Source organism: Salvia splendens, chromosome 6 (genome assembly GCF_004379255.2).
Source record: "Salvia splendens isolate huo1 chromosome 6, SspV2, whole genome shotgun sequence".
Taxonomy (NCBI): domain Eukaryota; kingdom Viridiplantae; phylum Streptophyta; class Magnoliopsida; order Lamiales; family Lamiaceae; genus Salvia; species Salvia splendens.
In genome coordinates, this window is record NC_056037.1 from 13,676,018 (window position 1) to 13,779,502 (window position 103,485).

The following is a 103,485-nucleotide window of genomic DNA, read 5'->3' on the forward strand; positions in this document are numbered from 1 at the left end:
AAGTCTCAGATTTCTACTGGAGCAGAAAGTTTCAACACCCAAGCAGCAGCGATGGATGGCAAAACTCATGGGATATGATTATGAGATAGTTTATCGGCCAGGAGCCGAGAATAGTGTCGCTGATGGTTTGTCAAGGAGAGATACTACGGGTGAATTGCTTTCTATTTCAGTGCCTAAGTCACAATTGTGGGACTCCATTCGGGCTGCTACACAACTAGATGTTGCGCTCAAACAACGTGTGGCTGAAATTCAAGAAAAGGGTGTGAGTTCGGATCTTCGATATACAGTGAGTCGGGGATGGTTATTGCGAGATGGTAAGGTGGTTGTACCAGAGGATAAGGAGTTGCGACTAGCTATACTTCGTGAATTCCATGACTCCACTGTCGGTCACTCCGGAGTCTTACGCACCTATAGCCGGCTCGCTCGAGTTTTTTATTGACCGGGAATGCGAGCATGTGTCCTTGACTATGTACGTTGTTGTGATATTTGTCAACGGAACAAATCAGATACGAGGATGCCAAGTGGACTTCTTCAACCATTGGACGTGTCTGAAGCTTTGTGGGTCGATGTATCGATGGACTTCATCGAAGGACTGCCAAAATCAGCAGGGAAGAATGTGATAATGGTTGTTGTTGACCGACTCTCTAAATATGCTCACTTTGTAGCCCTTTCGCATCCGTACTCGGCGCGCACCGTCGCGGATGCTTTTGTGCATAACATAATCAAGCTACATGGAGTGCCTCAATCCATAGTTTCTAACCGTGACCGAGTTTTCCTAAGTATGTTTTGGCAGGAGCCCTTTCGTCAAATGGGAACTAAATTAAGGATGAGTAGTGCGTACCATCCGGAAACTGATGGCCAAACAGAAGTCACTAATCGAAGTCTTGAGCAATACATTCGTTGCTATGCTTCGAGCAAACCGCTGTAATGGGAGAAGTATCTTGCTTGGGCTGAATATTGGTACAATACTACATACCATCGCTCCATTAAAATGTCAATCGATGGACTTCATCGAAGGACTGCCAAAATCAGCAGGGAAGAATGTGATAATGGTTGTTGTTGACCGACTCTCTAAATATGCTCACTTTGTAGCCCTTTCGCATCCGTACTCGGCACGCACCGTCGCGGATGCTTTTGTGCATAACATAATCAAGCTACATGGAGTGCCTCAATCCATAGTTTCTAACCGTGACCGAGTTTTCCTAAGTATGTTTTGGCAGGAGCCCTTTCGTCAAATGGGAACTAAATTAAGGATGAGTAGTGCGTACCATCCGGAAACTGATGGCCAAACAGAAGTCACTAATCGAAGTCTTGAGCAATACATTCGTTGCTATGCTTCGAGCAAACCGCTGTAATGGGAGAAGTATCTTGCTTGGGCTGAATATTGGTACAATACTACATACCATCGCTCCATTAAAATGTCCCCATTTGAGGTGGTATATGGGCGGACTCCACCTGTTGTTGTTCCTTATGAGTTGGGCTCGTTAATGATCCAAGAAGTAGATGTTGCCCTGCGAGCTCGTGATGAAATACTCCGACAGCTGAAGGTTAATCTGAAGTTAGCACGGCAACAACAAAAGTCTCAAGCAGATAAGCACCGTCGAGATGAGGAGTATGAGGAGGGTGATATGGTATATCTTCGATTGCAACCTTATCGACAGCAATCGGTTTACCGACGTGTCTATCAGAAACTCGCAAGTTGTTACTTTGGGCCCTATAAAGTTTTGCGTCGGATTGGGAAGATAGCATATGAGTTACAGCTGCAAGAAAATTGTCGTGTTTATCCTATTTTCCATGTGTCGTTGCTGCGACGACGATTGGGTAGTGGGGATGTGGTGCCAGTGTCCTTACCTCCACTCTCAGAGCAAGGGGAGCCTAGTGTGGAGCCGAAGTGGGTGCTTGCTCACCGATCAATCTTTGGTTCGGGGGGCACCACAACGTCAGGTATTAATCAAGTGGAAGTATCTCCAAGAGGATGACTCGACGTGGGAGATAGCTGATGAGATTAAGAAACGATTTCCAAACTTCACGCTTGAGGACAAGCTGAGTCTTCCAGAGGGAGAGAGTGATAGGTCTGGTTTAGCTGAGCCAGCGGGGGTTCTTCGCAGCTCACGCACTACTAGACCTACTTGGAAGTTAAGACAATAAGGTGGAAGAAGTGGGAGACGTGGGAATGGTGGATGCAGTAGTTAATTTATGCTTTGTTTATTATGTTATTTTATGTTACTAGCATAGCAGTTAGTCGAGTAGTTATAGAATAGTGGAGTAGTGGCTTTATTGTGATTTGCATTTGTACTTAAGTGGGTTATTGTCATATTAGGAGTTATCTATCAAATTATCAATACAAAAAGAGTCTCGGCAAGAGTTTTGCCGGAATTCATCCTGTTCCTTGTTCTTGATGTTCCAAACGATTACGTTCGACTAGTTCGATCACAACATTAGTCTTTGAAGAAGAAGAAGAAGAAGAAGAACATCAAGTCTCCACATTATTAAACACCAAAAAACTCAATATTGGCCGCCACATATTATTTCCTTTTATCTTTGGTGGGAAATTAAAAAGATCATATTTTTGTATCTGGGCGCTAACAATCTTGAAAAAATGGACAACTACTACTTTATTAGCTCAGGAATCCCACCCACCTTAACCACTCCACTTCGAAACCCCAAAGCCAAATCCATGGAGCTCCGATCAATCCTTCTTCAACCCCAATTCCTCCCTAATCCACCAATTCCCTTATTTTGACTCAATCTTGGACTTCAATTCCCTCCTCCTCCGCCGCCGCCGACCTCGCTCCGCCGTACCTCGCCGCCGATCCGGGCTTCGAGGAGCGCACCGTGAAATTCTCCCGTTTCGGCACCCTGGCCTCGCCGCAGCCCTTAAAAATTCCGGCAAAATTCCCGGATCCGGCTTAGAATCCTCCGTCTACGACCCGTTTCCGGCGAAGATGAATTCCCAGAAAAGAAAGGGGATTTCCAGAGGCAAGAGAAAAGACAACAGATCGAATTCGGCAAAGGTTCGAATTCAACTCTCATTTTAGTCAACATGTCTGCTGCATTCTCTTCGGTGGAGACCTTCTCTATCTTCACCTTTCCCTTGTTACTTCATCTCTGATAAAATGTAGCTTCACATCCACATGCTTAGATCTCTCATGGAATGTTTGATGCTTCGACAAACATATTGCACTATTACTATCACACATGATCTTCACTGCATCTTGCTCAATTCCAAAATCTGATAATATCCCTCTCAACCAGAAGCTTTCCTTTACTGCCTCAGCCATGGCTATATACTCAGCCTCAGTCGTGGAGAGTGCTACAACTGACTGCAAATTTGATTTCCAACTCACAGCCAATCCATAAAGGCAGAACACATATCCAGATTGAGATTTCCTAGTGTCTTGACTTACTGCAAAGTCTGAATCACAATATCCCACCACAACTTCATTATCAGAGTTTCCTCCACCATCAAATAGAATTGCATAATCAGATGTTCCTTGAGATACTTCAAGATCCATTTCAGACCGTGCCAATGCTCCATACCAGGATCTGCCATGAACCTGCTTGTAACACTGATAGCATGGCTCACATCCGGCCTTGAGCATACCATTGTATAAATGATGCTTCCAACTATGCTGGCATAGGGTATCTTGAGCATCTCCTTTCTCTGTTCATCCGTTTTTGGACACTGCAAAGATGATAGCTTGAACTGCTGTGAAAGTGGAATTGTCACTGATCTGGATTCCTTCATCTGAAATCTTTCAAGAAGTTTACTGATGTAATCCCTCTGAGTGAGCCATAATCTCTTTTCTTTCCTATTTCTTATGATGTCCATGCCTAGGATTCTCTTAGCATCTCCCAAATCCTTCATGTCAAATTCTGACTCTAGTCAATTCTTTATCTCTTGAATCTCTTCCATTGTTGCTGCTGCAATCAACATATCATCTACGTACAACAACAAATAAGCTAATGGAGTCCCTTTGCTCTTCTTAATGAAGACACAATTGTCATACAAGGATTTCTCAAAGCCTGCTGTCTGAATGAAATCATCAAATCGGATGTACCACTGCCTTGAGCTTTGTCTGAGGCCATACAAGCTTCTTTTCAGTTGACAAACCCTATCTTCCTCTCCTTTCTTTATCAAGCCCTCTGGCTGCTCCATATATATCTTTTCCTCCAATTCTCCATTCAAAAAAGCTGTTTTCACATCCATTTGTTGAAGCTCCCAATCTCTGTGAGCAACAATGGATAACATAATCCTTATGGAGGTATGCTTAACCACCGGAGAGAAGATTTCATTGTAGTCTATCCCTTCTCTTTGAGTGAAGCCCTCGGCCACCAATCTTGCTTTAAATCTCACCTCATTGTTCTTAAAAGCCTTTATCTTCTTCTTATACACCCACTTGCAATCAATGCACCTCTGATGTTTTGGCCTTAGAACTAATATCCACGTGTGATTCTTATAGAGGGAGTCAATCTCTTCTTGCATTGCCTTAAGCCATCTATCCTTCTCTGGGCTTCTCACTGCTTCTTTATAAGTGGAGGGCTCATGGTACTCTATCTCTTCTGCCACTGTCAGTGCATAGTAGAGCATATCATAATCACTGAACCTAGAGGGAAGCTTGATCTGCATTCTCTGTCTATCTCTTGCTATAATGTGACTTCTCTAATCTTCACTAGACTCTCCAGCCTGAGCCACCTCTGGAGTCTCCTTATCAGATTCCTCACTATGAGCATTTCTTGATTCATTTCCAGTCAGCTCCACCTCAAACTGAGCACTCTCTGACTTCTTCTGCAGATATGGCATTGCATCCTCTCTAAACACAACATCCCTGCTAATCACCACTTGTCCCATCCCCTTTTCTGTACACCATAACCTATAGCCCTTCACTCCTTTCTGATATCCCAACATAACACATTTAAGGGCTCTAGGATCTAACTTTGTCTTCTTAGCATGTGCATATGCTCTACACCCAAATTTTCTCAGTTTTGTGTAGTCTCCTGGTGATCCATACCACCTCATATCTGGTGTATCATTATCAATTGAAGTTGATGGGCATTTGTTGATAAGCACTACAGTTGTTGAGGCAGCCTCGGCCCAGAAATACTTAGGCATTCCTGATGAAAAGAGCATACATCTTAACCTTTCCATAATTGTTCTGTTGGCTCTCTCAGCAACTCCATTTTGTTAGGGGTTATGGGGAGCCGTTCTATGCCTCTTGATTCTCTTACTCTTGCAGAACCCATCAAACTTGGATGAAAGAAATTCCAACCCATTATCTGTCCTTAAGCATTTCAGAACACCACTCTTTTCAGTTTCTACTTCCACGCACCATTCTTGAAATTTACTGAAAGCATCAGACTTCTCCTTCATCACATAGAGCCATATTTTTCTTGAGTAATCATCTATTATAGACAGGAAGTACTTGCCTCCACCCATACTCTGAATTGGTGATGGACCCCAGATATCAGCATGTGCATACTCTAGTGGCATTGATGAAGTATGCTTGCCTGCAGCATATGGCAGTTTCTTGCTCTTTGCACTGCTCACAAGATTTGAGATCCCTATCATCTGACTCTCCTTCAACAGTTATCAGACCCTTCTTGGCAAGCTCCTTCAATCCATTGAATCCCAGATGTCCAAGTCTATGATGCCAACTGACCATCTTCAACTTCTCTACTACATTCACCTGATCTGCATCAAAAGCCTTTGCTCTGAGATAGTAAAGGTTGTTCACTCTCTCTGCAACCATGAGAGTATCATTTCCTCTCAAAACTCTCATAACACCAGCAGCTAGAATAGAAGTAAAGCCTTTCTTCTCAATCATTCCAAGATATATGAGATTCCTCTTAATGGATGGAATGTACCTGACTTCAGAAAGTATTCTCTGTGATCCATCCTCCACGAGCATCCTCACATTCCCTATGCCTTTCACTAGACACACCTGATTGCTGCCTAGGAGCACAGATCCAGTGGCTTCTTGAAGATCCATGATCCATCTTCTCTTTGAAGTCATGTGAAAGCTGCAACCCGAGTCCATTACCCACACATCTGGAGCTTCATCCTCTGTCACATTCATTACTTGAGCCATCTCCACTTCTTGAGTGATATCTGCAGTATCTTGCACATTGTCTTCTTCAGCTTGCTTCTTCTTCCAAGAGTAGCAATCCTTCTTTATGTGCCCAGGTTTCTTGCAATAGAAACATGATCTTGACTCCTTTTTGGTGACTGATTTGTCTTTGAATGGCTTTGATTTCTTCTTAAATTTCTTCTTTCCGGCCTTCTTTGGATCATATCTGATGTTGAGGCTCTGGCTTGATGGATCAATAACCTTCTCAGCTACACTTTGAAATTCCTTCATCTTGAGTGCAGAATGCACTTTTTCATAGGTGATTTTTGAGTCTCTTCCAAGCAATATCTCATCCTTGAATTGCTCGAAGCTCTTGGGCAGAGAATTAAGCAACATTAGTGTCTTATCTTCATCCTTGATGACCTCCTCAATATTTTCAAGGTCATCTACGCACTTTGAGAACTCCTCAAGCTGCTCACCAATATTCTTCGAATCTGAGAATCTGAACGTGAACAATTTTTGCTTCAGCAACAGCCTATTAGAGAGGGATTTAGTCATGTACAATGACTCCAGCTTAGCCCAGACACCAGCTGCGGTTTCTTCCTTCGAAACCTCCCTCAAAACCCAGTCACTAAGGCTGAAGATCAGAGTGCTATAAGCCCGATCATAAAGATCTTGGGTCTTCTCATCCTTCTTCTCTTTATCCTCAGTGCCCTTGTTCTTCAAGACTTCCCAAAGACCTTGCTGCATGAGGAATGCCTTCATCTTCAAGCGCCATAGCCCAAAATCATTCTTCCCGGTGAACTTCTCCATGTCAAACTTCGAAGTCGTCATCTTCACGGTGTAGCGCTTCCCACAGACGGCGCCAATTTGTAAAGTAACACTCTCAAACTCGACGTTGAAGCGGATCAAGACCTGCGAAACCCCAAGCTACACAGAAGCTTTTTTGCATGAAATGTAAAGCACACAATGCGTTTACGTGGTTCGGCTCAATCGAACCTACGTCCACGGGAGAATCACGAAATTCTTTTATTCAATCTCACTGATTTACAAGTACAACGAAGGAATCAAAACAACACACAACGAGAAATGACAATGGAAATATGCTCTCGGTTTAACAACAAAACCCCTCTTTCTCACTAACTCCTCACAAAGATAGTGTATCTCTTTATTGAGTTGATGCAGTTATGCTTCTTGATCAACCGTTTCAGCTGCTTTTATAGCTGATCAAAACCGAGCTGCAAACTGAGCTCAACCGCTTCTTCAAACTGCATAGCCGTTGTGTAACCACTTTTCAAATACTCTCTTCATATTGCAAATCAGTCCCCATTCTTCTTTTAGTTATTCATTTGAGCATCCATACTCAACACTCTCTCTCTCTGCAGTTGTAATTATAATCCGTGTACTGTAATCACATAATGAAAATTGCAATTTTCTTAGAATGAAATGGTTATTTTATGTATTCCCTCCCATTAATTAATTAATAAATATAGTGGATAGCTAATTGAAATGAAAGGTTAATCTTATTTTATATATTACTTTATACAAATAAAATTTAACATTTAAGTAGGAGTACACATATTTAGAAATTAGAGCATCAACAATTTAAGCACAACATTGAATTAAATAAAAATGTTGGGGTACTAACTGATTTTCCCTTTTAAAATTGTTTTAGAGCCTAATTTTTTTACTCCAACAAAACTTGTGCGTTGAAATGACGTGGATTTTCACACATAGTATTCCTCTTCCCTCTCTCACACACTAAATTAGTTTTTCTGTCAAAATTAATTAATTACATCATAACTAAAAAAAGTAGTTTCTCTCTCGCAAGGCAATGAAGAGTTAAAGAGTGGTTGCCGGAAATCAAAACTAGTGATGCCGCGAAACTCCGTATCAGCCGCAGCTAAACCTGGTTGCCGGCCGGCGGAGATAATTTAACGCTCTCTTGCCTTCCCTGTCAAAAGAAAAGGCTGAATCTCGTATGCAGATTTTGGCTTTCCGAAATTGGGATGCACTCTCCAAAAAGGCTGAATCTGGCTTACACAACCAAAGAGACAACTTAATCCCAGCCGTTAAATACAACTTACGCAACACGCCTCATCAAGAAATACACCAATTAATTAATTGTGTGTTTGTATAATCTCAAAAACAAATGAGGAAACATAGAAATTACAGAATTTGCTTAGCACACCATTAAAATATCAACTAGAATCACAAAAATAGCACAATTAGGTCATTAGGGCTGGATGGCTCTTGTAATTAATATGTGATCAGCATCGTTTTAGGAAGATTCAATGCATATGAAATATTTCCTCTAAACGGAGTATAATAGATTCCAATAAAACTTTAATACTACTATATAATTGTAATGTGGTACTATATTTTAATCCTAAAAGAATGAGTTTTGTAGTACCTAATGCACTTAATATAATATTTAATACATATGGATAAACATAATATGTTGAGTGAATTAATGTGATTATGTTATCTGAGGTGTGTAGTTATGCATATTTATTTATTTCCTAGTTAGTAGAATTTGTAGATGGAAAAATATACTGATTGTTTTTATTTTTATCAAATTATAGTTTCCTTTGTAGTTTATTTCCTTATAAGTTTAGGATTCTATATATAAAGGCATCATTGTTAGACTATAAAGACACACCTTTTGAATTAGTTTTAGTACTTATTTATCTTACAAAGAAGAGTTAAATTTTGGTGGAAAGAAAGAGCGGTGGTGTAAAGTTTAATCACGGTAAACTTTGATATACTTTCTTTAATATGTAGTGTTATTAATTTGAATTTTAGTTTAAACATATCTCTAATTAGTCATATGAATCAAATAGATTATTGAATTTATATTAATAAACTAAATTAAATTGGACTAAGCTCAACAGATTAAATCGCATTATACGTCCTAACCCTACTTATTATAGGAAACCCTAGCATAGCCCATAAATCTTACAAATATGCCATATTATGTTCCAGAGAAGAGTCGAAATTTGGTGGACAGAAAGGGAGCAGTGGTGTGCAAATCTAATCAAGGTAATCTTTCATGTAAATTTTATATGTAGTGTTATAAATTTTAATTTTAATTTGAACATATATACTACGTCCTTGATTAAGATTAAATCCTCATAGTTCATACGACACATGTGGTTTGTGTTTTAGGTGTGTAAAGTGTAATCTATGGCATACGCATGGATTTGGTTGAAATTAATTTTTTTGAAGATTTTGTTAGTGTTCATGATTTCTGCTTATGTATATATTTTGTTTATTCTTTACAGAAAAATTGAAAGTCGTCTACCAAATTTATCCGTCCAAAAAATAAAGCCGTACCTACCTTTAGAAATCATCACAAATATCCTCTTGAGACTCTCTACTCAAAGCATTGCAACTTGCAAATGCATTTGCAAACCATGGCTTAATCTCATTGAGAGTGATGCTTTTGTCAAGTCCCATCTTTCTAAATCGGTCCCTGCCCTAGCTGTTTCCATTACCAAGTGGGATTCAAATTGGTTTAGTGTTTTCAAATTGGAAGACGAGCTTGAGCCGTTTTCAAATTGGTTCGATGTTTATGCCAAGCATGGTCCAATCACCAAGTTTAATTTTCGTCGAGAATCAACAATACAATGTTCTGCCAATGGTCTGCTTCTTTTAAAAAATGCTTTCATGGATGATCATCTCTATGTATGTAATCCCATCACCCGTGAATTTGTTGAGCTTCGTGGGCTTGTTACTCGGAAGGGAGATCGTTTTGGATTTGGTGTGAGCAAAATCAGTGGACAACATAAAGTTGTCTGTCATAGCCCTGAATCTGGAATTCATGTGTACACTCTTAAAGCGAGATCTATGTGGAGAGTCGTCGAAGCCGCCCCCCCTTTTTCTGATTACTGCAACTCCTCCATTTGTGGTGCATTTTTTAGTGGCAATCTCCATTGGTTAGTTAAAAGTAAGACGGGGGATATTCATATTTGTTGTTTTGATCTTGAAACTGAACGTTTTAACACCTTTCTTGTGCCTCCTACTAATGTCACATTTACAAGGGGGAAGTTGTATGGTTTGGGGGATTGCCTATGTATTCATAATGATACACTAGGTAATAATCTGATATGGTTGCTGAATGAATATGAACAACTTGAAAACTTTTGGACGACTATACAACTCATCGGGGAAGAGCATTGTAATCATTATGATTACATAAAGTGTAGTCAACCTATCAAAATTTACAGAAATGGCGGCATATTGATGTTACACGATAGATGCTTTTTTTACTATTCCAAGGAGAAGAGAAATGTTATAGGCATTGATTTGATTGGGGAAATAGATGGTGATTGTTCTCTATTCTTTTCACTCCAAGTTTTCTTTCACCTAAAAGAAATTTGGGTATGGAGAATGCAAAATCACTTAGTAAAAAGAAACTGGGTATTAGAATGTAATCTCATTTTAGTTTAGTTTCTACTATATTTCTTTTTTCGTACTTTCTTATCATACATGGGTTGTAATTTACTTATGTTCATTATTATTTATACCATTTACGTATTGTTCATTATTATTTACTACCATTTACGTATTGTTGATTCATAAATATACCCTTTTATATGCATGGATATAACTCTAATTAGATACTTGAGCACTCGCCATCATCTTGCTGCAATACATCATTGTTTTCCTTTGTTTACATGCTTATACCTAATATCTCTACTAATAACAAGTAGCAAAACAATCAATATATAATCTGAACAAACATTTACATCTGAACTAAGTACTATTGTCTAACAGTTCAAGTAATACAATCATTCTCCAAACTGTTATTCTCTGAGTTATGAGCTAAGCGCCTTAGCTGGGGTGATTGTTTGATACGAGAAACTCTGGGTTCTACAACTCAAGAACTGTAGAACTGCCTTGCATCATTTGTTCGGCTTTGACTTGATTGTTTATGTGATCTAGGCCAAGCAATCAGTTATGGATAGTGATATTAACGTAGAATCATGATGGAACAGATATCTTGCACTTTGTTGTTGGTTAGAGCTGAGTTTAAAGAAAGTTACACATGACACTGATATTTGATGCCTAAAAAACATATCAAGCCCTCCCATTTGTGATTATGCCATCACCAACACCTCCCCCGCCGTTTCCCAACTCAGTTGCAGTTGAATCCACAAGCCACTGCAAGGAAAACGTTTTGAGTAACTGTTGTTTGGAGCAGAAGGGATTATCATAAGAGGTACTGATTTGATTTTTCATTACACTGATCTCCAAAAACAATCACATTGGAGCCAATTTCAGCAATGATACTATGTTCATTGAAATAAAAAAATGTCTCCAGAAACTTCCTGACAAACTAGTTGCCTATATTACGTGCATATCATGATTATGAGATAGCTAGTTTTGCTTTTAAAAGGAAACAGAAAGAAGAGATGATTAAAGGGTGAACAGCAATGAGTGGGTATATTATGTGAACTAATCAATGTTTATTTCCCAGCAACAGGTATATATAGCTTATGAACGAAGTTTGAGCACAAGTGATCTACTGAGGCTAAATTTTTTAGCAAACAAGCGGAGAAGCTCAATAAAAAATGCTGAAAGAAAGAACTAGATCAGAAAATATGAATAACTAAAATTTGGATTCATATAAACCATGAAGGATAAGCAGGCAAACCTGGAGTTCTTGTTCCGCTTGTTTGAATCTCTCATCATAGTCTCTCATGTGCAGATAACATTTATGCAGCTGCAAAAATTATAACATTTAGATACAGCATCAAAACATAAGAATTTCTACCTTGAAAAATATAATGTCTAATTGCACATCGCACTACCTTGGTTAATTGTATGTGACGACGTGAAGTTAGCTTCTTCGCAGCAATTACAGAATCCTCCAATTTCTGAGGTCAAACAAATAACTATCATGGAAAGCTACAAAACTAATGCCAATGAATGATGCACTACAAAAATATAGTACTTAAATAAAATCTATACCAAAACGAACTACTTACCTGGTAATTGTCTTGCAACTGAGAAAGACCTTCCTGTTTTTCTGCAACTAATTCTTCTATCTCAGATCTCTGATCAATAAAACAATGTATTTCTATTACCACCTGAATGGTGACTGATGTTTCACTATAATAGTTGGCACCTAACCAAGTTCCAAATTATTACGAAGTTCTCTCACTAAACAATTAGACATATAAATCAGTTCATACAACTATGAAATAAGTGACAGGTCTACTCCATACATCAAAAGAAATGTAGAATATTGAATGGATATACATTTCTAATATTCACTCATGAGCTGATTTTGAAAGCTTTTAAGAATATGATGCCAATCAAGATACATGATGGAAAAAACTCGTTTCATGCAACCAGAATTCAATGTATTTATCATAAGGACATGCAGACAGACATGTAACAGTACTGGCAACAAGTTTCTACGAGGCCACCACCAGAGATTAGATCTAACATGAAATGTGATGCCTCTGCCAAACTAACAGAACATAACTCATGTGGTGGCTCTGCCCAAATTAACAGAACAAAACTGAATTGGGTTCACCATTTCACCCTAACTGGATTGAGGTTAAACCAGGGCTTTCTTTTACATCTTTCCCCATTTTCAAACTTATTGAATTACAGAGGCCAAGCTACAAAAATAGCCATGCCATATAATATTGGATGGTTTAATTCTACATTTACAATGAATACCTCTTTATGAAGTTCTTGAAGCTTCAGACTTAAAACTGCTAATTGGTTTTCTCCCTGTTGAACACAAGAAATAATCAGCATAGCAGTTACCAGATGTATTCATGACTAGATCTAGACTTATATATGGTAAAGAGTTCAACCTGATCCATTTCATCATTGAAAGAATCCAATGAAATCTCCCTACTCCCATGATCATCAAATCTGGATCTGGCGGGAATACACAGTGAACAATTCCAATTAGCAGTTTTCCATCAGAAAACTAATGATCAATTAACTACATGCAACAACTATGAGTTGAATATGTAGGACAGAATCATGCATTTTCTGGCAACATTAAATACAAAGATAATGAGAATGAGTAATGCAAATTAAATAAGCAGGCAGCCCAGGACTAAACCCCAGAAAGATTTACCTCTTCCGATAATGATGTTGTTGCTCATTATCCTTGTCCCCACTTCTATGATGAATGGCGTTCCTCTGTTGCTCAGTATTCTTTTCACCATCTCTATCCCATTCGCGCTCACGCTTTCTCCCATGATCGTGCTCAACACCATCTACATGTCTGCTATAGTCTCGAAATCTCTCTTCATCCACATAATGATCCCTCATGCGATCATGACCATGTGCCCGATCATGGCCTCTCTCTCCCTGTTTTCTTCATGGTCTAGAGACCCATCCCTATGTCCATCATGATGACGGTGCCGATCATAACTATCCTCTCTTCCGTGATCTCTACCTCTATCACCATCCATATTTTGTATTAGAAATGTTGAAAGAAGAATATTACTTATACTTAATTTTGATTATTGGAACTTTTATTTACACAACAATATCAAATACTCCTATGTCATATAATATTATAAAATCAAGGTATTTCATTTACCACTACTCTATATGGCTTAGCTATTTGTAATATAGATGTGGTGTTAGGATTGCCTTGGTTAGAAAGCTTGGGTCCATTTTTTATTGATTATGCTGATATGTCGATGCAATTTGAAAGAAAAGGGCAGAAGTGTATATTGAAGGGGGTTTGTCCCAAGAATCAAATTGTAGCTATTAATGGGGTGGAGATGGATGCGGAGATACAAGGAGGAGCTGCTGCATTTGTTCTATTAAAAAGCTCTTCTACCTGTCATGTTGAGGAAAGTGTGCAGCCGGACATGGAATTGATTTTGAATAATTTCAAAGATGTGTTTGTTGAGCCGACGAGCTTACCACCGACGAGAAATTGTGATCATCGTATTCAACTAAAAGATGAGAAGATGGTTGTAAATGGGGCACCTTATCGCTATGCTCACTTTCAAAAAAATGAGATCGAACGTCAAGTCGATGAGATGCTACGTTCTGGATTGAGTTCTAGTCCATTCTCTTCACAAGTACTCTTGGTTAAAAAAAAGGATGGAACCTGGAGGTTTTGTGTGGACTACTGAAAGCTTAATGAAGTTACGGTAAAGTATTGATTTCCTATACCAACTGTAGAAGACATGATAGATGAATTATTTGGGGCAAAATACTTCACCAAATTGGACCTTCGAGCCGGGTATCATCAAATCCGAATGGCGCCGACGGACGTTCAGAAGACAGCATTTAGAGTACATAATGGCCATTATGAATTCCTTGTTATGCCATTTGGACTGTGTAATGCGCCATTTACATTCCAATCTACAATGAATGGCCTCTTTCGCTCCTATCTTCGAAGATTTGTTTTGGTGTTCTTTGACGATATATTGATTTATAGCTCGACGTGGGACGAGCATTTGAAACATGTGCAGATGGTCTTGGGTGTTTTGAGAAATAATCAGTTTTTATTAAAGCCATCAATGTGTGTGTTCAGGCAAGAGGAGCTTGAGTATTTGGGTCATTTTATCTCGGCCCAAGGAGTAAGGGTGGATGAGAGAAAGATAGGAGCAATGCAAACATGGCCGACTCCAAGAAATGTGACTGAGCTACGCGGATTTTTGGGTTTAACTGGATATTATATGAGGTTTGTGTGTGATTACGGGGCAATCGCACGACCCCTCACTCAACTTCTCAAAAAAGGTAAATTTGGTTGGAGTAAGGAGGCAGGAGAGGCATTTGATAAGCTTAAAATTGTTATGACGTCTACTCCAGTTTTATCATTACCTAATTTTGATGAAGAATTTATGATCGAGACCGACGCTAGTGGTTACGGGATAGGAGCAATACTTATGCAGCAACATCGACCTCTTGCATATCTGAGTCTTGGTTTGAGTGATAAGCAATGTGGCCGTTCCACATATGGGAATGAGATGCTCGCCATCCTGGAAGCGGTACGACTATGGCGCCCTTATTTGCTTGGTCGCCGTTTCAAGATAGTTACACACCAGCGGAGTCTCCGATTTCTACTGGAGTAGAAAGTTTCAACACTCGAGCAGCAGCGATGGATGGCAAAACTCATGGGATATGATTATGAGATAGTTTATCGGCCAGGAGCCGAGAACAATGCCGCTGATGGTTTGTCAAGGAGAGATAATACGGGTGAATTGCTTTCTATTTCATTGCCTAAGTCAGAGAGTTGTGGGACTCCATTCGGGCTGCTACACAACTGGATGTTGCGCTCAAACAACGTGTGGCTGAAATTCAAGAAAGGGTGTGAGTTCGGATCTTCGATATACAGTGAGTCGGGGATGTTTATTGCGAGATGGTAAGGTGGTTGTACCAGAGGATAAGGAGTTGCGACTAGCTATACTTCGTGAATTTCATGACTCAACTGTTGCCGGCCACTCCGGAGTCTTACGCACGTATTGCCGGCTCGCTCGAGTTTTTTATTGACAGGGAATGCGATCAGCTGTCCTTGACTATGTACGTTGTTGTGATATTTGTCAACGGAACAAATCAGATATGAGGATGCCAAGTCGACTTCTTCAACCATTGGACGTGTCTGAAGCTTTGTGGGTCGATGTATCGATGGACTTCATCGAAGGACTGCCAAAATCAGTAGGGAAGAATGTGATAATGGTTGTTGTTGACCGACTCTCTAAATATGCTCACTTTGTAGCCATTTCGCATCCATACTATGCGCGCACGGTCGCAGATGCTTTTGTGTATAACATAATCAAGCTACATGGAGTGCCTCAATCCATAGTTTCTGACCGTGATCGAGCTTTCCTAAGTATGTTTTGGCAGGAGCTCTTTCGTCAAATGGGAACTAAATTAAGGATGAGTAGTGCGTATCACCCGGAAACTGATGGCCAAACGGAAGTCACTAATCGAAGTCTTGAGCAATACATTCGTTGCTATGCTTCGAGCAAACCGCTGCAGTGGGAGAAGTATCTTGCTTGGGCTGAATATTGGTACAATACTACATACCATCGCTCCATTAAAATGTCCCCATTTGATGCGGTGTATGGGCGGACTCCACCTGTTGTTGTTCCTTATGAGCTGGGCTCGTCAATGGTCCAAGAAGTAGATGTTGCCCTGCGAGCTCGTGATGAAATACTCCGATAGCTGAAGGTTAATCTGGAGTTAGCACGGCAGCAACAAAAGTCTCAAGCAGATAAGCACCGTCGAGATGAGGAGTATGAGGAGGGTGATATGGTATATCTTCGATTGCAACCTTATCGACAGCAATCGGTTTACCGACGTGTCTATCAGAAACTCGCAAGTCGTTACTTTGGGCCCTATAAAGTTTTGCGTCGGATTGGGAAGGTAGCATATGAGTTGCAGCTGCTAGAAAATTGTCGTGTTCATCCTATTTTCCATGTGTCGTTGCTGCGACGACGATTGGGTAATGGGGATGTGGTGCTGGTGTCCTTACCTCCACTCTCAGAGCAAGGGGAGCCTAGTGTGGAGTCGGAGTGGGTGCTTGCTCACCGATCAATCTTGGTTCGGGGGGCACCACAACGTCAGGTATTAATCAAGTGGAAGTATCTTTTAGAGGATGACTCGACGTGGGAGATAGCTGATGAGATTAATAAACGCTTTCCAAACTTCATGCTTGAGGACAAGTTGAGTCTTCTGGAGGGGGAGAGTGATGGGTCTGGTTCAGCTGAGCCAGCGGGGGTTCTTCGTAGCTCACGCACTACTAGACCTACTTGGAAGTTAAGACAATAAGGTGGAAGAAGTGGGAGACGTGGGAATGGTGGATACAGTAGTTATTTTATGCTTTGTTTATTATGTTATTTTATGTTATTAGCATAGCAGTTAGTCGAGTAGTTATAGAATAGTGGAGTAGTGGCTTTATTGTGATTTGCATTTTACTTAAGTGGGTTATTGTCATATTAGGAGTTATCTATCAAATTATCAATACAAAAAGAGTCTCGGCAAGAGTTTTGCTGAAATTCATCTCGTTCCTTGTTCTTGATGTTCCAAACGATTACGTTCGACTAGTTCGATCACAACAATAGTCTTTGAAGAAGAAGAAGAAGAACAAGTCTCCACATTATTAAACACCAAAAAACTCAATATTGGCTGCCACATATTATTTCCTTTTATCTTTGGTGGGAAATCAAAAAGATCATATTTTTATATCTGGGCTCTAAGAGCATCCACAACCGTGCTCTTGCCAGCGGCACGGTTGTGGGCCAGGCCCCACTTTTTCTGCCTGCTCTCTGGCAAGAGCACAACACCCACAGCTGTGCTCTTCCGCAAGGACGAGCACAATTAATTTAAAATTCAATTAAACAATAACATTTCAATAATACTAAAATTCATTAAAAAAACCTAAATAATATTACAAATGACAAATAAAATAAAAACGACATAATTTAAATCCTAAAAAATTAAAATTACATAATTAAAATACTAAAAATTAAAAAAACCACTACGCGTTGCCGAATTTCGCCCACATGTGTTTGATTAGGTCTTCTTGTAGTTGATTGTGGATTCGGGTATCGCGCATTTTGTGCCTTGTCTCGATTCTTTGGCCGACCGTCGTATGTTCGCCTCGGCGTGGGGGAGACCTCGCTGTTGAGCTTCCGGCTTCGTCCTCGTCGTAGAAGCTAGCCGCCCTCGGCCCTTCGTCGGCTATAATCATGTTGTGTAAGATAATACACGTGAACATGATGTCGGCGATATTATTCACGTACCATAGCCGAGCCGGGGACTTCACAATGTTGAATCGGGCTTGAAGGACCCCGAAAGCTCTTTCGACATCTTTCCGTGCGGACTCTTGACGCTGCGCAAAAAGAACCTGTCTCGGGTCGTGTGGGTTGTTGAACGTCTTCACGAAAGTCGACCACCTTGGGTAGATACCATCGGCGAGATAGTAACCCACGTGATAGCTATTTCCGTTGATGGTGAAGTCAATCGCCGGTGCTACACCATTCATCACATCAGTGAAGAGTGGTGAAGAATATAGTACATTCAAGTCGTTGTTGGATCCAGCAACGCCGAAATATGCATGTCAAATCCATAGGCGGTAGTCGGCGACCGCCTCAAGGATAAGCGTTGGGCCGCCGCCTTTGTTACCGCTCAAGTGTTGCCCCCTCCAAGCAGTCGGACAATTCTTCCACCTCCAATGCATGCAGTCAATGCTGTCAAGCATTCCGGGAAAGCCATAGACTGATTCGTGAAGACGAAGCAACCGTTGTCAATCATCGGTGGTAGATGCACGAAGGAATTCATCCCCGAAAGCTGAACGAACGCCCTCGCAAAAATTCTTTAGACAAAGGATTCCAGTGGACTCACCGATATGCAAATACTCGTCGAAGATGTCGGCCGTTTGCCCAGTAGCGAGTTGTCGGATGGCACACGTACACTTCTGCAACGGCGTGATACTTTGCCGGCCGGCTGCATCTGGACCTGTTTGGAAGAATTCAACACGTGCGGACAATGTGTTGACAATTCGCATGAACAAGCGCTTTGACATGCGAAAACGGCGCCTGAAGTAATCTGCCGGAAACCGCGGCTGGTCGGCAAAGTAGTCGGCAACGAGCCTTTCGTGGGCTCCCTCCGGTCACGATGAATGTAGCGCCGATTTGATCTGGTTCGTTGAGGAGGAGGAGCGGGGGTATTCGCCGTGACATATGCTTCGTAAGCGGCACAATGTTGTTCGTAGTATTCTTGTTCTTCGCGTTCCGCTTTCGCCATAATAAGGGTGAAATCCATTTGAGGTTTTGAATGAGGGATGAATGTGTTGATAGTTTGTATGAGAACTAAGAATGAGAGATGAATGAGAGATGAATGAGAGATGAATTGATGTGATAAATGGATGATAAATGTGTGTATTTATAGATGATTTTGGGGGGAAAAATTAAAAAATCAGAAAAAACGGGAAAAAAACGGCCATATTTTTGGGATTTGGAAAAAAAATTTTTAATCATTTTATATAATTTAAAAACGATTTTTAAAATAAAAAAAAAAAATCAAAGGCAACGGCTATGCCGTTGCCCAATCATAAGCCGCCACGTCGCCTGCTCGCTGGCACGGCGCTGCTCGATGCATCGAGCAGTGCCGTGCCAGCGGCGCGAGCGCAGCGGCGGCGGTCCTCGTCCTCGCCGCTAGCACGGACGACGGCCTTCACTCCCACCACCGTTGTGGATGCTCTAAGAATCTTGAAAAAAATGGACAACTACTACTTTATTAGCTCAGGAATCCCACCCACCTTAACCAGTCCACTTCGAAACCCCAAAGCCAAATCCATGGAGCTCCGATCAATCCTTCTTCAACCACAATTCCTCCCTAATCCACCAATTCCCTCATTTTGTCTCAATCTTGGACTTCAATTCCCTCCTCCTCCTCCTCCGCCGCCGCCCTCGCTCCGCCGCACCTTGCCGCCGATCCGGGCTTCGCGGAGCGCGCCGCGAAATTCTCCCGTTTCGGCACCCTGGCCTCGCCGCAGCCCTTAAAAATTCCGGCGAAATTCCCGGATCCGGCGTAGAATCCTCCGTCTCCGACCCGTTTCCGGCGAAGATGAATTCCCGGAAAAGAAAGGGGATTTCCAGAGGCAAGAGAAAAGACAACAGATCGAATTCGGCAAAGGTTCGAATTCAACTCTCATTTTATCAATTAATCAATCAAATTCAAAGATTCAATTTTTTCGGGAAGCCGCCGATGACGGGAGCTCAAAGCGATCGAAGCAATCGGAAAACAGCGAAAACGAGGAAGAATGTAATAAATCCGACCAAAAGCCGTCGGAGCCGCCGAAGGATTACATTCATGTCCGAGCCAGAAGAGGCCAAGCCACTGGCAGCCATAGCTTAGCAGAAAGAGTGAAAAAAAAACACCCTTTTTTCTTCTATTTTTATCTCATATTTCATGATTTTGAATTTTAATTGTGTCTAATTTATTAGGTTAGGAGAGAGAAAATTGTTGAGAGAATGAAGCTTCTTCAAGATCTGGTACCAGGTTGCAATAAGGTTTGTATAGATTAATTTAGATTTTGAGAAATTGTTATTTGTTGGAATGGGATTATTATGTCTAATCACTGCAGAGACAAATCGAGGTAAAAATAAATTGACTAAATTGAATTAATTCTTGACTAATTTTGTGTTTCTATAACAGTTCTTGTCTAATAAGTTGGCATCAGTGAATCCAGACTTCTATTTCAACATGGAAAACCTTCTATCCAAAGATGTAATTTCTCATTATCTCTCTCTTGATTGAACACACAATTCTGGGAAAAATGATTTGATGTGTCCAATTTCGATTCCACAGATGTATCAGCATTAACTGTACTCAATCTCCCATAACCAGAATGTACCACACCAGCGCTGCAAGGTACAAGCATCTCAAGCGTGGAACCTTTCCCTCTAGATGCTAGCTTAGGAATCGATGGATTCTCTAAACATTTACCCCAGGTAATAATGATACTTCATATCAAATTTTGGAACTAAAAAAAATATGTAAAAAAAGTTATCTATAACAAGCTCATAATCTCACGACACAAATAAACACAAGCAAGGACTAACATCCCTATGTCACGTAACAAGACTACTTCTACAAATTTTCAATCAATAAAGTACCTTGGGGCTTGGAGTGAGGCACCAAATCATGAACAAAATATGCAAATTTAGCTATTTATTTTTCTTGTGCCAATTTTGGTTCTAGTCCTTCAATATTATTCAATTCCAGATGTACCAAAACAAAGAGATCTACAACTTTCTATCAAACTTAGCAAAATGGAGTGTCCAACCAAGTTAAAAGATAAATGTGCACAATTATATCCAAGCTTCGATTTTTACTATTAACCTCATATTCATTTAAATATTTAATCATATCATACACAGTCAAGATAATTGATTTTCCAAGAAGACATCATCCTGTTTATTGTTTGACAAATGGATCTATGGGCCTTTATTTAGACTTAAACAAAGCCAACTCATTATATCTATAGAATTACCCCAGAGCATACACAAACAATTATACATAGATTACTGATAACCAAGTAGGGACAAAGGAGAAAATAATACTAAGGAAATGATAGTAGCAGAAGAATTTCATAACTAAAGCATCACTATGTTCGGATAGGGACAAATGAGAAAGTGATAGTAACAAAGTAGCATATGAATTTAATGACTAAAACACCAACAAATAGTGTTGTTCAAAATTATAACTCTGCCTCTTGTCCATGTACCTGCCGATATAAGAACAAAAAAAAGAAGATTGATTTCAATCTCGACGATTTACTGATAAATCCCATGATTACAGTAATATTTGCTAGACCAGGTTTCCTATCCACAATAGTTGAAAGGAATGCTAGTGAAAAATCACTAATTTTCAGTTTCAAATCAATAATGTAAAACATGAACATATATACTTTCATGAAGGCCTTGGGGTGAATACAACAATTTCGAAAGTTGGAACAAATATTCTTTTTCAAGCATCAAAATAAATGTTTTAAAAGTTTTACAAAATTCTTTTTCAATTATGTAATCAATTTGTGGCAGTGAACAGAAGTCATTTGCAATTCATTTGCAAGTTCAGAACAAGAAGTGAAATGCTATTGAGACGACAAGAAAAGGTACTAAAATAAGTTATCATCAACATAAATCATTTAGGCATAAACTAATTAGGAAGACATGATTAATTAGAATTGTTGTTCAGTTCAGTAGTATGCCAACTAAATGAAAAAGGCTAGGTTATAGTACCTTTTTGCAAGGGGCTTGGCTGCTGTGTAACACTCTCTGTTATTCACCCTTCAGCTTTCTCTCTCTCATGTTCCTAGGGAATATCTTCGCAAGGATGTCACGAGCCTTGGTTTGGGCAAATGGAGTGCCTTCCTTAACAAGGCTAGCCAACAGACGATGAGTCTTCTCTTGGCATCTGATTTGGTCAGTCATGGACTCGGTACGAGTGACAATCTCATGCATGATAGTCACGCAATTCTCTCTGTTGTGCGGACTAGAGTCACCCTTTATGATTTTGAACAAGAAGCTGATTGCTTCTCACCTAACTATCTCCTCAATCACAATCTTGTCAGTCGAAAACATTGCAAGAACTTGCAACATATAACCCGGAAACACCTTGTACTTAATATTATCCATGATCACGCCAATCGTACCACAATTAAGAGCATGCTTCATGTTACCTGGGACGGAACACAGAATAATTATAGCGCCGACCGCCTCTTCCACTGCCAAAACATCACATACCTCCAACATGCCCTTGAGGTACACCATTACACCTCCTAGTAGGGACCCAGAAAGACCCATATGTGCTTCAAGAACCTTTTCCTTGAATAAGTCGAGAGTGGACAGCGTCTTAATGGCACTAGCAGCTACTGTCCTAAACCTTATATCACCCCTAACATCCATTGCTTCAGCAATAATTCCAATACGATGAGGCTTGTTTGCCACCAGCCTCTTGATATTGTCACTGCGGATAGCTATGTTTGTAAGAGTGGCAATAAGGGACTCTCGAAGATCATCCAGAAAGATGCCCTTTCTAGAGGCAGCAATAGCTAAGCAGAGGCCATTGAATAGTGTTGGGACATGAACAGCAGCTGATTCAACAAAATGCTTCCGAAATGCATGATTCTCCTTTGTTAAGCGACGCAATCTCTCAAAAAGTTCCCTCTGGCCTTCCAATGTCTCGGCTGTTAAGTTTATTTCCATTGTGGCCTGGAAATCAGCCTGTTGGAACTCATTGTTGAGTGAAGGATTTTCAAACCAGCTAGATATCATATCTTTGCGTACATTGTCTTGGATTAGCATAGCCAACGACTGTATCCTCTTCCCAGTTTGAGGACATGTAGCATTCCCATCCTCAATCCACTTCTGAATGGAATCACGGTCATATGTCTGCCAAGACGAACACAAGATTGGATTAACACAAGATTGGACACACAAATAGTATTCATTAAAAAAAATGAGTCATCTATCCAAATTCAACAACAAAATATACACAAATCAATAGATAAATCCTTAACAATACACCCTAAATAGAATCACATAAAGAAATTAAAAATATATTATGAACCGAAGCACATATATATAATTAATTATTAAATAATCCACAGTTATATACTATAGACTAAAAGTCATAAGAAAAATCATAAAATCCTAAAAGTCAGTGTGTTTGCGTATAAATAGCCTTTTTAAAAGAACTAAAGAGTAAAATTCAATGATTACGATAATTAACTGGAAGATTGGCCCGATTTCTTATGTACAATAATTAAATGGAAGTATTATGTTTTCAATTTCAAATAAGTAATACATTGCATGCCATTCATCCCAATTCGTTAACAAAATCTAAACAGCAATTCAAAATAACGAAACAGAGATTACAAAACACGAAAACAGAGCAACTACGCAAATAGTATTACCAAATTAGAGCAATTCCTCTTGGCCGAAAAACAACAAAACCGAGCAATGAGCATACATAATTTCACACACACTTGGAGATTCCAACTTCACAATCATAGTTAGTTTTAGCTAAATACTTTTGTTAGAGAGAGAGAGGATTGAGAAAGTACCACTCCGGTTGATGGAACAATGACGGGATCTTTCATGATCTTCTTCGAAATAGGACATGTGAACTCCTCCGGCACCACCACGCCGCCGGGGATCGTATCGTGGAGCTTCAAATCCGCTGCATCGGCTTCCTTCACGCCGCTCAACGCCATATCAACCAAAAATCAAAACGCTACAATTCTACTCTCTCTCTGTAAAGTAACACTCTCAAACTCCGTATCAGCCGCAGCTAAACCTGGTTGCCGGCCGGCGGAGATAATTTAACGCTCTCTTGCCTTCCCTGTCAAAGAAAAGGTTGAATTTTGTATGCAGATTTTGGCTTTCCGAAATTGGGATGCACTCTCCAAAAAGGCTGAATCTGGTAACACAACCAAAGAGGCAACTTAATCCCAGCCGTTAAATACAACTTACGCAACACGCCTCATCAAGAAATACACCAATTAATTAATTGTGTGTTTGTATAATCTCAAAAACAAACGAGGAAACATAGAAATTACAGAATTTACTTAGCACACCATTAAAATATCAACTAGAATCACAAAAATAGCACAATTAGGTCATTAGGGCTGGATGGCTCTTGTAATTAATATGTGATCAGCATCATTTTAGGAAGATTCAATGCATATGAAATATTTCCTCTAAACGGAGTATAATATGGAGTATTCCAAAAAAACTTTATTACTACTATATACTTGTAATGTGGTAGACATAATATATATGTTGCGTGAATTAATGTGATTATGTTATCTGAGGTGTGTAGTTACGCATATTTATTTATTTCCTAATCACGGTACTTATTTATCTTACAAAGAAGAGTTAAATTTTGGTGGAAAGAAAGAGCAGTGGTGTAAAGTTTAATCACGGTAAACTTTGATATACTTTCTTTAATATGTAGTGTTATAAATTTGAATTTTAGTTTGAACATATCTCTAATTAGTCATATGAATCAAGTAGATAATTGAATTTATATTAATAAACTAAATTAAATTGGATTAAGCTCAACAGATTAAATCGCATTATACGTCCTAACCCTACTTAGTATAGGAAACCCTAGCTTAGCCCATAAATCTTACAAATATGCCATATTATGTTCCAGAGAAGAGTCGAAATTTGGTGGACAGAAAGGGAGCAGTGGTGTGCAAATCTAATCAAGGTAATCCTTCATGTAAATTTTATATGTAGTGTTGTTATAAATTTGAATTTTAATTTGAACATGCATACTACGTCCTTGATTAAGATTAAATCCTCATAGTTCATACGACACATGTGGTTTGTTTTTTAGGTGTGTAAAGTGTAATCTATGGCATACGCATAGATTTGGTTGAAATTAATTTTTTTGAAGATTTTGTTAGTGTTCATGATTTCTGCTTATGTAGTATATATTTTGTTTATTCTTTACAGAAAAATTGAAAGTCGTCTACCAAATTTATCCATCCAAAAAATGAAGCCATACCTACCTTTAGAAATCATCACAAATATCCTCTTGAGACTCTCTACTCAAAGCATTGCAACTTGCAAATGCGTTTGCAAACCATGGCTTAATCTCATTGAGAGTGATGCTTTTGTCAAGTCCCATCTTTCTAAATCGGCCCCTGCCCTAGCTGTTTCCATTACCAAGTGGGATTCAAATTGGTTTAGTGTTTTCAAATTGGAAGACGAGCTTGAGCCGTTCTCAAATTGGTTCGATATTTATGCCAAGCATGGTCCAATCACCAAGTTTGATTTTCGTCTAGAATCAACAATACAATGTTCTGCCAATGGTCTGCTTCTTTTAAAAAATGCTTGCATGGATGATCATCTCTATGTATGTAATCCCATCACCCGTGAATTTGTTGAGCTTCGTGGGCTTGTTACTCGGAAGGGAGATCGTTTTGGATTTGGTGTGAGCAAAATCAGTGGACAACATAAAGTTGTCTGTCATAGCCATGAATCTGGAATTCATGTGTACACTCTTAAAGCGAGATCTATGTGGAGAGTCGTCGAAGCCGCCCCCCCTTTTTCTGATTACTGCGACTCCTCCATTTGTGGTGCATTTTTTAGTGGCAATCTCCATTGGTTAGTTAAAAGTAAGACGGGGGATATTCATATTTGTTGTTTTGATCTTGAAACTGAACGTTTTAACACCTTTCTTGCGCCTCCTACTAATGTCACATTTACAAGGGGGAAGTTGTATGGTTTGGGGGATTGCCTATGTATTCATAATGATACACTAGGTAATAATCTGATATGGTTGTTGAATGAATATGAACAACTTGAAAACTTTTGGACGACTATACAACTCATTGGGGAAGAGCATTGTAATCATTATGATTACAGAAAGTGTAGTCAACCTATCAAAATTTACAGAAATGGCGGCATATTGATGTTACACGATAGATGCTTTTTTTACTATTCCAAGGAGAAGAGAAATGTTATAGGAATTGATTTGATTGGGGAAATAGATGGTGATTGTTTATATTTCAGCTCTATTCTTTTCACTCCAAGTTTTCTTTCACCTAAAAGAAATTTGGGTATGGAGAATGCAAAATCACTTAGTAAAAAGAAACTGGGTATTAGAATGTAATCTCATTTTAGTTTAGTTTCTACTATATTTCTTTTTTCGTACTTTCTTATCATACATGGGTTGTAATTTACTTATGTTCATTATTATTTATACCATTTACGTATTGTTCATTATTATTTACTACCATTTACGTATTGTTGATTCATAAATATACCCTTTTATATGCATGGATATAACTCTAATTAGATACTTGAGCACTCGCCATCATCTTGCTGCAATACATCATTGTTTTCCTTTGTTTACATGCCTATACCTAATATCTCTACTAATAACAAGTAGCAAAACAATCAATATATAATCTGAACAAACATTTACATCTGAACTAAGTACTATTGTCTAACAGTTCAAGTAATACAATCATTCTCCAAACTGTTATTCTCTGAGTTATGAGCTAAGCGCCTTAGCTGGGGTGATTGTTTGATACGAGAAACTCTGGGTTCTACAACTCAAGAACTGTAGAACTGCCTTGCATCATTTGTTCGGCTTTGACTTGATTGTTTATGTGATCTAGGCCAAGCAATCAGTTATGGATAGTGATATTAACGTAGAACCATGATGGAACAGATATCTTGCACTTTGTTGTTGGTTAGAGCTGAGTTTAAAGAAAGTTACACATGACACTGATATTTGATGCCTAAAAAACATATCAAGCCCTCCCATTTGTGATTATGTCATCACCAACACCTCCCCCGCCGTTTCCCAACTCAGTTGCAGTTGAATCCACAAGCCACTGCAAGGAAAACGTTTTGAGTAACTGTTGTTTGGAGCAGAAGGGATTATCATAAGAGGTACTGATTTGATTTTTCATTACACTGATCTCCAAAAACAAACACATTGGAGCCAATTTCAGCAATGATACTATGTTCATTGAAATAAAAAAATGTCTCCAGAAACTGCCTGACAAACTAGTTGCCTATATTACGTGCATATCATGATTATGAGATAGCTAGTTTTGCTTTTAAAAGGAAACAGAAAGAAGAGATGATTAAAGGGTGAACAGCAATGAGTGGGTATATTATGTGAACTAATCAATGTTTATTTCCCAGCAACAGGTATATATAGCTTATGAACGAAGTTTGAGCACAAGTGATCTACTGAGGCTAAATTTTTTAGCAGACAAGCGGAGAAGCTCAATAAAAAATGCTGAAAGAAAGATCTAGATCAGAAAATATGAATAACTAAAATTTGGATGAATATAAACCATGAAGGATAAGCAGGCAAACCTGGAGTTCTTGTTCCGCTTGTTTGAATCTCTCATCACAGTCTCTCATGTGCAGATAACATTTATGCAGCTGCAAAAAATATAACATTTAGATACAGCATCAAAACATAAGAATTTCTACCTTGAAAAATATAATGTCTAATTGCACATCGCACTACCTTGGTTAATTGTATGTGACGACGTGAAGTTAGCTTCTTCGCAGCAATTACAGAATCCTCCAATTTCTGAGGTCAAACAAATAACTATCATGGAAAGCTACAAAACTAATGCCAATGAATGATGCACTACAAAAATATAGTACTTAAATAAAATCTATACCAAAACGAACTACTTACCTGGTAATTCTCTTGCAACTGAGAAAGACCTTCCTGTTTTTCTGCAACTAATTCTTCTATCTCAGATCTCTGATCAATAAAACAATGTATTTCTATTACCACCTGAATGGTGACTGATGTTTCACTATAATAGTTGGCACCTAACCAAGTTCCAAATTTATTACGAAGTTCTCTCACTAAACAATTAGACATATAAATCAGTTCATACAACTATGAAATAAGTGACAGGTCTACTCCATACATCAAAAGAAATGTAGAATATTGAATGGATATACATTTCTAATACACTCATGAGCTGATTTTGAAAGCTTTTAAGAATATGATGCCAATCAAGATACATGATGGAAAAAACTCGTTTCATGCAACCAGAATTCAATTTATTTATCATAAGGACATGCAGACAGACATGTAATAGTACTGGCAACAAGTTTCTACGAGGCCACCACCAGAGATGAGATCTAACATGAAATGTGATGCCTCTGCCAAACTAACAGAACATAACTCATGTGGTGGCTCTGCCCAAATTAACAGAACAAAACTGAATTGGGTTCACCATTTCACCCTAACTGGATTGAGGTTAAACCAGGGCTTTCTTTTACATCTTTCCCCATTTTCAAACTTATTGAATTACAGAGGCCAAGCTACAAAAATAGCCATGCCATATAATATTGGATGGTTTAATTCTACATTTACAATGAATACCTCTTTATGAAGTTCTTGAAGCTTCAGACTTAAAACTGCTAATTGGTTTTCTCCCTGTTGAACACAAGAAATAATCAGCATAGCAGTTACCAGATGTATTCATGACTAGATCTAGACATATATATGGTAAAGAGTTCAACCTGATCCATTTCATCATTGAAAGAATCCAATGAAATCTCCCTACTCCCATGATCATCAAATCTGGATCTGGCGGGAATACACAATGAACAATTCCAATTAGCAGTTTTCCATCAGAAAACTAATGATCAATTAACTACATGCAACAGCTATGAGTTGAATATGTAGGACAGAATCATGCATTGTCTGGCAACATTAAATACAAAGATAATGAGAATGAGTAATGCAAATTAAATAAGCAGGCAGCCCAGGACTAAACCCCAGAAAGATTTACCTCTTCCGATAATGATGTTGTTGCTCATTATCCTTGTCCCCACTTCTATGATGAATGGCGTTCCTCTGTTGCTCAGTATTCTTTTCACCATCTCTATCCCATTCGCGCTCACGCTTTCTCCCATGATCGTGCTCAACACCATCTACATGCCTGCTATAGTCTCGAAATCTCTCTTCATCCACATAATGATCCCTCATGCGATCATGACCATGTGCCCGATCATGGCCTCTCTCTCCCTGTTTTCTTCATGGTCTAGAGACCCATCCCTATGTCCATCATGATGACAGTGCCGATCATAACTATCCTCTCTTCCGTGATCTCTACCTCTATCACCATCCATATTTTGTATTAGAAATGTTGAAAGAAGAATATTACTTATACTTAATTTTGATTATTGGAACTTTTATTTACACAACAATATCAAATACTCCTATGTCATATAATATTATAAAATCAAGGTATTTCATTTACCACTACTCTATATGGCTTAGCTATTTGTAATATAGATGTGGTGTTAGGATTGCCTTGGTTAGAAAGCTTGGGTCCATTTTTTATTGATTATGCTGATATGTCGATGCAATTTGAAAGAAAAGGGCAGAAGTGTATATTGAAGGGGGTTTGTCCCAAGAATCAAATTGTAGCTATTAATGGGGTGGAGATGGATGCGGAGATACAAGGAGGAGCTGCTGCATTTGTTCTATTAAAAAGCTCTTCTACCTGTCATGTTGAGGAAAGTGTGCAGCCGGACATGGAATTGATTTTGAATAATTTCAAAGATGTGTTTGTTGAGCCGACGAGCTTACCACCGACGAGAAATTGTGATCATCGTATTCAACTAAAAGATGAGAAGATGGTTGTGAATGGGGCACCTTATCTCTATGCTCACTTTCACAAAAATGAGATCGAACGTCAAGTCGATGAGATGCTACGTTCTGGATTGAGTTCTAGTCCATTCTCATCACAAGTACTCTTGGTTAAAAAAAAGGATGGAACTTGGAGGTTTTGTGTGGACTACCGAAAGCTTAATGAAGTTACGGTAAAGGATTGATTTCCTATACCAACTGTAGAAGACATGTTAGATGAATTATTTGGGGCAAAATACTTCACCAAATTGGACCTTCGAGCCGGGTATCATCAAATCCGAATGGCGCCGACGGACGTTCAGAAGACAGCATTTAGAGTACATAATGGCCATTATGAATTCCTTGTTATGCCATTTGGACTGTGTAATGCGTCATTTACATTCCAATCTACAATGAATGGCCTCTTTCGCTCCTATCTTCGAAGATTTGTTTTGGTGTTCTTTGACGATATATTGATTTATAGCTCGACGTGGGACGAGCATTTGAAACATGTGCAGATGGTCTTGGGTGTTTTGAGAAATAATCAGTTTTTCTTAAAGCCATCAATGTGTGTGTTCGGGCAAGAGGAGCTTGAGTATTTGGGTCATTTTATCTCGGCCCAAGGAGTAAGGGTGGATGAGAGAAAGATAGGAGCAATGCAAACATGGCGGACTCCAAGAAATGTGACTGAGCTACGCGGATTTTTGGGTTTAACTGGATATTATATGAGGTTTGTGCGTGATTACGGGGCAATCGCACGACCCCTCACTCAACTTCTCAAAAAAGGTAAATTTGGTTGGAGTAAGGAGGCAGGAGAGGCATTTGATAAGCTTAAAATTGTTATGACGTCTACTCCAGTTTTATCATTACCTAATTTTGATGAAGAATTTGTGATCGAGACCGACGCTAGCGGTTACGGGATAGCAGCAGTACTTATGCAGCAACATCGACCTCTTGCATATCTGAGTCGTGGTTTGAGTGATAAGCAATGTGGCCGTTCCACATATGAGAATGAGATGCTCGCCATCTTGGAAGCGGTACGACTATGGCGCCCTTATTTGCTTGGTCGCCGTTTCAAGATAGTTACACACCAGCGGAGTCTCAGATTTCTACTGGAGTAGAAAGTTTCAACACCCGAGCAGCAGCGATGGATGGCAAAACTCATGGGATATGATTATGAGATAGTTTATCGGCCAGGAGCCGAGAACAATGCCGCTGATGGTTTGTCAAGGAGAGATAATACGGGTGAATTGCTTTCTATTTCATTGCCTAAGTCAGAGAGATGTGGGACTCCATCCGGGCTGCTACACAACTGGATGTTGCGCTCAAACAACGTGTGGCTGAAATTCAAGAAAGGGTGTGAGTTCGGATCTTCGATATACAGTGAGTCGGGGATGTTTATTGCGAGATGGTAAGGTGGTTGTACCAGAGGATAAGGAGTTGCGACTAGCTATACTTCGTGAATTTCATGACTCCACTGTTGCCGGCCACTCAAGAGTCTTACGCACGTATTGCCGGCTCGCTCGAGTTTTTTATTGACAGGGAATGCGATCAGCTGTCCTTGACTATGTACGTTGTTGTGATATTTGTCAACGGAACAAATCAGATATGAGGATGCCAAGTCGACTTCTTCAACCATTGGACGTGTCTGAAGCTTTGTGGGTCGATGTATCGATGGACTTCATCGAAGGACTGCCAAAATCAGTAGGGAAGAATGTGATAATGGTTGTTGTTGACCGACTCTCTAAATATGCTCACTTTGTAGCCATTTCGCATCCATACTATGCGCGCACGGTCGCAGATGCTTTTGTGTATAACATAATCAAGCTACATGGAGTGCCTCAATCCATAGTTTCTGACCGTGATCGAGCTTTCCTAAGTATGTTTTGGCAGGAGCTCTTTCGTCAAATGGGAACTAAATTAAGGATGAGTAGTGCGTATCACCCGGAAACTGATGGCCAAACGGAAGTCACTAATCGAAGTCTTGAGCAATACATTCGTTGCTATGCTTCGAGCAAACCGCTGCAGTGGGAGAAGTATCTTGCTTGGGCTGAATATTGGTACAATACTACATACCATCGCTCCATTAAAATGTCCCCATTTGAGGCGGTGTATGGGCGGACTCCACCTACTGTTGCCCTTATGAGCTGGGCTCGTCAATGGTCCAAGAAGTAGATGTTGCCCTGCGAGCTCGTGATGAATTACTCCGACAGCTGAAGGTTAATCTGGAGTTAGCACGGCAGCAACAAAAGTCTCAAGCAGATAAGCACCGTCGAGATGAGGAGTATGAGGAGGGTGATATGGTATATCTTCGATTGCAACCTTATCGACAGCAATCGGTTTACCGACGTGTCTATCAGAAACTCGCAAGTCGTTACTTTGGGCCCTATAAAGTTTTGCGTCGGATTGGGAAGGTAGCATATGAGTTGCAGCTGCCAGAAAATTGTCGTGTTCATCCTATTTTCCATGTGTCGTTGCTGCGACGACGATTGGGTAATGGGGATGTGGTGCTGGTGTCCTTACCTCCACTCTCAGAGCAAGGGGAGCCTAGTGTGGAGTCGGAGTGGGTGCTTGCTCACCGATCAATCTTGGTTAGGGGGGCACCACAACGTCAGGTATTAATCAAGTGAAAGTATCTTTTAGAGGATGACTCGACGTGGGAGATAGCTGATGAGATTAAGAAACGCTTTCCAAACTTCATGCTTGAGGACAAGCTGAGTCTTCTGGAGGGGGAGAGTGATGGGTCTGGTTCAGCTGAGCCAGCGGGGGTTCTTCGCAGCTCACGCACTACTAGACCTACTTGGAAGCTAAGACAATAAGGTGGAAGAAGTGGGAGACGTGGGAATGGTGGATGCAGTAGTTATTTTATGCTTTGTTTATTATGTTATTTTATGTTATTAGCATAGCAGTTAGTCGAGTAGTTATAGAATAATGGAGTAGTGGCTTTATTGTGATTTGCATTTTACTTAAGTGGGTTATTGTCATATTAGGAGTTATCTATCAAATTATCAATAGAAAAAGAGTCTCGGCAAGAGTTTTGCTGAAATTCATCTCGTTCCTTGTTCTTGATGTTCCAAACGATTACGTTCGACTAGTTCGATCACAACAATAGTCTTTGAAGAAGAACAACAACAAGTCTCCACATTATTAAACACCAAAAAACTCAATATTGGCCGCCACATATTATTTCCTTTTATCTTTGGTGGGAAATCAAAAAGATCATATTTTTATATCTGGGCTCTAACAGCATCCACAACCGTGCTCTTGCCAGCGGCACGGTTGTGGGCCCGGCCCCACTTTTTCTGCCTGCTCTCTGGCAAGAGCACAACACCCACAGCTGTGCTCTTCCGCAAGGACGAGCACAATTAATTTAAAATTCAATTAAACAATAACATTTCAATAATACTAAAATACATTAAAAAAACCTAAATAATATTACAAATGACAAATAAAATAAAAACGACATAATTTAAATCCTAAAAAATTAAAAATTACATAATTAAAATACTAAAAATTAAAAAAAAACCACTACGCGTTGCCGAATTTCGCCCACATGTGTTTGATTAGGTCTTCTTGTAGTTGATTGTGGATTCGGGTATCGCGCATTGTGTGCCTTGTCTCGATTCTTTGGCCGACCGTCGTATGCTCGCCTCGGCGTGGGGGAGACCTCGCTGTTGAGCTTCCGGCTTCGTCCTCGTCGTAGAAGCTAGCCGCCCTCGGCCCTTCGTCGGCTATAATCATGTTGTGTAAGATAATACACGTGAATGATAAGGCTAATTTCATGCATGGGTCTAGGGATTTAATTCGTGATTTTACTGGGGCTAACGCACGTTTTAAGCCAGGTGTGTAAAGGAATTCGCCAGGTCCAAGAAAGAAGACAAAAAAATCACAAGGTCGAGGAACTGGCGATTTAGTGAACGATTATGAAGAGAATTGCTCGACGGAGGAAGCTCTAGAGTTGAAGGGTAGAATAGGGATTTCTACGAAGACTCAAGGGCTATGTCCGCATCTATAAAAGGCAGAAGCATGCAAGCTGGAGGGATCTTCTCGGTGGAGACCTCACCACAGCTTGTTGCCTAGTTCACTTTCCCACACACACACTTGATACTAGTTTGAGGAGATCTCAGTTCACACGTTCGGGTTTCATCTTAGTTTCCGATATGGTGTAACACCGCTCTTGTTAGGAGCGAAGAAACAATTTATTTTCCGCTTTCCGTATTTTACTTACTCTGCCGAGCTTCGTTGTTCGAAGCTCGGTTCTCTGTTTTCACCAAATAGTTTCTGGTTTAAATGCAAGTTTGATTTTCCGTTATGGTGATTGTGTTGATTTCTAGTTTGATTGCTTCGTTTATTGAGATTTTGGTGTTTTAAATTGTCTGAGTTGGATGCGTTTCGCAGCTGTTTTCTGAGTTATTATAGGTTAATGGTCAGATCTGGGAAGTTGGAGTTGGATTGTGGAAGAACTTTGGTTGGATTTGCTGGATTTGTTGGTTGTTGGGTTCGGATGTCTTGGATCCGGAGTGGATCAAGTATTCTGACGTGAATCTGAGTAGTTTCGATCTGATTTTCATGCTTAGTTTACGAGTTTTTCTTTCATTCCGTCTAGTGTACGCAGATCTGATGTGTTTCCGTTTTGTGGCAAGTTTCCGACGACCAAATTTCTATATTCTGTTCGAATCTCGCTTTGTGCTCTGTTTTGTTCATCTGCAAGTTTAATTCGGTTGAGAGGATACATTTCGCTGCGAGCTAGCGTCAGAGTTTGTTATCTGCAGTTTTTTCCGTACTTGCCACTTTTGGAATTATGGTCCCCACTTTCAGTTATCTTCTGTTTAGCTAGATTAGGTAGTTGTTTACACTGTCTAGGAAGTGGTTATGTTTCTTGCTGTTGAAGTCTGAATTTACAAGTTTAATATGTCCTAGGTCTAGCATTTACATTTCCTGCCTAGGTCTAGAGTTAGTTTAAAATTCTCAACCCTTTTGCGTGGCAGCAGCCATTTGTTTGTCCAAAGCCTCTGAGCACTAATTTGCGAGTCCATCTCTGTGGGATCGACCCCACTTCCCTATACTAATTCATAGTATTCGGGTTGAGGGATTTATATTATTTTTTGAAAGGGGAGTTGAGAGTGCCCAACGACTGAAGCACTGTATGTTCTCTTGAGTTCCTGGACCCTGTGCTCCAGTGGACTTAAGAAGCATGGTGTCTTGACCGAGCGCTTGCATTGATCAATTTCTGTGCATACGTACGAAAGAGCCTCTCTGTTACTTTCATACGCTTTCAGTGAACATGATGTCGGCGATATTATTCACGTACCATAGCCGAGCCGGGGACTTCACAATGTTGAATCGGGCTTGAAGGACCCCGAAAGCTCTTTCGACATCTTTCCGTGCGGACTCTTGACGCTGCGCAAAAAGAACCTGTCTCGGGTCGTGTGGGTTGTTGAACGTCTTCACGAAAGTCGACCACCTTGGGTAGATACCATCGGCGAGATAGTAACCCATGTGGTAGCTATTTCCGTTGATGGTGAAGTCAATCGCCGGTGCTACATCATTCATCACATCAGTGAAGAGTGGTGAAGAATATAGTACATTCAAGTCGTTGTTGGATCCAGCAACGCCGAAATATGCATGTCAAATCCATAGGCAATAGTCGGCGACCGCCTCAAGGATAAGCGTTGGGCCGCCGCCTTTGTTACCGCTCAAGTGTTGCCCCCTCCAAGCAGTCGGACAATTCTTCCACCTCCAATGCATGCAGTCAATGCTGTCAAGCATTCCGGGAAAGCCATAGACTGATTCGTGAAGACGAAGCAACCGTTGGCAATCATCGGTGGTGGGTGCACGAAGGAATTCATCCCCGAAAGCTGAACGAACGCCCTCGCAAAAATTCTTTAGACAAAGGATTCCAGTGGACTCACCGATATGCAAATACTCGTCGAAGATGTCGGCCGTTTGCCCAGTAGCGAGTTGTCGGATGGCACACGTACACTTCTGCAACGGCGTGATACTTTGCCGGCCGGCTGCATCTGGACCTGTTTGGAAGAATTCAACACGTGCGGACAATGTGTTGACAATTCACATGAACAAGCGCATTGACATGCGAAAACGGCGCCTGAAGTAATCTGCCGGAAACCGCGGCTGGTCGGCAAAGTAGTCGGCAACGAGCCTTTCGTGGGCTCCCTCCCGGTCACGATGAATGTAGCGCCGATTTGATCTGGTTCGTTGAGGAGGAGGAGCGGGGGTATTCGCCGTGACATATGCTTCGTAAGCGGCACGATGTTGTTCGTAGTATTCTTGTTCTTCGCGTTCCGCTTCCGCCATAATATGGGTGAAATCCATTTGAGGTTTTGAATGAGGGATGAATGTGTTGATAGATTGTATGAGAACTAAGAATGAGAGATGAATGGGAGATGAATTGATGTGATAAATGGATGATAAATGTGTGTATTTATAGATGATTTTGGGGGGAAAAATAAAAAAATAATAAAAAAAATCAGAAAAAACGGGAAAAAAAACGGCCATATTTTTGGGATTTGGAAAAAAAAAATTAATCATTTTATATAATTTAAAAATGATTTTTAAAATAAAAAAAATAATTCAAAGGCAACGGCTATGCCGTTGCCCAATCATAAGCCGCCACGTCGCCAGCGGCGCGAGCGCAGCGGCGGCGGTCCTCGTCCTCGCCGCTGGCACGGACGGCGGCCTTCACTCCCACCACCGTTGTGGATGCTCTAAAAATCTTGAAAAAATGGACAACTACTACTTTATTAGCTCAGGAATCCCACCCACCTTAACCACTCCACTTCGAAACCCCAAAGCCAAATCCATGGAGCTCCGATCAATCCTTCTTCAACCCCAATTCCTCCCTAATCCACCAATTCCCTCATTTTGTCTCAATCTTGGACTTCAATTCCCTCCTCCTCCTCCTCCGCCGCCGCCCTCGCTCCGCCGCACCTTGCCGCCGATCCGGGCTTCGCGGAGCGCGCCGCGAAATTCTCCCGTTTCGGCACCCTGGCCTCGCCGCAGCCCTTAAAAATTCCGGCGAAATTCCCGGATCCGGCGTAGAATCCTCCGTCTCCGACCCGTTTCCGGCGAAGATGAATTCCCGGAAAAGAAAGGGGATTTCCAGAGGCAAGAGAAAAGACAACAGATCGAATTCGGCAAAGGTTCGAATTCAACTCTCATTTTATCAATTAATCAATCAAATTCAAAGATTCAATTTTTTCGGGAAGCCGCCGATGACGGGAGCTCAAAGCGATCGAAGCAATCGGAAAACAGCGAAAACGAGGAAGAATGTAATAAATCCGACCAAAAGCCGTCGGAGCCGCCGAAGGATTACATTCATGTCCGAGCCAGAAGAGGCCAAGCCACTGGCAGCCATAGCTTAGCAGAAAGAGTGAAAAAAAAACACCCTTTTTTCTTCTATTTTTATCTCATATTTCATGATTTTGAATTTTAATTGTGTCTAATTTATTAGGTTAGGAGAGAGAAAATTGTTGAGAGAATGAAGCTTCTTCAAGATCTGGTACCAGGTTGCAATAAGGTTTGTATAGATTAATTTAGATTTTGAGAAATTGTTATTTGTTGGAATGGGATTATTATGTCTAATCACTGCAGAGACAAATCGAGGTAAAAATAAATTGACTAAATTGAATTAATTCTTGACTAATTTTGTGTTTCTATAACAGTTCTTGTCTAATAAGTTGGCATCAGTGAATCCAGACTTCTATTTCAACATGGAAAACCTTCTATCCAAAGATGTAATTTCTCATTATCTCTCTCTTGATTGAACACACAATTCTGGGAAAAATGATTTGATGTGTCCAATTTCGATTCCACAGATGTATCAGCATTAACTGTACTCAATCTCCCATAACCAGAATGTACCACACCAGCGCTGCAAGGTACAAGCATCTCAAGCGTGGAACCTTTCCCTCTAGATGCTAGCTTAGGAATCGATGGATTCTCTAAACATTTACCCCTGGTAATAATGATACTTCATTTCAAATTTTGGAACTAAAAAAAATATGTAAAAAAAGTTATCTATAACAAGCTCATAATCTCACGACACAAATAAACACAAGCAAGGACTAACATCCCTATGTCACGTAACAAGACTACTTCTACAAATTTTCAATCAATAAAGTACCTTGGGGCTTGGAGTGAGGCACCAAATCATGAACAAAATATGCAAATTTAGCTATTTATTTTTCTTGTGCCAATTTTGGTTCTAGTCCTTCAATATTATTCAATTCCAGATGTACCAAAACAAAGAGGGGAAAATCGGGTATATAGGCTAGTTTACACTAAAGATTACGTAAATGTACCCATTTTGTTATCTATTCCAAAAATGGGAAAAACGCCAACCACATTGGCGTTTCTATTAGTAAATACGCCAACATCATTGGCGTTTTATTATCGCGTCGTATTGTAGGTGTATTTTCGCCAAATACAGCTATATGAAAAACGCCAACTTAATTGGCGTGTTTTAGGCTAAAACGCCAATATAGTCGGCGTGTTTAATTATTAAAACGCCATTGCAGTAGGCGTATTTAATAATAGAAACGCCACTGAGGTTGGCGTGTTACTTTAAAAACGCCATTTCGGTCGGCGTGTTTCTGTTGAACCATATCCTTATCAGATCTCGCCCAACATCGCGACCCTAAACACTTTCCCTCCCCAAAACGCGAAAACTCTTCCCAAGGCGGAAAAACCTTTCGCTCGGGTCGACCCGGTGGTGGATTTAAGCGTGGATATTTTGAATTTGGCTAATTCTTCCAAACATTAGTCCTTCTAATCGGTTAGTATATCAAATTTTAGACTCATTCTTCTAAACATTAGTCTTCCAATATTTGATTGATTGTTGTGATAATATATATTGTAGTGCAATTAATATAATAGTTTGACCAATTGTTATGGGCACACTAATATTTTGATGGATTATTATGATAGTATATATTTTAATAGAAATATTTTGACCAATTGTTATGCTATTATATGTTGTTGTATATCTAATTTTGTTACCAATATTTAATGGATTGTTATGATAATATATATTGTAGTGTATTTAACAGAATTATTTTGTCAATTTTTTGGCTGACTCTACATAATGATGAATGTAAAAATAATACATATTTATTTGTGTTTTACATTATTGCAGATAGTATGACGTGGTGTGTCAATTTATATTGGGGTGGAAAGATAATTCCCGGAGCAGTTATTTCTTATGATCCTCCTTTTGCTAAAGGATTCATTATGTTGGATGAAACAATTTCGTACGATGAGCTTGTGGAAAAAATTTGTGAAATGATGGGGATAAGCATATATGAAAACAATATTCAAATAATATGGAAACGTACTATATGCTTTGGATCCGGAGTCACGTTTATAGGTGTTCAACTAGAAGAAGTATGCATGCAACTAATGTTTAGTGAGAGTATGATTATTGGAGGTGTAATTGAATTATATGTTGAGTATTCGGCAATTACTCAACATCATAGTCATCATGTCATAAGTTATGATGCTGGTACGTCAACGAGAGCCCAAGAACCATATTTTGCTGCAACACAAGATTTTGATGTTGGTACGTCTACGAGAGCCCAAGAACAATATTTTGCTGCAACACAAGATTTTGATGTTGGTACGTCTACGAGAGCCCAAGAACCATATTTAGCTGCAACATAAGATTTTGAAGCTGGAGGCGTGCATTTAGGGGAACGTGACAATTGTGATGTGGTTGAGGACATAATAGGTCCTGATAAAGCCGACTTTCTTGATCCACAATCACCTTATTATTCTGAAGATTCCGACACGGTTAGTACAGACTCAGATGGTGATCCGTCGGATGATGAACAATTTGTTGCTTCAAGACCATCCATTCCACTTGGAGAAACAGCAGTTGGAGAAACATCAGTTGGTGGAAGGGCAGTTGGAGGAAGAGTAGTTCCACAGTTCCCACAGCCTGGAATCAACTACTTTCGCACCTTACCAGGTCCATATGATAGTTTTGATCCCAAAAACTTTGAGCGTGATGATCCCAGTGTGCATTATTGGAGTGAAAAAGATCCTACCAATGTCGGTTTGCATACTAAATTTAGAACGAAGTTGGAATTGAAGGCAGCTGTGACTCATTGGCATTTGGAAAAAATCCGACAATATACAGTTGTTGAAAGTAAAGGAAAGAGATGGCATGCAGTTTGTAAGTGGCCACAAGGAAATCCGAAAGATACGTCCTTACCTAAATGTTTGTGGGAGTGCCGAGCAACACTGAGGAAGCATGATGAACACTGGCAAATTAGAGTGTTTAGCACTGCTCATACTTGCATGGGGGATCATAACTATAATGGCCACGCTAATCTTTTGTCGGGTATGATAGCGTTGAGTGTTCGCCATCAGATAGAAAACGATCCTTGCTACAAGGTAAAAGCAATTGTGGCGGATATTGAAAATAGATTTCATGTCAAAGTTAGTTACAAGAAAGCATGGTATGCTCGGAGGACAGCGATTGAGCTTGTATACGGTGGATGGGAGTGGTCGTTCAAAGTTTTACCAGCTTATTTGAATGAAATGCAAAGACAAAATCCTGGCACAATTGTGGAATGGATGCACGATGACATATTAAGCAATGGTATGAACAAGGTATTCAAGTACGTATTCTGGGCTTTTGGACCAGCTGTGGAGGCTTTTCAACTATGCAAGCCAGTTTTAACGGTTGATGGAACTCATCTACGTGGACGATGTCGAGGTAAATTTCTTATTGCCGTTGGATTTGATACTAATAAGAAATGTTTGCCTGTTGCATATGCCATTGTTGATGAGGAAACCAAAGAAAGTTGGAATTGGTTTATGGAACGCATTAGACTTCATGTAGCAAAGCATGAAATATGTGTCAAATCTGATAGGCATGTGGGAATCATAGATGCAATGAATTCTCCCATATGGAAAGAAGAACCCAATGTAGGTCATCACAGATTTTGCTTGGTACATGTTAGAAAGAATGTTTTGCAGAATCACAAAGGTATCATGGTCAAAAGACTTGTTTGGAAAATTGGTATTGCTACCAAGAAGTGCAAGTTTAAGATCAGACGTCGTTTACTTCGAAACGTCAACAACGAGGCTTTGCAGTACCTTGATGCCGTGAAGTTAGAAAAATGGAATCTGGCGTATGACAAACACAAAAGATGGGGTGAGGTGACCACTAATATGGTGGAATCTTACAACAATGTGTTGAGAGGCGCAAGACAACTCCCAATTAAAGCTTACATTGATATGATATTCTGGAGGACAATAGAATGGTTCAATGACCGGTCAATTGCATCAACACAGTGTGCCACACCACTTACCCCGTGGGCGCATGAAAAGGTGTGCAAAAATGATGCAAAAGGTCAATTACATAATGTGAGAGCACCCAACACAATTGCAGAGCATTATGTGGTTCGAACAAAGCGTCGAATTGGTGGAAAGGGCGCTAATAAGTGGAAGGTAAAGTACTTGGACTCGCACTGCAAATGTCAAAAGTGGCAGATGTGGAGACTTCCATGTTCACATGCAGCGGCAGTTGCGCGTTTTAGAAACGACAACATGCTGTCGCTTGTTGATCCCGTATACCGCACAAGTGTTTGGGTACACCAATATTCTACGGTGTTCAATCCACCCAGACACCAAGATTATTGGGCCGTGCCTGAATGGACTTTGCAATGTTCACGAGCTCAGTTAATGCCTAAAAGTCGCGGTCGATACCGTACTACTAGGATTCCTAATCAGATGGATGTCTGTGAAGCTGATCAGCCACGAGCCCGACGCCGATGTAAACATTGCCGTCAACCAGGTCACGACAGGCGCAACTGCCCGAATGCTCAGCCAAGGATGGATACTCAGTTGGTAGATGATGCCGCTGATGATTTTATGCCTCCACCTCCACCAAGATATGCAGTTCGAGGTCGTCGTTCTGTCAGTCACACTGATGATGCCTATCACGATTTTATGCCTCCACCTCCACCAAGGATGGATACTCAGTTGGTAGATGATGCCGCTGACGATTATTTGCCTCCACCTCCACCAAGATATGCAGTTCGAGGTCGTCATTCTGTCAGTCACACTGATGATGTCGGTCACGATTTTATGCCTCCACCTCCACCAAGATCTGCAGTTCGAGGTCGTCATTCTGTCAGCCACACTGGTGGTACAGGCGAAGACATCGGTCTCAATGATGTCCCACATTCTCCACCTCGGTCTTCTGTGCGAGACGAATATTTCGGGGTTGATTTAGAGAATGTCGTTGTGCGAGAGACTCCTCCGTCTAGACTCTCAACCGCCAGAATCGGGAAGGGGATCCGTAGCTTTTTTACGCGGAAAAGGCGAGAAACTTGAACGTATGCATTGTGTAATATTGGATTTCTGTATTTAGCAATATTTGGACTAATGTATTGGGTAATATTTGTATGTACTTATTTATTGAGTAATGATGAAATGATCAGCTAAAAAGGCTAACTGGGGTAGCGTTTTTTATTAAAAAACGCCGATGGGAATGGCGTGTTTAAAGAGTCGCCAACTTAAATGGCGTGTTTTTACTTAAACACGCCAACGCGACTGGCGTCTTTTAGCTAAAAAACACCAACGGGACTGGCGTCTTTATTCAGAATGTCCGCTTTCGTCGTGAAAATACGAGCAAAATAAAGACTAACTTAGAAACGCCAATGACATTGGCGTTTTTTAAATAGTGTTAACAAAAACGCCAACGGGACTGGCGTCTTTATTCAGAATGTCCGCATTCGTCGTGGAAAACGAGTGATATAAAAACTAACTTAGAAACGCCAATGACATTGGCGTTTTTAAATAACACGCCAACTGCATTGGCGTCTTAACAAAAACGCCAACGGGACTGGCGTCTTTATTCAGAATGTCCGCACTCGTCGTGGAAAAAACGAGCAAAAAAAAGACTAACTTAGACACGCCAATGACATTGGCGTTTTTTAATAACACGCCATTCCCGTTGGCGTGTTAGCTCAAAAACGCCAACGGGAATGGCGTTTTTGTTCAGAACCGTCGTGGAAAAAACGAGCAAAATTTCTTCTAACTTATAAACGCCAATACCATTGGCGTTTTTCACAAAGACTTGCATCCAAAATTTCACAAAATTTCTTCTAACTTACGTTACCAAAATTTCTTCCTATATCTCTTTATTTGCTTGTTTTCATTTCAACTAGGAACTAATAATTCAGACATCCAAAGACTTAATCATAAAGACTTAAAATCAATGAGTTCAAATCAAATGAAAAAACATCAATATCAAATTACACTAATATCAAGAGTTCAAATTAGTTCAATCGTCACGGCATTTCCGCATAAACAGACGACGTATCCCCTTCCCAATAGTGGATGTAGATTTAGGGATCCTTGAGGGAGGAGTATCTTGAACAACAGCGTTCTCAAGATCCTCCTGCACAGACGACCGCGGTGGAGAAGCGGGGACATCACTGAGGCCAATATCTTCTCCGGTACCACCGGTATGGCTGATAGAATGACGGCCTCGAAGTACAGAGCTCGGTGGAGATGGTTCCACAAAATCGTCATCGGAGTTGTGTACGAACTGAGATGACGACTCTCCGCGGGCGGTTTTCTGCTTGGTTCGTCGTTTTGCCTTTTGCCTTATGGGTACGTCCACGTCCATTGCAGAGCGCTGCGAAGGAGGGTAGTCCATCAGCTGAGGCTCCCCGGATATCTGCAGTCCTTCTTCAACCATCCTCAAAATGGTTTCCATATCCGGACAGAAATGTCCTGTCGTAGCTCGGCCACTTAGAAAGTGGCGTATATTGTGAAGCGTCTCCACCTACAATTTTTCAAAGTTAATATGAATTTAAATAAGTAATCAGGGTTTAGTTAAGTATAAATAATGTACCGTAAAGTTATGAGAAGATGCCGTTTCGTGGAAACCCTCTTCAGCATGCACGCCGGGTTTGGTTAAATACACAACAGTGATCCGGCGAAACCAATTCATGTATTCTTCCGTTGCAACAGGCTCAGTACTGTCCTCCATATCAGTCCATATCGTAAACTGCCTGTTGTCCCACTCCTGTATGTAATTCGCGTGCCATTGAACCCAATTCCGACCAGATTTTCCACGGCGATCCTGTTTCAAAAAATCAGAACCGTGGAACCGAGGGAGATCCGGGATATACGGTTGGACAATCCCGAATTGGCGCAACACTCGGTGTGGAAGGTGTGGCTCAGCCAGATTCCAACAAATAAGCGTTGTTATCGACATCCATATAGGACGACCGGCATCACAACTTTCCTGCAACTCCCGGTGGAGATAAGGCCTCCAAATAAACTACATGTGATACAAATTTTTCAAAATAATTTCCATAAAAACAAAAAACAAAAAACCAAAAACATTTTATAAATATATGAAGTACCTGATTAGGATGCATCACGGAGAACTGATCTCGGAAATTTTCAATACAATGGCCAGGTGCTTTTACATATGACGCCGGACCATTCCATCTAAAAAATTTAAATTATGAGCGAGGAACACGAAAATTGATGAACATTAAGTTTAAAAAATGAATTAATGAACAACTTACGCGCTTGCACGTGGTAGATAGTCTGTATGCACGGGATCTAGCATCCTCGGTCTAATATTTGGGATTCTCTCCCAAGCCCAAAGTTGTAATAGAGTTAAGGCTCCCCCTACATCTGTCCTCTTAGCAACGGCCGCTTCACACAAATTGTGGTACAAGCAAGCAAGCGTCGCCCCACCCCAGCTATATGTAGAACACCGTTCTATATCCATGAAAAAGTGTAGGTAGAAGAACGGAATTTTATTTCCGGAGGCGTTGGGGATCATCAGACCACCAAGTAATAGCAGACAATAGATACGAGCCCGCTGAGCATATATGTAGTGTTCGTGGTCACCAGACAGCTCAATCCTCAATTGGCGCGATAAGCTCGTCTGCTTAAAAGCCATTTCCTTCAACTCGGATGCGTCCGGTATGAATCCTAGAAAATCCAAACACCTGTCCTTCCAATATCCCGCTTTCGTCGGGGGGATGTAAGCTGTCAGAGCCTCTCCATCAACTTTCAGGCCCCATAAGACCTCCACGTCTTCCAGTGCCACAGTTGCTTCACCGACTGGAAAGTGAAACGTGTGAGTCTCTGGCCTCCAACGTTCAATCATAGCTGTGATAAGATGGTGGTCAATGTCTTTTGGTTTACCACACCTTAATATACCCCCAAACCCCATCTGGTCCACTATTGCCAAGACATATTGATGGATGGGAACATCCCAAATTATTCATTCATATCGTCGGCAGCGTACATCCTCGGATGGAACTCCTGCCCATATGTTGTTAGAGACGTGTTGTCTCTAAAAATATAATACAGATGGATCCGCAGGACCACATGCAAGCCGACGACGAGAGGTTGAAGATGATGCCATAATTTACCTACATAATCCAAATTCAACAATAACCAACCATAACATTTAATCCAAATTCATAATCCAAATTCAACAATAACCAACCATAAACCATTTCTATAATTAGATATAATTTAATCCAATATCACAAAATTGAACACCAACATCAAATAATTCACTTACACAACATTGCACATTCAAAATCATAAACCAATTCACCTACACAAAATTAACAATTTCAATTAACAATTCGCCCAACCTACCGATTTCAATTTTGCCTAACCTAACATTTTCAATTTGTCCAATTTCAATTTGACAAACCTAACAATATAAACAAATTTAACAATCTAAACTAATCAACATACATCAACCAAAACCCACATAAACCAAAACAATTTGCCCAATTTTTTAGCTATAACAACCCTAGGGTTTAGGTTTATAATCAAATTTATACACAATTTAACTTAAACCCAAACAATCCAACATAATAATCAACAATAATATCATTCAACCAATCCAAAATGCATAATATTTCTACTCAATTCACAACCCATTACAAACCCTAGCTATCCACCAATTACTCTAATAATGTAAAAGGTAAGCATACTAACCGAATAAAATAGATGAATTTCGGGGAGAATAGCACCGATTGATGAATGTAGGCCGAAATCACGGAGAGGAGGCGCGCAGCTGGAGAAATCGCGAAAGGTGTGTATTGTGAGATTTTCGCGATTTGGGGGAGGAACGCCTGCTATATCAGCCTGAGTAAACACGCCACTCAGGTTCGAATTCAACTCTCATTTTATCAATTAATCAATCAAATTCAAAGATTCAATTTTTTCGGGAAGCCGCCGATGACGGGAGCTCAAAGCGATCGAAGCAATCGGAAAACAGCGAAAACGAGGAAGAATGTAATAAATCCGACCAAAAGCCGCCGGAGCCGCCGAAGGATTACATTCATGTCCGAGCCAGAAGAGGCCAAGCCACTGGCAGCCATAGCTTAGCAGAAAGAGTGAAAAAAAAACACCCTTTTTTCTTCTATTTTTATCTCATATTTCATGATTTTGAATTTTAATTGTGTCTAATTTATTAGGTTAGGAGAGAGAAAATTGTTGAGAGAATGAAGCTTCTTCAAGATCTGGTACCAGGTTGCAATAAGGTTTGTATAGATTAATTTAGATTTTGAGAAATTGTTATTTGTTGGAATGGGATTATTATGTCTAATCACTGCAGAGACAAATCGAGGTAAAAATAAATTGACTAAATTGAATTAATTCTTGACTAATTTTGTGTTTCTATAACAGTTCTTGTCTAATAAGTTGGCATCAGTGAATCCAGACTTCTATTTCAACATGGAAAACCTTCTATCCAAAGATGTAATTTCTCATTATCTCTCTCTTGATTGAACACACAATTCTGGGAAAAATGATTTGATGTGTCCAATTTCGATTCCACAGATGTATCAGCATTAACTGTACTCAATCTCCCATAACCAGAATGTACCACACCAGCGCTGCAAGGTACAAGCATCTCAAGCGTGGAACCTTTCCCTCTAGATGCTAGCTTAGGAATCGATGGATTCTCTAAACATTTACCCCAGGTAATAATGATACTTCATATCAAATTTTGGAACTAAAAAAAATATGTAAAAAAAGTTATCTATAACAAGCTCATAATCTCACGACACAAATAAACACAAGCAAGGACTAACATCCCTATGTCACGTAACAAGACTACTTCTACAAATTTTCAATCAATAAAGTACCTTGGGGCTTGGAGTGAGGCACCAAATCATGAACAAAATATGCAAATTTAGCTATTTATTTTTCTTGTGCCAATTTTGGTTCTAGTCCTTCAATATTATTCAATTCCAGATGTACCAAAACAAAGAGATCTACAACTTTCTATCAAACTTAGCAAAATGGAGTGTCCAACCAAGTTAAAAGATAAATGTGCACAATTATATCCAAGCTTCGATTTTTACTATTAACCTCATATTCATTTAAATATTTAATCATATCATACACAGTCAAGATAATTGATTTTCCAAGAAGACATCATCCTGTTTATTGTTTGACAAATGGATCTATGGGCCTTTATTTAGACTTAAACAAAGCCAACTCATTATATCTATAGAATTACCCCAGAGCATACACAAACAATTATACATAGATTACTGATAACCAAGTAGGGACAAAGGAGAAAATAATACTAAGGAAATGATAGTAGCAGAAGAATTTCATAACTAAAGCATCACTATGTTCGGATAGGGACAAATGAGAAAGTGATAGTAACAAAGTAGCATATGAATTTAATGACTAAAACACCAACAAATAGTGTTGTTCAAAATTATAACTCTGCCTCTTGTCCATGTACCTGCCGATATAAGAACAAAAAAAAGAAGATTGATTTCAATCTCGACGATTTACTGATAAATCCCATGATTACAGTAATATTTGCTAGACCAGGTTTCCTATCCACAATAGTTGAAAGGAATGCTAGTGAAAAATCACTAATTTTCAGTTTCAAATCAATAATGTAAAACATGAACATATATACTTTCATGAAGGCCTTGGGGTGAATACAACAATTTCGAAAGTTGGAACAAATATTCTTTTTCAAGCATCAAAATAAATGTTTTAAAAGTTTTACAAAATTCTTTTTCAATTATGTAATCAATTTGTGGCAGTGAACAGAAGTCATTTGCAATTCATTTGCAAGTTCAGAACAAGAAGTGAAATGCTATTGAGACGACAAGAAAAGGTACTAAAATAAGTTATCATCAACATAAATCATTTAGGCATAAACTAATTAGGAAGACATGATTAATTAGAATTGTTGTTCAGTTCAGTAGTATGCCAACTAAATGAAAAAGGCTAGGTTATAGTACCTTTTTGCAAGGGGCTTGGCTGCTGTGTAACACTCTCTGTTATTCACCCTTCAGCTTTCTCTCTCTCATGTTCCTAGGGAATATCTTCGCAAGGATGTCACGAGCCTTGGTTTGGGCAAATGGAGTGCCTTCCTTAACAAGGCTAGCCAACAGACGATGAGTCTTCTCTTGGCATCTGATTTGGTCAGTCATGGACTCGGTACGAGTGACAATCTCATGCATGATAGTCACGCAATTCTCTCTGTTGTGCGGACTAGAGTCACCCTTTATGATTTTGAACAAGAAGCTGATTGCTTCTCACCTAACTATCTCCTCAATCACAATCTTGTCAGTCGAAAACATTGCAAGAACTTGCAACATATAACCCGGAAACACCTTGTACTTAATATTATCCATGATCACGCCAATCGTACCACAATTAAGAGCATGCTTCATGTTACCTGGGACGGAACACAGAATAATTATAGCGCCGACCGCCTCTTCCACTGCCAAAACATCACATACCTCCAACATGCCCTTGAGGTACACCATTACACCTCCTAGTAGGGACCCAGAAAGACCCATATGTGCTTCAAGAACCTTTTCCTTGAATAAGTCGAGAGTGGACAGCGTCTTAATGGCACTAGCAGCTACTGTCCTAAACCTTATATCACCCCTAACATCCATTGCTTCAGCAATAATTCCAATACGATGAGGCTTGTTTGCCACCAGCCTCTTGATATTGTCACTGCGGATAGCTATGTTTGTAAGAGTGGCAATAAGGGACTCTCGAAGATCATCCAGAAAGATGCCCTTTCTAGAGGCAGCAATAGCTAAGCAGAGGCCATTGAATAGTGTTGGGACATGAACAGCAGCTGATTCAACAAAATGCTTCCGAAATGCATGATTCTCCTTTGTTAAGCGACGCAATCTCTCAAAAAGTTCCCTCTGGCCTTCCAATGTCTCGGCTGTTAAGTTTATTTCCATTGTGGCCTGGAAATCAGCCTGTTGGAACTCATTGTTGAGTGAAGGATTTTCAAACCAGCTAGATATCATATCTTTGCGTACATTGTCTTGGATTAGCATAGCCAACGACTGTATCCTCTTCCCAGTTTGAGGACATGTAGCATTCCCATCCTCAATCCACTTCTGAATGGAATCACGGTCATATGTCTGCCAAGACGAACACAAGATTGGATTAACACAAGATTGGACACACAAATAGTATTCATTAAAAAAAATGAGTCATCTATCCAAATTCAACAACAAAATATACACAAATCAATAGATAAATCCTTAACAATACACCCTAAATAGAATCACATAAAGAAATTAAAAATATATTATGAACCGAAGCACATATATATAATTAATTATTAAATAATCCACAGTTATATACTATAGACTAAAAGTCATAAGAAAAATCATAAAATCCTAAAAGTCAGTGTGTTTGCGTATAAATAGCCTTTTTAAAAGAACTAAAGAGTAAAATTCAATGATTACGATAATTAACTGGAAGATTGGCCCGATTTCTTATGTACAATAATTAAATGGAAGTATTATGTTTTCAATTTCAAATAAGTAATACATTGCATGCCATTCATCCCAATTCGTTAACAAAATCTAAACAGCAATTCAAAATAACGAAACAGAGATTACAAAACACGAAAACAGAGCAACTACGCAAATAGTATTACCAAATTAGAGCAATTCCTCTTGGCCGAAAAACAACAAAACCGAGCAATGAGCATACATAATTTCACACACACTTGGAGATTCCAACTTCACAATCATAGTTAGTTTTAGCTAAATACTTTTGTTAGAGAGAGAGAGGATTGAGAAAGTACCACTCCGGTTGATGGAACAATGACGGGATCTTTCATGATCTTCTTCGAAATAGGACATGTGAACTCCTCCGGCACCACCACGCCGCCGGGGATCGTATCGTGGAGCTTCAAATCCGCTGCATCGGCTTCCTTCACGCCGCTCAACGCCATATCAACCAAAAATCAAAACGCTACAATTCTACTCTCTCTCTGTAAAGTAACACTCTCAAACTCCGTATCAGCCGCAGCTAAACCTGGTTGCCGGCCGGCGGAGATAATTTAACGCTCTCTTGCCTTCCCTGTCAAAGAAAAGGTTGAATTTTGTATGCAGATTTTGGCTTTCCGAAATTGGGATGCACTCTCCAAAAAGGCTGAATCTGGTAACACAACCAAAGAGGCAACTTAATCCCAGCCGTTAAATACAACTTACGCAACACGCCTCATCAAGAAATACACCAATTAATTAATTGTGTGTTTGTATAATCTCAAAAACAAACGAGGAAACATAGAAATTACAGAATTTACTTAGCACACCATTAAAATATCAACTAGAATCACAAAAATAGCACAATTAGGTCATTAGGGCTGGATGGCTCTTGTAATTAATATGTGATCAGCATCATTTTAGGAAGATTCAATGCATATGAAATATTTCCTCTAAACGGAGTATAATATGGAGTATTCCAAAAAAACTTTATTACTACTATATACTTGTAATGTGGTAGACATAATATATATGTTGCGTGAATTAATGTGATTATGTTATCTGAGGTGTGTAGTTACGCATATTTATTTATTTCCTAATCACGGTACTTATTTATCTTACAAAGAAGAGTTAAATTTTGGTGGAAAGAAAGAGCAGTGGTGTAAAGTTTAATCACGGTAAACTTTGATATACTTTCTTTAATATGTAGTGTTATAAATTTGAATTTTAGTTTGAACATATCTCTAATTAGTCATATGAATCAAGTAGATAATTGAATTTATATTAATAAACTAAATTAAATTGGATTAAGCTCAACAGATTAAATCGCATTATACGTCCTAACCCTACTTAGTATAGGAAACCCTAGCTTAGCCCATAAATCTTACAAATATGCCATATTATGTTCCAGAGAAGAGTCGAAATTTGGTGGACAGAAAGGGAGCAGTGGTGTGCAAATCTAATCAAGGTAATCCTTCATGTAAATTTTATATGTAGTGTTGTTATAAATTTGAATTTTAATTTGAACATGCATACTACGTCCTTGATTAAGATTAAATCCTCATAGTTCATACGACACATGTGGTTTGTTTTTTAGGTGTGTAAAGTGTAATCTATGGCATACGCATAGATTTGGTTGAAATTAATTTTTTTGAAGATTTTGTTAGTGTTCATGATTTCTGCTTATGTATATTAGTATATATTTTGTTTATTCTTTACAGAAAAATTGAAAGTCGTCTACCAAATTTATCCATCCAAAAAATGAAGCCATACCTACCTTTAGAAATCATCACAAATATCCTCTTGAGACTCTCTACTCAAAGCATTGCAACTTGCAAATGCGTTTGCAAACCATGGCTTAATCTCATTGAGAGTGATGCTTTTGTCAAGTCCCATCTTTCTAAATCGGCCCCTGCCCTAGCTGTTTCCATTACCAAGTGGGATTCAAATTGGTTTAGTGTTTTCAAATTGGAAGACGAGCTTGAGCCGTTCTCAAATTGGTTCGATATTTATGCCAAGCATGGTCCAATCACCAAGTTTGATTTTCGTCTAGAATCAACAATACAATGTTCTGCCAATGGTCTGCTTCTTTTAAAAAATGCTTGCATGGATGATCATCTCTATGTATGTAATCCCATCACCCGTGAATTTGTTGAGCTTCGTGGGCTTGTTACTCGGAAGGGAGATCGTTTTGGATTTGGTGTGAGCAAAATCAGTGGACAACATAAAGTTGTCTGTCATAGCCATGAATCTGGAATTCATGTGTACACTCTTAAAGCGAGATCTATGTGGAGAGTCGTCGAAGCCGCCCCCCCTTTTTCTGATTACTGCGACTCCTCCATTTGTGGTGCATTTTTTAGTGGCAATCTCCATTGGTTAGTTAAAAGTAAGACGGGGGATATTCATATTTGTTGTTTTGATCTTGAAACTGAACGTTTTAACACCTTTCTTGCGCCTCCTACTAATGTCACATTTACAAGGGGGAAGTTGTATGGTTTGGGGGATTGCCTATGTATTCATAATGATACACTAGGTAATAATCTGATATGGTTGTTGAATGAATATGAACAACTTGAAAACTTTTGGACGACTATACAACTCATTGGGGAAGAGCATTGTAATCATTATGATTACAGAAAGTGTAGTCAACCTATCAAAATTTACAGAAATGGTGGCATATTGATGTTACACGATAGATGTTTTTTTTACTATTCCAAGGAGAAGAGAAATGTTATAGGAATTGATTTGATGGGGGAAATAGATGGTGATTGTTTATATTTCAGCTCTATTCTTTTCACTCCAAGTTTTCTTTCACCTAAAAGAAATTTGGGTATGGAGAATGCAAAATCACTTGGTAAAAAGAAACTAGGTATTAGAATGTAATCTCATTTTAGTTTAGTTTCTACTATATTTCTTTTTTCGTACTTTCTTTTCATACATGGGTTGTAATTTACTTATGTTCATTATTATTTATACCATTTACGTATTGTTCATTATTATTTACTACCATTTACGTATTGTTGATCCATAAATATACCCTTTTATATGCATGGATATAACTCTAATTAGATACTTGAGCACTCGCCATCATCTTGCTGCAATACATCATTGTTTTCCTTTGTTTACATGCCTATACCTAATATCTCTACTAATAACAAGTAGCAAAACAATCAATATATAATCTGAACAAACATTTACATCTGAACTAAGTACTATTGTCTAACAGTTGAAGTAATACAATCATTCTCCAAACTGTTATTCTGTGAGTTATGAGCTAAGCGCCTTAGCTGGGGTGATTGTTTGATAAGAGAAACTCTGGGTTCTACAACTCAAGAACTGTAGAACTGCCCTACCTTGCATCATTTGTTCGGCTTTGACTTGATTGTTTATGTGATCTAGGCCAAGCAATCAGTTATGGATAGTGATATTAACGTAGAATCATGATGGAACAGATATCTTGCACTTTGTTGTTGGTTAGAGCTGAGTTTAAAGAAAGTTACACATGACACTCATATTTGATGCCTAAGAAACATATCAAGCCCTCCCATTTGTGATTACACCTCCCCCGTCGTTTCCCAGCCCTCCCATTTGTGATTACACCTCCCCCGTCGTTTCCCAACTCAGTTGCAGTTGAATCCACAAGCCACTGCAAGGAAAACGTTTTGAGTAACTGTTGTTTGGAGCAGAAGGGATTATCATAAGAGGTACTGATTTGATTTCAAAAACAAACACATTGGAGCCAATTTCAGCAATCATACTATGTTCATTGAAATAAAAAAATATGTCTCCAGAAACTGCCTGACAAACTAGTTGCCTATATTACTTGCATATCATGATTGTTTTGCTTTTAAAAGGAAACAGAAAGAAGAGCTGATTAAAGGGTAAACAGCAATGATCTTTTTTACTTGAGATTTTGGCATAATAGGTGGGTATATTATGTGAACTAATCAATGTTTATTTCCCAGCAACAGGTATATATAGCTTATGAACGAAGTTTGAGCACAAGCGATCTACTGAGGCTAAATTTTTTAGCAAACAAGCGGAGAAGCTCAATAAAAAATGCTGAAAGATAGATCAGAAAATATGGATAACTAAAATTTGGATGCATATAAACCATGAAGGATAAGCAGGCAAACCTGGAGTTCTTGTTCCGCTTGTTTGAATCTCTCATCACAGTCTCTCATGTGCAGATAACATTTGTGCAGCTGCAAAAATTATAACATTTGTGCAGCTGCAAAAATTATAACATTTAGATACAGCATCAAAACATAAGAATTTCTACCTTCAAAAATATAATGTCTAATTGCACATCGCACTACCTTGGTTAATTGTATGTGACGACGTGAAGTTAGCTAGCTTCTTCGCAGCAATTACAGAATCCTCCTATTTCTGAGGTCAAACAAATAACTATCATGGAAAGCTACAAAACTAATGCCAATGAATGATGCACTACAAAAATATAGTACTTAAATAAAATCTATACCAAAACGAACTACTTACCTGGTAATTCTCTTGCAACTGAGAAACAACTTCCTGTTTTTCTGCAACTAATTCTTCCATCTCAGATCTCTGATCAATAAAACAATGTATTTCTATTACCACCTGAATGGTGACTGATGTTTCACTATTATAGTTGGCACCTAACCAAGTTCCAAATTTATTATGAAGTTCTCTCACTAAACAATTAGACATATAAATCAGTTCATACAACTATGAAATAAGTGACAGGTCTACTCCATACATCAAAAGAAATGTAGAATATTGAATGGATATACATTTCTAATACACTCATGAGCTGATTTTGAAAGCTTTTAAGAATATGATGCCAATCAAGATACATGATGGAAAAAACTCGTTTCATGCAACCAGAATTCAATGTATTTATCATAAGGACATGCAGACAGACATGTAATAGTACTGGCAACAAGTTTGTACCAGGCCACCACCAGAGATGAGATCTAAGATGAAATGTGATGCCTCTGCCAAACTAACAGAACATAACTCATGTGGTGGCTCTGCCCAAATTAACAGAACAAAACTGAATTGGGTTCACCATTTCACCCTAACTGGATTGAGGTTAAACCAGGGCTTTCTTTTACATCTTTCCCCATTTTCAAACTTATTGAATTATAGAGGCCAAGCTACAAAAATAGGCATGCCATATAATATTGGATGGTTTAATTCTACATTTACAATGAATACCTCTTTACAAAGTTCTTGAAGCTTCAGACTTAAAACTGCTAATTGGTTTTCTCCATGTTGAACACAAGAAATAATCAGCATAGCAGTTACCAGATGTATTCATGACTAGATCTAGACATATATATAGTAAAGAGTTCAACCTGATCAATTTCATCATTGAAAGAATCCAATGAAATCTCCCTACTCCCATGATCATCAAATCTGGATCTGGCGGGAATACACAGCGAACAATTCCAATTAGCAGTTTTCCATCAGAAAACTAATGATCAATTAACTACAAGCAACAGCTATGAGTTGAATATGTAGGACAGAATCATGCATTGTCTGGCAACATTAAATACAAAGATAATGAGAATGAGTAATGCAAATTAAATAAGCAGGCAGCCCAGGACTAAACCCCAGAAAGATTTACCACTTCGGATAATGATGTTGTTGCTCATTATCTCAGTATTCTTTTCACCATCTCTATCCCATTCGCGCTTTCTCCCATGATCCTGCTCAACATCATCTACATGCCTGCTATAGTCTTCATCCACATAATGATCCCTCATGCGATCATGACCATGTGCCCGACCATGGCCTCTCTCCCTGTTTTCTTCATGGTCTAGAGACCTATCCCTATGTCCATCATGATGACGGTGCCGATCATAACTATCCTCTCTTCCGTGATCTCTACCTCTATCACCATCCATATTTTGTATTAGAAATGTTGAAAGAAGAATATTACAGTACTTATACTTAATTTTGATTATTGCAACTTTTATTTACACAACAATATCAAATACTCCTATGTCATATAATATTATAAAATCAATCTTTTATAGAGGCCAAAGTCCCTTGTGATATGATTGTGTCTAGCCGCTAATAAAAAATTGTGTAATTTTCAATCTAAACATAGTAGGCATAAATTATTCGTCATTGTTAAGCTAAAGAGACAATGGGCTCATTTTATAATTGGAGTATTTTCAACTTGGCCCAAGATAATTGTTTGTAAATATTTACATGAAAAACTCATACTCTTTTCATAATTGTTTGAAAATCAACACTCTCTATGTCTCGCACTTGTCTCTCTCTTTCTTTCCTTCACTTGCAAATTGGAAGATTCAATGATGAAAGTGTGATGCAAAAATGAAACAAACTTGAATCAAGAAGGTAGAAAATTGTGAAGAAGCATGTGTGGAATTCTTCTCTATCATATTTTCCGTAATTTTCGTTCCCTTTAATCACACATCTTCCATATGCATATGCCACCTTCATCTCTCTCTGCCGTCGCGCCGTTAATTGTGCTAGGCGTGACACCGCATCCTCAAATTATGCTACCATAAAATAAAAGTCTCTTTTCTGGTCCCATTTTACTAATAATAAAATCGGTTTTAATTTATAAATACTCACCTCGTCCCCAAAGAATATGCACTTTGCGTTCGTCACGAGTTTTAATGAAATATTGGTAAAGTAAGAGAGAGGTAGAGAGAAAAAGTATTTAAAGTATTATTAGTGGAGAATGGACCTCACCTTACTAAAGTAAAAAAAAAAGTTTCCAAAATTTGAAAGTACATATTCTTGTGTGACGGACTAAAAATGAAAGATTGCATATTCTTGTGGGATGGATGGAGTATTACTTCCTTATACAAAATTTGGAAACCAAGCGAGTCAATTTAAGATAATTGATTGTTTGATTTTAATCTATTAAGTATTTGCTTTAAATTTGGAGACCGAGAGCTTCAACTAAGTCTCAAAATTAATGTTGGGAGGTCTATTAGGGATTGCCTGATTAACATTTGGCCTAACTTGCCATAATAATAATAAAAAAATTAATGACACGATATAATGTCCAATATCACGGAACTGGGGCTTCGAAATTAAAATTGGAACCTTTAATTCCAAATTCAATTTTTTGGTACTGCAAAATAATTGAATTTGAAATTGAGTTACAATTCTAATTTCAACACCATTCCGATTCTAGAATTTGAATTATATATCAAAAGTAGATATATTTGCAATTTCAAATAGTTATAAAATTAGGCATCTTCACACAATACACACACTCACACACTATATAATTTCTTCAAATTTATTTTCATATCAAGTGGAGTATATTATTTTACATAACAAATAATTTAGAATCATATTATAATTCAATTTCTTCAAATTCAATTTCATAAAATTTTGGTTATAATTTCATGTACCCATGTGCTTTTTGTGTTGAATATGCTGCACATGATTTATTTTCATACAAAAAGTACTCAGTTGAAGAAAATTAGAGATTGTGTCGATTTTATTAAGTCTCAATCTTTTGGTCTTGTGGTAAATTTGTCTTACAATAATATACAAAATTAAAATATCATTAATATACATGGTGAGTATGGATAATTTGAAAATTAAAGAAATATAACATACTTAATTGTTAATAAAGAATCTGATATCAAAATAAAACAATGTTCTACAGACGATGAGAACATTCCAACACATAATCGGAATAATTTGCGAACGAAGATCAATTTAATGGAGTCAGTCAATAAATTAAATATACTGGAGTACTAATTTAACGAACATTATTGTTCCCAATAATCAAACTGGTATTGGAGGACGAAGAAGAAAGTAGACTAACTCTATTTCTACGTTTTATAATTTTCAATTTTAGATGGATGTATTTTGGCAGAAGGCATTTGAAATAAAATAGAAAAAAACTAAAAATGATAGTTGCATCATGATTATTCATGATGTTGTTTAAGCATTTTCCTAGCATTTCAATTTTCAAATCAAATTAATGAGTACGCTTTGATTACTGTATGAAATTAATGAAACTTCCATTAAATGATTGTTTCGACCCATCCATCTTTAATCCATTAAGTATCTGATTTAACACAATATTTACTCCTGGAATTGGACAAGACCGTGAGTCGGATATATTCGATTGGCTGTATGTGTTTATTGCATATATTAGTATGAAAACGGTTTTATCGATAATACTGTTTATTGCATATGTTAGTATGAAAACGGTTTTATCGATAATACTCCCTCCATCCTTTAATAATTATCCACTTAAGCTCCCGTACGAATTTTAAAAAATATAAATAAAAGTGGATTAAAAAAATTAATGAAATAAATGTCTCACTTTTATGTATTAGTTTTACTATAATAAAATGATAATGAAATGAGTTAGTTGAATGTAAGACCTATTTACTATTTATAAAAACAGTGAACTGCACAAAAGGGCCTTAACTTTTCGCTGTGTAACAGCAGAGGCCCCTAACATTTAAAAATCTCACCAAAGGGATCTAACAAAATATGTAATCACAAATCGTGTTTTTTCGGATCAAAACACCCTCAGGGCTCAAAAGGGCAAAATCGGCCTTTTATATGGCCGCCACTGCTGCATGCACTGCTGAAGTGATGGCGAAAAGCAGTTGATGTGACAGCAAAGCTTGGATCTTGTACCCTATTATTTTCCCACGCCACGCTCGGACCTGCATTGTAATTTCCAATATTTTGCCATTTCGCCAAAACAATTAGGCGGTTGCTTCTCTTTTATTTTTCCCTCCTATCCACTTTCACTTCATCATTTTCGTCTGCCATAACCCTATCTCACCAAAATTTCCCACTAATTCTCGGACAACGCCGCTGCCTGCCTTTCACGCCATTTTCATCAATGCCTCCAAAAAGGAGACGAAGTTCCGCTGGAGCGTCCTCCGCCCGTAGTTCTTCAAGGGGCAAAAAGAAGCCGCCAACGCCATCGTCTTCGTCACCATCACCTCCGCCATCACCTACATACGGTAGAAGGGCTCGAGGACCGGAGATAATCGACGTAGACCCAGAAACGTGGAGCATTCGCGATCCCCGACTGGATTTCTTTGTTCCGGAAGAAGAATATAGTAAGTTCAAGTTTAAAATTCCAAGCAAGCGATTTTGACTGTGATTTAGGGCTCCAAAAATTGGTTGTTTTGTGAAATTGTTTTGATGTCGTCGCTCATGGGAAATTAGGACTTTGTATGTGAAATTTGTTGGTTTAAATTTGAAAGTTTTCTAATTCTATACAAACCCTAACAGGGGACCATGTAGGGATATTTTCCGTCGCTTTTCATCACGGAGGGTCAATCGTCGAAATCAATGGACAGAAGAAGTATATTGGGGGGCAATTGACATTCTTCGACTATTGCTGGATTCGCCAATTCGAGCTCTTAGATCTTTCCGCAATGGTGTTGCTGTTGGGGTACAATAGGAAAACCATCTGTGAGTTCTATTACGTTCATCCAATGTACAGTTATGGTTGTATGGGCGTGGAAATAGGAGGTCCATTGCTGCCCATTACGGACGATCCACATCTGGTCCCTTTTCTCGAAGTCGCGGCTACTAGCACAAAGCTTTCTCACATTTATCTCGTGGAGATGACAGAGGCGGCCGCCTTGCTCAAGAAGCGAAAGGAAGAAGCGGAGGAGTTTCTAAAATTTGTGAACGCTTGTAAAAAACCCACTGTGGTCATTGAAGAGCTTGACTAACCGGACCCAATTGTGCCGAAGAGTAAGAGTAAACTGAAAAGGAAGAAACATCAGCACGACAAAGGAAACCATCGGCACCATTACTGATGCTTGAGTGGTACCCTAAGGATGTCGAGTTTGAAGAGTATTTGTCCAAAAGTTTAGAAGACAAACGTCGCGAATGGAAGAGGGAAGAGGAGGCAGCACGTAAAAATTTGATGGATGCATTTGCATCATGTAGTGCAGACCAAGCAGAAGTTGTTGTGGTGGAGGTTGAAGAGAATGATGCAGTCGATGGAGTTATTGGACAAGGAGATGTCCATGAATGCGAAGATGGAGATGAGGTTGAGGTAGAAGATGGTGAACACGTTAAACAACCTGAGGTTGAGGTTGAAGCAGTTATAGACCATGCAGAGGTTAGTACACCACTGTGGAATATGTTTGTGATTTGTTGTTTATGTTTGGTATTCATATGTGATTCATCTTTTGGTCAGATTGGACAGCATGAAGATGAAGCAATTGTAGACCCTGATAGCGTGGCAGAGGTTAGTGCCCACCTTTGTAATAGAGTTGTGATTTATGCTTGTATGTATGGTGTTCATTTGTGATTTTATGTTAAATCAGATGGGGCAATCTATGCATAGTGAAGATGTTCAGCATGTTGACGAACGTGTGTACAACCCAACCCTGGATTTTTCAGCTGAACCCCAATGTCAACTGCAGTCGAAAGTTCACATTATAGAGGAGATTCCGGATGAATTGCTTATGTCCGGACTTGAACGTGATGTGGAACAAGCTGGACAGGTAGTGCATGATGGGCCTGAAGTGCATGGTGGACCGGAAGTGCAAGCTGGACCCGAAGTACAAGGTATCCCGGAAGTACATGATGGTCCGGGAGTAGAACCTCAAGAGGAGGTATACATTCCATCGTTTGAGTACGTTCCGGACGGCTGCCATCTACATAACGAGGAACCGCCGAATGATGATGAAGATGATAAGATGGACCATTTTATCTCGTTGGCACACATGTGCCGAGATGAGCAGCTTTTCACCTCATATTACGAATCCATTTTCCAACAACAACAGGCGAGACAGGAGCCAGAGAATGCAGACCATCCGGGTGAAGGCGAAGACCAGCTGGGGTCAGGGGGTCAGGGGATAAACGGCGGAGGAAGTATTCTCCTTATGTGGACAAGAGGAACATGACAGACAACCCACTTTTCGAGGAAGAAGTTGTGGACAAGCTACAAGATATTGACGACCTCGAGGATTTGGGGGGTTTGGAGGGTTTGAAGAATAGCGGCATAAAGTTTACCCCGTTCAAGCTCGAGAGTAATGAGCTTCCGTTGTGTAAGCCCGGTGATGTTTTTAAGCATAGAGATTTCTTCTATGACGTGTTGAGGTAGTACGCAATAATGACCAGAAGGCGGGTGCACGTGAAAAGAAATGACGGCGACAAACTTCGTGCGATTTGTAAAGGGCAAGGGTGTGAGTGATATGTGTACTTGAGGAAGCACGAAATACACAACGGTCATGATTACGTTGTGATGAATATGCAACGCGATCATGCGCACACATGCTCTCAGGTGTTGGATTCGAAGTGGCTGACGGCAAAGTGGCTAGGTGAGCGTTATATGGAGAAGATCAAAGCCAACCCTCAAATTCCACTTGCAGCTATACGACAGTGTATCGATGAAGATTTTGGCCTGAAGATAGGTAGAATGAAGGCATATCGGGCCAGAGAGCACGCACTGGACGGTATATTCGGCTCGGCGGTAACCCAATACAGAAACTTGTTCTACTACAAAGCCGAATTGGGGCGCCGCACCCTGATTCCAGCATTCATATACATTATGAGAATACGAGGGATTCTGGCGCCGTGGGTCCGAGATTCCTGAGGTTCTACTGCTGCCTGGGACCATTGAAAAAGGGATGGATGCAGTTATGTCGGCCAATTATCTTCTTCGACGCTTGTTTCTTGCAAGGGATATACAGAGGACATCTCATGACAGCAATGGGGATAGATCCCAACAATGGCTGGTGGCCGAATGCTTGGGTTGTGACTGAAGCCGAGAGTTATGTCCAGTGGAAGTGGTTCGTGGAGTACTTGTCTGATGACCTAAACTTGCATGCAAATGAGCCACGATATGTGTTTATGTCTGACCAACAAAAGGTATGGTCGCTGTGATTTCAATATTACATAATGTACGTGGTATGTGATTTTATTTTATCTGTGATTTGATCAATACATTATGTACTGGAACTGTGATTTTGTGGTAATGTTTTGTTGTGTTGCATCAGGGGGTTGCAAAGTTGATTGCTGAGGAATTCCCACAAAGCGAGCATCGCTTTTGTGTTCAGCACATATACAACAAATTCAAGAAGAGATATGTTGGAGAAAATTTCAAAGACAGGTTGTAGGAGATTGCCTCGAGTACCACCCTCGAACATTATGTGGACAAGATGGATGCTTTGCAGACCGAGTATTCCCAAGCACATCAGTGGCTTTCTGGAGTTGCTCCCAAAGAAAAGTGGGTCAAGGCATTTTTCTCTCCACACACTTGTTGTGATGTGCTCCTCAACAACATTTGTAAGACATTCAATTCGAAGATTGCATTGGCTCGAGAGAAAACAATTATTAGCATGTTAGAGGACATACGAACAAGTTAAATGGAAAGAATTCAGATCAGAGGCCAGTGGATCAAAAGCTACGATCACGCAGTCCCTCCTGTTATCAAGGAGCTTGTTGATAAGTGGTACGCGAGGGCTTCATCGTGGAGGGCTACATGGAACGGACAGTCTTCGTACCAAGTAACTGGGCCGTCTGGCCAATATGTTGTCAACATGTGCGATTTTACATGCTCCTGCAGATTGTGGCAGCTAACCGGAATCTCGTGCACGCATGCTATCGCAACAATCAACAAGAATGGCGACGACGTGACGCGATTCGTTTCCCGATATTATTTGAAGTCAACAATGAGCATGTTGTACGAGAATGTCCTTTACCCCATCAATGGGGTGGACAATTGGCCGAAGAGTACTTCTGATGATGCGGTGGAACTGGCGCCCCCGAGGTCAAGGCGACAGCGTGGTAGGCCGAAGAAACTGAGACGGAGGAGCCCCATATTCGTCTTCATGCGGACGGAGGTGAGTCATTGCGTCGCACCTTCATGATGAAATGTCATCGGTGCGGTCAAGAAGGTCATAATAGGAGGACATGCGGAAATGATCCTCGAACAGATGCCCGTTCTCAGGTTGGGGAGACTTCGCAGCACAACGGGTCGCGCGAACGGGGAGAGAGTACTTTGCCTGAATCGTCAAATAATTGTCGACGCCACGAGGTACTATGTAATAAACATCTACAACTATATTCTCTAATTGTACACAGTGATTTCTCATATATACTTACTAAATATTAATTGTTGCAGCCTAATATTTCGAATCCGGAACCAAGCACTCGGACTAGGACTCAGCCTCAGAGATGCGGCTGTCGCGGTGATCAAGATTGACTGGCCTTACTTAATCTTAAAACTTTGTATTTGTTTGGGATGGGTGAACAATTTAAAGTGGCAGTGTTGATATGATGTGTATGCTAACTACGAGTTTTTATATTTTGGTGGCAGTGATGATTGAATATGTATGTTATGTATGTTACAGACTAGTTTGTAACAAATTACTCTAGTATTTTGGTGGAAATGGTATCATGACATATTTTGCGGGTATTTGATAGAGTACTTCGTCAGTTTGTATCCATTCTTTTACATAGTATGTGATTTCAGTCATAGTTGGGTAACTTCATTCGTGATTTCAGGCATAGAGAAAACAATCATCATCAGGCATTTGAAAGAGTACTTCGTCGGTTTGTATTCATTTCTGTACATGGTTTGTGATTTCAGTAATAGTTGGGTAACTTCATTCATGATTTCAGGCATAGATGAAGACAAAACGTGGTCAATCAACATCAGGCATTTGATAGAGTACTACGTCGGTTTGTATTCATCTGTGTACATGGTTTGTGATTTCAGTCATAGTTGAGTAACCTCATTCGTGATTTCAGTCATAGTTGAGTAACCTCATAGTGATTCAGGCGTAGATTAAAACAAAGCTTTGCAAAGCGTAATCAGTCAACATCAGAAGATAACGACGGAGTGAACACAACATAGCTGTGTTATAACAGTAGAAAAATTACAATACATAAGAACAAGATTGTGATTTTTAACCGTCAGAGAGTTTTTGCCGTTTTACCAATTGTTAGCGCCAATGCGTCACACTCTTCAGTTTTCATGCCCAGTTGTAACTTCGAGGCTTCAAACTCCACAGTTTTCATGCGCAATTTCTCGTGCTGAACACCTTCAAGTACCGATTTGGCTCGAAGTTCAGATTCGAATTGGTCTCGCTCAAGTTTCACTCTCTGAAAGTAACTGTCTTGGCTTGGGGATAGACTCACATCAACCCATCGAAAAAACTTGCAATCATCTTCCTGCATAATACTTTCTCATTAATCTTTATGCCAACAAAATTAATGGAAAAACGACCAAAATACATGGTTTTAACCTTCCATATTGGGCAGCGATAGTATCGTCTACCCGGGTTAGCAGCCGTCCTAGATGTCACAAGCTCAGCCTCAAGATCGTGATTACATTTCACAATTTCGGGACGAGGCCAATTCCAATTGAAGCTTCAGCCAAAAGATTGAGAAGAAGAAGAAGACATTGCAACACGACCTGAATTCAATTCGACGGTACAAAATTCAAATTAACAGTGCAAGAATTCAACACGACCTGAATTCAATTTCGCCGAAAAAGATAGCACATAGCACAAAAACTAAAATTTCCACCCAACTGTAAACTTGAACCAATAATAGCAAAATTTTCCACATGCCCTAACTGTAACCCTACAACCATTAAATTCGACCAAGAATTGCAAATTAGTTTTTCAGCTGCCCGACAGTAACGCTACAACAAAAAAATCAACCACCAATTGCAAAATAAAATTCCAGTTGAAATCACCTAAACCCTTGTGGATACCATAAATTGACCGAAATCCAGATGAAAACCCCTAATTTCCAGATGCCGAACAAAATATAATCGCCTATTATGTTAGAGAGGGAAATATGAAAGCAGGCGAAAATGAAACGAAGAGGGAGGGAAAGAAGAAAGAAAATAGGAGAACGGAATTATGATTAACAAGACAGCCCCTGCACATGCAGACTATGTGCAGGCATAGGGTGCAGTAGTACGTAAAAAGTCTAAACTGCCCTTCAGCCCATTTGGGCATTTTCGTCCGAAAAATGGCAAAATATACACGATTTGTGATTACATATTTTGTTAGATCCCTTTGGTGGGATTTTTAAATGTTATGGACCTCTGCTGTTACACAGCGAAAAGTTAGAGCACTTTTACGCAGTTCACTCCTATAAATAATAAAAAGTAGAATTGGAAAATTAATGAGGACAGAATGAATGAACAATTAATTAGAGAGGAAGAAGTATGTCAGATTTTTTTTTTTAATGATGTTCCCTTACCAATTTTAAATTATGCTGATTATACATACAATCACTATCATACACTCATAAGACATGCAATATATCAATTCTCGTATTTAAATTTATCTTTATTTATAACATGATGATAATGGGGGCGTTAAAATGACAACACCTCTTAAAGTAACAACATACCACTATTCCTAACCAATCATTTGTACACGTGGACGAATAATCAGCTGCCATGTAACAATCATAAAAAATGTTCAATGATAAATTTTCTCGGCAGCAATATCCAATACACTCATCAATTTTTCTCGGTCAACAATATCCAATACACTAGACAGCAATCTATAGATTGTTGTGTAGCGTTTATAATATTGCTGGATACGAGGTGTCGCATTGTCACTTTAAGAGGTGTCATTTTAACACAAATATGATGATAATAGTTCTATAAAATAATAAAAATTATATTCCATTAAATACTTAAATATATAAGAACCTTAAAATTGAAAAAAGAATACATAGAAAAAGATTGGAATCTAAATTCTAGAAAAAAATGCACTATTTTTTTGTTTTTAGAATGCTGATTATTTTCGTAATTTTATTAAAATTCAAACCAAACATTATATTCTAAAAATCAAAGTTATTTACTCCCTCTGTACATGAATAGGAGTCTCGTTTTTCCATTTTTGTTCGTCCGCGAATAAGAGTCCTGGTTCGTAATTACTATAAATGGTAAAGATGTCCTACATTTCACCAACTCATCACACGCATATATCATTTAAAATTAATATATACAAGTGAGACTCATATTCCACTAACTTTTTTCTACCTACTTTTCTTAACATTTCTTATACATTTTTCTTAACATTTTTTAGACAATGAGATAGATATGTAAAGACAATTATATTCGTTCTAATGTATTGGTATACAAGAAAACACGAATTATATTCAGTTATACTATGTTCTAATTATTATATAGGGTAGTTATTATGTCCAACTCTATCTTAATATATTCCTATTAAATACTACTATTAAATTTCATTAATATCTCAAACTTTCTCTATGATCTTGAATTAAAATTGGTAACGTTGATCTATCAATCTTTCCATAATCTCACTTGAGATGAAAAACATAACTAATTATGTATAGACGTATAGTATTTTTTTTAAGTTGAAAGTGGTATAGATTAATTCGTAAATCTCTCTATTATAGGAGATGATATTTCACCATTTGATATCTAAACATTGCAAATTTTGTTATAGAGTTGGGAGAATTTAAGAAATATAGCGTAGGCGTGGAAGAATTGCGTTAGAGTAAAACAGGTCAGATCAGACTACGGACGGCCACCAAACGAATGCAGCTGAAACAAAACAAGAGTGTAAAACGGACTAATTCCGCGGCCCACTCGTGTAGGCCCCACTCTATCCAGCCTGTTCTCAATTCCTTTCTTTTTGTTCCACCCCACGCGCCTCCACAAGTACTCCCTCCGTCCCTATGTAGCTGAGTACTATTATTTTTTTGGTTATCCCATTATACCTAAGTCGTTTCTTTTTTTGGCAAAAAGTACTTTACTCTTTCTTACCTTACTCATTCTTCATCTATCTACTTTTTTTCTTTCTACTTTATTCTCTTTTTACTTAACTCATTTAAAATAATTTTTCTTAAATTCCGTATCCAAAAGAAATACCTCTACTACAGAGGGACGGAGGGAGTACTAAATAAACTCTTCTAGTCTTCTTTTACTCCAATTAAAAAGATACTCCCTCCGTCCCCGATTAAGAGTCAAACTTTAACCGGGCACGAGTTTTAAGAAAAGTAAATAAAAGTTAGTTGAAAAAGTGAGTGAAATGTGGGACCCACTTTTTATATTGGTTTTATAATAAAACGTGAGTGAAGTGAGTTAGTGGAATGTGAGATCTATTTACCATTTATGGTAAAAATGAATTGTGGCTCTTAATAGGAGACGGGCCGAAATAGAAAAATGTAACTCTTAATCGGGGACGGAGGAAGTAAATAAGAGGATTTTATTACATTAAACTTAAATTTTTAAAAATATTTTCAATATTATGCTTTTTCTACTCATAAAATTTGAAAAAAATGGTTTTGGTTTAATTAAAACTAGAAATATTACTCAAAAATAAATAAATGAGGTTGATTTTGCATTATTATTATAATTAATTACCTATCTTATTTAAAATTTTAATATATTATTGGAGATGATCTAACACAATATTATATTGAAATGAAATGCTAAGTATATGGTTGCTTAGTCTACTATGAAATAAATACTTATCATTTTAATTTACATACTAGATTTTGGAGGTCAGAAATATATTCAAGTAGATATAGAGGAACAAATGATATAGCCAACAATTATAGGGGTGACAAAATGGATAGCGGGCAGTAGGTTATTCCATTTCGACCCAATACTTGCCTAGTATTGGGTAGTCGCTACTCGGCGATAACAGGAAACGAGGCGGGATTGGGTAGTGTGTTTTAGAGTTTTGCGGGTACGGGTATACACACCTGCGCGGGTATACCCGCTAGTCCTGATAATACCTGATATTATTAAGATTAGCTATATACAATCTTTTAATACTTTATAGAATCTAAAAGTTCTAAGAGTTTTTTTGAAATATTTTTATATTCCAACAAATATACATTTGAAAACTCAGCAGAGCTAGTTATAGAGTGTCCACTCACTTTTATTCTCAATCTATTCAAAGCTTACATTCAAAATTAACAATAAATTTTAGTTTGCATTTAATTTTAAATTTTAAATTTGGAAATGTGCAAATTATATATTAAAATATACAAATGTGATGTACATACATACTCTGATCATATTTTGATTATTTTCAGTAATTAAGACTAAAGTTCACCACATTTGTGCATAGTTGATAGTTGGAATTTTTGTATGAAGACCGAAGAACAAATTAAAAAACAAAAATATGAAATCATAGTGCGGCAACAATCTCAAAATTCATTACTATTAAAAAACTCAAAGCATAAACATTAATTGGTTTCATGAACTCAACCTTTGGTTTGAAGAACTTTCTGCACGATTAAGAGTCATACTCAGCATCCGGGATTCAGATTGGGTACGAGTACCTGCAATGTCAGGTACGGGATACCCGACACGGGTATCGGGTATTCCCGATATGTTGCAGGGCGGGTATTGGGACAACAAATTTGGCTGAAATCGGGTACGAGTACCCGACTTGTCGGGTGCGGGTACCCGCGGGTAACCCGTTTCGCCACTCCTAGCCTACATAACCATAAAAATCTTACTCTATCGGTCAACGAAAAATAATTTTATTTATAAATGATATAAATTTTAATAAAAAATTAATAGAGTAAAAGAAATAGTAGAAAAAATAGATATAATAAAAGTAAAAAACTGTAAAAGTAAGAGTCATAGTATATCATAGTTATGGTACTTCTCACAGCGAGCTCTTTTTCCACGATAAATTTAATTTGGCGATCACGATAATAGCAAATCAATCAATATAGTTTCATTTTTGTAGTCAAAAGCATCATTCATAATTAATCAAAGGATTAATAAAATAGATGTACGGAGTATTGTTTATACATCTACTTCGAGCTAATAAAATAAGAAGCAAAACTGAATTTCAAAAGATGGGATATTTTTTGTAAACTAAGTTACTAAAAAATACTCCTATGAACTTACAAACGTGACATTAATAGATAAAAAAACTTAACTTCTTTTAAAAAAATTTACTGTTTATATTATTGGCAAATTGAATGTCGACATGGTATTAATCCCTACAATGCAGTCAATCTCATTTTAAACTAGTTTTTAATCATAATTCAATTTGACAATAGTATCATTTTAAAAAGAGAAACTATCTCATAGTATTACTTAAAATAGAAAATTACCAACTTGTTTTGTTCTTGTTGTACACTTGGGCAATTCTCTCCCAAAACTGGTGCACCCTCTAGGCGATGTCGATGATTGGGTCCTCTGGAACGTCGAGTACTTCTTCGTGCCGCTATAGAACCTTCTCCTTGCCTTTGCCCCTAGCTCGGGAACTAAATCCTACATCCTGGGGAGATGGTTGCACCGCACCAATTAGTTCCGTATCTGAAATCTCTTAGTCATCTACGTTGATTACGGATTGGCAAGTATCTAGGGTACTACTAGTACCCATCCATGCGATCAAGAGTTGTCTCTTCGGAACGTATTTCTACGATTGGTTCGAAGTGGTTGAATAATTGGGATCCCACCCTATTGCATATGCATAGGTCAAAAAAGCTTCCAACAATTTTGCATAAGGATGAACAGAGACAGGGAGAAATCACAAATAACAGACCTTCTTTGGAATGAGAATATTAAGTTTAAATCAAAATTAATAAAAAATAATAAAAATGAAAATACTTGGCTAATGATGCGATCGTTGCAATGGCGCCGCATGGCTGGCTTCACGCACGTCTAGGAGGTTGAATGACAAGCAGGCGGCTCAGTACTTAGTGCTGAAATAGCCTGCATTCGGGCAACTCTATTTTGAATGTTTTAAATTGGAGAATTATGGAACAATATACTATAGGACTGTTCGGATTCGGATTGCAGGATTATATATCTCAAAATTAAATATATATTATATTTGATTTATGATTAGATCTTCAGACTTTTATCCTATACTATTATCATAATTATTTTATCTAATAAACCAAAAAGCTAGTATATAGATCAGATTTTTTACGGAACCTGAATAATCTATTATGAGCAAGAGCCGGTTGCGGATATAAAAAAATTAACAAAAAGAAAAACGCGTTTTACACGCTGTAGCTTTACCCAAACAGCAGAAAACACAAATAACAGACCTTCTTTGGAAACAAATTAAACATAATTAATACGGATTATATTTTTACTTGAATCTATCCCTACCCTATCCCATTCACCCCACAAAAATCCACCGAAGAAAGCAAACTCATTTCCCACTTTCTTCATCCCTTCATAATTACCAACGACTACTTTTCACTCAACTCTCTCTCTGTCTCTCTCTGGTTGGAGACGGCAACCAAAAGTTAGCTCATTCATAAGCAAAAGCCACCCCACTGATTTATTTTTTCAATTCTCCAGCAAATTCAACTGATTTAATTCGATTCGTTTTCGGTCGTTAATTTGGTAAAGTTTATCCACAAATGTCGTCGCCGGCGCCGGGGTCCGCCCCTCCTCCAGCAAACACCACTGCCCCACCGCCCGCCGCCACCTCACCTCCTCCAACCACCACTCCGCCGCCCACTCCCACGACGTCTCCGCCGCCGAATCCGCCAGCAACCGCGCCGCCCCCAACTCCGACAGCTCCTCCTCCGTCGACGCCTTCCACCCCACCACCCTCCACCACCCCATCTCCGCCCGCCCCGTCCGGATCTCCTCCGTCGCCGCCATCTCCATCCGGCGGCGGCGGCTCTCCCTCACCACCCAATAGGGGAACCCCACCGGCGCCGCCGACCAGGGGCGTCTCCCCCCCTAGCTCGTCCGGGTCGAATCCGTCTCCGCCGCCTTCAAATGATGGTCCGGCGATTTCGATGGGGATGGTGGTTGGGATTGCTGTGGGAGGCGTCGCATTGCTGGTGATCCTGAGCTTGATGTTTATATGCTGCAAGAAGAAGAGAAGACAGCAGCCTGAGTATTACGCGCCTCCGCCTCCTGGCTATAAAGGTCATAAATTTATGAATCAACTCAGTTTCTTGTTCACAATTTGTTATAGCCTTACACATTTGGAGATGATTTGATTGATTGAATGAATATGGAAAGCATATAGATTTAAAGATGCTTACTTTCCACATCTTTACATCCTTCTGCAGCTGATCCCTATGGTGGCCAGGTACAAAATTGGCAACAGAATGCTCCACCACCACCTCCTCCTCATCATGTTGTTACAATGCCTCCGAAGCCTACTCCCCCGCCCGGTGGTGCTTCGAGGCCTCCACATTCGCCAGCGCGTGCTCCTTCGCCTCATCCTCCTCCTCCTCTGCCTTACATGAGCAGCAGTGGAGGTTCCGGTTCCAATTACTCGGGCCCCGAGACTCCGCTCCCACCGCCTTCACCTGGAATGGCACTAGGCTTTTCCAAGAGCACATTCACATATGAAGAACTGGCAATGGCAACAGATGGATTCTCAGACGCCAACCTGCTCGGACAAGGCGGTTTTGGTTATGTGCACAGGGGAGTCCTTCCGAACGGTAAGGAGGTTGCGGTTAAGCAGCTGAAAGCGGGGAGTGGGCAAGGGGAGCGTGAGTTCCAGGCCGAGGTTGAGATCATTAGCAGAGTGCATCACAAACATCTTGTCTCGTTGGTTGGGTATTGCATTGCTGGAATTCAGAGAATGCTTGTCTACGAGTTTGTTCCAAACAACACCTTGGAATTCCACCTTCATGGTTGGTTGCTTTGGTGTTTGAATTTCATCGAAGAATAAACTGAAAGTAGGGAACCTTATAGCATTGACATGTTTCAGGCAAGGGAAGACCGGTGATGGATTGGGCAACGAGGTTGAAGATTGCTCTAGGTTCAGCAAAAGGACTTGCATATCTGCACGAGGATTGTAAGTCTATTGTGATGCATAAAGAGTGGTCCTCCTGTTTCAATAAAAAAGTGGAATATAGTTACACTATTTCTCATCTATTTTGTATTAAAATGTTTTTTTTCCTCATCAGGTCATCCAAAGATTATCCATAGGGATATCAAGGCTTCTAATATTCTTCTGGATTTCAACTTTGATGCAAAGGTAATATCTTCAAGATCATCTTTATTTTTCTCAAATGTCTAACGAATAATTTGCTGTCGAAATGTTTGCTGATGCTATGTAATTTCAAATCTCAGGTTGCAGATTTTGGTCTTGCAAAGTTTACTTCTGATGCCAATACTCATGTCTCTACAAGAGTGATGGGCACCTTTGGGTATGAAATACTTCTCTTTCATTTTACTGTTTATCTGTAAGGTTGGATTATATGTATGGATAGATAAAATTTTCGATACACTCTCCCACAAATGGTGTTTGCAAGGCACCATGAGCGAAGGGGAGGACATTTTGATGTCTTATTAAACTTATTTCAGTTCTCCGCGTGCTAACATTTCTGTGTAACAGGTATCTGGCTCCAGAGTATGCTGCCTCGGGAAAGCTTAGTGACAAGTCTGATGTATTCTCCTATGGAGTCATGCTTCTGGAGTTGATCACTGGACGCCGGCCTGTTGACTCAAATCAAACGTACATGGATGATAGTTTAGTTGACTGGGTGAGTAGGAATCAATTTTTGTAGTGACCCCAAGTATTTTTCAACTTCGGTTGCTTAACTTCATTGCACGAGCATCTGTAAATTATGTACCCAGAGGAGTATATATGCTAAAGTGAAGCGATTCCGATACAGGCTAGGCCTTTATTGACGCGCGCCCTTGATGATGGGAACTTCGATTCTCTTATTGATAGAAGACTGGGAGCTGATTATAACCAGAATGAGATGGCTCGCTTGGTGGCATGTGCTGCTGCCTGTGTCCGTCATTCTGCAAGGCGTCGGCCAAGAATGAGCCAGGTATATTGATTTTGTTTTATGATCTTAAACCCATCTCTCTTTTCGGCTTACCTATGCATTTAATTTAGCCTATAATGCAACCGGATTATACTCACCTAGTTTGTAAACCGTGGCACAGGTGGTGAGGGCCTTAGAAGGAGACGTATCGCTATCCGATCTGAACGAAGGAATCAGACCTGGACACAGCACTGTGTACAGCTCCCATGGAAGCTCAGACTATGATACCGCGCAATACAACGAGGACATGAAGAAGTTCAGGAAAATGGCACTGGGCAGCCAAGAATATGGAAGCAGTGGCCTATACAGTAACCCGACAAGCGAATACGGGCTGAACCCGTCGGGCTCAAGCAGCGAAGGCCAACACACGAGAGAAATGGAGATGGGAAGAGTGAAGAAAGACAGTCAAGGTTTCAGCAGTGTGGCTTGACACCTCCACTCCTGCTCCTGACCATCTAATTCCCTTAACATCAACACTGTATTTTCATGCAAATATTTCAAGGATCGCATGTTTTTCATTTCCATTTTCCAAATTCTTGATTTTTTCAAATTCTTTTTATTTTTCTGGGTATTAAATTGTATTTATAAAATAGTTCATACGCACAACTCACATTGGATTTTTATATTGTTTTATGTTTGAATTTTTCTATAAGGTTTTGAGTGGACAGAGCGGAAGATGTTGCTTGTGTATATGTGAATGGATATATATGGTTGACAGTTGGGTTGGAAAATATGCTGATTTTGGGTAGATGACAAACGTTATACAACCTGTCTTTCTCTAGTCTTTATTATATGCATGTGTATTTATTTAGAGATTCGTTCTGATCCAGCTGTGGAATTATTATTTAGGAATGGCATTTAATTCTTCACCAGTTTGGATGAACAAGGATATTTGTCTCCTTCAAAGGTTTTTTTATTTAGGAAAGGTAAAGGTCACTGGAAGTTTAGGTGGGTGGAATGAAATATGGTGAAATTGGTAGAATTAGGGTGTCACAGTCTAATGATACTGTCCACCTAAGGTTGTGGTCACATGGAATAAATTTGGGTTTCCTCACATGCACTACCATACTTTTAGTTGATAAAAGGCATGTGCCACCAAATTGCACATGGCCTCCCATTTGTTTATACTACTAGTAATAATTCAATTTGTTTTTACTATTTTATTTTTTGTCATCTCAAGAGAGTTGTAAAACGTATGCTTTGTTTATAAAGATTTTTTAAAAAAAGGTTAATGAAAACAAGTTAGTAAAATAGTACTCCCCCGTTCCACAGCAGTGGCGGCGTTTTTTCCGGCATGCGATTTAAGAAAAATTGTATTAGATGAGTTAAGTAAATGAAAAATAAAGTAGGAAATGAAAAAGACAGAGAAATGAAGATAGAATAAAATAAGTAAGAAAAAATATGTTAACTTTTACTAAAAAGTAAAATGATTCTAAACGAACAAAAATGATAAAATGATTTTACTACTATAGTACTATATTATATTTGCACTAATTTTATAATAAAAATGAGTAAAATCAATTAGCGAAATATGTGGTCAATTTACCAAAATTTAAAATGTTTGTTGCACTGTAAATGGTGTGACACTTTAATGCGTGAGATTTAAAGATGTGAATATAAAAAGAAATGCGAGTATTGATATAATTTATAAAAATGATTGAATGAAAGCGAGGGACTGTTTAATATGTTATAGTACTTATTTTAGGTCCATATGTTTAAGTGAGGGACATTCGATATGTTGGACTTATTTTAGGTCCATATGTATTTTTATCTTAATTATACTTAATACTATTTCTTAGTAGTACATTTTTTTGGGGATATATTTCATATAATAATTTGGATTTGTTGCCAATTGCGCTGTCATTGTAAATTGCCTAAAAGATTATATACAAGTCATATCGAACGGGATAAATAATTCTCTTTGTTCATACCTTTTATATTTATGATTATTTTATTTATGTGTACCAATTGACATCAAGAGCCTAGGGTTTATGGGGATCAATGAGAAATTTTTTAAGGAAAAGTTCGATGAATCTAATTTTGGATTTTGGAAGAAGCAGATCGAGGATTAGTGTACAGTAAAAATTTGTATCAACCACTAAAATCCTAAGCTGAAAACAAGGAAATGAGGAGTGGGAGATGCTAAACAGAAAAGTGATGAGAGCAGTTCGGTTATCATGTCCAAAGATGTGGCGTATCATATGTATCAGAAAACATCTACAGTGAACAATGTACATTCAGGGGCGGACGCAGAAATAAATACCACTAGGGGCTAAAACTTCTAAATTTTATTTCAAAGTATATTTTAGGACGTTTTAGATTATTATAGGGGCTTTTACTCAATAATTTACATTAGACATAGGTCCGCCCATGTGTACATTTGATAAAACGATTGTTTAAATTTGGAATGTCAAAGTAAAAACCAGTGCAACAATATTTGAACGAGTTCAACATGATCACTGCTCTAATTTTTCTATTGTCCCTGCCGGAAAGTTGGGCCAACACTATGACAGCTTTCAGCGCCGCAGAAGCAAAACTAGTGTTTGACAAAGTAAGGGATCTGATGATTGGTGAAAATATTCACCGGAGAGAATCAGTATCTTCTCTTCATGCTCAATATTGAGTATGAAATATAGAAACAGGTCAAAGGAAAAATAAAAATATGAAAAACTAAATCCAGATGAATGAGTCAATCTAGAAGAGATTTAGACCAAGTTAAATGATAAAATTGTAATGAGTTTGGCACTTTAAAAATCAGCTTCTCATAAAATACAATAAGCAAGAATTAGTTTATGATCTTTAGTTTCTAGAATATTATATTTAAGTTTTGTCACAATTAATTTCTCCACTACTAATTCTGTCTCTAAATTTTTTCTATGAATCGAAGTCCTTAAGTGGCTTTCATGACCTACACTAATGCATTGTGATGAGATTCAAATGATGCAACAACTTTTAATGAACCTCCACACAAATAACATAACTGTCTGCCGATGTCTTAAAATCAAGTGTCTTAGATCATGCGGATGTCGAACCGGCGTGCCGGACGTCCGCGTGGGACGTCCACCATTAGGCGGCATGCATACGGATACGGACGTTCGCTGCGGACACCGGAGTTCCGCGGCTTTCCGGGACGTCCGCCATTGCGTTGACGCGACGGACGTCCCGATTTTTTATTGTTTTTTGTGGATGTCTGTCTGGATGTCCGCCATTGTGTAGTGGGATATCCTTATGACGTGGCATTGCAGTGGGATGTCCTTATGACGTGGCATTGCAGTGGGATGTCCTTATGACGTGACAGGAGGTGTTTTTGGGAAGTCCGTCGGGATGTCCACCGGGAAATCCGTCCCATTGTGGATGCCCTTAGCGTATTATGCACTGAACTGGCCCCTCGAAATATTTTTGGGAATTTAGACGTTTTTTTAACACTTGTAGTATTTTAGATTAAGGCCTTTTTATTTTAGTTGTAGTTTTGAAATTTAAATTATTATTAGTTCCTAATTTTATTATAATTAATAAGTATCAAATTTTAAATACATAATAGGAGTATATAAATATGCATATACATTATATATCATTCATGAGAAAATATTCGAATTAGTTCTAATTGAAACTCCTTCCTATTGAATACTAGTAGTACATATTAGCACACGTCCAAAATTAAATTGGGCCAATTTTATACAAATTTCAAAGTGAACAACTTTAAATCACTAGTAAACGTTAACAAGCCCAATTATTTATGTGCAGAATTTTTTTTTCGTGATCCTGAAAAAAGCGAGCTCCACAAATTCTACCATTCGCATCTCAATTTGACAGTTGCAGAATCGGAATCGGAATGGCGTCTCGTCGCCGTGTCCTTCTCAAGGTCATCATCCTCGGCGACAGCGGGTCTCTCTTTCAATCTCTCTACTCACACATACACACCAACACGAAAAAAAAATCGCACAATATGTATTTTTTTTAAATACTGATGGAAAATTTTCGCGTGTGATTGATTGATTGGTGCATATACAGGGTCGGTAAGACGTCTTTGATGAATCAGTATCCTTTTGTTGGTTTGCCGATTTAATAAATAAATCTGCAAATTTTAGCTATGCCAAAAAATGATAAGGTGGTATTGGAGTTTTGTTTGGCCTTGATTGAGCTAAAACAGATATGTGAATAGGAAATTCAGTAATCAGTATAAAGCTACAATTGGGGCTGATTTCCTGACCAAAGAGGTCCAATTTGACGATAGGATTTTCACCTTGCAGGTCAGCCTACACAAGTTTACTTATTTGTATGCTTGTTTACAATCTTGTTGTTCATTTTCTGAGTTTAGTAGAAACAAAAAGTCCATTCACCTTTCACCTTTGTGGTGCTGTTATTCCATCCCAAACCTGAGATGTGTAATTCATTTGCCACTAAGCATGTAATCTTGCAATTGATGCTTCTTCTGCTTTTATTGTTTTCCATTGATTGGCTATAAGCATTTGTGCTTGCATGATGAAAGTAATGACAAATATTCATTTTCTTTTTTTACTGCGTCCTATAGTAGTTGATCATGCGTTGTTGGCATGAGTGTTGATGTAAATCAAGCATTCACATAAGGTTTATCCGTTTATGTATAGTTACACATTAGGTGATGCATTTATTAGGAGGTGCAAATGCAAAACACAGTTTTATAAGTTCAGTGCAGCTAGTCTTAGGAATTCATCCTCCGGAATCATGATGCAGTTTATTTTGTTGCTCTTTCAGCTCCTAATTTTTCACAATAGAAATAATAGGCTATAGTTTATATGTGTTGAATATGAAAATTCGTTCTATCATTTCCAGTAGTCGGTAGGCTTATCAGTAAGCAACTAGGTGACTGGCGAATGGCAATATATCATTGGCTATTCTGTGAGTCGTAGCATTTGAATACAACATTCTTGACTGTACTGGGACTTAACATATCATAGTTCTTTGATGAAAAGATATGTCTGCTTAAACATGAATAGAGAGGTAACATATCATAGTTCTTTGATGAAAAGATATGTCTGCTTAAACATGAATAGAGAGGACACATTCATACAATTGCAGTCAAATGCATAAAAAACCTGGAAGGCAAGGGTGCCCATATTTATTAAAGAAATTTTCTCCTTTGGACCACCGTTGGACTGTATCACAATTATGTAAGTCTGAAATATTTGTTTCTGCATAATTTTGGTTGTGGTTTTGAGTTACAGTTTTAATGATTATTATTTCTCTATAAATGGATCAATCAAGCCCACTTACATGGATTTCAATTTTAGTTTTATAAGATCATTATATCAAAGATACTTTTTCTCAGTCATGCTGCACAAACTCTGAGTTTGGTAGATGCAAGCTACCAGTTAAACGATCGGTGAATGAGCATGCCTATTCTAGGTTGGGTTTGAGCCTTAATAACTGGACAGTTGAGTTATGACCCAAACATAAGCGGATAAGCTCTTCAGTTCAGTTGTGCTCAATTAGTAGTTGCTATAACTGCTCTTTTAGTATGAACCTTGAGTTCGAGTGTAACCCCCAAAGGGACGGGGGGAGTTGTAACATTTAAGTATGATGTCATCATGTAGGAACTATATTCAAGTGTGCTTTGCTTTACGTTACATCATAAGCAGCTTTCGGTTTTATGTTTTAGATAGTTGATGGACAAACTCGCTATTTAAGAGTTGAAACTTGGTCCTGACTGAATATGTTAAAACCCATATTTTTTAAGTTTCTAAGTTTTAATTTCTACTAATAGTTAAGAAAACTTCTTCTACCAAAACTTAAAATTAGATTTATTTCACAACAAATGTTTGATCTAGGCTCAATTTCTGACTCCTAAAATCCCTAACATATAAATTGGTGGAAGAATTTTTATCGGCTGTTAAAAATAGAAATTGAAAACTTATATTGTGTGAGATGTTATAAAATACTCCCTCCGTCCCAAGTTACTTAAGTCATTTCCCTTTATGGCTAAAAACAAAACATCTAATGTTATTTTATTCTCTTTTTTACTTTACTCTCTCTTACTCTATTCTCTCCCCTACTTTATTTTGTTTCCATTTAACTTGCTACACCCAACTTTCTTAAATCATGTGCCGAAAAGAAACACCGAAGTAATGTGGGATGGAGGGAATATAGATTTAAGCAAAATGCAATGTTTGAATGAATGGTATTTTCCATTTAAGATTAGTGATGAAACTTTTGACTCTTGGAATATACCATCCAAAGCTTTTCTTTTTCCTCTCAAACATCTAAATTTACTAGGATATATCATATATATCTAAATAGTTGCATGAATTGTTATAATTGATAGTTGGCAAATTAGAGTTTATTGAATGCCATTGCTCAAGGCCCAAAACCTTTACTACCTGTTACAGATATGGGATACTGCTGGTCAAGAGAGGTTTCAAAGCCTAGGTGTGGCTTTCTACCGAGGTGCAGATTGCTGTGTGCTTGTTTATGATGTTAATGTCATGAAGTCGTTTGATAACCTCAGCAACTGGAGGGAGGAGTTTCTTATTCAGGTTATAGATCCAGTTTGCTAATTCTTGCTGTCAGTTTTACTTCCCGATCCACTAATACTGACTGGTTTTAATATGCAGGCTAGCCCTCCTGACCCTGAAAATTTCCCATTCGTTGTCTTAGGGAACAAAATTGATGTGGATGGTGGCAACAGCAGAGTGGTACCATTTTGTAGCTTCTTAGTGTTGAAATCAACTCTTATATGCTTATGTTGCTGAAGGTGTAAACTTCAAGTAGTTGGGTGTATGCATGAAAACCTTCTTTCTGGTGATGTGAAAATGCTGAGATAAAGTAAACATATGATATTATGATATGCATATAATATTAGTATCTTGGGTTTATAGTATTCAGCTGCATTACCACTAGTCGTCCCATTTTTTATTTTTGTCTGGGTTTCTATTGTTGTCTTGGCACATATTTTTAAACTTTGCATACTTATGCCTTCCATTTTTAGGTATCTGAGAAGAAAGCAAAAGCTTGGTGTGCCTCTAAAGGAAGTATTCCTTACTTTGAGACATCTGCAAAAGAAGGATTCAATGTGGATGCTGCTTTTGAATGCATAGCCAAAAATGCTCTAAAAAATGAACCTGAGGACGAATTGTAAGTAACTCTTCTCATTGAGTTTACTAATCTATCTGAAAGAAATGAAGTAATATACCTACACCGGTTTTTCCTGTTCACTAATTTTCAAATAAATGTGATATAAACTCCATTAATATTTTGAGCTTTCAGATCATTGGTAAACATTTTTGGGGGCATGCATTAGATAATTGTAAGTTAACCCAGTACCCTTAGTGGATTTCAGGGACGATGCGGCACTTGTACTAAGTGTTTGTCGAAACTTGCACTTCATGATTTGCATGCTAAGGATCCTATAAGCTCATGTGCATTTGTAAATTAACTTCTACAATGTTTTTCTGACTCTTGTATCTTTACTGGTCGAACTTATGAAGATATCTTCCCGACACCATTGATATGGCAAATGGGCAGCAACAAAGATCCTCGGGTTGTGAATGTTAGTTTATCCTCTGAGGTTAGAGCGCAATGAAGTTTCTGCCTTTTAATGTTTATCAGCATATTGAATAGGGAATATAGCGTGATTCTTATCTGCTTTTGTTGCTAGGCTTGTTAAACGTTGTGTCCCCGCCATTCTAATCCTTTTTACTAGGAATATAAATCCTTATGCACTCTCTTTGTATTCATGCACGAAGTTAATGCTCTTTTGTGGTTGTGATTTATGTTTGTAAAAAATTATGAAGAAGAAAAAATTAAAATGACCCCTAACATTATACTAGGAGTACTAGTTGTGTGTTTTTTTTATAAAAGTTATGTCGAAAGTGTTTAGAAAGAAACATATGTTTTTCGCTTAATGCATCCATGTAAAGAAAGTTGTAAGGTAGTTGGTATAATGAATTGCTTGAGACGGATTTGTCCATCAAAATCATATGCTGCTGAATTATTTTTTGGTTACTTCTTCAATTTCGAAATAAAAAAACATTGTTTAACTAGAGAAGAATATGATTCCATTTTGTTCCCATTGGACAAAAAATAAGTAAAAAATTACATCATTATTTCAAAAATATAAAATTTTTAATTAACCGAACTTATCACAATTAGGGTTACATATCCAATCACAATGTATACTTGTTTTTCAAGACAATAAATTTAAATTAGATAGTACATTAAGAGAAAAAATAGTTTAAACATTAGTGAATAATGGGCCACATAAGTGTTAAAATAAAAGAGAAGAGAAAAAAGTTTCACATACTCCTTATTTTTATTTTTATGTAACGAACAAAAAAATCTCAAAATAACTATTGGATTAGTTACTCCCCAAAAAGTCACACTAGTTATTTTTATGTAACGAACAAAAAAAATCTCAAAATAACTGAGTTCATTCCAAAATAATTGAGCTTTTTAGTAAAAAAATCTTCTTGACTCTTCCAGGTCTTCCTACTTTAAAGATCATTTTCTTAAATCTGCAGCCAATAAAAATTCTTCAACCCCATTAGAACATAGGAGTAGTGTTTCTCAAAATGCAAAAACAAGAGCACTCACAGCAATATACCAAAAACGAACACCATTTCTATTGCTTTTGTCAACAGAACTAGAGATAAATAAACTGTCTCAAATTTAATAAGTCAGATAATTGCTTTATCTTCTCACAGAAGAACCTTGCGACTCTTCTCATACAAGAGGTGTCAGAATAATTAGCAACCATCATCATCGATGTATACGGAATAATTAATGAACAGTAAAATTTATGAATATAAAGGGAGTCATCAGTTAGGAGCGAGAAAGACTAATTCCTTATTCGTACGATGGAATGGAAGGAAAATAGAAATGAAATAATTTAATTTCTTTTTTATTAATAAAATGAAACAAATAAAATGATTGAATTTTTTTCATTAATAAAATAAAATTAATGAAAAAAATTCAATTATTTTATTTGTTTCATTTTATTAATGAAAAAGAAATTAAATCATTTCATTTGAATTTTTTCATTTCATCTTATAATGCAAATGAAAAGAATGAAAGTTGGTATCACATTTCATTTCATAATTCCATTCCATCGTCGAAGAAATAATTAGTTTTATAATCATATGTCATCATTTGAACTACGCATTACCATCATCATATGACTCCTTCCACGTTTCTAATCCCATTAACAAAAATATAGCAAGCAGAGTAAAATTCACGAAACAGAAATAACAATTGAAAGCAAAGCACATTCCAAAGAAATCATTTCATCTTTAAAAATAGTAATCGAACCAGCCTCATAAATTAAAAGCATCCACATGAATATTTCAGACATATGCTTGTCAAAATTTGAATTAATCATTGGCCACACTTGCAGAAAAAAAAAAGAAAAAGAAAAAAAGGGGGCTTGGTGATATAACAGGATGGTCGGCAAGGCACTGTAAAATGGCATTACGACGAACGAGACCTATCACAATTGGTCGTCATAGCCCAATAATAAACGATTTCAAACACAAACATGGATGCTAATTAAAATGAATTTGAGAAGTAGCAAAAAAAATTCAAATGATATTGCAAGTGTTGCGTTTGGTAATATTTATAGAGAAATGATGAAGAACACTGCTAGGGTTTCGGGTACATACATACTGGCGGCGTGTGTGTGTTCTACTCATTTTTATTTTTACTTTCCTATAAATATATTAGTAAAATGATTTCATATTTCCTTCTCTAAAAATGTATTCCAATCAATGCGCTCCACAAAATTTGTTTTGTTATACGGTATTTTTAGCAAAACATACTGACATAGATTTCATTGTACACCAATACAGTATTATTTTAATTATTTTTCCTTTTTCTCTTCCATATTTTTCTACATTAAAATTCATATGTAAAGTTTATATTTTCAAGAGTCTAAAAAAGTACTCCTTCAGTCCTATAGTAGATGTCACACTTGGGAGATGACACGAGATTTTAGGAGATGTTATTTTGTTCGTTAAGTGGTGAGAAAAAATATAATTTTATAATTAATGTGAGAGGGAACTTTTTTCAAAAGATGAAATGTGATATTTTATAGAACAAATTAAAAAGGAAAGTGTGACATCTACTATGGGACCGATGGATATAACATTAAAGTAGGCTTATTTTTATATATTGCGGCTAGAATGTGCGATTGTGTCCACCGGGTTTTACTCGAAATACGAAGGGAATACGTAGTTTACAAATATGATTTTGTAATCTCTATACTTAAAATCTGTTTTTGGTAACCCAAGAAGCATAATATCATGGACAATAGTAATTAATGTTGTAGTGTAGTATGAGTGTATAATTGTAGAAGTTGTGGTATGGCGTGAAAACTCAGAGTTTGTTGTATGAAAGAGTTATGATTATAGATGAGCTTAGAAGATTAAACTATAGATGTCGTTGCAATGTATTATTGGAAGGTTAGATCAGAGATGATGACATACTGTATATTGTGAGACATAGCTCAAGGAGCCCTCCAACACTTAGTGGTTTGATATTTTACTTTCGCAGTTCGTTTTTTATTTGAATTTGCTTTGCTTTGCTTTGTTTATTAAGAAAAAGTTTAGTTTATGGTTTGATTCAGTTTTGATGGAAATACTCGTTGACTCGTTCAATCAATGAAATAAAGTGATTAACATCTTCATCGTCAGACTGTTACACTCAACACCATCATGAAGATTCGCAATTATTAGAGAAAATAAAAGAAAAATGACTGGCAAAAGAAGATGAAATATGTGACAAATATTTATAAGAATAATTTAGAATTAAAATAAATATTTGAAATTGAGATGGTTATTTTTAATGTAAAATAAAAAAAATTAATAAAAACTAATTTTCGAATGGTTTTGTCAATCCGAAGGGGAGGTGATCCGCTTTGCATTGCAAATGCACTGAAGCTGCAAACATTTTTTTTGTATTATTCACACTGAATAATCAACTTTCACCTTTTTATTTACATATATCATCCAATATATTACATTGATGCCGGAAAAGGAGGGGGAAAACAATTTGTAATTCGGCTTCAAGTATAAATAATACTACAACAATTGATGGGGAAAGATGGTAAAAGCACAATTAACCAAATATTATGAAATACTCCTACAACAAGGATTAACAGCAGTGCGGAGCCATCGATTCCATGTCCTCGAACCTCCCTGAGCTCCAGGTTGCTGAATCACTCGTTGTCACCGGGATCATTTAAGCGTCTTCTGACATAGCGCCTCCTACGAGTGGTAGTTCGACCACTGTCAGAAGATTCATTACCTTCTATGGAATCAGCTGCCCCATCATACGTCTCACCCCAAAGTCTCAATGGCCTTCTCACAGCCACCTGAGCACGAGCTCTTGAGGTTCTTGTTCGGGTAGTGGAGTTTCGTGGACGAATTAATCGGACAAGGAAGAAGACAGTCAGCCAGCCACCATCGTCAACAGTTAACGTGCTTTCCCCACTTCTCTCTTCTCCAATTGAAGATTGAAGAGTGCTAAGTAGATCTCCCAAGTCCCTTTGCCGTTCTAATCTCCTCCAGTTATCTTGCCTCTGGGGATCAGCATCCGTAGGCCTTACAAGGGGATGCACAGCTCTTGCATGAATCCGGAGATCTTTGTATGTGCCACTGAAATCACATGTCTCACTGGCACAGCTTCTTGCTTTTGTATTCATAAAACAGCGAGCCGAGTCAACAACTGTCCAACCATTTATTTGTCCCCTGCAAAGAGGGCAGAGTAATTCCGGCTTAACTGGCTTCTCAGAAGACTCTGCAAGTGCAGACAACGATCCATCCAAATTTCCCTCCCCTTCAAGTTCAGGAACAGCACTTTCAGATAAATGTGGGGCAGACAGCAATGGAGATGCCAAGTCCTGTACATCTTGATCCCTAAGTATCCCTTCTGAAGAATCATTGAATGACTTCCGGAACTGGTCAAAGCAGTTCGAGTGGCGGTAGCTTGTGTCACACATGTAAGGACGACATCCTTTGTCATGTGACGAACAGATAAGTAAAATAGCATTGTGCGGATGTTCCATGCAAACTGGACATCTAGCTTCTTCCCATTCTTTCATATTCTTCTCATCTTCAAGGGGATCTATAGGCAAGAACTGTTTAGAACAACCAGAGCTACAAGGGAAAGGGGATAGCCTTGACCTATCCAGGGATAAGGAACGTTCTCTTCTGTCTTTAGGCATGTTATACACTGACGGCAGGTCGGCAACAAGCAACCTTGACTTGTGAGCAGCTAATAAAAAATGAACTAAGTTAGAGACATATTGGGATATATATTATATGTTAATCATCACTAACACTCATCTCTAAACTTTTTTTACCCATACCTACAAACCCACTGCCCACATAACAAATTATATGTTTGCCACTTCCTTAAACATGGTCCGGCCATTGAGACAAGTATTTTATAGCTTTACTTTAAATATAACAGAGAATGGTTGAGCAGGATTAGTGATAGAAGTTACAAATCAAGTCCTTTAAATTGAGTTTGCACTGCTGCACAAAATTATAATGCTTGAAATTCAAAATCCAGGAACCAGTCCGACAAGCAAAGGTAATTCCAAGACAAACAGCACTATGACAGCTAAGAAATTAGGTAAAAATTATCTTCTTTTGAGGAGTCGAATCTACACATAAAAGCCAGAATACAATACACCAAAAATACTAAAAACTCCAAATCTTTAATCCAAAAAGGCAGAATACAATACACCGAGGGGCTGTTCGGTTTGCAAGATTATATATGGGGATTAAATATGTATTGTGTTGGGTTCATGAGATTAAATCTCACAACTAGATGGATAATCATGTCACCTTCAACTACAATAATATCACAACTCAATCCTAGTCTACATCTCATGATTATTTTGCCTAATAAACCAAACAGCCACCAAAAATCCTAAAAAACTAATCTTGTGTTTATACAGGAATAATTATGATGCACGGCATGACTGATAAATAGAAACATGTGCACTGAAATGCACATCCTACCCTAACAGGCCAGACAGACATGAGAAGCAAAGGAACAATCAGAACTTTGCCGGTAGAAAAGAAAAGAATCCAACAGAATATTTGGAGAAAAGATGAGAGACAATAAGTAGAATATAACAAACCCTAAGTAATGAAAATATGATGGGCTCAGAGAGTTGCTTTATCTGCTCATAGAAGAGCCGAAGCTCTTCTCATACAAGAGGTGTCAGAATAATTAGCAACGATCATCATTGTTACACATTAAAACAAAATATTATTTTTGAGACACTGATAAACAATTATACTGTCATATGATCAGCTCATGAACTGCTTCACTATACAATCGGATACTGCAATTTAACCTACCAGGAAACCAAACTCAATTGAAATCCACTGAATCAATTATATCAGCAAAATTGACAACGATGCGGAGAAATTCCCGAAATGATATATCCCAATTACAAGATCGAGCAATTGAAAGCTTGTAAAAACTGTAAATCGGTAAATTTAACACACCAGTGAAATCACAAAACAATTACCATGGGAATAGAATTTAGATAACAAACAAAGGAAGCAATTACCTTATAGATGAAGAGGAGGGCAGGAGTTTATAGGTGGCTATAGAAGCGTATGATCGGCGAAGCACAAATAATAAGCCATTACGACGACCGAGACATATGAGAGCTGGTCGCCAAAGCCGAAATGTAAACGGATTCGTAGAAAAAAAAAGAATTTTTTGTGGATGCGTTGGCTTCTTGCTTCTTATAGAGAAATGTAGCTTCTAGGGTTAACTGGCGGCGTATGGGTTTACTACTCTATCAATTTTATACCATCCGGTCTCCACGTGAAAAAAGGTAAATTGTAAAGGTATATTTTTTATTTATTTTTTAAAATAAGTTATTATATTTTTTAAAAAAATTAATAAACTCTAAAAGAAGGTGAATTGAAATATAAACAAAAAATTAAAAATATACCTTCTCAATTTTATTTTATTTTATTTTTCCATTTTAATAAATTATGTAAGGTCTTGACCGTCAGTTTTTTGACAATATTGTAAAAAAATGAAGATTCCATATATTTAGGATTTTGAAAAAAGAATATTTTGGACCTACTTCATAAAACGTCCATATATTTAGAACTAAGAAGAACGGTAGTCTAAATACTACTCCCTCCGTCCGCGAATAGGAGTCTCGTTTTTCCAATTTGGTCCCTTCGCGAATAGGAGTCCCGTTTCATAATTACCATAAATGGTAAAGAGCCTCACATTCCACTAACTCGTTCCATTCACACATCATTTAAAACTAATATATACAAGTTAGACCTCTATTCCACTAACTTTCTTCCACCCACTTTTCTTAACATTTCTTAAAACCCGTGTTGAAAATAAATTAGACTCCTATTCGAGGATGGATGAAGTAATAAACAACAAAAATGCACAAAATGGGAAACCAAACGTCACTTAGATTTAAAAAAGAAACATTTTACTAATTTTCTCTAGGAAAATTTGAAGTTCTATTTTGAAAACTAAATTCAACTTTTAAACACTCTATATACAAATTTTGTCTCTTCATTTATTCCACCCCAGCTATCACTACCATTAATTTTTCTCTAGGAAAATTTGAAGTTCTATTTTGAAAACTAAATTCAACTTTTAAACACTCTATATACAAATTTTGTCTCTTCATTTATTCCACCCCAGCTATCACTACCATTAATTTTTCTCTAGGAAAATTTGAAGTTCTATTTTGAAAACTAAATTCAACTTTTAAACACTCTATATACAAATTTTGTCTCTTCATTTATTCCACCCCAGCTATCACTACCATCAAAATTAAAAACTTCACTGCATTAACTTTAACATTTTCTCATAAAAATATCATCATTGTTGGGAATGGAAGAGAAGCAGCAATATGAAGAGGGTGAACCAATACTTGAATAGCAACATGAAGATTAATATGGTGCAGTTTCTCCTCAAAAACAACCATAGAGGTGTTTTCAATACAGGGCCAGTAAATAAGGCGGCAGAGGCATTTGGTGTGCACAGGAAGACCATTTATAGGCTATGTAAGGCAGCCACAGAGATAATGAAGAATGAGAAACTTGCAATCATGGTAAGCAAAGTTAAAGGGTATAAAATAGATAAAAAAGAGTGTTGATGAGGAAAAGATTAATTTTTTTTTTGTCCTTCGGATGTCTTTCTACAGGAAGATGACACCAAAGCTGGGAGTAAGCAAAACCACACTTTGCAGGTATGTCAAGGAGAAACAACTGAAACCATATACAAGTGCAGTGAAGCCACTTCTCATTGATCAAAATTAGCTGGCACGGTTGAGATGATGATTCAGTCAACACCAACCCATAATAAGTGAAAGGTAAAGTATCATATCATCACATAAGCAACATAGTTTATATGGATGAAAAATGGTTTTACATGATAAGGAGTGCAGATATTTCACGCTCGCCCTTTATAAGGATAGAAAGATCGGTTTATCGCGACTGGGGAGGGATATAAGAAGCGGGGAAGAAAGGGGATTGAAGCAATATCATACTTGGACAGAAATAGACCGAATAACAATTTATTTAATCATCAAAAGATGTATCAGAGTGATCGAGTTTAAAGTATCTCAGCGCTTAACGGATTTTTCAAAATAGTAAATTGTCTTAGCGGAAGCAATCAAGAGTAAAAGAATGACGTCATGTGTGAAGACACGACTCAATCTATACAAGATAATAAGCAGACTTCAGAGGCTCCACTCAACACCCACTACGACTCGTCATAGCTCAACCTGCACGTAGGGAAAACACATGCATGGCTGAGTACTTGAAAAGATACTCAGTGGACAGTTGCCGAAAATATTTGCATGAAAATAATTGTCAAGCCAATTCGAGTGAGCTTGGGGTTTAGCTTTCAAAATAACCCAAGTACACTAAAAGTATTTTCAATTTCATCAAAGTCGTCTGCACATACATTTTTCCGTTGTCCATACGCTATCTGAAATATCCTCGTGAACCGTGGATGTGGCCACATTCCACGACGGTTACTGGACCGGCCAAATGCATGACAAATGGCACACGATCCCCACATGGGATACACTAGCCTAAGCGGGGTTTGCGGCCCACACATAGACCCGAATTCGATTAAACATCTAGCAGAGCCAGACAACCAGCAAAAAGCCAGGACAGATAGGTATTCCACAAAATCCAAAACACGGCATGACAATCATTCATTTCACGTCAAAGAATTTATCATTATTATGAACAAAACCCAAAATATTTCATAAACGGTACTTAAAAGAAAGCCCACAATAATATCTTAAACAAAAAACCCACACATCGCACCAATTTCAATATAAGATAGACTTGACACATATTTTGTATTTAAACCGAAAGTCCACCATAATACTTTGCATAAAATTGTACGTTAAATAGAAAGCCCACCTCGTTCGTCTAAAGTTCTTTAACTCGAATTTCCTTAACCCGTTCTTAACTCGCGGAGATCGTCCTTTTTCCCTTTCGGATTTTTTGTGCCCCCATTCCATGTCGTCTTTAATTATTCACTCCACGAATTAATTAGGCTCAAACTTCAGCCCAATTCTCTTATTAGACTCCAAAATTCCTCTCACAGCAAACCCCAAATTCTCTATTTTACTCTTTCGATTAACAAATCAGAGACCCACCCCAGTTCGTCGCACTCCTCCATCTTCTTTTCTTTCGCCGCAGACTATAGATACTCCCTCGGCATCGTCGTTGTTGCCCTTCCCGGCCAGACAGCCCCGTACCCAACTTCTCCTCGGCGAGTATGTCGCCATCGCTTCAGCACTGTCGCGGCAAATGGCGCTGTCGTCTCCTGCTCGAAATCAGGCTGCTGTTCACTGCTGCTGCTGCATTGAGACCAGCCCATCACCGCTCCAGGCTACTGCTCGCCCTCCGTCAGAACGCAGCGCCGCTGCTGTTACGGTGCAGTTGGCGTCGTCTCTGGCAGCCGCCGCTGCTGTTCGCTAGCTGCCCCGTGCTGCCCGTTCGTGGACAGGTAACATAGTCTCGTGGTCAGCAGCATTGCTGCCCGCTCCGCCGTCGCCATGGTTGCTGGTAGTGGAAGAGAAGGAACCGTTGGAAGGGTTATTGGAATCAATATGTGATTAAATTGTGGATTTAATCATTGAAATAAATTTGCAGGTGGTGGTGTAGTAGAATATAATTTGGTTTAATTGGAAATTAATGTGAAATCATTATGCAATTAATTTGTGGTTTAATTGCACATAATGAGAAATCAATTTGTGGTTTTATTTCAGCTAGTTGGAGTGGAGTGACGTCGAGAACGGCAGAGTGGAGGTGGTGACAGTGGCGGACGCATAAAATATTTTTAGCAAGGGCTGTAATATACACTCCTCCCATGATAGACAACCCTTAGGACGATCGAGATTTTATGCAATTTCATTTTAAAGAGTTTAAATAGAAAGTAAAGGTTATTGAATGTTTTAAAGTAGGTAAAAATAATAAATTAACATAGAGAATATATTGTTGAGTATTTTAAAGTATGATGAATAAAATAAAAGAGGAAAAATATTATTGGGTCTTTTAAAGTAGAAGAGATGAAATATAATCATATATTTTAATTTTTCCTAAAGAGGTAAAGGATCATTTTTATATGAAAAAATTGTGAATCATAAAATAATAATCATATAAGTATAAAAATACATAAACATTTTATACCCATAAAAACCAGCCCAACATGTATTTAACAAAAATATATCTATGCATATTTATGAGAGTATTATATTGCTAATTCAATAGTTTTTTTTATAAACTCAGCACCTCATACAATAATGTCTAAGCTCCTTACCGCTAGAACAAAGGCTCTAGACATATTGCTAATTCAATAGTTAATTGTTAACTACAACTAAATAATAGCCATTAGATATTCAAATTAAGGGCCTAGATCATTAGCCTCGGATTGTCAATACGATTAACAAAAAACGTCAATAAGGGTAGTAAGGTCAATTTACAACAAATTAGTTGTAACTAACTTTTGAAAAATATCATATAACTTTAAAACGCATACAACTTTTTCGATTAAATTTTTTTTTCGCACAACATATATCAAATTAAAGATAATTTCATAAAGATTATAACGAGATCTCACTTGCAAATGTTCCGATCTCAAAATTTGAAAAAAAATTCAAAAATTTTTAATTTTTTCGTACAACAACAAATGTCACATGATATATAAAATATGTCAATATAATACATGTAGAATGTCAATATAAGCTATGTGTTAACATTCTCAAAGCATTGTGTTGACATTCTTAAAGCATTGTGTTGATATTTTCGAAACACTATATTGACATTTTCATCCAAAACCCTAATTTGGTAGTTTATCTTTTTCGATTTAAATGAAAATTACACGTGGCAAATTGTAGACCAAAGTTTTCTAAAATCCTATGGTCTTAAATTAGTTTTAGTTAGCAATTAAATGATGGGTTAACAATTATCACCGATGTATATTTATATCTTAGTTTCCTATAAAAGTAATAGTAAAAGATGATTTTAAATGTAAAGAAATAAGTTAGTGAAATTTTAACATAGGTTAACCAGTTAGAGTGTAGTATAATTTAAAGGAGGCCTTGCTCAGTAATTAATTTTAAAAAAATCCCTTAATGGAATGATTAATCACTCCTTAAAGGTCATTAAATTTTTTTAAAGCAATATCCTTGGGATATGAGAAATTACAAGCTATATCTGAAATAAATCTCACACACATTTTTTTATATAAAAAATTATTATTATAATAATATTATTTAACTTTTTTGTCTTACTCCTCTTCTTCTTAAACTTCTTCTAAAATACGTGTTCTTCTCCAAATAAAGGAGCAACCATTGTTATTGTTCTTTAAAGTTTAAATAATCAAATTCAGCCCCTTTTAACATCCAACTCTTATTTATTTAGTCTGAAGTATCATTAGTTTGGGAAGGGCTAAGTATGTATTTCGAAAATTTTGAGAAAAATCTCAATAGAAAATATGAAAAAATATGAATTGGGAAGGGCTTAAGCCCTCCCCCACCCCTTACTGTGTCCGTCACTGGGTGGAGATGAATCACATGAATTTTTTTTTTGGAATTCTTCTGATAAAAGAAGATAAAAGATAAACGGAATTTGGCCAAGAAATATATATAGGCTCAAAATAACAATAAAAGAAATTTCGTCGTTGTTATTCCATGTGCTATGCGAAATTTGAACTCCTCTTGATTGACAGCACGCGTCCAATACTCCTTTAATCGAGCGTAGACAGTGGCGGACGCAGAAAATTTTTCTAAAAAGGTTTAGGAAGAAAAGTATATATATATATATATATATATAGGGGAGCGTTATTCTCCTTTTCACATCTTAGATCATTTTTCCTTCTTAATATTACGCGTTAGATCTAAGGCATCAACGAATCAGATTGATTCTATAAAACTGGTTCCGTGTTGCATTATAGAAGGTGGTTGTATGCATTACAGGGTTATTATTGACATTTGACGGAAAAGTAACTGCCACATTTTGGTATCTGCGAATAATGCACCACATGGTCACGAGTAATGCATATAATTGACTATATAATGCACAATATGTGAACTGCAATGCATACGAATAAGATGTACCATGTTATGATGTTTGGACACACGTTTCTTGTTTCCCCTAAGGGTTTAATAAGCTTAGGGGCTAGGGTATAGTACGTAGACACGTATGTAATCTTCACATGGTAACGAGTAATGGATATAATTGACTATATAATGCACAATTTGTGAACTGCAATGCATACGAACAAGATGTGCTGTGTTATGATGTTTGACACACGTTTCTTGTTTCCCCTAAGGGTTTAATAAGCTTAAGGGCTAGGGTATAGTACGTACACATTAATAACAAATTATAAAACGATACGAATAATTCACCAAATTGTCACACGTAATGGATGTTATTAACTATATAATGCACAATATGTGAACTGCAATGCATACGAATAAGATGTACCATGTTATGATGTTTGACACACGTTTCTTGTTTCCCCTAAGAGTTTAATAAGCTTAGGGGCTAGGGTATAGTACGTAGACATTACTAACAAATTGTTGTTATTGGAATATACGTATGTGCATTATTTGGTTTAGGTAGTGCATTATGTAGCTGTTAATTGTCATTATCTCAGTATATTATGCATTATTAGAGGTATTGTGTATATGGGTTAATCAACGGATTGAAGATTACATACGTGCATTTAGTAATGTCTACGTACTATACCCTAGCCCCTAAGCTTATTAAACCCTTAGGGGAAACAAGAAACGTGTGTCAAACATCATAACATGGTACATCTTATTCGTATGCATTGCAGTTCACATATTGTGCATTATATAGTTAATAACATCCATTACTCGTGACAATTTGGTGAATTATTCGTATCGTTTTATAATTTGTTATTAATGTGTACGTACTATACCCTAGCCCCTAAGCTTATTAAACCCTTAGGGGAAACAAGAAACGTGTGTCAAACATCATAACACAGCACATCTTGTTCGTATGCATTGCAGTTCACAAATTGTGCATTATATAGTCAATTATATCCATTACTCGTTACCATGTGAAGATTACATACGTGTCTACATACTATACCCTAGCCCCTAAGCTTATTAAACCCTTAGGGAAAACAAGAAACGTGTGTCCAAACATCATAACATGGTACATCTTATTCGTATGCATTGCAGTTAACATATTGTGCATTATATAGTCAATTATATGCATTACTCGTGACCATGTGGTGCATTATTCGTAGCGGTTTCCAGCCATTATTAGATTACTATTGTACCCTCATAATGCACAAAATATGACAAATAATGCAACACGGGAATAATTACCCAATGTTGATCTTGACCGTCCATTTCTCTAATCTAATGGCTGATATTAAGAAGGAAAAAGGAGGAAATATAGGAAAAGGAAATGAATACATCCCTATATATATATATATATATAGGTATTTGATCAAAACAAAAATGGTCTTAAACCAAGAATTGCAGACTGGTTTTTGTCAATTGGATTAGACAATCTAATCTTTATATTACATTAATTAACGGCTAGATTTATTAGGAAGATATTATTATTTTAATTACTTATAATCTAAAAAGGTTAATTAAGTAAATTGCATATTGTCGTTAGTTATAGTATTTCCTATGATTGTGCTCCTTCATCTCTCCACTAACTTCTCTCCACTAACTGCTCTTTAGCGTAGGTTATCAGCCCATAATTTCTTCTCCTTTAATCTTTCGTCGAATTTTCATACCCTATTCCATTTACTGTAGTTCTGCTAAGTCTTATCATTTGAAGATATGCAAAAATTCTCTGTCGATGTAGTTATTGTGGTGTAGTATACGATGCTATGACCCAAATATTCATTTATTATGACACAAATTAAGCATATGATGCTATGACCCAAATATTCATTTATTATGACACAATGTATGAATTCTCATATACTATTAGTTTTTTTGCCTAATTATGCTTATTATGACTCGTACATGCATATATTATGACATGAACTGCTAATTTACATAATCAATTTTTTCTCACGAGTTAGCTTGGTTATTGTACAAAATTCCCACAACAAATTAATGATTTTATTTTTATCTTTTTTGCTCAAAATGACTCTAACATGTACGAAGTATGACATAGAGTCATCTTATACTTTGTTTTTACTTTTCAGAAGAGATCAAACAACCATTATATTTTTACCTTGGTCATAGAGTCAGAAAAATAATTCATATTAAAGTCTAATTTGCGGAAACAATAAAATCCAAAGCCATTTTAAAGTATCACCCATTGATGAAATAAAATATTTGAAAACCCATATGTTAAATACACACATAATTATATCAATAAAACATAAAATCCAAAATTTATGACATGGCCACTACAGAAGCTCTGTAGCTTGCTATCATCTTTTCAACGTCGATCATCATTTTCTTGTTGTCTGTTGCATAATGTTTGGATGTCGATGTTTTATTGGAAAGGGAGCTGTGATTATTTTCGGCCAACTTCAACACAATACTTTTTAGCTCTTAAATACTTAAGCGCACCCTTATATCTAGTCGATAGTCCACAATTCCAATGGCCTTCTCTCACCCATGTTGACTTCCATCTGAGAAAATAAACATTGCAGTCACTTATGACATAAAAGTGATACAAACATGACCTAATTCATATATTTCACTTATGACATAGAAGTGATACAAACATGACCTAATTCATATATTGCTACTACATAACCCATAAAACTATTCCAATGCTAATCAATGACCATACATTTATTTTAGGTGATTCCAAATTGAATGCAACCTATAGAAACAATAACAGTTTGTAAACATGACACAAAACTGTTACATATATGACCTAATACACTCATATTCTGATATGACATATATAATTGTTTAGTATGACCCAAAAGCATATCTATTTTTTTAATAATTGTTTTTGCATGATTCAATTATATTAACTCTCGGAGCCTTTGGGATCTTTTGTAGCTTTGTCTTCGCGGATGTTCTCTCATACACTACGTGAACAACAGATTTAAATTACAAATCGGCCTGATTTTGTCAACTTTAAGTCATGGGTTACAACATCGTACTAACCTTTTCCGTCACGAGGTGCGGATCCAGAGGCTCTAGTGTTGACCATGGTTGTAGTAGCTTTTTTGTTATCCTTCTTCGTCAAGTTTTGAATTCTGCCAAGGTTTTGTGGTAGAGGAATCAGTTTTTATGGAAAACTCGATTTTTGGTGCAGACGAGGTTGAGATAGTGGAGGAGACGACTAATGTTTACAGATTTGTATGGTTTGGGCGATGGGGTAGAGATTTTGGTGATGGGGTTGAGATTTGGGTGTTTTGTCGTGTAGATTCTAGGGTTTGTTGGGATGGGGTTGAGATTTTGGTGAGAGAGATGCATTGAATGGCGAGGGAACCGAAGAATCAACTTAGAAAACGTGTGGAGTAATGATCCCAATTAATCTGGTCTTAATTAACGGAAGGGCGGTTGTTTATATTTTCTATACCTAAATTGCCCTTTCATGACATAGATCAATCCTATTATGACCCACAGAAATTGTTGACAAATCCACATCGTGGCCATTCATTTCCATATCTTACGGTCCATAATTGGTCTGTATTTCTATACTTAAGGGCTTCTTTTGATAGATTAAGACCATATATATATATATATATATATATATATATATATATATATATATATATATATGGTAGTGTTAATCTCCTTTTCCTCCCTTAGATTTAAGTTCCTTCTTAATTAGAACCGTTAGATTTGAGGGATGGACGATCCGGATGAGAAGCTTACTAATGATCCCGTCCTTGCATTATTAGGGCCCTTTTGTGCATTATATGGGTAAATTAGTAAATGTACAATACCAAAACCGCCCAAAAATGAAATGTGCGAAATTTAAGAGGGATTTTGCTATCACCTTCCATCTACTCCCTCAATTCATCACTGCAAATTGTCTCCCCACATTCCCACCACTCTCTAAACCCTAGCCACCACCTGAAGCAACCGGAAATCTACAGAGAGACCGCGATTTTTGGAAGGTTTGCCATCCAAACATTATTCCCGTAGTGCGCGACCATCTTGTTGAAGGCGACGAAAAGGTAGGGTTTCAAAAAGGTTAATTTTTCTATAATACTCACCGTGAATCGGCAATATCCGCCGCCTACCACCCCACCTTCTCGTCGATTCAATAATTTATCCCCAAAGAAGTCTCTGTTTTCAAACTCACATTGGTCTCGATTTGTTGAAATCATAAATTCGTTTTCCTTTTTTGTTAGGGTTCTGCCTATTATTGGGTGTGAAATTATTTTCTGGTTTACCATGCTTTAGTTGCAGACTTTGTCGATGAAATCTTAGCGGGTTTTGATATTTGTTTCGTCTCGCAGATACATTATGATGAAGAGAGGCCGACCTTTAAGATCTCAACCAACGCTGGCTGAAGGTGAGGGATCTATTTCATTTGCATGTAGAATTCCTGGTGTTGATGTGCATCATTTATTATTCCTTGGTGCATTCGTCGGCGGTTTTTTTGTAAATGGGGTAGATGAATGTAATTTTCTATTGTGCATTACTTGATTGATTGGGTACATTATTAGTCACTGTTTACACATTATTCGTCAAGTATTATCCATTATTTGACTGATTGTGTATACGGGTGATTGAGTGAATGCAATATTCCTATGCGCATTATTTGATTGAATCTATACATTATTTAACTATTAGTATTCATTATTTATCAATTAATAGGTATTATTTGACTGTTTGTGTACATGGGTGAATGGGTGAATGCAATATTTTTGTGTGCATTATTTTATTGAATCTGTACATTATTTAGCTAGTAATTTACATTATTTGTCAAGTATTGAGCATTATGTGATTGTTTGTGTACATGAGTGAATAGGTGAATGCACCATTCCTGTGTGCATTTTTTGATTGAATCTGTACATTATGTAGCTAGAAGTTTACATTATTTATCAAGTATTAAACATTATTTGACTGCTTGTATACTTGTGTGAATGGCTGAATGCAATATTCTTGTGTGCATTATTTTATTGAATCTGTACATTATTTAGCTAATAGTTTACATTATCTATCAAGTATTGGATATTATGTGACTGCTTGTGTACATGGGTGAATAGGTGAATGTCATATTCCTTTGTGCATTATTTGATTGCCTTTGTACATTATTTATCTATTTTTATACATTATTTCTCAAGTATTATGCATTATTTGATTACTTGTGTATATGAATCTAGTTGGTGCAATGTAATATTCCGTTGTGCATTATCTGATTGTTTTTGTACATTATTTAGCAAGTATTATACATTATATATCAAGTATTATACATTCAATATTTCTGTGTGCATTATTTTATTGAATCTGTACATTCTTTAGCTAGTAATTTACATTATTTGTCAAGTATTGAGCATTATGCGATTGCTTGTGTACATGAGTGAATAGGTGAATGCATTATTCATGTGTGCATTTTTTGATTGAATCTGTACATTATGTAGCTAGAAGTTTACATTATTTATCAAGTATTAGACATTATTTGACTGCTTGTGTACTTGGGTGAATGGTTGAATGCAATATTGTTGTGTGCATTATTTTATTGAACCTGTACATTATTTAGCTAATAGTTTACATTATTTATCATGTATTGGGTATTATGTGACTGCTTGTGTACATGGGTGAATAGGTGAATGTCATATTCCTTTGTGCATTATTTGAATGCCTTTGTACATTATTTATCTATTTTTATACATTATTTCTCAAGTATTATGCATTATTTGACTGCTTGTGTATATGAATCTAGTTGGTGCAATGTAATATTCCGTTGTGCATTATTTGATTGCTTCTGTACATTATTTAGTAAGTATTATACATTCAATCATGTTCTGATGTTGTATGTTGGACAACAGTGAAGCAGCTTAGATTGGACATCGATGAAGCGGTCGATGATGTGATTCCAGTTGGAATTGCCCAGAAATTCCGGGAGAGATTAGCAGAGGCCGGGACAAGTACAACTCAGGAAGAGCCTGAGCATAGGAAACCAAGGGGGAGGAAGGTCGACTATCTATACAGCCTCAGATATGGCCACTGGTGGGGAAGTGCTAAGCAAACTAAATTGCTGTATACAATCATTACAAAAACATATCAGGAAAATTATACATTACAATACATACATTGTACATCACTGATTAGATAGATTACATTTTACAGTATTATTTGTACATTACATTTATCGATTAATACTACCCCCTAATCGAGATGATAAATAAACCCCAGAGGAAGGACTGATACTCGTGGACTTTAGTTACGGTTATGTTGCTTAAACCATACTACACCCTAGCCCCAAGGATTGCTAAACCCTTGGGGAATAATTGAAACGTGTCCCAAACAAGCAACCAGTGCCCGACGTTGATAACTAAACTATAGAAGAATGACTGATACTCGTGGACTTTAGTTACGGTTGCGTTGCTTGAACCATACTACACCCTAGCCCCAAGGATTGCTAAACCCTTGGGGAATGAGTGAAACGTGCCCCAAACAAGCAACCAGTGCCAATCTTAAACTATTCGTGAAATTGTATAACATAAACAAACAAAACGGTTCAGAAAACATATACATTGCAGTTCACAAATCGTCCATTATATAGTCAATAACATGCATTACCTAGTACAATTTGGTGCATTATGTGTATCAGCTTAAACTACTACCCTAGCGACGCTGATAACTAAACTATAGAAGAAGGACTGATACTCGTGGACTTTAGTGACGGTTGCGTTGCTTGAATCATACTACACCCTAGCCCCAAGGATTGCTAAACCCTTGGGGAATGAGTGAAACGTGCCCCCAAACAAGCAACCAGTACCAATCTTAAACTATTCGTGAAATTGTATAACATAAATAAATAAAATGGTTCAGAAAACATATACATTACAGTTCACAAATCGTTCATTATATAGTCAATAACATGCATTACCTAGTACAATTTGGTGCATTATGTGTATCGGCTTAAACTACTACCCTAGTGACACTGATAACTAGACCATAGAAGAAGGACTGATACTCGTGTACTTTAGTTACGGTTGCGTTGCTTAAACCATACTACACCCTAGCCCAAAAGATTTCTAAACCCTTGGGAATGATTGAAACGTGCCCCAAACAAACAAACAGTGTCAATCTTAAACTATTCATGAAACTGTATAACATAAACAAACAAAACGGCTCAGAACACTTATACATTACAGTTCACACATCCTGCATCAATAACATGCATTACCTAGTACAATTTGGTGCATTATGTGTATCGGCTTAAACTACTACCCTAGCGACTCTGATAACTAAACCATAGAAGAAGGACTGATACTCGTGTATTTTAGTTACGGTTGCGTTGCTTGAACCATACTACACCCTAGCCCCAAGGATTGCTAAACCCTTGGGGAATGAGTGAAACGTGCCCCAAACAAGCAAACAATGCCAATCTTAAACTATTCGTGAAATTGTATAACATACACAAACAAAACGACTCAGAAGACTTATACATTACAGTTCACACATCGTGCATTATATAACCCATAACATGCATTACGTAGTACAATTTGGTGCATTATGTGTATCGGCTTCCTCTATGGTGCACTAAATAATTTAAGCCAATAATACGGTTTCATTGCAGCGTGGAATAGGGAGAGAGAAAGAGTTCAGCGACGGAGTAGGGAGAGAAACACGTTTGGTGGGTGTGATTTTAGAAGATAACCGCCAAGATCTTCAAAGGAGAAAATCGTGGGAGTTACCATAACAAACAATTTAGTGATTCCCTCTTTTATCCTTTTCGGTTTTTTAGTATATTTAATTTAATTGTAAAAGCCAATAATTTAAGCCCTAGGATCTTGGAAATAAACGACTGAGATGAAGAAGGAGATTTGAGAAAATGTGGAAAAATGATATGAATACAACCATATATATATATACATATATATATATGGGAGCGTTATTCTCCTTTTCACATCTTAGATCATTTTTCCTTCTTAATATTACGCATTAGATCTAAGGCATCAACGGATCAGATTGATTCTATAAAACTGGTTCCGTGTTGCATTATAGAAGGTGGTTGTATGCATTACAGGGTTATTATTGACATTTGACAGAAAAGTAACTGCCACATTTTGGTATCTGCGAATAATGCACCACATGGTCACGAGTAATGCATATAATTGACTATATAATGCACAATATGTGAACTGCAATGCATACGAATAAGATGTACCATGTTATGATGTTTGGACACACGTTTCTTGTTTCCCCTAAGGGTTTAATAAGCTTAGGGGCTAGGGTATAGTACGTAGACACGTATGTAATCTTCACATGGTAACGAGTAATGGATATAATTGACTATATAATGCACAATTTGTGAACTGCAATGCATACGAACAAGATGTGTTGTGTTATGATGTTTGACACACGTTTCTTGTTTCCCCTAAGGGTTTAATAAGCTTAGGGGCTAGGGTATAGTACGTACGCATTAATAACAAATTATAAAACGATACGAATAATTCACCAAATTGTCACGAGTAATGGATGTTATTAACTATATAATGCACAATATGTGAACTGCAATGCATACGAATAAGATATACCATGTTATGATGTTTGACACACGTTTCTTGTTTCCCCTAAGGGTTTAATAAGCTTAGGGGCTAGGGTATAGTACGTAGACATTACTAACAAATTGTTGTTATTGGAATATACGTATGTGCATTATTTGGTTTAGGTAGTGCATTATGTAGCTGTTAATTGTCATTATCTCAGTATATTATGCATTATTAGAGGTATTGTGTATATGGGTTAATCAACGGATTGAAGATTACATACGTGCATTTAGTAATGTCTACGTACTATACCCTAGCCCCTAAGCTTATTAAACCCTTAGGGGAAACAAGAAACGTGTGTCAAACATCATAACATGGTACATCTTATTCGTATGCATTGCAGTTCACATATTGTGCATTATATAGTTAATAACATCCATTACTCGTGACAATTTGGTGAATTATTCGTATCGTTTTATAATTTGTTATTAATGCGTACGTATTATACCCTAGCCCCTAAGCTTATTAAACCCTTAGGGGAAACAAGAAACGTGTGTCAAACATCATAACACAGCACATCTTGTTCGTATGCATTGCAGTTCATAAATTGTGCATTATATAGTCAAATATATCCATTACTCGTTACCATGTGAAGATTACATACATGTCTACGTACTATACCCTAGCCCCTAAGCTTATTAAACCCTTAGGGGAAACAAGAAACGTGTGTCAAACATTATAACACAACACATCTTGTCCGTATGCATTGCAGTTCACATATTGTGCATTATATAGGCAATTATATGCATTACTCGTGACCATGTGGTGCATTATTCGTAGCGGTTTCCAGCCATTATTAGATTACTATTGTACCCTCATAATGCACAAAATAGGACAAATAATGCAACACGGGATTAATTACCCAATGTTGATCTTGACCGTCCATTTCTCTAATCTAATGGCTGATATTAAGAAGGAAAAAGGAGGAAATATAGGAAAAGGAAATGAATACATCCCTATATATATATAGGGATTGCTGCGAATTGGTGAGCTTTTGTGTTTCGCGAACACAAAATTGGTGAGCTTTTGTGTTTCGCGTTCAACTGTAATTGCTTTGTATGTTTGGATTGTAATCCCACATGGTTTACCGTAATTTGCACAGTATTTTAATAATTTTTGTGAATTAATTTGTCCACTGTATCCATTATGCGTGTTGTTTTTGAATTTTTGTGCATAAAATCAGTCAATGTTGGCTTGTTCCAGCATTACTTGATATTAAATGTGCATTATTTGTCAAAGTGATTACATTATTTTAATATGTGAATGCAGTTTGCGCATATGCGATTTCAATTGGCATATAACGAATGCACTTTGTTTATATTCATTTAATCACATGGTCTATGCATTATTTTGGTATGTCAATGCATTATGTTTCCTGTATGAGTACATTGTTAATGTTGTTGCTTTGGTTTTAGATTGTGATTAAGTAAATTGAAAATGTGTTTGTTCATTACAAGACATGATCTCTTCATTATTTTTAAAATGTGCCTACATTATTTTAATATGTGAATGCATTATGGTCATTTCTGATGTAAATTGGTAGATAACAAATATGATTGCATTATTTGGATGGTTAAGTGGTTACATGTATATATAAATCATGTATGCTGCAGCATGCTTGTCTTATGATTGCATTATTCCACTATGTGATTGCATTATTTGCTGATGTGATTTCATTATTTGAAAATGTGATTGCATTATGTTGGATCCTGTTGTAAATCTGTTTGTTCATTACTTGGTATAACATCTTCATTATTTGATTCTGTGATTGCATTATTTGGATGGTTAAGTGGTTACATGTATATATATCCAGCAAGAGGGTGAGCCTATAGTAAAAGAGGAAAGGTATTTAGTGTTACATTCTGTGTATTGAAACTGTACATCAATGCATTATGTACATATATGATTACATTATGAATGTTGTTAGCATGGTTATAGATTGTGAAAGAGTACATTGAAAATCTGCTTGTTCTGTACTTGTTAAAATCTCTTCATTATTTGCCATTGTGACTACATTTTTTTAACATGTGAATGAATTATGGTCATCTCTGTTTTAAATTGTCAGATAACAAATGTAATATTTATGCATTCATTAGTTCATATAATCTCTGCATTATGTTCATATGTGAATGCATTATTTTCTATATCATTTAATTATGTGTAATTCTGTGTTATACAGTAAAAGAGGAAAGGTATTTAGTGTAATATGTTGTGTATTAAAACTGTACACCAATGCATTATGTACCTATATGATAACATTATGAATGTTTTTAGTGTGGTTATAGATTGTGAAAGAGTAAATTGAAAATATGCTTATTCATTACTTGTTAAAATCGCTTCATCATTTGCCAATGTGACTACATTATTGTAACATGTTAATGCATTACGGTCATTTCTGTTTTAAATTGTCAGATAACAAATGTAATATTTATACATTCATTATTTCATATAATATCTACGTTATGTTCATATTTGAATGCATTATTTTCCTAAATCCTTGAATTATGTGTAATTCTGAGTTATACATAAAAACCTGAAAGGTATTTAGTGTTACATTCTTTGTATTATAAGTACATATCAATGCATTATTTACCTATGTGATTACATTATGAATGTTGTTAGCATGGTTATAGATTGTGAAAGAGTAAATTGAAAATCTGCTTGTTCATTACTTGTTAAAATCTCTTCATTATTTGCGATTGTGACTACATTATTTGAAAATGTGAATGCATTATGGTCATTGTTGTTGTAAATTGTCAGATAACAAATGTAATATTTATACATTCATTAGTTCATATAATCTCTGCATTATGTTCATATGTGAATGCATTATTTTCCTATATCCTTGAATTATGTTTCTTTTTCATGATGCATGTTGCTGCTGCTTGACAGGGACTAAGCAACTGAGAATGAACATAGAGAAGGCGGTTGATGTTTTAATTTACTCTCCAAGGGTTTAGCAATCTCGTGGGCTAGGGTGTACTATGGAGTAAGTAACACAACCGTCGGCAAAGTCCACGAGTTCCAGTCATACCTCTAGGGTT

At 37.7% G+C, this 103,485-nt stretch overlaps 9 protein-coding genes and 3 non-coding genes across 23 annotated transcripts; 4 read left to right on the forward strand and 8 right to left on the reverse strand.

Annotated features, from left to right (window-relative positions):
• Positions 1 to 11,956: 11,956 nt before the first annotated feature.
• Positions 11,957 to 13,373, reverse strand: LOC121808830 (splicing factor U2af large subunit B-like). The gene is made up of 5 exons (XM_042209406.1): positions 13,177 to 13,373; positions 12,905 to 12,971; positions 12,765 to 12,818; positions 12,062 to 12,130; positions 11,957 to 11,968 (listed from the first exon to the last, which is right to left on the reverse strand). The coding sequence occupies exons 1-5, from the start codon at positions 13,371 to 13,373 to the stop codon at positions 11,957 to 11,959; spliced, it is 399 nt and encodes a 132-aa protein (XP_042065340.1).
• Positions 13,374 to 19,302: 5,929 nt separating this feature from the next.
• On the forward strand, positions 19,303 to 26,314 carry LOC121809706 (F-box protein At5g65850-like). 6 transcript variants are annotated; one of them, XM_042210473.1, is made up of 6 exons: positions 19,303 to 20,083; positions 20,229 to 20,300; positions 20,382 to 20,444; positions 21,614 to 21,687; positions 24,735 to 24,791; positions 25,040 to 26,314. In XM_042210473.1, the coding sequence occupies exon 6, from the start codon at positions 25,080 to 25,082 to the stop codon at positions 26,199 to 26,201; it is 1,122 nt and encodes a 373-aa protein (XP_042066407.1). In that variant the 5' UTR covers positions 19,303 to 20,083; positions 20,229 to 20,300; positions 20,382 to 20,444; positions 21,614 to 21,687; positions 24,735 to 24,791; positions 25,040 to 25,079; the 3' UTR covers positions 26,202 to 26,314. The 6 variants fall into 6 exon arrangements, with proteins under 6 accessions (XP_042066407.1, XP_042066404.1, XP_042066405.1 ...); XM_042210470.1 differs by having other exon boundaries at positions 19,305 to 20,083; positions 20,382 to 20,524; XM_042210471.1 differs by having other exon boundaries at positions 19,305 to 20,083; positions 20,382 to 20,524; positions 21,621 to 21,687.
• Positions 21,113 to 24,477, reverse strand: LOC121809710 (U-box domain-containing protein 9-like). Its single transcript, XM_042210477.1, has 4 exons — positions 24,154 to 24,477; positions 23,641 to 23,996; positions 21,815 to 22,966; positions 21,113 to 21,300 (listed from the first exon to the last, which is right to left on the reverse strand). Exons 2-3 carry the CDS (start codon positions 23,788 to 23,790, stop codon positions 22,112 to 22,114), a joined length of 1,005 nt encoding a protein of 334 aa, XP_042066411.1. The 5' UTR covers positions 23,791 to 23,996; positions 24,154 to 24,477; the 3' UTR covers positions 21,113 to 21,300; positions 21,815 to 22,111.
• Positions 26,315 to 26,847: 533 nt separating the features above from the next.
• Positions 26,848 to 54,695, reverse strand: LOC121808831. Its single transcript, XM_042209407.1, has 4 exons — positions 54,023 to 54,695; positions 27,582 to 27,647; positions 27,425 to 27,493; positions 26,848 to 26,931 (listed from the first exon to the last, which is right to left on the reverse strand). Exons 1-4 carry the CDS (start codon positions 54,212 to 54,214, stop codon positions 26,848 to 26,850), a joined length of 411 nt encoding a protein of 136 aa, XP_042065341.1. The 5' UTR covers positions 54,215 to 54,695.
• LOC121809705 (F-box protein At5g65850-like) lies at positions 36,466 to 53,508 on the forward strand. 6 transcript variants are annotated; one of them, XR_006052297.1, is made up of 8 exons: positions 36,474 to 36,874; positions 45,906 to 46,282; positions 46,428 to 46,499; positions 46,581 to 46,723; positions 47,813 to 47,886; positions 48,091 to 48,212; positions 50,934 to 50,990; positions 53,494 to 53,508. XR_006052297.1 is itself a non-coding variant. In XM_042210468.1 (7 exons), exon 7 carries the CDS (start codon positions 51,284 to 51,286, stop codon positions 52,403 to 52,405), a length of 1,122 nt encoding a protein of 373 aa, XP_042066402.1. In that variant the 5' UTR covers positions 36,466 to 36,874; positions 45,906 to 46,282; positions 46,428 to 46,499; positions 46,581 to 46,643; positions 47,813 to 47,886; positions 50,934 to 50,990; positions 51,244 to 51,283; the 3' UTR covers positions 52,406 to 52,446. The 6 variants fall into 6 exon arrangements, 5 of the variants coding, with proteins under 5 accessions (XP_042066402.1, XP_042066399.1, XP_042066398.1 ...); XM_042210468.1 differs by lacking the exons at positions 48,091 to 48,212; positions 53,494 to 53,508 and adding an exon at positions 51,244 to 52,446 and having other exon boundaries at positions 36,466 to 36,874; positions 46,581 to 46,643; XM_042210465.1 differs by lacking the exons at positions 48,091 to 48,212; positions 53,494 to 53,508 and adding an exon at positions 51,244 to 52,446 and having other exon boundaries at positions 36,468 to 36,874; positions 47,820 to 47,886.
• LOC121809709 (U-box domain-containing protein 9-like) lies at positions 47,312 to 50,432 on the reverse strand. Its single transcript, XM_042210476.1, has 3 exons — positions 49,840 to 50,432; positions 48,014 to 49,165; positions 47,312 to 47,499 (listed from the first exon to the last, which is right to left on the reverse strand). Exons 1-2 carry the CDS (start codon positions 49,987 to 49,989, stop codon positions 48,311 to 48,313), a joined length of 1,005 nt encoding a protein of 334 aa, XP_042066410.1. The 5' UTR covers positions 49,990 to 50,432; the 3' UTR covers positions 47,312 to 47,499; positions 48,014 to 48,310.
• Positions 54,696 to 69,585: 14,890 nt separating the features above from the next.
• LOC121809716 (proline-rich receptor-like protein kinase PERK1) lies at positions 69,586 to 72,969 on the forward strand. The gene is made up of 8 exons (XM_042210483.1): positions 69,586 to 70,373; positions 70,520 to 71,092; positions 71,170 to 71,256; positions 71,369 to 71,439; positions 71,535 to 71,611; positions 71,800 to 71,947; positions 72,080 to 72,241; positions 72,360 to 72,969. The coding sequence occupies exons 1-8, from the start codon at positions 69,854 to 69,856 to the stop codon at positions 72,666 to 72,668; spliced, it is 1,947 nt and encodes a 648-aa protein (XP_042066417.1). The 5' UTR covers positions 69,586 to 69,853; the 3' UTR covers positions 72,669 to 72,969.
• Positions 72,970 to 75,983: 3,014 nt separating this feature from the next.
• On the forward strand, positions 75,984 to 79,982 carry LOC121807486 (ras-related protein RABG3d). Of its 2 annotated transcripts, none has more exons than XM_042207727.1 (7): positions 75,984 to 76,123; positions 76,250 to 76,276; positions 76,389 to 76,488; positions 78,604 to 78,750; positions 78,829 to 78,909; positions 79,203 to 79,348; positions 79,702 to 79,982. In XM_042207727.1, the coding sequence occupies exons 1-7, from the start codon at positions 76,071 to 76,073 to the stop codon at positions 79,766 to 79,768; spliced, it is 621 nt and encodes a 206-aa protein (XP_042063661.1). In that variant the 5' UTR covers positions 75,984 to 76,070; the 3' UTR covers positions 79,769 to 79,982. The 2 variants fall into 2 exon arrangements, with proteins under 2 accessions (XP_042063661.1, XP_042063660.1); XM_042207726.1 differs by lacking the exon at positions 79,702 to 79,982 and adding an exon at positions 79,554 to 79,695.
• Positions 79,983 to 80,886: 904 nt separating this feature from the next.
• LOC121810094 lies at positions 80,887 to 80,979 on the reverse strand. Its single transcript, XR_006052359.1, has one exon. It is a non-coding gene; the product is annotated as a small nucleolar RNA snoR1 (small nucleolar RNA).
• A 652-nt stretch (positions 80,980 to 81,631) lies between these two features.
• LOC121810090 lies at positions 81,632 to 81,720 on the reverse strand. The gene has a single exon (XR_006052355.1). It is a non-coding gene; the product is annotated as a small nucleolar RNA Z43 (small nucleolar RNA).
• A 1,459-nt stretch (positions 81,721 to 83,179) lies between these two features.
• LOC121808593 lies at positions 83,180 to 85,995 on the reverse strand. Its single transcript, XM_042209158.1, has 2 exons — positions 85,797 to 85,995; positions 83,180 to 84,481 (listed from the first exon to the last, which is right to left on the reverse strand). Exon 2 carries the CDS (start codon positions 84,429 to 84,431, stop codon positions 83,424 to 83,426), a length of 1,008 nt encoding a protein of 335 aa, XP_042065092.1. The 5' UTR covers positions 84,432 to 84,481; positions 85,797 to 85,995; the 3' UTR covers positions 83,180 to 83,423.
• On the reverse strand, positions 85,381 to 85,471 carry LOC121810093. The gene has a single exon (XR_006052358.1). It is a non-coding gene; the product is annotated as a small nucleolar RNA snoR1 (small nucleolar RNA).
• Positions 85,996 to 103,485: the final 17,490 nt, after the last annotated feature.

Coding starts and splice junctions, on each gene's coding strand:
- LOC121808830 (XM_042209406.1), bottom strand. CDS start 13,373: ATGAGGGATCATTATGTGGATGAAGAGAGATTTCGAGACTATAGCAGA. Junction 12,972..13,176: donor CAACATCATTATCGGAAGAG/GTAAATCTTTCT, acceptor TATTCCCGCCAG/ATCCAGATTTGATGATCATG. Junction 12,819..12,904: donor TCAATGATGAAATGGATCAG/GTTGAACTCTTT, acceptor TGTGTTCAACAG/GGAGAAAACCAATTAGCAGT.
- LOC121809710 (XM_042210477.1), bottom strand. CDS start 23,790: ATGGCGTTGAGCGGCGTGAAGGAAGCCGATGCAGCGGATTTGAAGCTC. Junction 22,967..23,640: donor TTGTTCCATCAACCGGAGTG/GTACTTTCTCAA, acceptor TCGTCTTGGCAG/ACATATGACCGTGATTCCAT.
- LOC121809706 (XM_042210473.1), top strand. CDS start 25,080: ATGAAGCCATACCTACCTTTAGAAATCATCACAAATATCCTCTTGAGA.
- LOC121809709 (XM_042210476.1), bottom strand. CDS start 49,989: ATGGCGTTGAGCGGCGTGAAGGAAGCCGATGCAGCGGATTTGAAGCTC. Junction 49,166..49,839: donor TTGTTCCATCAACCGGAGTG/GTACTTTCTCAA, acceptor TCGTCTTGGCAG/ACATATGACCGTGATTCCAT.
- LOC121809705 (XM_042210468.1), top strand. CDS start 51,284: ATGAAGCCATACCTACCTTTAGAAATCATCACAAATATCCTCTTGAGA.
- LOC121808831 (XM_042209407.1), bottom strand. CDS start 54,214: ATGTCTAATTGTTTAGTGAGAGAACTTCATAATAAATTTGGAACTTGG. Junction 27,494..27,581: donor GTCACATACAATTAACCAAG/GTAGTGCGATGT, acceptor TATTTTTTGCAG/CTGCATAAATGTTATCTGCA. Junction 26,932..27,424: donor AAGCGGAACAAGAACTCCAG/GTTTGCCTGCTT, acceptor TTTTCCTTGCAG/TGGCTTGTGGATTCAACTGC.
- LOC121809716 (XM_042210483.1), top strand. CDS start 69,854: ATGTCGTCGCCGGCGCCGGGGTCCGCCCCTCCTCCAGCAAACACCACT. Junction 71,257..71,368: donor TGCATATCTGCACGAGGATT/GTAAGTCTATTG, acceptor TTTCCTCATCAG/GTCATCCAAAGATTATCCAT. Junction 71,440..71,534: donor ATTTCAACTTTGATGCAAAG/GTAATATCTTCA, acceptor TTCAAATCTCAG/GTTGCAGATTTTGGTCTTGC.
- LOC121807486 (XM_042207726.1), top strand. CDS start 76,071: ATGGCGTCTCGTCGCCGTGTCCTTCTCAAGGTCATCATCCTCGGCGAC. Junction 76,489..78,603: donor ATAGGATTTTCACCTTGCAG/GTCAGCCTACAC, acceptor TACCTGTTACAG/ATATGGGATACTGCTGGTCA. Junction 78,751..78,828: donor GGGAGGAGTTTCTTATTCAG/GTTATAGATCCA, acceptor TTTAATATGCAG/GCTAGCCCTCCTGACCCTGA.
- LOC121808593 (XM_042209158.1), bottom strand. CDS start 84,431: ATGCCTAAAGACAGAAGAGAACGTTCCTTATCCCTGGATAGGTCAAGG.